Here is a 124,366-nt window from a genome sequence, read left to right as displayed (position 1 = left end):
AATTTATTTATTTTAACACTGATACACTGATGCAGATGTCTATCACATCTATCACATCAAAATTCAAACCCAGCAGACTCCTATAAGTTCGCACGGAGACAATGGTATTTGTATTCATTATTTTTACATAGAGTTTTCAGGTGATAATAAATCTCCCTTACCCTTCTTACTGTTATATGGCCTGATGCACAACAGAAGAGAGCTGTTACCCTCTGCTGCCTGCTGTAGTTGCCCTTTTTTTCTAGTTTCTTTTACTGCATTTTTTTGTCTGCAAATTAAAGGTGGGACCAGTTATAAAAAATAGTTATTGGACATTACTTTTTAAAATTATGAATTGATACAATGGATCAAATTTAAAATCAAAAATATGAAATCATAAAATATAAGTAATTGTTTTTAAAATTCTTGGAAAAAGAGCATTCATCAAAGAAGAGGCCTCGACCACCACCTGTATGGAGCCAAAGGAGTCACACACATCAAATAATTAAGTGTACAATAAAATATTGTTTGTTTTTCAAATATGACCACATATTTTCATTATGGTTGAAAATCACCTTCATGCCTACAAATATAATTCACTAATGTTTTCTGGGCTTCATTGAATTTACTGAGCATCTGTGCATGGAGAGACTTATCTCAGAGAAAACACAGGAATGATCAGTGAGAGCGTTATCAGACATCTGCGCCAGAGCAAATTAATAACAGATATTGGCAGGGGTTGTAATGTTTCTACAGTTCCCTCTGCCAGCACCTTTTGACAAAAAGGAAGGTAAAAGCGTAACGTTTTCATGTTTGGATGTCACAGTGAGATGCTGGTTAGTCATATAGTCATATACTTTTTTATACTTCTTTTATACTTCTGAAATGATTTTAGTGTGATTATAAAACAGATTAAATCATAAAAAAGTAATAAAGAAACCAGGAAGTTACCATGTTTTACTATAAAGAGGCAGATGAAGGTCTGGACTGAAACAAAAGCTGGAAGCTGCTGCATTTGATTGTCAGAGGGTGAGCTGCAGTCTAAAACAGTCCACTAGATGGCCCTGAATTTGTGGTTCAGGAACTTGAACTTCACACATGTCTGATGTTCTGGGTCCTTTTCTTTTGTTAAGAGCTGTTGAAAATCAATCTGCCATTGTTCTGTGTCCAGTCTGTGTCTTCATGTCTGCCCTGGTCCCACGTCTCTGTGTTCCCACTGTTGCAGTGTCTGTCTCTGCTTCTGAGTCTGTGTCTATAAGTTTCCTGTTTTACTCTGAAGGTCTGTGTCTTATGTTAATGTGTTTTGCTTCCCTTGTCACGTTAGGCCTGATCTGTCCCAGCGTGTTTCCCTTCTGTCCCCCATTCCCTGATTGCTCCTCTGTGTGTTTAAGCGCTGTGTTTTCCTTTGTCTGTGCTGTGGTCTCCATCTTACTATACTGTGTTCTGCCGGTTAGCCTGTTTTTCTTTTGTTAATATTTGAAGTTTAGTTAGTTTTCTGTTCTTTTGCTGTGTAGCATTAAAGCTGAGTTCTGAGTTCATATTCATCTCTGTGAGTCTGCACATTGGGTCCTCTATTCCTGCCTGCACACACCCTTCATTTGACATAAATCCCTTTTATATATGAAATATTTATGAATAGTAGTTTATTTAGGAATATTTATTTATAATTCTTTGTATTGTTCATTAATTTATTCATCCATCCATCCATCCTCATCCGCTTTGTCCGGGGCCGGGTCGCGGGGGCAGCAGCCTAAGCAAAGAGGCCCAGACCTCCCTCTCCCCAGCCACCTCCTCCAGCTTATCCGGGGGGATACCAAGGCTTTCCCAGGCCAGCCGAGAGATATAATCTCTCCAGCGTGTCCTGGGTCTGCCCCGGGGCCTCCTCCCGGTGGGACATGCCTGGAACACCTCACCCAGGAGGCGCCCAGGGGGCATCCTTGTCAGATGCCCGAACCACCTCAGCTGGCTCCTTTCGATGTGGAGCAGCAGCGGCTCTACTCTGAGCCCCTCCCGGATGGCCGAACTTCTCACCCTATCTCTAAGGGAGAGGCCAGCCACCCTTCGGAGGAAGCTCATTTCTGCCGCTTGTATCCGCGATCTCGTTCTTTCGGTCACTACCCACAGCTCATGGCCATAGGTGAGGGTAGGGACGTAGATCGACCGGTAAATTGACAGCTTCGCTTTTACACTCAGCTCCCTCTTCACCACGACGGACCGGTGCAGCGTCCGCATTACTGCAGCTGCAGCCCCAATCCGTCTGTCGATCTCCGGCTCCCTTCTCCCATCACTCGCGAACAAAACCCCGAGATACTTGAACTCCTCCACTTGGGGCAGGAACTCATCCCCGACCCGGAGTGGGCACTCCACCCTTTTCCGGCTGAGAACCATGGCCTCAGATTTGGAGGTGCTGATCCTCATTCCCGCTGCTTCACACTCGGCTGCGAACCGTTCCAGTGCGAGCTGGAGGCCCTCACCCGATGAAGCCAACAGAACCACATCATCTGCAAAAATCAGAGATGAGATTCTGAGGCCACCAAAGCGAAAGCCCTCCGCCACTTGGCTGCGCCTAGAAATCCTGTCCATAAAAATTATGAACAGAACCGGAGACAAAGGGCAGCCCTGGCGGAGCCCATCACCCACCAGGAACGAGTCCGACTTATTGCCGGCAATGCGAACCAAGCTCTTGCAACGGTTGTATAGGGATCGAATGGCCCGTAGCAATGGGCCAGACACCCCATATTCCCGCAACACCTCCCACAGGACACCCCGAGGGACACGGTCGAATGCCTTCTCCAAGTCCACAAAACACATGTAGACTGGTTGGGCAAACTCCCATGCACCCTCAAGTATCCTGGAGAGGATAAAGAGCTGGTCCAGTGTTCCGCGACCAGGACGAAAACCGCATTGTTCCTCCTGTATCAGAGGTTCGACTAACGGACGAACTCTCCTTTCCAGCACCCTGGCATAGACTTTCCCAGGGAGGCTGAGGAGTGTGATCCCCCTGTAGTTGGAACACACCCTCCGGTCCCCTTTCTTAAAGATGGGGACCACCACCCCGGTCTGCCAGTCCACAGGTACTGCCCCTGATCTCCACGCAACACGTAATTTATTCATGAAAATAAAAAATAATTGTTTTGAATTAATGAATTTCTTATTGCATGCTTTATTGTACAATTAATTATTGAAAAACAAAATGCGAGATTGTTTGTAATCTTTGCTAACCACAACATGACCTGATCGCTGGATTGAAAGTTTCGTTTTTTGCTTTAGCATCATTATTCCTGCGATGTCTTGACACAACTAAGTGTTTGAAAATGCTCTTGTGTTCCAAGCAAGCTTTTGTTTTCAAGCTACTCTGTCTCTTCTTATATGATGCCCTCCATTTATTTATAGTTCAGTTCAGTCATGACTGCAATTTGGTTCTCTTGTTAATCTTTAAGGTATGTTTAACCGCTGTTCACACGTGTGTATTTCTTTATCCCCCAACATGTTCTATTTAATATGCACTGCTATTGATTTATTTCTTATAGCAACATCCTTAAAAACACATTAGAGAAGAAAATATGATGATTGAAACAAGGTTATTTATGTTTTCTTTCCATTGTCTAAGCACAAACACTATAACAATTTTAAGACAAAACGAGTTTATGAAAATCAAACATCTCTTTAAGATTTACACCAACCTATAAAATATACTGTACAGAAATTTTTTGTTATAATGCTATTTTACATATTCACATACATACATATTTTGCACTTAGTGCAATATTTTGTCTCGTCACATACTGACTTAATTGCAATATTTACATAAAAATAGTCCAGTTTGACATCTTTACATGAATTTGAGGACATTTCATCACTCTGAAATTTTTACATGTTTAACAAAACAGAAAAGCCAAACATGACAAAGCGTCATAATAAGTGCCATTCACTGTGTGTCGGTAGTTTATATTTGGTGATTCTTGGCTGGTGTGTCAGAGCTTAGACGTCTATAAACCGCCTCTCCTTTACTGATGGAGCTCTGATCTTGTGTCGACACAGCGGGCAGGTGCCAAACTCTTGACAGACTCTGGAGTCACAGTGTTTACATAAACACCGGTGGCCACAAGGCAGTGTGATTCTGGCCTCCTTCACCATGCACACCACACAGATGTTATCTATAACCAGAAGAGAGAGACTCTAATTACAAATGCGACATCAGGCATATGTGAGACCACACTATTACAACTGATTTCACTGATCACACTCTGTGGTCAGAAATGTGCAACGGAAATCAGACATTAATGTTTGGAGGGACTGTTTTTACCTGCTGGGATTTCCATGTCAAGACAGGACATGCAGTCATCAGGTCTGAAGTCTGAAACATCAGGAACTGAACCAAAGTGACTGTAAGAATCAGGTGAGATGAGCGGTTCGGGTGCAGGACAGGATCTTCTAGTGCAAAGGAGCTTTGTTTTTTTGGAGCCTGCAGCAAAGACAAAAGCATATTTCAACAGTTAGTCATTGTTTATTGCTGTCAGTGCATATGAAATGCTCTGCCTTCACAGAACAGGAAAAACCTGCTGTAAGGCAGATAAAACTGTGGTTCTAGTGAACTTGCCTTGGAGTAAAATGGAGCGCGTCTTCCCGTAAATGTCTATCATGGCCCACAGAGGCTGGCTGAGGTCCACTCCTGTCAGCCACTTGTGCTGCCTGTTGCTGACAGCTACGTATATGCTGCCACCATGAGAAACCCAAAACTCCAGCTCTGAACCTGCTTGGCAGTAGGATTCATTTACAGGCACAGCCCAGTGTCCAGGTTTGTCAGTGAGGTTGGGGATGGCCAAGCAGGGCAGGGGCAGAGATCTGCTTGAGGGTGGCACAGTGGTAAAGCCCACACGCAGAGCTCCCTGCCAGTTGATCGAATCCCTCTCCACTCTCAGACGAATCCTCTCCTGGACTCTCACTGGACGGTTGCTGAACACCAGCCCATTCTTGAAGGTGTTATCAGTCTTCTCTGCGAGTCGACCTCCATGACTCAAGCGGACCTTTTCTCCCACAGCCTGACGGTGGAAGTTCAGACGACCAAGACAAAGCAGACTGCATCTGTGTGACACCTCTGACTGAAGAACTACAAAGAATAAAAACACACAGTTATGAATGTTGATGTCAAATCATGTTATTTCCAGAGAATTACTTAATAGCAACAATCACAATAACAATAAGTGTCCCTTACATTTGTGATGTGTAGGAACCTCAAAACTATTTTTTTTAACTGAAATTAGGTTGGGGTTTTTTTTTTGCCTGTCCCGTTTGGTTCTTTTGCCATCAGAATTATTTTCTTAAGGCGAGGAAAGATGCCCAACGGATTTACTTTACCAAATTGACCATCACAGCCTTGCCGTAATGGTCTATTTGATTCACCTTTTATTGTTTATTTTATTTTATTTTATTTTATTTTATTTTTATTTTCACTTGCTAGATACAGGACAGACTTGAATTGAAATGAGGTTTAAAATTTTAAAAAGTTCAACAAAGATTTTTTCAGTTTAAAGGTCAATTGGTCATGTCGCAAATTTTTATAATTTTCATTCTTATAAAATAATAATAATGATAATAATACTAATAAAAATAAAAAATAATGCTGTGTTAATAGGTGAATTGCCATATTAATTGGATTAAAGAAGCTACATATGTCAAGCTGTTTTTAATACTTCATATTAAAGTTAAATTGTGCAAACTGTAGCCAAAATTTCATTTTCATTTTAACAGTACAAAAGCAGACATATAAATAAGTCAGAATAAAACTAGCAAACTCCCGCACTCTTGTTTTTGCAAAGCATGCGGAAATCTGGACGTCTTTCAAGCTGACGAGCTAAAGTCGTTGCACAAAGTTGCATTTGTTTGGTACAAGTTGTCTGAGTGGTAAACTTAGTTCATTATTTGGCACTTTGCTTTGTATTGTGTTGTCTTAACAGGGATACTACTTCTTAAATGACAAAACTGGTGCTGCACTGGAGCACATGCTAGATTTGGGGAAATTTGCAAAATCTTTTGAGCTGCAGCATTTTGCACCCCCTTACTGTGTATTACAATAAAAGTACATAAACAGCTGTTATGTGTTAATTTATGCAACTAAGTATCAGCTTGATAATGATTTGTTTATCAAACTGAGAAATATAGTTCTCTCTAAAGACTTACCAGAGTTCTTGTTTTTATTTTCTCTTGCCATCTTGGAGATGTAGAAAAAACTTGTCATACAAGTCTTGATGCATGATGAGGTCGAGTGTCCTCAAGTCAGGTGTGTTGACTACCTTTTAATCATGGAGTACGTGAGGTTTGAAAACAGAAACACACCCAGACAAAGGGGAGGGACAGAGGGAGGCACCAAAGTTTGGAAATTTACCTGAAGTGTACAATAACAGAACTTGGTGATCTGGGCTTTTATTGTGGATTCCCAGTTTCCTTTCCACCCTTGTTAGTTTAGTATCTTCTCTTTGTGCATTTCCCTCCAGTAGTTTGTTGTTGTTTTAATCAGCTGATTGCCATTCAGTGTGTACATGTAACATCTCTATGGCTCTTCCAGTTTGAAATGTCACATGAGTCTAATCTTGCAATCACTCATCACAATAGCAAATGCAATAGAAAAAATCTAAAACACGAAAATTGAAACATTTCTTCTATTTTTTATAGTTACATTTAATGTTTTATAATAATAATACAAGTTTGTTGTTGAGTTGGTGATATACTTCATATGGCTTTAGCTGAATAAAACAAACTACGTATTCAAAATCTTTTCTTCATATTTATTTAATAAATGTAAATTGTGGAAAATATATCCAAAGTTACCTCTTAGCAGTGTAGATATACAGTAGTTAAACATGTAATAAGTCATAATGAAACTAGCAAACTCTTGTGCTTTCACTTTAGAGAAGAATGTGAAGATCTGGACTTCATCCAAGATGAGAAATTAAAGTCAATGCTGGAAACTGCAGCGTTTCTTTGGTAAAGTCTGAGTTGCAGTTTTAGTCACTAGATGGCTTGTCTTGATTTGTTTTGCTGATGTGACACACCCACACGCAGGTACCTTGTCAGTGTTTTATCGTCAGTGACAAGATTTTTATTTCCACAGAACCATAAAGTTTGTAGTTTCTTTTTCTTATCGCCATCATTTAACACTTCAGTGTGCAGCTCATTATTAGCACTCTTTCTTTGAACTCTAATTGCTTTACGGCACTTTGCAGCTTTTTAATGCTTATGTTTGGATTGTCTTGTTTTTGTGTCACTTAATCAGAGTTTTAACAGTCGTCTATTTCTTTCCTTTTACAAACCATACCAAGAACAATATATTACATGAGAGGGTATGGAGTGAGCTGTACAACACACTTTTTGGGGGTTTTAACAACGCCCCTATGACTACAGCCCTGGCCTTTCAAGAGGAGTTGCTTGTTGCACTAAGTTCTCATGTTTTGCTGTTCTCTCACCTGTACCACCTCAGTGGTTTCCCCCATTTGCCATGTTGTCCTTTCCATGTTTTTTCTTTTGATTTCAAGTTTGAGCATGTTTGTTTTATCCCTCTAGTCTCATTTCTTTCCTCAACCTTATTTTTTCACTCTCTCCATGTTTTAGATTTTTTGCCTGTTTTTTGGTTTTCAGGCTTCATCTGCTCCTCCTGAATGGTTTGATTCCACAAAATGACTAAACGGACCATCGCCTGGATTTAAAGGTTTTGAATTTTCCGAGAGTTTGGAGTCCTGAATGTGGGGCTTTTATGGATCCTTTTTCCAAGTGGGCATATCGACATTTCTGATGACTTCGATCCAAATCCAAACATTCACATTTAAATAATTATATAGTTCAAGTTCGAGTTCAAGTTTATTTATATAGCACTTTTAAAACAACAGGTGTTGACCAAAGTACTGTACAATAAAATGGACAAGGCAATAAACATAAAAAAACTGAATAGTGTTTTAGAAGAGAATAACATCCTTAAAAAGAGAATAAAATCATAAAAAAAGAATAATAGTAACAAACTCATGAAGAACCAAAAGCCAGAGATTAAAAATGGGTCTTTAGACGACTTTTAAAAGTATCCAGTGTTGGGGAGGATCTGATATGCAAAGGCAATGTATTCCAAAGTTTGGGGGCAGTCACAGCAAATGCCCAGTCTCCTCTATGTTTTAATTTGGACCTAGGGATAACAAAAAGCATTTGGTCTGCAGACTTCAAGGATCTTGGGGGAGAATACCAGGTTAGGAGATCAGCAAGATGTGTAGGGGCTAGTCCATGCAACGACTTAAAAACAAGTGTTAAGATCTTAAAGTCAGTTCGAAAGCTGACTGGCAGCCAGTGTAGTGATGGAAGTATAGGAGATATATGATCTCGCTTGCGTGTGCCAGTTAGGAGCCGTGCTGCAGCGTTTTGAACTAGCTGCAGTCGACCGATTGATGAAGAGGTGAACCAGAGTAGATACTATTACAGAAGTCGAGGCGAGATAAGATGAAGGCATGGATCGCTTTCTCAAAATCTCTGAAACAGAGAAAGGGCTTAACTGTTAAGACATGTACCAGCAGTGTCAAAAAACATCTTTCAGTAACCTAGGTGGAATGATATCCAGGGTACATTTTGAAGGTCTCAAGTTTCTGACAACTTCATTAAGTAATGAAAGGGATACTGGCTCGAAGTGATCAAAAACAGCCAAGGTTGGAGTATAAACACCTGGGTCAGAAATGGGAGGAATAATGTGGGATCTAATATCTACAATTTTATTAATGAAGAATTTCATTAGATTCCAACTTATGTTCACTGCTATATGAGGATCAGCAGTGGGAGGATTAAGAACTGAGTTTATAATACCAAATTAAATCCGAGGTTTATGACAGTTGTTGGACACGATCTTGGAAAAGTATTTTATTTTAGCTGCTCTTACAACTTTCTGGCAACTTGACAGGGATTCTCTAAGTGCCTCAAACGACACTTGGAGATGGTATTTTTTCCATTTTCTTTCCGCTTTTCTACATGCCCGTCTGCATTCCCTGGTGTCATTATTTAACCACGGTTGGGTTTTAGGTTTTAGATACCTAGTGGTACAAGGAGCAATGGAATCCAGTATTTCCAGACAAGCTGAGCTGAACAAGGAAAGCAGACTATCAGTGGTCGAATGAGTGGTACTGTCAGTAGGTGATGCCGGATTTAGATTTTTGTAGGAATGGGCAAAGCGATCTGCTGTATTTGAATTAATCGTGCAAGATCGGAGCTTGGGCACAACAGATCTACCAGGCTGACCTGAAAAGGGAAACTCAAATAGGACAGGCATGTGGTCCGAAAAATGTATATTACAGATTTCAGTGTCAGTGACTGATAGGCCGTAAGAGAGTACGAGAACCAGGGTATGACCGCGTTCGTGAGTTGGGCCTTTGACTGACTGGACAAGATTAAAGGAGTCTATAAGGTTTAAAAAAATCATTGGTCAGTGGGGTATCTAAACAGCAAATATGAATATTAAAATCTCGTATGATTAAAACACTGTCATATTTTGGTAGAACACCAGCCAAGAATTCAGAAAAGTCTTGTATAAAGTTCTTATTATAGTTAGGAGGTCAACACACCAGCGCACATAGCACCGGAGTGGACAAGTGGATTTCATATAAACGTATATTTGTGGATTAAAGGGTAAAAATGTTAAAGGATAAAGGGTAATGTTTGGTGACAACAACATGACCTGATCAGTGATTTGAGAGTGTAATTTTTTTATGCATATTTGCATCATTATTCTTCCTACGTGCAAACACAAATGCACGTTTGGAAATGAACACATTGTAGCACATTTCTGTTCTTACAATCAGCCACACAGTCTGCTCTTATCTGAAAACCAACATTTCTTTTTACTTCCGCTCATTCCTGACTGTAGAGATATGAGCTGTAGACAGATGCTTCTTTTCCTAAACACACTTCACTGAAAAAAATTGTTTTTGAGGGTTTTGTTACAGCATGTACCCTTAAAACATAATAGAGTTTATGTTTTTTACCATCAACACATTACAATTTTCAGACATACAAAAATACAACACTGCTTTAAGATTTGCATCGAGGTAGAAAAGTGCACTGTACAGACAAAGTTATCATTATAAATAATATAGAAATAGCAGCAGATTTTGCATTTAGTGCAGTATTTTCACTGTAACAGTCACTCTGTAACTTCTCTTTGGTGATTTCTGGCTTCTGTCTAGGAGCTCAGACCAGACTTGAAACACACCACTACTCACAAGATCAGAGCTGATGAAGCTCTGATCTTGTGTCGACACAGCGGGCAGGTGCCAAACTCCTGAAAAACTCTGGAGTTGCAGTGTTTACATAAACACCGGTGGCCACACGGCAGTGTGATTCTGGCCTCCTTCACCATGCACACCACACAGGTTATATCTGTGAGCAGAAGAGAGAGATCCTGAATTAGAAAAATGTGACATCAGGAAATGAGACCACACTCTGTGTGAAATGTGCAACTGAAATCAGATAGCGACTTTTGAAGGGACTGTTTTCACCTCCTGGCATTTTCATGTCAAGACAGGAGATGCAGTCATCACAACTGAAGTCCGAAACTGAACCAAAGTGGCTGTAAGCATCAGGTGAGGTGAGGGGTTCAGGTGCAGGACAGGATCTTTTGGTACAAAATAGATCTTTTTTCTCTGAGCCTGCAGCACAGAGAAAATAATATTTTAAAAGTCATTCAGACAACATTTATCGCTGTCAGAACATGGGAATTGCTGTGCCTTCACAGAACAGGAAAAACCTGCTGTAAGGCAAATATAACTGTAGTTGAACTTGCCTAGGAGTAAAATGGAGCGCGTCTGGCCGTAGACGTCTATCATGGCCCACAGAGGCTGGCTGAGGTCCACTCCTGTCAGCCACTTATACCGCCTGTTGCTGACAGCTACGTATATGCTGCCACCATGAGAAACCCAAAACTTCAGCTCTGAACCTGCTTGGCAGTAGGATTCATTTACAGGCACAGCCCAGTGTCCAGGCTTGTCAGTGAGGTTGGGGATGGCCATGCAGGGCAGGGGTAGAGATCTGCTTGAGGGTGGCACAGTGGTAAAGCCCACACGCAGAGCTCCATCCCAGTTGGTCGAATCCCTCTGCACTCTCAGATGAATCTTCTCCTGGATCTTCACTGGACGGTTGCTGAACACCAGCCCATTCTTGAAGGTGTTCTCAGTCTTCTCTGCGAGTCGACCTCCATGACTCAAGCGGACCTTTTCTCCCACAGCCTGATTGTGGAAGGTCAGAGGACCAAGACAGCGTGAGCTGCATCTGTGTGACACCTCTGACTGAAGAACTACAAAGATAGAAAATGGAAACATATGAAACCATGTCTGTGTCCTAAGATTTATTCAAGATTTTTTAACTGCACATTTTTCAGGTAGGTGACATATCACATTTACTTAATTAAAAGAAGCTACATATCAAAGTTATTGCTTCATATTTAATAATACATTTAAAGCCAAAGTTTCCTCTTAATAGTCTAGAAATAGATAAACATGTAAACAGAAAACTGCTGTGGTTTCACAAAGAAGCTTGTTTGGTCTGGACTTCATCCAAGCTGAGAAATTCAGTGCTGGAGATTGCAGTGTTTGTTTGGTGAAGTCTGTGTTGCCGTCTCAGTCCACTAGATGGCCTGTGTTGATTTGTTTTCTGTGTTTTATCATCATTGGAAAGATTTTAATTTCCAAAGAAACAAAGCTTCTAGTTTCTTTTTATAAGAAACTTCAGTGTGCAGCTCATTATTAGCACTCTGTCTTTGAACTCATTTGCTAATCACTTGCTTTATGGCACTTTGCTGTTTTTCAATGTTTACTTTTGCATTGTCTTGTTTCTATATTATGTTTCTGTAAAAGAATGAAATGAGCTGCTGTAAGTTGATTTTTGCAACCAAACATCATCTTGATAATGATTCCTTTATCAAACTGAGATATAAAATTCTCTGTAAAGACTTACCAGCGTTCTTGTTCTTACTTTCTCTTGCCATCTTGAAGGTGCAAATAAATCTTGTCATGCGAGTCCTGATGGATGATGAGGTTGAGAGTCATCAAGTCATGAGTGTTAACTACCTTTGAATGATGAAGTACGTGAAGTATGAACACACGCCCAGCATCACCAGTAAAGGGAATGGGGAGGGACAGAGGGAGGCACCAAAGTTTGGAAAATTACCTGATGTGAACAATAACATAATTTGGTGATTTGATTATTAGTCATTTCCTCTTTTATTTTTTTATTCCAATGTTCTTTGCACCCTTGTTAGTTTCGTCAGATTCTCCACCTTGGTTTGAGAAAATTATTTTAATTATTTAATCATCTGTACCACCTCTGTGGCTTCTCCTATTTCCTGTGTTGTTCTTTCAGTAGTGACGTATTGCTGCTGTCGTTCTAATTTTCTTTTATTCCCCTTTTGAATTCAAGTTTGAACTTTTCTTCTATTTTATACATGTTGTAGATCTTTTGCCAGTTTTTTGGATTTCAGGCATCCTCTGCTCCTCCTGAATGGTTTGAATCCACAAAATGATTGAAACGACCATCGTCTGGATTTAAAGTTTTTGAATTTGGAATTTTTCCAAGAGTTCGGAGTCCTGAATTTGGGGCTTTTTTGAGCTCTTTGTTACAGTGGACATACCAACATTTATGGTCATCTAAATTTTAACTTGTGTTCACAGTTGGGTGTGTTGGAGCGCCAATATCAGCTAAATGAAGACATCAGGAAACCTAAAGACCAGTGTTGGTCAAGTTACTTGAAAATAGTAATTAGTTACTAATTAGTGACTACTGAAAGTAATCCTGTTACTTTACTGGTTACTTTTTTTCAAAAGTAATTATTTACTTTATTACTTAGTTACTTTTTAAAAACATGATACACAACTTGAATATCTAATAAAGCAATAGACATTTTATCCCAATTCTATTTATTCTGCAAAATCCATCATATAAAATTGAATCAAGTGAAAAAGTCTCTTTTAAAAATTGTTTTATTAGTTTTAATCTTTTAACTTTATGCATATTGCATTAAGCAAAAATTATACATGCAAGTCTTTGACTTGGAGACATTTTTTTAACCTACTTTCTGCATATTCCAGCATATAAAATAAAATTATTTTTTTGTGTTTATATTCACTCTTTCAAATAGATGCAAGTAAAACACAGCAATAAATAAATAGAATCAAAGATTCAGTGGCACTAAGTCCTGTCACTCTTGAGTCTATTTTCACCTGTTTAGCAGGAGTGGAGCAGGCGGAGGTTTGCCTGGTGCTGCAGCGGTCATGTCAGTGGGGGGATGCCGGGGTTTCTCTGTGAATTTCACATTCCTGTTCAGTGTGTACAGTGGAAGCTAATGTTTTTGTCACTTTTTACGGAATCAAACTCAAAGTAAGGTCAGTACGTCCACGCTTTAAACGCTGGATGGCCGTACTGTCTCCCACACTTCATATTATCCATTGCTGATCAACACACATCTGTTGTTGCCACGGGCGTCGCACGCTCGTACGTCATTGTCACGAGACACTCCCGCGAACAAAATCACGGTTTAGTAACGCAGCGTGCTTACAGGAAAGTAACAGTAATCTAATTACTTTTTTTGCAATAGTAATCCCTTGCTTTACTCATTACTTGAAAGCACGTTACCTTAAATGCGTTACTGCCCATTTCTGCTCACACCAAAGGTCTTACTGTTGTTACGTTTTCTGTTCACAGATTGATTTAATATTGTTAGTTTTTACTCATAAACACCAACTTTAAGTACTGAACACAAACTCAAAGGCAGCACAAACATGTCTGATTGTGTTAATTTTAGCCTTCAAGGACAAAGTGCAAACAAATATTTGCTGTTTCAGTTTATTTTGACCACTTTTATGTAATAATTCACTCTGATTATTTATTTTTAGTTTGATGAAACATTTTATAAATATTGAAATATGTAAAAATCAAGTAATGATGGAACTAGGTTCATTTACTTTCACATTTAAAGAATTATATAAACACATGTTTGTTAATTAAAAGGTAAAAAATGTGTTTGTGTTAAATTAAGATCGCTATGGTTATGTTTGGTGGCCACAACATGACCTGATCAGTGATTTGGGAGTGTAGTTTTTCTATTATCAGCCACACAGTCTGCTCTTATCTGAAAACCAACATTTATTTTCACGTCCGCTCATTCCTGACTGTAGAGACATGAGCTGTAGACAGATGCTTCTTTTCCAAAACACGCTTCATTGAAAAATATTGTTTTTGAGGTTATTTTTAACCCTTAAAACATAACAGAGTTTATCTTTTTTACCATCAACACATTACAATTTTTAGACAAAAATACAACACTGCTTTAAGATTTACATCGAGGTAGAAAAGTACGCTGTACAGACAAAGTTATCATTATAAATAATATAGAAATAGCAGCATATTTTGCATTTAGTGCAGTATTTTCACTGTTACAGTCACTCTGTAACTTCTCTTTGGTGATTTCTGGCTTCTGTCTCGGAGCTCAGACCAGCTCCTCTGCCGATGGAGCTCTGATCTTGTGTCGACACAGCGGGCAGGTGCCAAACTCCTGAAAAACTCTGGAGTTGCAGTGTCTACATAAACACCGGTGGCCACACGGCAGTGTGATTCTGGCCTCTTTCACCATGCACACCGCACAGGTTATATCTGTGAGCAGAAGAGAGAGATCCTGAATTAGAAAAATGTGACATCAGGAAATGAGACCACACTCTGTGTGAAATGTGCAACTGAAATCAGCAATGTTTAAAGGAACTCTTTTTACCTGTTGGGACTTCTGTGTCAAGACAGGAGATGCAGTCATCATCAGTGAAGTCTGAAACATCAGAAACTGAACCAGCAAGTGAAGTGAGAGATTCAGGTGGAGGACACGATCTTCTAGTGCAAAACAGCTCACGTTTCTCTGAACCTGCAGCAAAGAGAAAAAAATGTTTTAATAGGCATTCAGACATTTATCACTGTCAGAGCATGCTGTGCCTTTGGACACCAAGAAAAGCTGCTGTAAGGCAAATATAACTGTGGTTCTAGTGAACTTGCCTAGGAGCAAAATGGAGCACGTCTGCCCGTAGATGTCTATCATGGCCCACAGCGGCTGGCTGAGGTTCACTCCTGTTAGCTTCTTACACGGCCTGTTGTTGACAGCTACGTATATGCTGCCACCACGAGAAACCCAAAACTCCAGCTCTGAACCTGCTTCACAAACAGATTCATCCAGTGGAACAGCCCAGTGTCCAGGCTTGTCAGTGAGGTTAGGAATGGCCATGCAGGGCAAAGGTAGAGATCTGGCTGAGGGTGGCACGTTGGTAAAGCCCACACGCAGAGCTCCATCCCAGATGATCGAATCCCTCTGCACTCTCAGACGAATCCTCTCCTGGACTCTCACTGGACGGCTGCTGAACACCAGCCCATTCTTGAACGTGGCCTCAGTCTTCTCTGCGAGTCGACCGCCATGACTCAGGCAGATCTTTTCTCCCACAGCCTGACGGTGGAAGTTCAGAGGACCGAGACAGAGCAGACTGCATCTGTGTGACACCTCTGACTGGAGAACTACAAAGAATAAAAACACAAACACAACAAATTATTTTACAGGCAGAACATGGTTTAGTAAATGAAAATCACTACTGTAACAATATACTTGCATTTAATGGTTAATTAACAGGTTCTATGATCTATCATCAGTCAGATTCAAGCTGTGTGAGTGTGATCATTTACTTTAACAAAACATTCTTGTGAAATTTTATTTGTTAATATTTGATCTATGTATTAGTAATTATACTTTAAATCATGTTAACGTAACTAATATAGTAGTTCAAGAGTGTTCACTTTTGACTAGTACATGAAGTTTCATCCACGCTTAGTAACCTTAAGCTTAAAGCGAACTCTACAAGTTGCCTCATCTATCTGTCAACGGTGAGTTGCAGTCAGCTTCGTCTCCAGTTTCAAAGATTTATCTTGCAGGTGTGACTCACACAGTTATTGTGTATACCTTCATCAGTAACAAGCAGACCATTTCCTGTAAAATATAAACTTTCTGTTCTCCCTCTCTTATCTGCAGTGGTGCCACAGCCATAAAACATTTCTTAATCAACAGTTTAGAAAATATCTTTTACACACAAAAAGAAAAAAAAATGCTACTAACATGTGAAATTGAATTTGCATTGCTCTTTCATTTAGTAAAATCAATTACAACTTTTTCTTGTTGCTTTTTATGCATCAAATTCTCTATAAGGACTTACCGGAGTTCGTGTTGTTGCTCTCCTTCACCATCCTGAAGAGATAAGTAATATTTCTCATATGCGTCTGAATAGAAGATGTGATCGCGTCTGTGTGTTGGTCTGGAGCACATGTGGTTTGGAAACAGAAACAATTCCAGCATGACAAGTTAAAGAAGTGGGACGGACGGGAGTGAGGGAGGAGCCATACTTTGGAAATTCACCTAAAATCCCCCCCGAAAAAAAAAAAGACCAGGGTAGTTTTTTGGTTTTTTTCCCCCATAGATTACTGTTTGTCTCGTGGTTTCTTTTAGGTACTGACCTTTGGAGTAAAAGTTCAAACAAAAAAGCACACAGACACATTATGATTTGTGTGAATTCTGCTCACGTGCAACTAGTTTCATTTTCATTATCTGTAATTATTTTGTGGCTTAGGACAAAAGACAATGTTCATGGCGAATAAGAATGTGTTTGGTCCTGTATCACTGTCTCAAAAAGATTTTTCAGTATCGTTTTCTTCACTTAACATGCTGCACTCACTGCTGTTTCTATCAGAAATGCAGTGCAGCCTCCTTCCCATTAAACACATTAAATACCAATTATATTATCTTGTTTTAAGATTTGCATCATGGAAATTTTTCACCATATCAAACATATTATTTCCGGAATGACTGTGAGTGTGAACTTAAAGGAGAATCTAGACATGCCTGCAATGAAAGCACATGACGCTTCATTACACATCTCTGGCTGGTTGTGATTAATCTCTAAAGCGGATGTGTCGCCCTCTACAGGCGCTATGATTGGCTGCTCAGGTCCCGTGACAGGACGAAATTATAGCTTGTAACAGCTGTGAGATCATGACGTTCGGAAATTTACCAGCTCTTCCCCTTTTCCCAAGAAAATCCCAACATTTCGTCACTGATAGACTGTACGTAAAAGCAGCGATGTGTTCCAACGTGTAAAACTGATTGTGAAATGAGAAGAGCGTGTTGTGTGCACTAATTATGTCATTCAACTTGTATTTTGCGCCTATTGGGTTAAGAATGCAATACTTTCTATATGTCATGCACTTAAAGCATTGAGTACTTTATTTAAAAAACAAAAAAATACAAATAATAAAAGTCATAACCTGATATCTGTAAGTTTACATAAAGGTTTATTATTAAACTGTAATCAAATAGTTAAAGAAATTCCAAGAAACACGAAAAAGAAAAGTCCAGATATGAGGCCGGAAATAGTCCTCCCACAGGACATGTTTAACCTACATGATAATGGGTGAGGAAATTGTGCTAAAGCTATTGCAACACAGAAACCAAGGTCTGCCTGAGTCATTAACTCTTTTCAAAGCAGCCACTGTGCTGCTGCTGTTTCCCAGAAACAAGTCCACAGAATAACTCTAATATAAATCACAACAATTCATTTGCATGATTATAAAATCTGATGGGGTTTTTTTTATGCCACATAGTTAAATGACACAGTTGCCTGTCCTCCTCAATAGTTTGTTAATGTGCAAAAACAGAGTGGATTACATGACACATTATTACACTGATAAATAAAATAAGAAATGAGATTTTGCCAGTGAATATGGCATTTAATTTAACCAATGTCCTTTGCCTGACAACTCTGTGTAAGACACATTTTGTTTAAAGAGATTAAAGATATAGATGTGCGACAAATTAAAGTAAAACTCTGTAAGATGCTGGGCCACAGGAGCAACTTTACTGCATTTTTTTTCCTCCCTTAATTCTCAGTGTCCTAATTCAACAAGGTGCTAAAAATGTTCTTCAGAGATTTTGGCCCACACTGTCAAATCTGCAGCAACATCGTTTCTGTGCATCCTTGATGCAAAGCTCCTGTTCCACCACATGTCAAAGGTGTTCTATTAAAATGAAATCTGGTGACTACGGGGGCCAAGTGAGTACAGTGAACTCATTTTCATGTTCAAGAAACCAGTTTGAGATTATTTGAGCTCTGTGACACCCACCAGAACATGTGTGTACTGTGGTTATAAAGGAACAAATGTTGTGAATAACAACACTCAGGTAGGCTGTGGAGTTTAAATCATGTCACTTGGCACTAAGGGGTTCAAAACCAAGAAAATATCCTACCAACAACAAGAAGCCAGGATGGATCCATGGTTTCATTTTGTTTTCATGCCAAATTCTGACCAAATGTCTCAGCAGAATCTTATAATGGCAATTCAGTTCAATCCCGTTTCATTTCTATGGCACCAAATCACAAAAACAGTTGCCTCTAGGTGCTTTATAAAGACCTCACGATAATACAGAGAAAACCCCAACAATAAAACAACCTACTTATGAGCAAGCACTTGGTGACTGTGGGAAGGAAAATGGCATTTTAACAGGAAGAGACTCCCTCAGAACCAGCCTCAAAAGCCTTAAAACTCATGTAAATCATCTTTCTTCTCCATTTCAATACTTGCTTTGAACAGATTGTCTTACTCGCATCTACATGCTTCAGTTCACTGAGTTGCTGCCTGGTAACTGGCTGTTAGATATTTGTATTAACCAGCAGTTGTAGAGGTGTACTTAATGAAGTGGCCAGTGAGTATATATTTGACTAAGGGTGGTGCTTAGATTGATCACCTTTCTGATAATGCCTCGGTGGAGGTAAATAGATTTATAAATAGGAATAGGAAAGAGGAAAATAAATAATGATAGACCAAATCCTCACACATCACAGATTTAAGAATGTCTATCTGTAAACCAAGTCTTTATGTTTAGTTTTTCATTTTATAATTATATAATATACAACAAACATTTAACATTTTCTATATACAAAACTGGACTGTTCTGCTATCAAACTAGGAAACAGGGGAACCCTTCCTCCACTCCTCCTCTTCACTCCAGCTGCACTCACACATGGCAGGCCATCAAAAAATCAACTTGTTCCCACTCCACCTGTTCAAAACGCTATTAATCTGCTGCCTTCCAATAAAAGGCTTGGCTTTCACCGAGGAGCCAATAGAATGGCATTAATGCTGCGAGACCCAGGCCAATCCCAAGCTGCATTCTAATGTGGCCTATCTTTATCAAGGTGCCACTCCATTTCCAGATACTGCTTATTTATGATTTCTGAGGAGGGAGCCAGCGGGAGGCATATGTCTTTCGGCGAACACTAAAATCCGTGTCCAGAGGACTCGCAGGAGACTTCAGATATGGAGCTATCACATGCCAAGCTGTGGATAAGAAGAAATCAAATGTGCGAGTGAAGTTTATTTTTCGGATGTGGTGGCAACTTTGACAAAGATCAGAGACTTTGCTGCTCGTGTTCCTAATTGTTTGACTATCTGGAGACGGAGGGTGTGGTACCAAACTCCGACCTCATCTGCTGGTGAGAGAGCTCGTTCTTTGGCCACCAAATATCTTTTTCTACTTGGATCTCATTGGATGTGTTGATAAGACCTAGAGGAAGAGTTACCAGACTTCCCATGGATCCAAACATCCAGGGGTCTTTCCTGTTTAACAACAGCCTCAACCAGTTCCCCTCAGACATCAAGGCACCAGTGTGCCAGTACTCAATGCCCAACTCCTTCTACAAGCTCAGCCCGGGCCTGAACAGCCAGCTGCAGCCAGGGACGCCTCATGGCATCAGTGACATCCTGAGCCGCTCCATGGTCGGGGTGGGCTCCTCGGGCACCGCCACCCTGCTGCCCGGATACTCCAGCATGGGGGGGTTCAGCCCCTCTGTCACCAGCACTTCCATGTACTACAATCGAGACTACAATTCCTCACTGGGCGGCTTCTCCAAACCCGGCGCTGAGTGCCCGATGAAGAGTCGCAGTGTAAACTGCTGGGCAGAAAGCAGCTGTGAGTGGAGAGGAGGGAGGCAGCAGTGCACCAACAGTGAGTCTAAATACTGCAGAGCGGGCTCAGCAGCAGCAGCAGCTCCTCAGCACTGTCATCACACTCTGATCTTCCACTTTAAAAATGGAAACATTATCCAGTAAATACACAAATTTCAGAATCAGATCTGTTATAAACTTGTTATCTATTGAGTTCAGACTCGAGGTTAGATTTTTGATATGACTAAAACTTTTTCTCTCTTTTTGTATTAAAACCTTGAAAATCCATTTATTAAAATGTAACAATCTGTTGTTTATTAGAGGTTGTGCAGACTAAAGGAAAATACAAACAGATCTTTTAAAAACAATTTATTTAATAAACATGTCAAATATTCATTCAAAAGATTTCATTCAATTATGTAGATGATTGAAAAATTATGTTTCATTTAATTCACAAATGGAGACATTTTACTTCGGTTCAGTGTATAAACAACAAATACATGCAGTCTATGAGGGAAATATATATGTGGTCATTTTTTTCCCTGAGCAATGAGCCAAAATGCTGTGGCATTTCAGGCAGAAATTCAGTCCTGTGTCATACATCCGTTTCCTGTAATGTGTTTTTATTTTTTATTTTTTTCAGGCAGTGGTCCTCTTGGGGAGATGTCCAGCAGGAAAAAACACACCAGGCCGACATTTAGTGGACATCAGATATTTGCTCTGGAGAAAACTTTTGAGCAGACAAAGTATTTGGCAGGGCCAGAGAGAGCGAGACTGGCTTATTCTCTGGGAATGACTGAATCACAAGTCAAGGTAACGTCGCCAGAATCTGCTTACATTTGAGATGAGTGTAAATAAGATTTTTATTTTTGTGTGTGTTCGACAGTTCCACTGATATATATTCCTTGTGGTATATTTGTTTTTTATACCCAGTAGTGTTGACTTGTTTTGAAAGCTGCCACATAAAAAAAGCATACATGTCGTGTGTAAATTCAAGTGCAGCGATAGAAATCTGCAGATCATATACCAGCACATACTCACCCTCAAGCAGAAATGGGGACACAGATTATTTTTCCATACCTTTTCACGTAACACAATGGTTAAAAGAATACTCGATAAGCTGCAGGGCTCCGGTCTACAGGAGTTAGATGACAACTCCCCCGTGCGTTGTGTGTTTTCAGGTTTGGTTTCAGAACCGGCGCACCAAGTGGAGGAAGAAGAGCGCCTCTGAGCCCAGCTCCACACAGACCAACCACTCGGGGCCGGCCGGAGAGGCCTCGGAGAATGAGGTGGAGGACGAGGAGTACAACAAGCCTCTAGACCCCGACTCTGACGACGATAAGATCCGATTGCTGCTGCGCAAACACCGCAGGGCTTTCTCTGTCCTTCGCCTCGGGCCGCACCACATCTGATGCACTTCCTGCAGGCTATAGGCTACACAGGCACACACAGAGACACACGTACAGGCATAAAACTCTCTCAGCACATATGCATGCTGTAATAAATTTCAAACTAGTTTGCAATACGTTTAACTGCTGAGCTGTTTCGCATGATCGGAAAAGGCCCGACAAAAAACATTAAAAGGTCGAACTGACGCAGAGTCTTTAAAAAGTTACTGTAAAAAAATCGATATCTCTGACTTGTTACACAGTTACTTATGTCACAGAAAGTAACCTTAAGTTATTCCTGCACTCCAATTTTGAACAGCTGGGTCGTTTTCAGTTATGCGTATTTCAAAATAAAGCTCTTCTAAATCCTTGTGTGACTTGCATAATGCTGTCGAAATGCTTTAGTAAACTCTATATACCATAAAACACTAAGATCACAGAGCCTTCGCCCCTAAAGTAGACGCTAAAATTAAAAGGCAGTGTGAATTTTCTGAATTTACTTTTGAGTATAATTTCCAAGAACAAGGAGATTTTCCGTGATCGTTACAAAAAGGCCAGAGAAGAGAATGCGTGATCATATGACACGCATTCTAACGTATACGGTTTCCAACAAACTAGAAAGGTAGACTTTTTAAAAGTGGGGGTGGGGGTGTGGCCGGAACAATAAAAGGTAAGCAGACAGTGCTGACGTGCTGTAAAGTGTTTTAATCGTCTACAGTTTGTTTGCTTTAATTACATTTTAGCTTGAAGTTGGCTCAAATCCAGGTCTTTGACTTTGCTTTGTACTCATACTTACTTTTTAACCACACTGTAAAAATATCAAGGTGTATGATATAAAAAAACATTACTGTGCACATTAAATTATAATTAATTATTTATCAGACATGGCTTTTTTTGTCTTTTGTAATGTGAAAAATCAAACTTAAATGTAGACAATTTGGGTCTTGAGTTATGCTGATGTGGTAGCTGGTTAAAGGGGCCAAAGCAAAGGCACAAAAGCTAAAGAAGGTCAAAGGTCAATTCTAGTGTGATTTACTAGTGTGGTGGGGCTTAATTGAAGACAATGACCTCTGCAACCCATTTCAACTTCAAATCAATACCAGCAGAGCAGCTTGGTCACCATTTAGGCTCAGTGTCCGAACAAAAGCATGGGAACGCCGCTAAGACAATCACATTTTGCTTCAAAGAAAAGTCTGAAAAAAAGGTAGTTGTTCTTGCAAGTGTTAAGAAAGATGTGTTTTGGTCTGGCACACAAGTTCAGACTCCATGTGTGGGTGAGAGAATTCCTTCTCTGACCACCAAATTTCATTTTTCAATTGGAGCTTGTTCGCTGCGTTGCTAACCAGTCCGACCAGCTCCTCTCACACCTCAGTGTGCCAGTACAAAATACCCAACTCCTACATGCTCAGCCTCACATCAGTCACGTACACGAACAGTCAAAAATGTGATTGTTCTTATCTGAGTGTCAAAGTGACAGAGGTGGCTCCAAGTCTTTTATTCTGAAAAACATATTTTGGTCTCTGCTGTTACTGATATTATCTGTTTTTTTTTGTTTTGTTGTTGTTGTTGTTTATTCTGGACTTAAATCTGTATCTGAGTCCAACTGCTGCATCAACACAAAGTGAAAAAAGAAAGAATCCTGACTGTGATTCTCAGTCTGAAGCGCAGGTTTAATATTTCCTCAGTTTTAGCTGTCATTTTGCTCTTCTGACCCAAAGTAACCACAGTTTTTTTACAGGAACTAAATGCAATAACACACGCAGACACTAATGTAAAGCTTGTGTTACTTCGATAGGCTAAATTTGACATGATCTGACATTTTTTTAATGTGATCAACACAAAAGTATATATATACAAATATAAGTGAGAATATAGTTTACTTATAATATTTTTATAAGTCATTAAAGTCATAAAAAAAAGTAACTTGGTATACAGATAAGACAATAGATACCCTGTCAGGGTTAACTGCTCTCAGGAAATGAGGTCATTTACATAGTTTACAGCCTTTGCTTTCCCATAAGAGGCGTGACTTGATTGTAAACACAAAAAACAAAAGTGCAACAAAGGGTGATACTTTATTTACAAAAATGAAATATCACAAATGTAGTGTTTATAACCAGCTCCACTCCTGTGACAAAGCATTTATCACAAACAGACATTTGCGTTACTCTTTCTCGTTGTGATGAGGCTACAGTCACACTTTACAAACATCATGCCAAAGTTCTGAATCTGGGCATCAAAAAAGCATGAATATAGGAAAATGCTCTCCCATAAAACACCCAAAAAGCAACAAACACACTTTAAACAGAATCCATTAGTCAAAATTGTCAAAGCCTTGTTAACTCACACATGATATTACTACACTGGTACTGCAGTAAGAGACAAGGATCAAAGATAAATGCAATAATTCAAAAGCAAACAGCGCCCCCTCTGTTGAGTGTGGGTACACAGGTGTGATTATGCACAGGATTTTATTTTTTTTTTTAATTCAATTTATTTGATGCCAGGTAATCAAAACAGACGTTCTTCTTAACTACAGCTGTAGGTAAACACTACAGCATAACTACAGCGTGATTCTTTTTGGCAATGAAATACAGCTGACGCTGACCGCAGCAGGGTGATGTCTGACCAGACATCCTGCATAGTAAACTGGAGGAGGACAGCTCAAATTAATCGGAGAAGAAATGCAAAGTCAAGGTAATAAAGCACTTGGTATAATGTGTATAATACAGCTCGGGAAATAAGAGAGATACACAAGTTCATTTTGGATGCTGCGGTAATCCATTCAGCTCTCACCACTGCTGCTAAAATGTTACCGGCCTTTTTTTCTTTTGCCTGTCTACTTTCATTTCATCATAACACCACTATTAAAAATCCAATCTGTCTTGGCTGGAGCTGATGTGTATGAAGTAGCAACCTGTATGAAAAAAGGAAGGAAATCTGTCACAAATCCTGTTTTATCAGCGGAGATCATCCACACATGACACCTGGAAGCAAAGACAGCTGTGCTTCCCTCGTCATTTAAAAAAATGCTATGGTGATGGCAAAGCAAAGATGCATGTACTAAATAGAGCATAAAAAAACTAACTAAAAGCGTGCACACATGGCCACGAGGGTTTGATATTTCCCTTTTCAAGACACCAATACTACACAAAGTGTGGTTCATCATATACCCAGTACTCTCCTGAATCTTTTGTTAATTGTTGCTTAAGTTGGGTGTTTTAGAATATTTAAAAATGCCTTTAGTTAGGGCCAGTAAGAAATGAGTAAATTGACATTCATACAAAGTTTGGTTATTTTCGACACTGCCTGTAAAATGGACGGCATTGAAAAAACATGAAATACAATCAATTGAGCTAAAAATGATTTTTAAAATTCTTGATGTGTCTCATGAATGTGCAGCTGCAGGTAGGATTTGCAGGATTATCCCTGGTGACTCCGAGGTTTCGGGTAGAGGGGACTTATAAAAAATCCCAGAGGAAGCGGTGAATAGGAACAACTCTCAAAAACTCTTGACACGTCTTGATAAATCTGGGTTACATGATACAAGAGCTGTGGTCAGCAGTGTGTGGCAGGGAGCTTAGCTGAGGCTGAGTGAAACGCCGGCTTATTTTTGGTGGCTGATGGGACGGTTGTAGTGGAGAACAATCACACTGATCAGCCTCTGAGGATGCTGTGGTTACAGACCTGCAGCAGACAGAAACACACTTTGTAAATGAGCACTGAAAACCCTTTCTAATTGTTGTTCACACACACATTGTTGTGCACGCACACATTCACACAGCGAACACACTCTGGTGGCTACATCAGGGGCAACTCGGGGTTTAGCATCTCGGCCAAGGATACTTCAGCATGTGGACTGGAGGAGTCGGGGATCAATCTACCGACCAGTAGACGACCTGCTCCACCACCAGATCTTCAGCTACTGTTTAACCAGTGTGGATTACAGTGCAAATACAGGACACAGTGGATTCAGACATCTAAATGCTATTGTAAGAAAATCAAGTCTAAATTAGCGTACATAAGACTGACTGTCCTGCAAAAGCCATTTCTCAGGTCAATGAGGTAAGCAAGCAAGCAATTTATTTATATAGCGCTTTCAGATCAGCCACGAGCTGAACACAAAGTGCTGTACACTTGACATGCCAAACATGATACATTGAGCATGTTAAAAAAAATGAGAAAAATAGTAATAATAATATAAGATAAGTAATATATATATAAACACATTTAAAACAATAAAATCAGCACATTAGATTAAAACAATAAAATCAGGGTCAGACTGTGTCATAAGCCAAAGAGTAAAAATGAGTTTTAAGACGTGTTTTAAAAGTGGACAGTGAAGGGGCCTCTCTAATGTGCTGGGAAAGATTGTTCCACAGATTAGGAGCAGCAATAGAGAAGGCCCTGTCCCCTCTGAGCTTCCTCTTGGACCTGGGTACCTCCAGGAGCAGCTTGTCAGCTGACCTGAGAGACCTGGGGATGCAGTAAGGATGCAGAAGCTCAGAGAGGTAAGTTGGGGCAAGACCATTTAAACATTTAAACACAAACATGAGAATTTTAAAGTGAACTCTAAGATATACAGGCAGCCAATGGAGTGAAGCCAGGACGGGAGTTATGTGCTCTCTTTTACGAGTTCTGGTTAAAAGTCGTGCAGCAGAATTTTGGACCAGCTGCAGACGAGAGAGAAGATGCTGACTAACTCCACAATATAGTGCATTACAGTAATCTAAACGACATGAAATAAAAGCATGGATTACCTTTTCAAGATGCGGCTGAGATAAAATAATAATGAGGTAAAATTAACTATGATTAACTATGATTTTTAGTATCATTTGAAATGTAAACGGTTACATAAAAGGCACACCTTGCAAGAGCTAAAATGTAGCCTCAAAGTACTAGCGGTAGGCTAAACCTTTCATATGCTTTGAAATGTCAAAAACAAAAAAGGTGATGGTTGTAGCCTCTTCAAGCACTCCCATTGTGTGGATCTCATCATTTTGAAGCTTTCTGAAGAAGGACAATCATGAAAAGGCAGTACTTCCTTAAAAAAATAAATTGAAATGGCAGCAAAACAAAATCATGGCCATAAAAATGCCAATATACTGCCCCGCACAATGAATGTGTCTCCAGCCAGCCATCCATGTGGTAATTAATGAAAAGCAGGCCAGCATTACACCTAATGTGTAGCCACAGTGACAGCAAAGAGGATTCAATAGACATAGATCAGCGAGAGTGCAGATCGCCTGCACTCCAACTACGATGTGCACAAAGGATCTCTTATGTCCCGCACGCATTACTCTTAGTTCATATCCCGACTCCACTGGGCCAGTAGGGTTATGGCTCTCCAGGGACCAGAGAAAGATTACTGTGCTCACTCTCTCACACTGAATCCATTCACTGGAATTACCACATCGACTCAGCTGCACTTGCACATGCAGTACAGAACACACACACACACACACACACACACACACACACACACACACACACACACACACACACACACACACACACACACACACACACACACACTCAGTGAAACTTCTTACCATTTAGAAGTATCAGATGTGGTCATTTGTCTTCAGTGAGAAGGACAAGAACACAGGCTACAGAAGAAAACAAAACACATCAGAGTCAGTCCACATGGCTGATGTGCACAACACACTGCTTATGTAATCTGTTACCTTATGATCTCCCATACAGACATTAGGACCCATTGTGTTGTAAACAACACTCTTCTCACCATCGTCTCTCTGAAAAGAAGAATGAACTTGAAGATCATTTATATGTAAACATAACGAACAGATTCTTCTTAAATTATATTAAGTTAAATGTTGAGTATCACATTTGTGTGGGCTGGATTATGTTCATAGTGGATTTACATCACATTACATATTAAGGGTTATACAGTATGTGTGCACGAATGTAAAACCGTGTCCAGGTAAATACTTTTTTAAATTGGCAGTGTGAGTGAAGTGTCGTGTAGTATTAAAAAATCTGTGTGTCCTCTAACATCCTGTGTGCTGATTTATTTGTAAAAGTCTTAATTTTCAAGTAAAATCAGAAGAAAGTGACGTCCATGCTCTGCTTGCATGCTGTGCCAACGGTGTGTAAGACCAGCCAACATTTCTTTAGAACCAGAGCCCACTAACTTCAACTAACGACCATCTCCCACACAACACAGACTCCATCACAAACAAGACAAGAAAGAGAAGTATGCGAAGCCCGTTGTCTAATGACTTGTGATTGACAACTTCTTATGCAATGAAGATGTAGTTTTACACCAAAGTTAATCCTCAATTTCAAAATATGATCCAGAACAATCCCAAAAACTCAGGAGGACTTTTACAGACTTTGGCTCACAGACTTCTACAGGAAAAGAAGTCTTTTTGCAAACACAGGTATCACCATCTGTTAGCTAACATTAGCTTTCCTGCAAAAACAGACAAACTGCAAGCTACATATTGTAGCGAAACACTATCTTAAATAGATAATGCTAGCTAATTTTTTTAAACCCCTAGAACTGCTCTGGCTGATAAATTAACCCGTCACTATCAGCAAAGGTTTACGAACTAACCAGAGTCAGAGTCATGCAGCATAATTGGTTAACCTTAAAATGTTGCTAACTAATGCTACTGCTAAAACACATTGACTAGAAATGTTGGCTGGCTAGCTTGCCAAAGTGCTTCCTTAACACGTCATGCTAACTCACGTATTATATCAAATTGTGTTCTTGTCATCATGAAATGATGTGATTGTGCAAAGACTCACCCTGTGGATTAAATCTTGGGCTGTATGTGACATAAGGATGCGATCACACCAGGCAGGACAGCGAGTGTTCATGTACTGGGTTGGTTTAGCATGCTCTTCACTGTATGGGTAGCTGAGCACAAGACAAGAGGGGAACAAATTCTTAAAGCATGAAAAGTAAATGGCAGAAATTTGCAGCAAGTAGCAGAGTTACAGACCTTGGTGGAAACTTGATGTCCTCTTCCCTAATAACATCATCGAAGGCTGCAACTTCTTTGTCATACTTCAAAAGCTGAGCGACAGAAGCCATTATGGTTACAAATGACTACAAACGTCAACACATGAAAAACAAGCATGATGTGAGCGAGTGCAGATTTAACATTGGGGATAATTTGGGTTACTGCTACTAATGTTTCTCCCTTTTTGTGTTTACTGCGCTGTCATTTCTTTGAAGTATTCCTGCTGATGGAATCTAAAATCTAATCTAATCTAAAATCTCTGAAGACAGGTCAAACTAAGTTTCCCTTGAGTTTCTCAGTAGTGCAACTGATGATATCTTTATGGGTGAAAGGTGAGCTTGTGTTCTTACTGCTCTGCCATTGTCCTCTCTGAAAACCGCCTGGTGCAGGTAGGCGAAAAGCTTCTCCTCAATTCGAAGCAGAACCTAGAGGTGAAAAGGAGGCAGAGAAAGTAACTTTTGAAGCAGATAATTCTGCCTTTTCTTTTTTTAAACGAGATTCTCTCGTTTCAATCACCTGGTGGTCGTTATCCTTTTCTTCATATATGATTCTCTGCACTTCGTTACTGCTGTCCTTCTTCACCATCTGCACATCGGCAGCAGTGGACAAATCCTGGTCAAAAAACACAAACGAGAGGGTTTATGTCAAAATTACAGACTGGTACATGATTGCAACACTTGAACTTTGGGGAAAATGAATGCTCTTGCATACCTGGACCAGACTAAGTGTATCCAGACGGAAGTTGAAATCTCCAAACACAAAGAAAGGCAGCACAGTTTGCCGACTGTCTGATATCCTGGAAAAATAAAAATACTACCTTAAGCCATAACACAGGGTTTTAATTCTTAATCCCAATGTACTTTGTATGTGTTGATTCTGTTAAAATGCTAATTCACTGGATAAGAGGAGCTACATGATAGCACATTTTGAATATTATGTTTTCATACAGTAGCGTGCAGCTGCTAGTCTCACCTGCTGATGACATATCTGAGAGCGTTATTGCGGTTGGCTGAGTAAATGGAAGGACTGGAGTTGCAGGCAATGAGGTTAGAGGCATCATGGAACAGGTGGACATTTACCAGGTCTAGACCTCTGTGAAAACACCCCCGACACACACAGGCAAAAGAAGGTGAGTTGTGGCAGATGGAGGGGAAAAAAACAGGAAACAATCCGATAACTCCAAAGCCTGACATCAGATAGGTGTGTATGTGAGTCTGTGTGTGAAATAACAGGTGTCTTTACAGGAGCTTTCTTATCAATGAGCACACTTGGGTTAATGTTCAGTCTACAAACAAGTGCAGTTCACTGGCTCCTTTTCTTAGGCTGTCACCAGAAAGCAATTAATGAGCATCTCACAAATGAGCTGTGTTGACTCACAGTATGATGCTGTGGTACATTCGATTTTGAGCTCCTGTTGTTCCAGTCCCAAGGTAACAACACAGCAGAGCAAATACTGACTACTACTATGAAATTAAAACCCTGCTCACCATCCTATAACATGCCGAGTCTAAGCTCCCAACAGAGCACCACATTAAATTAATTATTTATATTCTGTGAGTGTAACCAGTGAAGTAAAGAGGACATTTTTGTCAAAACAAAACCCAGAAGATATTAATAACTGGATGATAAGAAACCACAAGGTCATCGGAGCAGCTGAATGTGAGCCTCACTGTTTGTTTTATATCAGCTTTGATAGATCAAAGTAGGTTTTAAATGTCCTCTTAGATGTTTACTGAGTAAAATTTTATTTGCTTGTCTTCAAGGAACTACAATATTTGACCTTCAGTTTACTGAGGGATGCCGAAGCATGCTTTAAAAACAAGTATGACATAGTGGCTAACAGTTGCTTTAACTCCAGCAGTTATGGTTCCATATTGTAGGAGCTTAAACATACTGATACCAAATACTGTAAAAGATGGACAAAGCCAATGTGGACATACCAAATATGATTTAATAACATTTTTTTTTAATTATTATCAAAGGTTAGGTCCTATCAGTGAAATGTATACCCAGCCCTCTGATGTGATGTCTTATCTGAACATTGACCCATGGGACATTTTTTTATTTATTTAACTTTGACAGTCAGTCAAGGACTTTGGGCTCATAACAATCTTTTACGCTGCTTTTCCAATCTTTTAAAAACAGGCTACATATTTGTTCCCAAGGGTGTTTTTATTGTCAATGTATTTTTCCAAAAACGTCACCAAACAGCCACACATGAAAGTGTGTTCAACCCTGCTGGTGCATCACGGTGAAGGTGAGTGTTTGTTACGTACTGGTTGTGTATAATCCAGCGGGTCCTCATGAAACCCTTTCTGGACCACTTGAACTGCAACAGAGGAAAAACTGGAGTGAGTCACTAAACAGCAGTGAGCTGTGTCTTTAAAGGGCTAAATTGATAATTATTGATTCTTGCACATAATTTGTCTCATCACCCTGTCAGAGCAGGCAGACGGCCCCCCGAAAGCCCCAGTAGACTCATTTGTCCCAACATCTCCTTTGGCCCATGTTTGCCCCTCCCGACAGGCATACCCAGATGCACAGTCATGCATACATACTCACATCAGGCCAGAAATTCTTTGGGAATTTTTCTTTCTCCACGGTGGTGACCCTGTCCAGAGAGCCCATATACCTGTTCTTTTCCAGCACTGCTTTAAAATTCTTAACTGTGAGAGGCAGAGCCAAGGAGGTGACATGTAAAAGAGTGAGAAAACATGCAAACAGCAATCAATAAACTGGTGTTAACCTCATCAGAGGGGCATACATGATGAGCAAATCTATAAGCGGGCCATTAGACTGTGTTCGGCGAACAACAATCGTTTCGGGCCACGCAGCGAGTGGCAGCTTCGGGATGTTTATGGTCCTTCCATAAGCTTTTCTGAGGAGCTTTTTCACATCTAACGTGACTGGACTATGCAACAGCAAAATAGCCGCTCCACTTTAAATTCGAGTTCTTTGCAAATAGGAGACGTAGCCTTCAAACTGCCAGCACAGTTTGCCAGAGAAATGTCCAACAATTAAACACCGACAAGGATTTTGCAACAGCACAACCGACTGCACCAAAGGAGGGAGGATTCTATCAAAACAATGCATTGAGTAATAACCATTGGTGCGTTCCAACACGTTGTTTGGAAAATAAACTAAATTTAGCACAACATGATGAATGATGAAATAGGAAATCCATGTAAGCGTTGTGTTTTTTTTACCATGAAAGTCATACTGTTGTATATTTTTCAGTGTCTTGTGGATGAAGTACATGCTCCCCAAAGCCTGTGGATAGAAAAGATATAGCAGTTACAATCAGTTTTAGGTAAACCACTTCAAAAAAATCATAGTGAAACTGGACTTTTAATCGTTCTGCAGAGGCTTTTGGTTTCATTCATCCTCTTCAAAGAAAGCAAGAACACATGGTATGCTTTGTGCATTGGGAATGTATGACACAGTGCATTGTTACTCTCCAAAGAGATGGCAAACTTTAAGTAATAAAGTATTTCCAAGAGGACGTATAACTGCACAGCACATCCATGCGCTGCTTCTGAGACACGCACACTTCAGTACCCAATCATCCCTGACGTGGGGCTGACCATTTTTAATGTACTAACTGCCTGCTCCACTGATCTGATTAATCGCGGCCCGTGAAATCAATAAAGACAGAAAATTAAAACCATTTAAAAGGTATTAAGCAGTGAGCCCGCTGTCTGCCAACACCGCTGCTGCAAACTGGGAGCTGAAGAAAAATCAGCCGGCACTCAAGAGGGCTCAGGGCGTGACAGACCGCGGTGACAGACACCCCCCAAATTTCTCCCTGAAGAATTCATTTATCTTCAGTGCCAAAGTTGTCCACAATAAATAAAATTAGATATGTCTCCGTGTTTGTCTGCGAACTGCAGTTGGTGACCAACTTGTCTGAATGAAGATTTAAGCAATGAGTTATTTAACCGAGTCTGAAATTGTCCTTAACTTGTATAGCAGCTTGTAGACTCAGGAAGGAAGTCAGATCCCACTGAAGTTATGTTGGCACTTTTTTCACAAAATTGGGACATTAGAAATGTACTCTAACAATTCATAAAACACGAGATGGCCAACCCTTTTCGCTTTGTTTATGCTAGATTAGTAACAATGTTATATACTGTAAAGTATGTGCACACACGTCGGCGCACACAGAGGCACATTTCCCTCCTCGTTTTCCTCCACATACTCTGCCAAACACCTATCTTCATCAATCAGGTTTGTGCACAGTTTAATAAAAAAATATTGACTTACAAGTGATTTTTTATCAAAACACCATTTGTACTGGGAATTCATGCAAGTCTTCCCCCTCTGCTTCTGCAACCCCTCTGAAAAGAGAACCCACCACCCCTCCCCAAATTCTCTCATGGCCGTATAACTGATGATCGCAGCCAAGGGGAAACAAATTGAAAATCAATGCAGGTGGCACCGACGAAATGAGAATGAGGCATTAGGTGGGGTGGGGTGGCTGCAACCCTCCCAGGGCAAACAGCGGGGGGTGCAAACACTCAAGTGCAGAGGAAACTTAGTCCCGGCTGTCTTCTGCCCCCAACACACTTTATTTATTGTGTACAAATAGGCTGGGATCAATAGTTTTAATTTAGAGTTAAATGTATTGACTTTGGCCTGTCTCTACTCTCACCTGGCCAATGAGTTTCCCCTTTTTTACTTCACGCACCTTCAGTCTACAGATGCAGCCATTGACCCCTACTGTCAAATGTTCAGCGTGAGGGTATCACCTGGGAGGAGTGTGGGTTAATACTTTAAAAAACACTCTACTGTGCAAAAGTCTTGAGCTGACTGTCCTTTCTTTCCGTTTTGCTAAGAAAGTGGGAAAAAGGCACTGCGATTTATTGAAAAATGTGCAAACATGCATGGAAAAAACAGGTTGAACAATTCAAACAGCTTGAAAGTGAATATTTGGTGTGAGCGCCTCTATTCTTCAGTACAGCCTGAACTCTCTTAGACAAGCTTTCTTGTGTTTTTTTTTTTTTTAGGTAGTTTTCAGGAATAGTTTTTCAGGCTTCTTGAAGGACATTCAAAGCTCTTCTTTGGATGTTGGCTGCCTTTTGTTTTGCTCTCTGTCAAGATGATCTCACACTGCTTCAGTAATGCAGAAGCCCAAAATCTGTCCAATACCACTGGCCAAAATGCAGTTCCAGCCTCCCCCTGGTTTACAGATGCAGTAGACACTCACTGTCGTTCTTCTCTCCTGACCTCTGTACATACTGACATATCCATTTGAAGCAAGGTAAGGTCTTTACCTTACAATATATGGGCTTTGAGGCAACTCTTGTTGTGATTTAGAGCTATATAAATAACATTAAATGATTTGACTTTCAGATGCTGTTGATCTGCTGTATATAGATTTTTTGCCTGACTCTTCAGTTTCCTCTCTACAAAGTATGCCGAGACATGTTTTTGGCTCATAGCTTTTTCGGACTCAACTTGTTGATACAAAAATAGAAACAAATAGTAGGATTGCAACAGGCTGCTAGTAACAAAGTGCCTAAAGTTACAATTTAAAACTGGTTCTTTGCTAAGCTGTCCATAACACGGGCTTATCCCTTGAATTTCATGGCTTTTTAAAATCTTGAATGATTCATAGGCGAGTGTTAAGAAGCGTAACAAAAAACCAAAACAAAAACATTGCCCTGACTGGCCTGAAAATAAGCAAAAAAGCAGCCAGTGGTTAAAGAAAAACTTTAAAAGCTCGTCAGAAAACCTGGGGAACTATTGCTCAAACAACTTTTAAAAAATTACAAGAAAGTCTGGTTCCTCGAAAGTGAAATAAAAAAAATGAGGGGTGAGTCACAACTTTTGCACTTCCAGCTAGGGGCAAAATTTCTAGGAAACTAATACTGTTGAACCAGTTAAGAGCCACTGTGAACTTTAAGAAATCATTTTCATTACTTTCTAAGAAAGATATTAAAAACTTGTTTGTATTACATGAGGACAATAAAAACGAAGGTGCATACAGAAAACGTCTTTCATAAAAGGTGTGGACGATGAGGCTTAATCTGTGACTGAACAGCATTCCAGCGAAAGACCAAGGATTCAGCTCATGACATTAAGAAATGCCGGGAGCAGCATGAGATTTAACAGACCTGTCTTTAAGAGCACCTCCTCTCCCTGTGCTCATATTGCGCAACAGCTTTAGCGCTGTTTTGTGCTTCATCTTTGAGATCAATGTCACTTACACAAGGCTGTTGTTTTGCACATCTAACATTCTGCAGTGAACTGAAAACTGACTCCAGCTAGGAAGTACTACTATAGTATGTTCAGATTTCAGCAGATTTTATTTGCAATGTCCTGATCTTTAACATGATGATCAGAATAACAGTTAGACTCACAGAAAAGTCTGTTTGGGCAGTCTGTGGCAACCAGTGTTGGTCAAGTTACTTGAAAATAGTAATTAGTTAATAATGACTAAGTACTTGTCCAAGAAAGCAATCCTGTTACTTTACTGGTTACTTATTTTCAATAGTAATTAGTTACTTTATTACTTAGTTACTTTTAAAAAAACATGACACACAACCTGAATATGTAATAACACAATAGACCTTTTCACCCTAATTCTATTTTTTCTGCATAATCCATCATGTAAAATTGAATCAAATGAAAAAGTCTCTTTTAAAAATTGTTTTAATCCTTTAATTTCATGCACATTGCATCAAGCAAAAATGCAATTATATGCAACTGTCTTTAACATTTAAACCTATTTTCTGCATATTGCAGCATAGACACTAAAATAATGTTTTGTGTTTACACTCACACTTTTAAATAGATGCCAGTAAAACACAGCAAAAAATAAATAAAATCAAAGATTGCAATGCAATCTGGAGTCAGTAAGCACGTTTTTTGTTTCACTGTGTTGCGTCACTCTCAGAAACTTCTGATTTTCCCCAGCAGAGTGCATTGAATGCATCCACTTATCATTGTGCATTAACATGTAAGAGAACTCCATCTAGTGGAAACACACAGCAACTACTCTGTATGAAACGTTTTTGTGTTTCTTACCGTGAAGCTATCTTCTACTTTGAACTGGTTGTCCACATAAATGCAAGACCTGTCAAAGTCTTTCATTTCTTCACTGGACTCGAGGGTCCTGGTAACAGCAGAGCAAAAAAGTATGATCACTGCACTGGAGGTTTCTTTGTATACAGATCTAACGAACTAAGAGTCTTCTGACTACAACTATACAACCATCAATTAATGTTATGTTTTTAAATAAAGATGTAATGACTTGACTGGTTCTCGCTTCTTGAATGACATCAAACCGTAGATGGTTTTCATTTTTTTGACACATTATAAGGAACTGTTTAATTGACAACAATGAATCAATGGAAATGGCGAAATGCATTATAATCAGCATATTAATCCTACCAGAAGAAGTTTTCTGCATGGCCCATGTTTAACATGTAGTCCTTTCCTCCAACCTCCTGGAAGTGCAGGGCAATGAACTGTGGCTTGTAGCTCTGGATAGTCTGTTATAAAGCAAAGCAAACAGTCTCAGTGCAACGTAGATGCTTACACTAAAGAGCACTGAGGGGTGTAGAAGGTCAATAATGATTGTTACAGGATGAAGGCAACTGTCCTTTAGAGAAGGGCTGGTAATGCTATCAGTTTAAGTACTGGATTGCACCGATGACGCACATGCATGCACACGGCTGAGTTGTAGTTCCTTCCGTAAATCTATGTAACCACATCAGACTGACTTCATGAAACCATATGTCTCTCACATCTCTTACTGCCTATCCCTCTTCATCTGCAATACATCATCATCCTCACATGTCGCTGCTTGAAGGATGTAATTTCTTAACATAAAACCTCTTCGAAACATTAGCGTTTTCCACAGAATGTTCCTGCAAATGTTTCATAATATAATCCAGTTTAAAAAATTAAAGATTTCTCTCTAGGGAAGACTCTTAATTTGAAATACAAGATACACAAAGTATGTCCAATGTGTGGGCAATGCAAATCAATCAGCACATCTTAAATATTTGACCATTCAGTTTGTCTCGATTGGTCTTTTAATTGTGATTTTTGAATTTCAACACTACATCTATGAATGGAGGCCAGGTGAAGGTTTACTATTACTGACTATCGGTGTTAGTCCTTCTGCAGATATGTTATCAGTATTTACAACTGTATAATAGAACAGTGGACAGAACCAACACAGGTTTCGCTTCCTAGAAGTGGCCATACTCCCCACAAAAAAAACCCCAAAAACATGAAATATCACATTCTGAAATCTGTAATATTATTATTGCAACATGCAGAAGCTCAGCTTACCTTGTACAGTTGTTTTAACCATTCACTTTGAATTTCACCGACCTATGAAATGTAAAAACATACAAACAAACATATATATATATATAATTTGGGCTCAGATCAACACATTTTTTCAGTACATCTGGAAATCAGAATTTTTTTCATAGGTTTTTTATTTGTAGGTGTCAAAAATGGACAATATTTACTTTCTCGTTTTCATCATCTATGAGAACATGATGTCCCTATTTAAATTTCACAGATCGTGAGGCTAAAGGCAGCAGAGGTTAACCAATTTGCAGTGAAGAAGAAGAAACTCATAACACTGACAACACAATAGATATTTAATTCATGTTTTTTCCTTTTAAATGTTATTTTCTCCCTCACTTGCACAGATATAATCATATAACACTGCTATTGCAATGTCTCAATTATCACAGTGCCATGATAACAGTATTATTGTGGACAATTATGTATGTATGATATTATGATATTATTATGTAAGTATGATATCATCTGAAACAAATGTACAAAATATGTTCTCCTTCATTTCTGTCAAACAAAGCTGTATGAAACGTTTCCAGCTGTTAGTATCGTGGTTGCTAGGCAACCTGGGCAGCGCGACAGAGGCTAGACCGTCCCATTTCACAAGCCTACAAGCCTCGCACTTCCGGCCTCAGCGGTCTTTGAGTACGTATTTTATGCCTGTTTTATTTTCTCTTTTTAAATATTTTTATGACTTGTAATCTTATGTTCAGCACTTTGTGAATCTGTCTTGAAAGGTGCTGTATAAATAAAGATTTATTTATTTATTTATTTACGCGGCCCTTGAGGACCGTTAAGGCTGCAGACCCTGAATTGGGATACAGCCTGTCGCTACCCGATCCGTACCAGAAACCCGATCGGTACCCCGCATGCGCAAATCTTACGTCACTTCCTCTCTTTGCCAACATTGCGACATTCAATATATTTGAATGATACGGTTAGCGCCCAGTTAGCACCTAGCATTTCTCAACAGCTCTGCCTCCTTTTCGACTACCGGGACATTTAAACAATGGATAATTCGTATACAAACAAATTCATGCTTTTCTCCTCAACAGAGAGCATTCCCCGATTGAACAACAGCGCCGTAAAATAAGAAGAATGGCGCCTAATTACAGAGTTAATAATACAGACTTTGTAATGTGTCATGTAAAGATTCATAAGCCAGATGAAGTGTTTACTGACAATTGACAGTGATAGCGGTTAGAGCAGGGCGATATGGCCAAAAATATTTATCACGATATATATATGAAAATTTGCGATAACGATATAACTGACGATATAATTGATGGGAGACAAAATACAACTCCACAACATTACTAGCGCAAAAAGACAACCTTCCATTTATTTTCACTTAAACAAGAAGCTGGTTTTTATGTACATTAAAGCTTTATAAAAATGTAACAGTGCAAATGCAAATTCCTTGCTGAAAGTATAACCAAAAGGCATTTCCAGTAGAAATGGGCTGACATATCCTGAGCATAACCATATATAATATCCACTGAAGTTAAAAAGAGGTGCTTTGCAACATTAAACTGCAGTGTGCAGTACGTATTTTTCAGACCATAAGGTGCACGGGATTATAAGGAACATTAAGCGAATCAAAGCAGTCAGATAAATCAAACTTTATTAAACTCATTCTTCTTGCTTCCTCCACTTCTGTACCATTGATTCATTAATGTTGAATTCTTTGGCAGCTGCTCTATTCCCATGTTGTTGCAGTATAACTAACCTCGTATCGTGGATGGATCATCTCAGTTGTTATCCTGACTGAAGTTTGGTCCGTTTACAGCATCCTGCCATGCGATTGCATTTGTCTCTAACCATGAGGAACCTTCACGTTAACTTTTATAAGTGGAAAAGTGTTAGTGTTCGTCCTCCAGCTTCACTGTTTATGTTATGCTAACATAGCTGTGTCGCTAGCGATCACGTAGCACATCATTATATACCAGCTAGCCCAACTTCAGTAACCCTACAAACGTCACTACTGTTTAGTTTCCTGTCTTCATTTATGTTGGAAGTGATAGCAGAGCTGTACGTTTGAATTTTTTCAGAAATCTCTCAGTCAGAACATGCTATATCATGCTTAGGTAACTAGCGAAACTAGCGAGCTAACTTCCGCTAGCTTCCTGCTAACTTCTAACTCCGTTAAATGTAATAAGTTTTGTTTTCATGGATGCCTGGAAGTTAAACTTTATAGTTACACCTGGTAAAGCAGCAATGCTGATTGTTTTATTAAAGATGAAAGAATTTAGACAGTTTTTAACTCTCAGTGATGCTGCAGTGTTGTTTGACCTGAAGCATACAGAGTTTAGGACCCAGATTACGCCCAGATTTAAGAGCATCTTAGTCCGACAAATATGACAATAACGACGGCCGCTTGCATGTTCTGCAAAAAATGTGCTTTGTTGTGTATCTGACGGACAAACACCAAACCAGTTCCACATCACGGAAGTTGCACCATTTTTACAAACCAATTCTGGTTCACCTGTTTCACTCAACAATCGGCCATGTGCGTATGAAAACAAAGGCACTGCGCATGCGCGTTTTACTCCCATTCTATCGCGATATTTCATTTTCCTATCGTTGCCTAACATTATACCGGTATTACCGTGAACGGTATAATATGGCCCAGCCCTAATAGCGGACATCATCATCATTATTCCAATCAATCCTCTCCACACAGACAAGCATAAACACACTCAACTATCACTAAATCAAATTTAACACACGTTTGTAATGACGCTAATTCAGTTTACAATAGGGTTCATTCGCTTGGTGAGCAGGTGGCAGTATCCTCGTACACTGGGGAGTAAACTGCCATTAAACGAACAGAAGAAGAAAACCCCTGCACATGCGCGGTACGGATCGGGTAGACCCGATTTGTACGGTCCGCACAGTTTTTTTTTCGTTTTTGTCTACATTATACTGAAATGTTTCATTATTGGAAACATTTTAAGAGATACTTGTTATTCTTAACATCTTAACAGGTACTCTGACCCGTAACTATCGTAAAACGCTTCGACCGAAAGTAGACACCGTTCGCGCATGCGGGGTACCGATCGGGTTTCCGGTACGGATCGGGTAGTGACACAGTCGGGTTATTGTCTCCCCAGAAACATTTCCGTTGTGTTTTGTGTGCTTTTGCAGCATTTTTCTTTTTGCAGGTGTTTTTCTTTTTGCAGGTGTTTTTCTTTTTGCAGCATTTTTCTTTTTGCAAGTGTTTTCTGAAGTTGCATTCCATTTGGCCTCTCAGGGCCACCGTATCATTCCCCTGCGTCATGACCCAATCTGGGCTGTCAGACAGATGGCCTCACATTTGACTGTAGAATACTTTTGCATACAGTAGAGTTCATTGCTCAATCACTGCAAGTCCCCCAACAACCTCTGGCTGCAAAAGAATCCCAAATCATCATCCCTCCACCGCCGTGCATGACAACTTGTATGAGGTCTTTGCTGATACGCTGTGTTTGGTTTTTGTGAAATGCGGAGCTGTGGATGGCGAAACATCTTCATTTTGGTCTGGTCTTTCTTAAGGACATTGGTTGAGAAATCTTGTGGTTTGATGAGATGCAAATTTGCAAACCAAAGTTGTGCTGCCATGTTTTTGTCAGAGAGGTTTTCTCCTGGCAACACAAACAAACCGTACTTGTTCAGTCTTTTTTTAATTGTACTGTCATGAATTTTAACATTTAACATTCTAACTGAGGCTTGTAGAATCTGAAACCTAAGAATCTTAGGTTTTTATTTGCAATTTCATTGCATTTCATTTCAAGATCATGGCTGGTGTCTTTCTGTCTTTGTTAACATATGCCAGAACATCTTCTTTTATAAAGGTGCTCACACTTGCTGATGATCAGTTAATCAAGTTCATTTAGTTAGCAGCACCTGGCAGCTACTTCCCTACTTAATTGCTATGGAAGCAGTAAGGGTACACTTAATTTTAAATATACTGCTTTACATTTTGCAGTAAAGAAAATGTCACAGACTTCTGTTAGAATAAACTAATTATTTATTTTATACAATTATTTTTTCTTTATTTTACTGCTATGTATGACTCTAACAGGGCACTTGGTTCACAATAGTTTATATTTCATGTGCCAGATTAGTCGTACAGTCCATGGCCTGATCTATCTAGCATATAAGGTGTGTGTTATATGTTTTTTTTTAAACCCATTGACTTAATGTTGCAAATGCTCATTTCATCGTCCTATGAAAAAACAATTATGCCCGAAAGATTGCGATTATTGATCAAATATGATACTGAGTGAAAGAAAGAAAGATATATGGACAATCTCTCTAGGGGACAACAGAAGTCCCCTACAGAGAAATGTATGGAAACATGCACAGAGCTACAAGTGCAAATTGAAGTAAAAAAATAAGTGACTAGTAAATGTGACAGAAATGGTCAAATTCTTTTTAATGCTTAAGAGTTACATAACTTGCAGCTTCAAATATTCCACCTAATTCTTACATGGAGTCCATAAATGATGATCAAATGATGATGTATTTTTGCTCATTTATGCTGCCCAACAGAAGGGACATAAGGACAGAAGTAGAAACCTCAGATTAATGCAAAACAAAGAAAAGCTTCTGTATTTAAAATTGCACTGCCATATCAGCTAATGGATAATCAGCTCAAATGGAAGTCAGGAAGTCATCTCAAACTCTGAGCAGGTTAACATAAACATTAGGGATTTCCTGGAAACATTATCCTGTGCCATGTACAAGTACAGCTGCACCTGTTGCAGTCCAGCCAACATCAGCTTGTCATCTATGAAGGTCTGTGTCTTTTTTCATAGACAGTTGATATTCAGGTTTAATAGTAAAATGTTACTCAAAAAAGTCAGCAGATAAGCCTTATACACAGCTAAAGAAGCCAAACAGGTTCAGTGCTTCCAGGTTTAGAAAAGCAGGCAGATATTTTAGATGCTACATGTGAGGTGCTGTACCCTGACAATACTGATCCACTCATCTCATCAAATAAAATTCTGTTTTCATCCCATGATTTTGTTGTTGCTGTTTAAGGTCATGTTTTGTTAACTTGTATAGCTAGTAGCTGGTACTACCAGGTAAAACAGTTGTTTCTTTTGCCACAATCTTCAGTCTTGTAGTTCATCAATTGATACCAACTTTGATCATGTACTTTCTTACAGTGACACTACTGGATTTACAGCCCAGAGTAGGCGCAGAGTAATATGCAGTCTCCTGCAAGGCCATTTTTTTCCCTAGCACCTGAGAGATGACTTTGCATAGTGCATTTGCATGCCAGGGATAACAGCGACTCAGCCATTGTGACCGATAGGACTGCTCTCACGTCAGCCTTGCTCCAAACACTCTGTCCACCAGCTGTAATACATTTGCATTTAGTTGACATACTTTTAATTTATACTTTCTATAGACGTGACAACGTTAAAAACTGGATGAGGCAAACTTACAACAACCAGTTGGACACTTTATTTTTTCTTTCTGACCAGAGCAATAAGCAAACTGTCAGACAGCAGGCATAGTAGAAATTAAACTCTTTTCTTTGTCTATTGTTGTAATCTGCACTGCAGCACTTGTGTGAAGCTGTGGTCTTTTTAAATGTGCTATAGAAATACATTTTGATTGATTGATTGATTGATTGATTGATTGATTGATTGATTGATTGATTGATTGATTGATTGATTGAATTAAACAGGCTGATTAAGTTGATTGGTCTTGTCACAGAGTGGTGACCACATCCCGTCCTATGTCAGCTGGGAATGACTGAAAATGAAGGCATTTGTTTTTATACAAGGGAAAATATATAAATAAGTATATATTTAGTCATTACACAAGCTCAGTAATAAACATGGTAGCCAAGATGGCAGTAAATATCGGTGAGAGTTTAATGTCTCATATGCTGAGCTGCTCTAACAGGACACTCAGCCAGCCCAGAACTGCAAAGGAAAAGGATTTACTCTGTCTTGTGCTGCAGGTCCTGCTCTCACCCAAAAGTTGGGTGAATAATTTAGGAATGTTTGTTTATAGAAATGAGAGGGCTTAACTTAAGTAAGTGGAAAAGTTCAAGTCCACCGCGGAAGATATTCATCTGTTTACATATCTCCCACAATGGGACCTGACATGTTTTCATTGGAGCAAGGTCTGGCAACCGGAAACGGGTCCTGAGCCAAATTTCCATGAGTCTAAGAGCTCTCCTCCCTGAAAGTTAAGCAAAGCCGAGGTAAAACAGAGAAAGAGCTGGAGCCCGTTGGGACAGTTAAATTACAGTTTAAATTATTTAATCTTGTGTTTAAAATGGTAGTTTTACTGTATGTTTTTGGACACATGCAAAAAAGTGAGACTGGGCTGTTACAGACTCATAGAGCTACCATGGCGCTCTAAATCTCCGCAGTTTTACAAGGCTGCTATAAACTGACTACTGAATACAAAACAAACACACTTTCCCAGTAGTGACATCATAAGCACTGATTTTACACCTGGGATTGATGAGAAATAGTATGGTTGCAATCTGAGAGGCAGCAACTTCATTACCCTCATAGAGGATCTGGAGGACTCCTGCAAAGGCACAGCTACCTTTGCAGACTGAGAGGATGCCAAGGATGTTAACTCAAATGAGTTAACATCCTTGGCAATAAATCAACTTCTGCACTAAATCTGTTATAAACTTTATGTAACCTGCAATCCTCTATTAAACCTTTGCTGACCTTAGTTTACTTTGGAATGAGTTATGCCCAACACTCAATGCAACTTGATGTTTTGTTCTGTGAATTATGCACTGCATTGTGTATGCATCTGTGTGTATGGAGATCATAAGGTTTGTACATGTGTGTGCACAGATGCTGAGCTGATCATTATCAAACAGCATCAAAAGTTTACAAAGTTTTCCAGCATGTAAATTGCACAGTATTGTGTTGGTGGTGGTGTTTTTGTTTTTTCTCGTTCACCTGTTTACACTGCACTCTTGTTGTTTATTTTATTTTTTATAGGAAAAGGGCAATTTGTTACTTCATGTCAACATGACGAGGGTTAAAGAGGTCTATTCACTATTTATTATCAGTATGAATGTATAATTGAATTGCAAGCATAACTGTAAACGAAAAAAAAAAACACTTCTGAATGACAACATTTATTTGACCTGTGTGTTGTTATTGTTCATGTCTGGGTGTTGCAGACAGGTTCAGAAGGATTTGGTAAACGGTAAAAGGACTGGTTCTTATAGGACTGGTAGATATAACTACTTTATCTGAGCACTCAAAGTAGCTTCCCTCATTAAGAAAAGCACGCTCTTTCTATCTAAAATTCACACCCCGATGGATGTATCGGAGAGCAAATTGAGGTTAGCGTCTTGCCAAGGATGCTTGGCATGCAAACTGGAATTGAACCACCACCTTTCACGATTTGTAGGTGACCTGCTCTACCACCTGAGGTGCAGCCACCCGTTCCAGTCTGGCACGTGACGCGTCCAACAGGTAGCTTGTCTAATTATGAGTCAACTTTGACTGTTTCCTTTTAATTAACAGTATCTGCTGCTGACAGCTGACAAGGAAACATTGCTTGGTAACTTGAAAGCGTCTCATTACGAGGCAAATGTACGTCAATTACCGAAAAGCCCCAACAACAAACAAAAAAAACATAAAGCACCAGAAGAGCTCAGCTCACTGCTTACATCCTTATACCTATGATGTAAGCTAGCAATGTAGCCGATTCAATATTTAAAAAAAAAAAAAACTTGCCTCCTACCCTACACCCTCCTACCCTACACCCTCCTACCGGCTTACTTAAGCCTATTAGCGTTTATATAATCCTCTGACTGTACCTTAAGTATGGTGTGACTTTAATTGTGATGCCGTTCTACTTACATTGTCAAAGAGTGAGCCGACGTTTGCGGTGACAAGCAGCACACCGGTGAACGTTTCCATGTTAACGACGCGAGCAGTCCCGAGGAAACTCCGTAGTAGCAGCAGCAGCGTCGCCAGTGATGCTCATGCAGGCCTGCGATCAACTCTGCAGGAGCTTACCGAGGCTTATAATGTGTGTGAGTGTCTGAGAGAGAATCTGAGTCGCGACTAGCAGCTATCCCTCACGGACGCCTTCCCGCTTCTGGTCCAAATCGTTTGCTGATAGCGGGCTTCGGTGTCGCACGGTTAACGTACGCCTGCAGAGAGGCGCTCGTCTTCATCATCGTCGTGGAGTCAGGGAGCAGGTAACAAGTTTGTGTAACTGCCCGTTCAGACGTGTGGATTTCCGCCTCCTCGGGATTAATTGGACTAGTAGGTTCTTAAGGGCTTCTTAAGCTGCCTGGACTGGGCATCTGTTGCTGACAAACCCTCGGAGAGGCTTCTGAAAGCGGGCGGTGTTGCGTTATGAACTCCTGGCGCTCCGCCCATTTGCTCCGATCGCTGCTGGTTTGCTGTATTCAATAAAATACAATACAAGTTTATCAGTGATAAGCCAACCAGCACTCAATAATAAAATCACCTGGAGGTAATCTCACAGCATTTGAATGTCACAGAAACCTTTACATACATACATACATGACTTGCTGTACAAAACAGCTAGCTTTTACCGCAACCACTCCTGAACCACACTAAGCATTACATTATTACAACAATGCTTTGTGAGGTGTTATAACCTAACATGTAATTTATAGACCACATAAAGTTTTTGTTGTTGAAAAAAAAAAGACCTGAAAGGATTTTAAACTCGCAAATCAGCGTACCACAGTCTCGTTGTCTAAAGACACAAAACAGGAAGTTAGTGATCTTCTCCCTGTGTAGCACTTCTTTTCACTTGGGGCAGGTTGCTTTTCTTCAGCGCACAATCAAATTATATAACAGGTACATCTTGCCTTAATCTCACTTCCCCTTAGCTGTATGATCAGTGATTATACCCTGCTGCTATCACCATTAACTACACTGTAATGTGCAGTCCTGTGCCAACAGATGCATGACTTCCACTTTAGTCATTTTTCTTTAGAAAACCCGCCTTCTCCAGTATATTTTCATCACCACAGCAGCATAACAACATTTCCCCATCCTTAGTTTCCAGTGGAGCCAGAAGCTATAAAAGACTTATTTGGAGTCGATGGATGTGTGCCATGTGGCAGGGTTGGACTCTGGCACTCCGTAATGTTGTTAGTGAGCTACTCAACCAAGGCATGGGTTACACAATCGAAAGCCGCTGTCTGCTTCCTCTTTCTCCTCCTCCTCCAAGCACTGTGTGCTTTATTTACCCGCATCAACGAATCCACTTGAAGCTATCGCAATCAAATGGTTTGGAAGGACGCCTCATTGAAAGGAGGAAGAAGTGGTTTATTGCAGCCATGGATTCTTGGATGAGGCAGTGCAGTATGAAAGTTTTCAGACCTTGTGGTTGTTGTTCATCTCTGTCTCACTTCCACAGTGCGTCTTTGTCCTGTCTTCCTCCCCTCATGGCAGATGGCTGTCCTCCCCTAAGCCTTGTCCTGCTAGAGGTTTCTTCCTGTTAAAAGGGGGATTTTCATTCCCACTGACACCAAGTTCTTCTTTTTAAGGGGGCACAATGTAAAGTGCTTTGAGGCGACTGTTGTGGTGATTTATAAATAAAACTGAACTGTCAAGTTTTCCACATTTTGTCAAGTTCCAATAATCTCAAATTCGATTCTGTCCTCCTGGTGCCAACCAGCATTTTACTGCACAGCTTCTGCTGCTCTTCTTCACAGGTATCTTTAACCTTTGCCCTTTTCAGTTCTCCATCCGTATGAAAGAGCTTGAATTTGTAAACAATGTAGCCACACATGTTCTAATGATTAGTTTCTACCCAAGCGATTAAAATGTAAACAATATAAACTTTATCATAAATAGCAATACTGCAATAAATTCTTATTCTTTAAAAAAGGGCAACCAAATGGTACGAGGAAGCAAATAGTCAACTGTGAAAAATGAATTGAATATAAGGTCTCCATGTAGTTGGTAAGAATAACTGAATAATTAAATTATAGGTTGATTGGCCTTGTAGAGCCAATCATCTTCATAAGTCTAGACCCAGAAATAGCTGATGTTTATCGTCTTTCCATCAATCGACACCCATGAGATCAAGATGTTTTGATTTTTTTATGCATTCAAAATTCTTATTCAATCTACTTTAAAACAGGTCTGTCTTTTGTTTTATCCCCTATATCAGCACTTCTAAGAATAAATGCTTTAGTCATTTGGACGCATATCATGAGCAGGTATCAGACTAAAAGTGAGCTTATGACATCTGACTCTACTGTGTGCTGAAACTCAGCAAATATTTGCCCCCTTCCTGGTTTATTCTTTGCATAATTGTCACAGTTACATGTGTCAGACTGTCAAAAAAATATTTAATGTGGGACAATTATAATGACAAAACACACAATGCAGTTTTAAAATCGTGACTTAATAAATTAAGGGATAAAATCTACCCAAACCTATCTGGCTCTGTGTGACAGAGTGATAGTGTAAACCTAATAACTTGTTTTGCCACTTTTGGCAGCACGAACTGAAATCAAGTGTGTGATTACTGGCAATGTCTTTCAAATCACTGTGAAGGAACTTTGGCCGACTCGCCTTTGCAGAGGTTTTTTTTTTTTTTTTTAAATCAACCACACTGCAGGGTTTTCAAGAATGAAAGGCTTGTTTAAGGTCACACATAAGCATCTCAGGTAATCACATGTTTAAATCTCTTCAAATGTGCTGTACATTCACGCACTGATCCTTAGCACTAAACCCTGATAGGGAATAAATGCAAGAATACAGTGCTAGAAAAATAAAGATTCCAATCTTGATGCCAGACTGGAGGCATCACAACGAAAAACTATCCAGAAAGACAGAAAACAACAGCAAGTCAAGGCAATACTTATAAACATTAGATATAGTGAAAAAAAAACAAAGTCAAAAGTAGTGAACATTCTTGAACATTTATTTTTATGAAATGATTTGACATAATCTAAAACGACTATCCCTGATAACAGCAGACCAGTGAGACAAAGGTCCCAGGGAGAAACCAATGAGGCCGTCCACCAAGTTTCTTGAGTTCAAAGTAAAGCTGCAGTCTGTTCATGAAACCTCCTTGAGGCTGCTAAGTTAGGAAAAAGGTCATTGGTGAGGCGGGGCAGATAAACACAATAGCTTTTAGAGTTTACTTAAAATAAACTAGCCACTGTTCACTGCAATGGCAGGAAGTCAATGAAAAGATGTATTTTTAAAAGGTGTATGAGTATGTTTTGGTTATTTGCCATTATATCTATGTGTTTAGTGAAGAGACCCACTGTTATGATTTTACATCGCTACCTGCGTGACACAAGCCTTACAGGAACAATGCTGACGAAATTCCTAATAATCCCTTTTTCCAGTTATACATTATTAGCTGGAAGAAGAATAGGTGTCTAAATCTACAGACTTCCATCAGAGTAACTGTGGGTGCACATTTTCCACTTCATAATGTGAGCACTTGCACATTCAGTGGAGAGAGGAGAAAAAAAAGAAAAGAAGTCACAGACAGCATATCAGGAACACGTCTCAAGCGCAGCTCCTACAGTGGCCATGTGTTGATACAAGTCTTAATGTAAAACTCAATGTTTAAAATACAAGGTTTTTTTTTCATCTTGGAAAAAAGCCCATAAAAATATCTGAAATGTAACAAAATCTGGCACTGTGCCCTGAATCAAGGGTACAAGCCGGTCATGAAAAACCCCAAGTCAGTCACAGGTTTCAGCTTTAGAACAATTTAGTTTTTATCTACAATAACTCCTTTATACACCCAGGTATAATCAAGTCTGAAACGGAAACATAACATAAAAACATGACTGTAAAATCTTAAAAACAAAATATAAAACGATTAAGTGAAAAAGAAAAAAACAAACAAAAATAAACACTTTTCCTTAAAAGACTGCCACCAAGGAAGACTCTCCTTTGCTCCGTTTCTAATGCAAGCGAGGCTTCGGTCAAGCTATTCCAACACAGGGCAGCAGACTCAGAATGACCTGTAACAGCGAAGCCAACTTAACATGCCAGGCTGAGGCAGTGACCGAGGAAGCCAAATGGAGTACTTTTGACATCAGGGACAGAATTTTCCAGTCCAGGGGCTCCGACAGAAAAGGACCGCTGCTGATCGCCTAATCAGTAAGAGGTGCCCAGCTTTGAGCCAGTCCATCTCCATAAAGGTCCTTCAGGAGCGGCTGCGGTCCTCCTGGGTGCCAACCAGCATTTTACTGTACAACTTCTGCTGCTCTTCTTTAAAGGTATCTTTAACCTTTGCCCTTTTCAGTCCTCCATCCCTATAAAAGAGCCTGAATTAGTAACAATGTAGCCACACATGTTCTACTGATTAGTTTCTATCCAAGCAATTAAAATGTAAAAAACTTAAACTTTATCGTAAATGGCAATACTGTAATAAATTCTTATTCTTTAAAAAAAATGGCAACCAAATGGTATAAGGAAGCAAATATTCAACTATGAAAACTGAATTAAATATAATAATGTCTCCATGTAATTGGTAAGAATAATTGAATAATTAAATTATAGGTTGATTGGCCTTGTAGATCCAATCAGCTTCATAAGTCTAGACGCAGAAATAGCTAATGATGTCAAACTGTTCTTCATTTCCCAGAAATCAAACATTTTTGGCATCACTGAGAGTAACAACAGTCCAAATTCTTGCAGCGCCAATAAAATGATGAGTGTGGGAGTTCACCCTGGTGTTACAAAAAAGTTCAACATCCATGAAAAAGTTGTTTAACAGAGTAAGACGTTAGCTAACTATACTCTCCATCAAAAAATTATAAATCATGTTCTGAAAGTTAAGAAAGAAAGAAAGAAAGAAAGAAAGAAAGAAAGAAAGAAAGAAAGAAAGAAAGAAAGAAAGAAAGAAAGAAAGAAAGAAAGAGACAGATCTGTTGTCACTCTGGACAAAACAAAACAGTAGCAATGTCTGTCTGCATGCTCAATCATCCAAGTAAGGAAATCCCCCAAAGTTGATTTTGTTCTGAGTGACGAAATGTTTCTCCCAATGAAAACACCATGTCCAGATGAACAGAATCAACTTTTTGGGAGTAGCGATGTTTGTAGTGTTACTGAAGTTTGGCTAGCTGGCAATGGCGTGCTACCTGGTGGCTACCTACAGAGCTATGGTTAGAGTAATATAAACTTAATAAATGTTAATGTGAGGGTCTCTTAACTAAACTTTAGTTAAGAGAACATTTCAGATAATCCATCTAACGGAAAAATTTCTGATTCTAGGCTTCAGGTCCCCACTGAAATCTTAGTCAGCCTGAGAGTGATTCTTTTCTGATGCGTTAAAATATTTGGTGTCTGGCAAGCCGTGAGCCCATGGGCTGTAGATACAGTAGATACAAACTGAGCTTAAAGGCGTGCTGCACATAACCAGTGCTAATAAAAAGCCAGACAAATTGACAACGACCATGGATTATTCTTAGGGGCTTGTTTATGTTAACTAAAAAAAAAGTATCCCAGTACATTAAAAAGACAAGAGTCTAAACAAACGCCACAGGAGGACAAGGAAGCAGGAGGGACATCATCATGTAACAAGCAGATAAACTGTAATTCAGATGGCACCCTACAACGCTGTAGTAACTAAAGGAAATTTCAGTAGTTCATAGCTCATAAAAAGAAAGGAAAGCAGTGTTATTAGGTTGCATCAATTTGCTCAATGCATTTCATGGAAACTAATGGATGCAGTTGAAACAGTAAAGAAAATCCAGTATATTTTTAGACATCTAAAATGATCTGTGTGGGACTATAGTACATGTAACATAATTATGGATGGATTTGGTTAACAGCTCCAACAAGCTGGAGCAATGATTGTGTATGTGACTGACAGAAAAAAACCTTTTATTTTGTAAGGTTTTGCTATTGCTTTTGGTTACACTTGTGCTTTTCTATGATCCAGTGTCTGGTATGAATAGTCACACGTTTTTCTGCCTTGTCCTTCATTGAATGTGTATGTGAAAATGAAAGAGTGTTATCTTACCATAAGAGATCGACAAGTCCTCCTTGCCTGGCTATGGCTGCTTTAACACGATTTGCGAACTGTACTGCATCCTCTCCCTCCTGTTGGGAGGACAAACATGAATACAGTTCTGGTAAGCAAGCGGTCATAAACAATGAACAGCTTTTCACCTAAAATCTTATCATTTTGTCATACTGAAGGAGATCTGGGTGGCAGCATCTGTAGCAATGCCATGCAGCACATGCTCATGCAATATGCACTAATGCACCACATACCATGGAGGATGCTGGTTTTTGAGTTGTGTGCTGATGGTTGCTCTTTTTAGCTCTTTAAGACTATGTATATGATGAATGAATGAATAGATTTTGATTGGTCAGGTCACCGGACAGATTTATGTTACATTTCAGTCGATCTTAAATAAGAGAGTTAGCAACATTTCTGAATCTTGTTTTAATTCTCAAAGACTTTGCTTCTCTGAGATGATCTTTGCATAATCAATAATGTTAATGACCTGTTGCCAGTTAAGATAATTAATGCTGAGATGTTTCACTAAGTGCTTTATTCCCCTCATGTGTTTTGTTGCCCTTGTCTAAAAAAGTATAAAGCCTTGAAAATGTATACCATCAAAAGTTTGGTATTATTCTCATTGTAGGAATTTGTAAACAGGGCGACAAAACAATACAGAGGGTCTACAGCTGAAACGCATATTCTGTTATTGTGACTGCAGGTCCTGCTGGTCAAATTTTGAGGATGGCTGGTCAAAATAAAATGTAATAAATCAAGATAAAAAAAATCCATTACAAGTATATGGATTTTAAACAACGTGCTCTCAATATATAAAAACAAAACAACAAAAAAAAGAAACACAAAGCTTCTCTTTGTTGAGATGCCTCGAGTTGAGTCTCACCTCTCTAGACATGGGAGGAAGGTACCACACGCTGCAGACGATGGCCCAGCTGCTCATCATACGCAAAAGGTAGTTGACCATCCCGAACTTGCTGCTATTCCAGAAAGCATCTCCAAAGCGGGGATCATACTACGAGGTTCAGGCACACACCAAAATGATTAATCAGTACATGTGTTACTGTGGACAAGACTGTAGTTAAAAACTAGAACAAAAACTGTTACCTTAATAGCCACAGGGTAGACTGTGGCACCAATTTCAAAACTGCCCTTCTTAAACATCATAACCGATGTGTTGTTAATGCAGGTACCTTGAAATAAGAATTCATAAAACACAAGGTTTATGTAAGATAAAATGAAACTTGCAGTTAGATAACTATATGATTTTCTATATGAGCTCACCTTCTGGGAAAATGAGGATAGGCAGTTTAGATTTATCTTCTACATGGTCGCTCAATCTGTAGTGAAAGAAGTATGCAGGTTAATGCAAAAGATTTCTAAAGAGATCACTTTTTAAAGACTATTAAACCAAAAATTTGAGTAGACTTATTCCAATTTGAAGTTTTACTTTGAATGATCCAAAAACAACCCATGGAATAATTTCTAAAAAGGTAAAACGTCATAAAAACGTACAAAAAAAATATCTTTAAACACAGACTGTAATTCTACCTTTTGGCCACAAGATGTCTGTCTTTTACTTCTGAGCGTTCAAACCAAATGTGTGGACAAGCTTTGACCATGGATCTCTGAATGACCCCCATCAAGCCGCCATGGATTTGTCCAACCTAACAACACAAACACAAAGATAGCAACAGATCTATTTCTGGGAGAGTTTCCACTCCAACAAATACCTGCAGTAGAAGAAGTGACCAACGTAAATGTTTTGTTCTTTTCTACATTTTGTGCCAGTATAGTTACCATAGCATAACAGCCATCGCTTGCCAGGATGATGACATCAATTGGTGAAGTGTGGTTAGCGACACAGATGCCTCCATTTTTGGGTTTATTCTCACTAGAAAAGGGGGAAACAACAATTAAATTATGATGGGACTTAATAAAGATTATGAAGTGTGGGGGGTAAGCAACTGTTAAAATCAAATGCAAAACCATGCTTAATAGAAATTTTGGTATGATTTGGTGCAGTGCCTCCCACCCTCTTCTCTGGTGAAAACAAAGCAACCCATGCTGTCCATGTTGAAATGTGCGACCCCCTGAGTATGGAGGATCTGACAGCTAAGACTACATTCCACAGATAGAGTTTCCATCTTAAATAGGGAGAGAACATTGCTTACTGTATCACTTGAGTATTTTTAGAACCAGACTGGGGAGGAATACATGTTACAACAGGCTAGGCCCAACAGACTCAAAGTTACAGCTCTGGCTTACCTACAAGTGCACCTAATGTGCATCAGTCCAATCAACAAATGTCAAACAAGTACTGACTCGACTTCTACTCGTATCTCTCAGAATCTGAATTTATATTCTCATTTCAACAACAAACCACCATTGTTCTGCAGGTGAAAGCATATCAGGTCACATTTCCTTTCAGAAACGTAACAAATATCACTAAAAATGTCAGCTGATTATTTCAAATTCCTTCAAGCCTCCTATACACTTGGCACTGCCAAGAAAACACCAGCTGCTAGAGAGTGCACAATGTGAGTAATAACTTCCTCTTCCACATCGGTTGCATGTGCAACCCTTTTGATCAAAGTCCTCTGTCACGTTTTATGTTCCTCCAACGTTCTTGCGAAAAAAAAATATATATTTAAATTATTTCTTGCATCACTTAATAAATCTCTCAAACCCAAATCTAATTGAATCAGTAATGGTTCATGAAACACATTCCTTGGCTCCAAGCATGTCATATGTAAAAACTTGGAAAGTTTGGTTGAGCTCACAATGGTTGTGTGAGCATCTGTTGCTGACTTCTGTACTTCATCTTGCATCAGAATAACTGCTGTGGTGAAAATTAATTCAGAAAGTCTTGAGTCTAGCTACAGACACCCTTCCTTTCATGCTCACACACTATATGCACAGATTTCCATTGTTAACACCATGGCTTCTGCTCTCTGAACATAAGTCATCTGTCATCATGTAATCTGACACCTTTCCCCTCAGGACAAGATGTCAACTGAGCCTTATGTTTCTGAAAGGCAAAATGATGGGACCATGTGAACAAGCGGTGCAGCCGCTGCATGGTTGGGATTATTGCATCCTTCTAGATTTATGATAACTTCAAACCAAAGCTTAAATCTTGACATCCTCATTGCCCAAAGTAGGGCTGGGCCATATCATACCGTTCACGGTAATACCGGTATAATGTTGGGCAACGATAACAAAATGAAATATCGCAATAGAATATGGGTAAAACGCATGTGCAGTGCCTTTGTTTTCATACGAAAATGGCGGAAAAAGCATGGCGGTGACAGAGAATGAGAAGGGCGAAAGTGGAATGAATGAAACGGATGAACCAGAATTAGTTTGTCAAAATGCTGCAACTTCAGTGGTGTGGAACTGGTTTAGCTTTCGTCCGTCAGATACACATCAAAAAACTATTTTTGGTAGCGCATGCTAGTGGGCCGTCGTTATTACCAAGTTATATTTTGGAAAATACAGCACACTTAAAATCAATCTTTTGATTTTTCTGAAAATCGACAGTGCCCCTTATAATCCCGTGTGCCTTATATATGAATTCTGGTTGTGTTTACTGACCTCGAAACGATTTTATGTATTATACACGGCGTTCGAAAATCAGTCAAATGTTTTAGTACGACTTTGCTAAGCTACGAACCCGCACCGCTTGATGGATTGTCGGAGCATTACGGCTGTCGTACGCAGGAGCCTCGTGGAGTGATATGTACTGTGCTTCAACATAATATTACCGTATTGTGTGTGTATAACCTCTTTTTAAGTTTTGTAGATATTATACATGGTTATGCTGAGGATATGTCGGCCAATTTCCACTGGAAATGCATTTTGGTTAAACTGTCAGCAAGGAATTTGCATTTGCACAGTTACATTTTTATATAACTTTTAATGCACACTAAAAAAATTTAAAAAAAAAAACAGCTGCTTGTTTAAGTGAAAATACATTGATGTTTTTTTTGTTTTGCACTAATAAAGTTGTAAAGTGTTTTGTCTAGTGTCAATTATATCATCTTATATATAATTATCGCAAATTTTCAAATGTATATCGTGATAAATACTTTTGGTCATATCGTCCTGCTCTAGCCCAAAGTGTCATAGGCTACGTTCACACTGCAGGTCTTAATGCTCAATTCCGATTTTTTGATCAAATCCGATTTTTCTGTCTGGTTGTTCACACTACAAATAAAATGTGACCGCAAAACCGCTCTAGTGTGAACGGTTCACGGCCCTCAGAGTGGCCCGCACGCGCAAAAGAAGACATCACACACAACGCACTCCGTTTACGGTAGTAAAAATGGCAGCTACAGAGCTAGCAGGTGTTGTTGCAGCAGTCTATTAATTTCTGCACAGTCGTAACTGACAGAATTTTGACAAATTAGAGGAAGAAGGACACTGAGAAAAAAGATAGCCTGTGCTTTAACAATGGCCTTGTTTGGAGCAGTGGCTGCTACCTCCGTGCAGAGGTATATATGGACACGGAGTCGTTTAGCTTGAATAGAATTGTCTCCCCATATGCTAATCAACTCCAAAACCTCAGTTTTTGTCCATTGACTCGCTCCGTCTCCAGTTTCCGCCGCCATGCTTTCTCATTTGTCTTCTCTGGCACTGATAATTGGCTTCTGTCTTGTGTCAGTGACATAAAAGACTGATTTAATGCAACATGACCATTCAAACAGCAGTCACTTTCTAAAACATTAGATATCTATTGGATTCAGTACCACATACGAAAGTGACCCAGATCGGATTTGAAAATATCGGATTTGTGCCGTTCACACTGTCATACCATGATCGGATATGGGTCGCATAGGGTCAAAAAAGTCGTATTTGATGCGCTTTCGCCTGCAGTGTTACGTAGCCTAAAGTAACCCCAAAACGCATTAAATCTATCCATCCATCTTCATCCGCTTTGTCCGGGGCCGGGTCGCGGGGGCAGAAGCCTAAGCAAAGAGGCCCAGACCTCCCTCTCCCCAGCCACCTCCTCCAGCTTATCCGGGGGAATACCAAGGCGTTCCCAGGCCAGCCGAGAGATATAATCTCTCCAGCGTGTCCTGGGTCTGCCCCGGGGCCTCCTCCCGGTGGGACATGCCTGGAACACCTCACCCAGGAGGCGCCCAGGGGGCATCCTTGTCAGATGCCCGAACCACCTCAGCTAGCTCCTTTCGATGTGGAGCAGCAGCTGCTCTACTCTGAGCCCCTCCCGGATGGCCGAACTTCTCACCCTATCTCTAAGGGAGAGGCCAGCCACCCTTCGGAGGAAGCTCATTTCTGCCGCTTGTATCCGCGATCCCGTTCTTTCGGTCACTACCCACAGCTCGTGGCCATAGGTGAAGGTAGGGACGTAGATCGACCGGTAAATTGACAGCTTCGCTTTTACACTCAGCTCCCTCTTCACCACGACGGACCGGTGCAGCGTCCGCATTACTGCAGCTGCAGCCCCAATCCGTCTGTCGATCTCCGGCTCCCTTCTCCCATCACTCGCGAACAAGACCCCGAGATACTTGAACTCCTCCACTTGGGGCAAGAACTCATCCCCGACCCGGAGTGGGCACTCCACCCTTTTCCGGCTGAGAACCATGGCCTCAGATTTGGAGGTGCTGATCCTCATTCCCGCTGCTTCACACTCGGTGCGAACCGTTCCAGTGCGAGCTGGAGGCCCTCACCCGATGAAGCCAACAGAACCACATCATCTGCAAAAATCAGAGATGAGATTCTGAGGCCACCAAAGCGAAAGCCCTCCACCACTTGGCTGCGCCTAGAAATCCTGTCCATAAAAATTATGAACAGAACCGGAGACAAAGCCCTGGCGGAGCCCATCACCCACCAGGAACGAGTCCGACTTATTGCCGGCAATGCGAACCAAGCTCTTGCAACGGTTGTATAGGGATCGAATGGCCCGTAGCAATGGGCCAGACACCCCATATTCCCGCAACACCTCCCACAGGACACCCCGAGGGACACGGTCGAATGCCTTCTCCAAGTCCACAAAACACATGTAGACTGGTTGGGCAAACTCCCATGCACCCTCAAGTATCCTGGAGAGGATAAAGAGCTGGTCCAGTGTTCCGCGACCAGGACGAAAACCGCATTGTTCCTCCTGTATCAGAGGTTCGACTAACGGACGAACTCTCCTTTCCAGCACCCTGGCATAGACTTTCCCAGGGAGGCTGAGGAGTGTGATCCCCCTGTAGTTGGAACACACCCTCCGGTCCCCTTTCTTAAAGATGGGGACCACCACCCCGGTCTGCCAGTCCACAGGTACTGCCACTGATCTCCACGCAACATTGCAGAGGCGTGTCAACCAGGACAGCCCTACAACGTCCAGAGCCTTCAGGAACTCGGGGCGGACCTCATCAACACCAGGGGCTCTGCCACCAAGGAGTTGTTTAACTGCCTCAGTGACCTCGCCCCCGGAAATTGGCGGGTCATTCCCCTCCTCCCCAGACTCTGCTTCCTCCTCGGAAGACGTGTCAGTGGGATTAAGGAGGTCCTCGAAGTATTCCTTCCACCGCCTGACAATTTTCTCAGTCGACGTCAGCATTAAATCTACAGTGGCATTTTTGAAAGTGACTGCTGACATTATGCAATTTTTGGGGGTCTCTTTTTGTTAAACATAGTTTTCCCCTTGACAATGAAAAAGTAAATCGCTCTGAGCGCTATCTAATTGTAATTTGATTTTTTTTTAGCGAAGTCAATAATCACCAGCAGCACTGTTACACTTTTCAGACAGACTTTTGCACTGTTATAACTTTGGCTTCATGCAATTTCTTATTGAGTGCGAACAGACACATCAATCAATATTTTTAATGAAAACTTATCAGGGTGTATGCCATTAAAGAGCAAGAGTGAAAAAAAATTGGGAAATTAACCACAATGTTGAGAAAGCACAGAGAAACACTGGGGCAGTTGTGTGAAGCAATCAACCAGCAGATGCACCACCCATCATCCTGTCCTCTATGACGGACACTGATCCAAAAAAAAAATGGAAAATTATGCAATTAAATGAGCAATGTCAAGTAAACACTTCCAGTGGTTGACAAATGGAATAAAACAGTCACATGACTTGGTGGTTATATGGGAAAACAGTGTAGGTCCTTACCTGTCATGGTAGGTTATAATGGCAGTCAAAGCTCTGACGCATATTCTGTAGCACATCAAATGGACTTTCTCACTCAGAAAATTCTTCATCCTGGAAAGAGTACACAGCAGGATTAACACATCTGCAGGGCTGATCTGATACTTTTGATAGAGTTAAAGTCGTAACCATCAGTTATACCTTCCATTTGGCAGCAGCCCAACAACAGAGGTGAGGAACACAAGCAGACCTACACCAGTGAAGGCAAGAGTGACCCTGATAGAGGGAGACAGGACAATTCAGAGAAGCATAAGGAAGCATTACAACAGAACACTGTAGTTGTTTTGGTTTAATTAATTAGTCTTTGTATGGACATTAACATGCAGATATATTACTTAAAAAGCTTTCTTCTGAACCACAAGCTTTCACTTAGAAGAGCTCATGTAAAAAGCAGTAGTGTAAGATTCTTGACATAAACTCAAAGTATCATGCCCTCCTCTACACTCCACTGTCTCAGACAAGACTGCAGAACCTGCAGAAGGACATATTAGGTGACAGTTAAGCTGGCCGACACGTCGACTTAATCTGGATGAACCAATCATCCAGGGCTGGAAAAGGTGCTGATTATATTGTGTGGGGATTAAGAAAAATATAAGAGAGCTGAAGGTTTCACAGTGTCATGAGCAAAGCCAATATTCAATTGGACAAAGGCTGAAAGAGAGAATCTATTAGGCTTGACAGGAGACTAGAAAGGAGGGTGTCTGTGCAGCGGTGGCCTGATTTGTCTCCCCACTGGCGACTGGAAATGAGCCAGCCACACTTAGCACTGAGTCACCATCTCTGTGTCTTTCTAAGATGAGGCTGGTAGAGGATCTCTGTATGTGGCGTCTTTAGTTATGTAACAGCAAGTTCGCATGTCAAGTAACCACACAAAACTGAGTAACCAGTTAGACTTGCATGTGGTTAAAACATAAATGTGAAACTTTAGTAACATTCTCTGGGACAGTTTGTTAAAACTGAAGAACTTAATACAAGAAAAAAGCGTTCTATCATTGCTCAGTTGGGCAGGACTGCTGCATCACACAGTCAAACCACACACCCAAGGGCTGGAATCTAGACGTCCCATAGATGCGAACATGTGCGTTAATGCTGTGACGGCCTAAAGACCTATCGAGGGTGTACCCGACCTTTCTGAAATATCCCTACTGGAAGCATCGATTGTGAGGCTGGTTTGGCCTACAGGTGGTACATTTGCAACTTTTTATTGGACTATTTAGATAGAGTTACATGACAAAAGATACAAACATACATGCTAGGGAAGGAGATTATTAGTATGTTACATACGTAACATATTTCTCATGTCGTTGAGCGTTTGTGACGAGCTAAAATATGGAAAAGTATTCAAACTAAATTTTTATGCTAGCATTAGCATTTGTGACAAGGTTATACCAGTGCCTAGTTGTACAGGAGGGGCTAATGTATTGTGTGTATCCATGTTTTTGGTATTTCAAAAGCAGCAACTGTGCTTTTGCCTGTGACTCTTCAAAGTACAGCTAATACCTGAGAGGCAGCAGGAAACCATAGCGGATCAGCAGGCCCAGCCCCCATAGGACAGTCAGCCTCAGGCTGATATAGTGGAAGTTGTAGTTGCTCCGGGTCAGCAGATTCCAGGACTTCAGCTCCTCAGCAGTAAACCGCTTGGTCACTTCATCATCCATGATGCTTTCCACTCCTCGCCGGGCAAAATAGAAAATGTCAGATAACTCAAACTCAGTGGCTGAGTCCAGGTCTTTATTGCTGCCGCTCCGCCGGATCTCCTTGATCTCCTCCTCCAAGGAGGTTGGCTCCTTGGCAATGATAGCTGGAATAGTTCAGACAGACAGAAAGTCAAAAATATTCACCTCTAAAACAAATACATCTTTTGAACAAATATTTCCAAGAATGATCTTACCATTTGAATAGGGTTTGTACAGGAGGTGATTCTTTTCTTTTGCTCCTCTCTCTATCCTAAGTGTGGCCCACTAGAAAGAAACAAAGAAAGAAATGGATCTACAATTAGAAAGAGACGCAAAAATGTTTGAGAAATTAAAAAAAAAAAAAAAACCAGTTCATTCTAGAGAGGTGCACAAATATTCTCCACACCCTGGCCTAAAGGCATCTAAAATGAAAACATGTGCGCACTGGTTATTTTAAAGACAGGTTTCAGCCTTGCATTCAATCATCATTGCAACATTACATTACATGAAAGAAAGGTCAAACATCTGGCAGCAGAAGGAATCTTATATGGACAAATGGTCACATTTTTAAGCAAGCCAATATCCGATACTCGTTTCTGCTCAAGAGGCAATATGAATGAACTTTCCCCACAAAAAGAAATATTACATCTATTGTTTTTCCTTTTTGCACAAATGATTAAAAATGGCAAAATTCCCCAGTGTTGTTCAAGTATATCGTGCTTATCTTCAGACACCCAATGTTTGCTTATTCAAAAAAAAAAAAAGAGGATTTCCGTGTGTAGTACTTCTCCAATTTTTCTGACTTATCTGTGCTTGCAGAAACACTAAAATGCAGACTACTCCCTGTTTAACATGTATTATACTGCAATAAATGTCAAAAATATTTCCTATGACGCAAACATCTAGTCATTTACGTATGCTGTGCTAGGTGAGATAAAAAACTAAATGAAGTGCATCAAAGAACGCAGTGTTCTCCCAAGCTGGAAAACAACATGTTTGTTTGTGTGCGTGTGTTTGGGGGGGATATCAGGACATGAGTAACCTGGTTGTGCTCGATCAGTTTCACCTGTGCCTACAGCCTGCAGAATTTTGGCAACTTTGAGGGTTTTCTGCATCAATCATAAGAAAATCAACTGACACTGGAACAAAACCGAATGTTTGTAAGTACTCAAACACATTAAGGCATGAAAGTCTGCTAAAACTCAAATTAGTCAAAAGGACTGGTACAAACAAGAACGCTTGGTGGCTGGACATCTCACAAACTTTCAAACGTTTGGCTCTAAATCACAGAAAGCCTAAACACCTTTATTTAGGCTGGATAACCAAGATGTTTTATTACATTTCCTAAAAATAACTTTATTTTACAGCAACAATTAACATTAACTCTAGTAATGAAGGCTCTACACAAGCCATCATTAGTCAAATCTGATACAAGCAACACTAGTCAACCAAGGTTTTTCACTTTTTTATTTTGTTCTTTTACAGCTACCTTTAAACTGTGTCGTGACAAGTTGTCTTACCGAGTCATCATATGAAAATGCAGCTGCAGTTGTCAGTGGTGACTGCAGGAGTAAACAGAGAGCGGCTCCTTCTAGTAAAAAGATGAGGACCAAAATAAAGCAGCTGCTTTGCAGCATGTAGCCCCCAAGCTGCATGCGAGCGAAAAGGTCCTAACTGCTACATGCACATATCTTATGAAGTATTGCCATTTATACACTCATTGGTTAACAGTAAAGCAAATTCTTCAGACAAGTAACTGCAAAAACAAAGTATCATTTTAGGTTTTCTGTTAAAACTGTCTATACACAAACATGGCAGGTTTCATGTTTTTATTTCCATCAAACCTAATGAACCAAATCCATGTGCTACATCTTCATTCTCTGCCTTGCACGCTCTCGGTCGTATCTGTTCTGTTCTGGAAATCTCACTGCTGCTCCTTGAATCATGAGCTAAGAACATCTGATTATCTTCCAGTGGTTCATTTATTTCTGGCACAAGTTCTGCTCTCAGAGGTACATGATGGAAAGTAATGACTGCTTTACTAGTGACACAACTGGGCAGAGCAGCTGATGCACTGTGCCATTATTAGGAGTTCAAATGCATTTCTTTAAAGTAACGACAGCAATTCAGTAAGCAGAGACAACACTTACTGACAAGCACTGTTTTCTAAACTTGAATAACAAGGGAAGTGGCTGTGGTGTTGATCTCTATCAGTCAGACAATGCCTACTGGTCAGTCGTTAAAGGCACAGATAAAGCTGGAGACGTGCCAGTGAACAATCGCTGTTTTCTACAACTTATTTCCTTTTTACAACTAAGATAAAATTTTAATGACACATTTGAGGAACAATGCTAGCAACTTTTATGTCCTTGCCATTGTGCTTGGCAGCAGAAGCAATCGTTTTAACGGTCAACTGTACAAAAGCACAAACACACCTTTATCCGCAACATTTATGATTGCCACAGCACATCAGACTGCAATAAACTTTGAGTCACGAGGAAGCACGCTCTTACCTCAAAGACCTTTAAGAGTGTTTTCATGTAAAGACGCCGGATACCAAAGGACACCCCAAAGATGGCAGGCACAATAATGAAGACCAGCAGCAGGGTGAACCACACGGTGAAGGAGATGCCCAGCAGGATACACACCAAGTTATCAAAAGGATTGAAGAAGAGTTCCATCTTTAAAGTTGGATGAGTTCAGTTCAAAAACAGTGTAAAATCCCAGGATTGAGCAGATGTGAGAAGAGGTGCAGGTCTTCACCTCCCGGCCCCAAGTGGCCTTTACCTTTTTGTCAGAAAAAGGTCTTCATCAAGATAACTAGGGGATGGAGCTTCTCCTTGCACTGAAATGCGAATCATTACAAAAACAGGAGACCACCTTGTTGTTGCCCTCTTGGGCAGTGTTAAGTATTTCAGTAGATTCACCTCGAACTGGATTCTGAAACTGAGCTGAGAAGAGTTCCGAGAAGAGTTCCGGGAAAAGGAGGGGAGGGGGGTTACGATTAAGGCAGGTGTGCTAACAAACTGCCTGTCCCTTGTTGCAGATGTTTTCTGCGGTTTGAGAAATGCCTCCCGCTGGCGGAAACAATGTAAACACTGGGACAAAAACAGCTGGGTACAGCAGGTGGTTTTTCTTGTGTGGTGAAGATCCGGGAGCTCGGCAGGAGTCACAAAGGCCTGGAAAGATGTAAACACATGGTCAGGACCAGCTGTGTCTCAGTACTAAAACCTCTTTGGTCGGATTGCTGTCTGTGTAATTTAATAACGCAAGACAGACAACGTGTCCTTGTGTCAGCGCCTGCTCAGTACATATTACATATACCGGTGTACAAACTTAATGCTAACGTGAACATAAATAAACACCACTGGTCTTTATAAGGTTAGCGCCCACCTATTTTCTGCTAAGGAGCAGATAACTTTAAATGTTACGGTTATGGGCTGGGGTGCAACGATAACGTTAGCTTAGAGGCCCTTCTCGTACCAGCTGCTGATGCTGCAGTCGGGCGGCTAACGACAGGCTCCGTCCTCAATTAAAAAAAACAAAACACTTTGGATTAGCGCGGCTCATGCATTATTTAACGGCTATTGACGCTTTCCAGGACAATTTGGCCGCCTCTCAACCCCGAGGAGGCTATTAAAGCGATATAAGCAAGAACTCGGTTGCGAAACTCAAAGACTCCTGAACGCACACTGATGACAAGAAGCCAAGGATAAAGTTAGCTTGTCGCCTCTGAGCTAACAGTGAGGCTCAAATTTGCCTCCTTGTGCGAATTGCCTCGTTTTGCTAACGTTAGCCTGCTTGCGCTCAGCTCAGTCCTCCACGATGCTGTCCGGTAGTTCACGCTCCGCTAAGACAGCCTTTCAGTTACCAGCTTGAATTCGGTACGAGGACTTGGTGTGTTTCCAGTAATTATCCTAACAACAAAACTACACGAGGCTTAAAAGGCTTCACAGTTAACCAACCTTCAGCCACGTTAAGTCCGGCTCCGGTACAGCAGCGCTCCGTCCCCCATCACTTTGTCTTTGTCTTTTGGACTGCAGCCAAACTCCACCCGTCGGACAGCACAAGCGTACAGCTGGCGGCTCGAGGATCACTGAAACGACCAACTCCTGCCGAAACCCCCCCCACCCCACCGAGCGGTGCTGACCTCTGGTGGTACATGTACGCTATTACAGTTGAATACTTTATTGGGATTTTATTTTTTCTAACCACTAGTGGCGCTATAGAGCAACTTTGCCACACGCGCTTGTGGTCAGAGGTTTACATCCACTAACCATGGGCAGGAATATCATGATAATTTGGGGCTTTAAAGATTTATTTAAACCGTTCTTTTTCTCAGGATGGAAGGAGTTATTTTGGATTTTTTTTTCCAGTCCAAGCAGGCTCAAAAGTATGCATCCACTTTCTTAAATCCTTTAATACATGGTGTTCAAGGTTCTACAATGTCTTTTAACTTGACAAGTTCACGACCTATTAACTTTAACTGCTAGTTTCTTTTGCTAGCATATGGATGTTTGACAACACTCATTGGACCACCACTCAGAACAACGAGAAAACAAAGGAACTCAGTGAAGACCAAAAAAGGAGAATTGTAGATTTACACAAGTTGTCAAGACCTCCCTGAGCCATTTCTAAACACTGCAAATTCTAAGATCATCAGTTTAACCAGCTGTCCTTAAATAAAAGTTATTCAGATGTCTCACTACTTTTTAAGGTCTAAAAAGAGGTCAAACTATCACCCTTAGATGAGAGTAAATTGTTAGAACAACCCAGGAATCACCAAAGCTCAAGCCTGCCATGAACGGGAAACTGCTGGATGCCAACCAAGAACAAGACAATGACCCAAAACACATCAAACCTGGTTTTGGATTAGATAAAGCAGGCTAACATTAAGTTTCTTGAATGGCCTTCCCAAAGCCCCAAGCTCAGTCCTGTTGAGAATTTCTGCACTATATTTAAAACTGTCATACTGTATTTAAATTTTTTTGACCACAACTAAACAAAATAGGAAATATTAGTACAAACCTGCCATTTGTACTGCATCAGAATGATAGAATTAATACACCTTTTCTAATATTACTCTTCACGTAATAGCAAATTCCCCCAAAACAAAAAATAAAGCCTTTGTTGTTTATGTTTTTTTTAAATATATATATATTTTTATCTACAAAAATAAAGTAATTATTTTTGTAATTTCCACAAACCAACTTTTAAACAATTGAAAATACTTTGATAACAAAAACAGACCCTTTTTATTCACACATTTACATCCATGTAAAGTCTTTTCAAGTAATTTCAGATACAGAGAAGGAAAAATGGTACTGATACTTGGCACGTCATTCAAGCTTACAACCATGAATTAATAAACTCTATGAATGAGAGAAAATAAAACTTTTGTTTCCTAATTATAGATAGTGTTTTATAACCACTCTGTAAACACAAAATCTCAGCCAGCTACCTCTCTACTTGTAAGCCTTACGGGTGCAGCAGCCTTGTAGTATCTAGCCTTTTGTCAACTTCTCCGCAAGTGTCCATCGGACTTGAGGAGGATCAGTCGCCTGCTCCTCTGATGAGCATCAAGAACTGCTCTCCAGCAGAGCTTCAAAGTCCGGTGAGCAAACCATTTTGTGTTTGACGTTCCCTAATACAGTCAAGTTACCCGTTTTCCCCTCTGTATTGATAGAGACAAGTTCCTGTGAATAGAAGGGATGGAAGGAAAAGCGCGTCAGAAATGTTTTTATCGTGCAAATACAACAGATCGGAGGAGAATGTTGGAAGATGGAAATAAATACATTACTCAGAAAAAGACATAAAAAATCCTCAAAGAAATAAATTTGTGTTGTACCTGCAGGAAAGAGCAGGATGTTCCTAGAGACACATCGAGCGTCACCTGCCCCAGTATGAGCTGCACTCGGCCAGACTTGCGTACCAGCATCTTTCCCACAACACCCTCCCGCAGATCCTTCAGATTGCAGCTGTTGTCCTCAGCTTTCTCCTCCTGTTTGGTATAAAAACACCACCTACTCAGAAGAACACGACGACATCGTGGACTTAAACTTGGACCCCAGCTGTATGCTTACCTCTGATTCTGTTTTCAGGAGCACAGACTGCCCATCCTCTGACTGCACCTCTGTTTTCACCGGCTTGTGCTCTTTTGTGGGAGGCTGGCCGGGCAGCGAGTCTGGTAGCTGAATGAAGAAAAGCTCCTCCACTTTGCTCAGACTCCATCTGTGCAGCAGGTCAGGGAGTACTTCGGGCTCGGGGAGAGGAGGAGGCCTGCAAGTTGCCTCGGGCTTCTTTATTTCAATTTCCTCTGGCTCTTGTTTCACTGAAGACAAAGTTACGATTAATTTCATGATGCTGCAAAGGAAATTAAACAAGTTCTGAGTCCAACGCAGGTACAAACATTTACCTTCAGCTGCAGGCTCCATTGGTTCACAATCCTCCTCTTTCTTCTCATTTTTAATAGAAGCGTCACTAAATTCATCCTTGAATCCCCATCCTGACACAGCGAGGGGGAGCTGGACAGGGCAGCTCCTCTTCTCACTCCGCAGGAAGGGATCATCCACAAACTAAAAGAACACAATAAGCATTGGGAAAAAGATATAATCCTTTACTTGTCTAAGCAAAAACCCCATGGAACATCTGCAGGTTGTTCAAAAACCTGCAGCGAGGATTCTGACTAAATCTTCTAAATACATTTAAACCGTTGTTGATCCAGCTGCACCGGCTCCCCGCTGAACTCGGAGCCCATTTCAAGATTGTCGTTCTGACTAGAGCTCATCATGGACTAGAACCAGGTTACATCAGTGAATGTTTTACAGCTATATGACCCAAGCAAGTCCCTTAGGTCTTATTCTAAAGGTGCTATATAAATGAAATTGTACGTATTTAGTTACGCAAACAAAGACGAGTGAAAACCAAGAGACTCACGTTGTCTCGTTCCAGCTTGCGCAGGATCTCTTTGGTCTCCTCCTCGGTCTCTCGCTTTTCCTTTTTGATATTAATGATGGGCGAGGGTCCCATGCTTGGAGCGTCTCTCTCGCTTTCATAGCCGCCTGTGTGTGTGGGTGACACAGAATTATGCTGGTGCGATAGAGACTCTGTAAGACACACACGTAAACGATGCGTGAGGAGCACCGGGTCTCCCACCTCTCTTTTTCATCATCATGTCTCCGGGCCCCTGTTCAAAAATGGAGTGCGACTGGATGAGCTCTTGATGGCCTCGGCCCCTGCCTCTCATTCTGGGACCCCGACCTCGATCCGTTTCCTTCCTCTCTCTCCTCTGCCCATCTTCAACTTTTGTTCTAGTGTGAGAAAATAACAGTCAAAGAAACAGCTGGCTTTGGATGTCTGCACTTTATTTATTTAGCGCTTCGGGAACTTACTCTTCTTTAACTTTTCGGCCAATAATGTTGGGTGTAAACGTTTTCTAAAGAGTAAAAAGAAGAACGATAAATGCAAGAGATGAGACAACAAATGTATTCATTTAAAGTATCCATTTGCGCTTTTTTTTTTTCTGTTGTTGTTGTTAAATGAAGCGAGTGAGTTCGTGAAACAGAGGCATGTCAGACCTTCTTCACTCCTCCTAATGTGAGGTCTCTGGATCGCATCGTGGGGAGGCGGCCAGGAGAGATGCCAGCTGACGGGCGACGGCTCATCAGGAGTCCTTTGTTACCGCTCCCTCCAGGAGTCGGCACCCGACCAGCAGGGTCGCCTGAACCTGCGTCCGACATCCTGAATTGGGGCAAAGGCAGGGGATCGACCATGGGATGGATATTACAAATATTAACATTGTTTCTTATAACATTCTCATATTTATATATAACATACATTTCAACAGTCAGCATGCCGATTGCCAATGGTTACAGTCCTGGATCAGATTACCAATCACACTATGTGGACATGGCCAAATTGGCCTTGCAAGGCTACTTACTGCTACTGCCTATTGATTACTCTTAACTGTTTAGCTATATTTACTTTATGTATGAACATTTTTACATTGGTACTTATGCCTCTTAGCACATTTTAAACTCTACTTCCACAAAGACTGGAACTGGTAAGTAGAATAGGTCTTGAAAATGAGACATATATATTTTTTTTTTCTTTCTCCACTGAATGATTGATTTATTTTGAACATGACTAAAATAACAACAAAATACACTTTAAACAATAATGAGATAAAGAAAGGGTTGGTACAAACAGACTTAAAGGTAAACTCATTTGATCCTACCTCAATATACAATATACATGTATAATTACATACAATTATATAAGTCTACAAACAGATATCACGCATAAAAATCCTAATAATGATGAAGCTAAATGTTGGGTTGCCTGTCTGTAGAACAAATGAAATGTTTAACATTAAAAACTGTTTAACATTATCTCTCAATGAAAATGTAATTTTCTCCAACTGTAAATGATACATTGTGTCTCTTAACAAGGCAGAGTGAGTTGGGGGAGCTTTATTTTTCCAATTTAGAAGTATGTTGTAGAACGTTGGGTTACTTAACGTAATCCCTGGTTCTTTGATAACAGAGTGAGGTGTTTCACCAACACTTCCCTCCTTGCTTAGGCACGGAAAGAAATCTGCTTGGAATGAGTTAGGAGGAGCTGGTCGGCCGTGTTAGTACGAGGGGGCGGAGCCCTGAGCACGGCTCGACAGGTCTGTCATAGACAGACGTGGTGTCATTGGAGCTTCCGTAGTTGGTCACGCCGAGGCGATTCCCATAGTGAAACAAGAGGGGTGAATAGACAGAGCCTGTAATTCACTAACTCGCTTGGCTGTGGTTAGAGCCAACAGCAGAGTGGTTTTAAGAGAGAGAAACTTCAACCCCACTGCCCCAATAGGCTCAAAGGGGTGGTGGGAGAGGGCGTCTAAAACGACTGACAGATCCCATAAAGGGACCAGTGGTCTAGAAACTGGGAGCGTTCGACGCGCTCCTCTCATGAAGCGACCTACAAGGGGGTGCTGCCCAGCAGGTTTATCACCAAACCCCACGTGGCAGGCTGAAATAGCTGCTAAATAGACCTTTATAGTGGAAAAAGCTTTCCTTTTGTCCAGCAAGTCTTGAAGAAAACACAACAGCTCCACCACTGAACACTGAAAAGGGATAATCTGCTTTTCATGGCACCACTCTTCAAAAACACGCCATTTACTGCTGTAAATGGAACGGGTGGAGGAGGCTCTGGCATTCTGAATGGTTTCAATAACCTTCGGAGGCATGCCTGCTGCCTTCAAATTCCACCTTTCACGGGCCAGGCCCAGAGAGCAACCTGGTCTGGATGGGGATGGTATATCTCCCCCCGCGCCTGAGACAGAAGGTCCCTGCGGATGGGGAGTGGCCATGGCTCGTCCACCAGAAGCTGGATGATTTCTGCTATCCAGTGTTTGGATGGCCACCGTGGAGCTATTAAAATCAGAGACAGCCCCTGATCCCTCACTCTGATCAGTGTTGGGGAGATCAGGCTGAGGGGAGGGAAAGCATACAGCAGAGTTTTTGGCCAAGGATGGGCCAGCGCATCCACGGCCAGTGGCGCGTGTGCGTCTGACAGGGAGAAAAACAGGGGGCACTGTGTGTTTTCTCGCGAGGCGAAGAGATCTACGGCAGCCCGGCCGTATCTCTGCCAAATCTGCTCCACCACCTGTGGGTGAAGCCTCCATTCTCCGAACAGTGGATTTCCTCTGGACAGGAGGTCCGCCCCCCTGTTCAGAATTCCTGGCACGTGAGTTGCCCGAAGGGAGAGGAGCCGAGTGCTGCTCCACATAATTATTTCCCTGGCTAACCTGTGTAGCTGCCGGGAACGGGTGCCGCCCTGGCGGTTGATATAAGCAACTACAGTGGAGTTGTCTGTTTTCACTAAAACATGTTGACCCCGGAGATACGGCAGAAAATGCCGTAAGGCTAGGAGCACCGCGCGGAGCTCCAGCACATTTATGTGATTCAGAGTGAGTCTCTGTGACCAAACGCCATTCACTGCTCTGCCCATCATAGTTGCACCCCAACCTGACAGGGATGCATCTGTGGTCAGCGTCACCCTGGATGATACTGCCCCGAGCGGTACCCCCGCCACAAGAGCTGTCGGGCTCCTCCAGGGCCGGAGAGCCGCAATACACGGCTGCGTTATTTTTACACCACGACTGAGATGTCGGCGAGGGCACAGCTGCAGAGAAGCGACCCACCGCTGAAAATCTCTCATCATAAGCAGCCCCAAGTGTACCACCGATATCACCGAGGCCATGAGGCCGAGGAGGCGAAGACAGAGTCGGAACCGCACGACTTTCCCCAGCTGAAAACGGGAAAGACAGTGAGTGAAGGATGCGATCCTCCGCTCTGAAAGTGCGATACGATAAGAGATGGAGTCTATTCTGAGCCCCAGATACTCTGTAAACTGTGCGGGTTCCAAGTGGCTCTTTTCCAGGTTGATAGTGAACCCAAGCTCCGTGAGGTGATTCACCACCACCTCGGAGTCTTTGATCGCCTGCTCGCGCGATCGTGAGCATATTAGATAATCGTCTATGTAAGAAAATATTCTGATGCCGCTGTTCCTTAACGGAGACAGCGCTGCCTCCACACATTTGCTGAACACCCTCGGAGCTAAGGATAGCCCGAATGGGATAGTTTGAAACTCGTACGCTACGCTCTGATAAGCGAACCTGAGATATTTCCTGTGTGGAGGATAAATGGCGATGTGAAAATATGCGTCTGATAGGTCGATTGTAACAAACCAATCGCCTGTGTGAATTGAGCGACAAAGCGTCTTGTGTGTGAGCATTCTGAACGTGTACTTTCTCAAATGCTTGTTTAACACACGCAGATCCAGAATAGGACGGAGCGACGTTCCATCCTTTTTCGGGATGAGGAAATAGCGGGAGTAAAAGCCCTGCTGAGCTTCTTCGCTCGGAACCGCTCCGATCGCCTGTTTGTGTAACAGGGAGGATATTTCCTCCTCCAGCACATTCGCTGAATCGCGACTGGCCACAGAAGCTGACACTCCGCCGAATCTCGGTGGTTTTGCCGCAAACTGTAGTCTGTAACCATGGGAAATGGTTGACAAGACCCAGGGATGAACTGCGCATGCGCGCCACCGCTCCAGCCGCTCTGCGAGTGGGCCTCTGAAGAAGCGGTAGCGTGACGTCACCCCTGTCTCCCGGAAGGAGTTGGGGCTCTCCCCCTCGGGAAGAGCGTGAGCTGGGAACACATAATTGCAGTGATTTTCTTTTGTTTTTATTTTGAAACTGGGGGGACATTCTGCCCTTGGCAAACTGCCTGGCTGCAGAAATGCACGTTTTATTTCTTTTGTTACCCCCAAACCACAGTGAAGTGTCTGGTGACTCTGGGCAGCGCTTGGTGACACAGACAGAGTGTTTAGAAGTGTTTGGTGACACTGCGCCATTTGTCCACAAGTCTGTCCTCCCTGAACTGGAGGAGGAGACTGAGAGGGTGCTCCTGGTGAACTGGAAACTTCCGGAGACCCTGAACTTTGGAGTGATTTGGTTACCCCTTCTAACACCTTCCTTCTCTTTGGGGAAGAAAAGAGGGGTGACACAGAATGCTGCAGGTGTGCTAGGCTGACCGCTTCTTTTTTCCCTCTCCGGGGTGTGACGGCTTGTTCTTTGCAGCAACTGCTGCAAAGGAATGCTTGCCCCAAGGTCTTCGGTTCTCTACCTTGGCCTGGTGGGCACCCTGCTGGCCTCCTGCTCATCTCTGCATTCTGACCCCACTCTGTCTCCCTCTCGCAGCTGCTGCTGTTGCTGCAAAGCCAGCTCTTGGCACCTGCTGGGGCTGAGAGTTAGGTTTTCTGGGTAAGCAGAGATTGAATGCTTCACCCTCCTGCTTTCTGCGGGTGCTTGTTTCTCTCATTCTCTCCAGGGCTGGGCCAAAGAGACCCTTGGTTGGGTCATAGGCTGCATCCATGACCTCAGCCTTCTGAGCATCACCCAGGCCTGACAGGTTTAGCCACAAGGCTCTCTCACCCGAGACTGCAAGGCCCATAACGCGACCACACCCTTGGACTGCTCCCCTGGAGGAGCGAAGAATGAGATCATTAACCACGCAGATTTCATCCCAGAGGGCTGGGTTCGGGGAACCCGAGTCAAGCTGACGGCCCATGTCTTCCAGAATTTCTGCCTGATATGCTGATAGCAGTGTGACTGCATTAAGCGAGCACACTGACTGTGCAGCATATTTGTATGTCCTTTGATAAATAGATGCCGTGAGGCGATCTATCTTGTTGGGCAAAGAAATGCTAGAAGAAGCTGAGATTGCCCTGCGGTTAGGGTGAAGGTGATACGCCACTGAAGGCTCCACTGCTGGGGGTTCAGTCAGCCCCAGTTCACCCATCCCCTGGATCTCAAGCTTAGAGCAGCCCTTGGTCGGAAGCTTGCTTTTAAAAGGGCTTGACCAATAGCGACTCATTTCTTTCATGCAGGCTGGGACTGCTGGCAGAAGCTGCTTTGATGGCGGCAAGGCTGGTGGGAGCCTCTTGCCGTCATACAAGTCACGTTCTGCCCCTTCGGCATCCTGGGCGGCTGGCCATGGGATGCCTAGCTTGGCAGCAGCCCGTTTACAGACCTCGTACAAATTGCTGTCCACCAGGGGTGCAACTTCAGCCCCACTCGGTGGCCTGGACTGCTGGGGAGGAAAGGTAGAGTCATCCTCCTGTTCCTCATCCATGTCCTCCAGGTCGAGGAGGTCGGAGTCGGCATCGCCCTCCGCGTCCTCGCCACCCGGCTCGCCCACGTTTTGATCGAGGAGGTCCTCGAACGATGGGGGCATGAGCGGGGACTCTTCTTCCATCATGTCCGCCCAGCTTGTGGAGGCTCGCGGATGACGGATATCGCTCGTAGCAGTAGCAGCCGACAGGCAGGGGTCCTGACTGTTCGTTACTGCTACTCTCAGCCTCCTTTCCAGGACTTTCTCTGGCATCAAAGCACAGTGTGGGCATCCCTGAGGGTCCGCCAGTGAAGCCTGAGCATGCTTGGCACCCATACAGACGATGCACATTGGATGAGGGTCCCTGCCCGAGATGGTGGCACCGCATGATGCGGGGCACGGGCGGGATGCAGCCTCTTTAGCCTTCGGCTCCGACCTTTTGGCGGGAGTAGGAGCCGTAGACATGGTTAGCGGAAAGGGGTGAGACTAGGCTACACCAGGCTCGTCTCGACACGTTAGCCCGTAAGTAACTAGGACTAGCAGCGGGTGTTAAATCCGATCTAGTCGCGGCGGGAGTCAGCTCGTCGTGACACGTTGGCTGCACTCCGCTAGCCAATATCGTTAGCAACTTAATGCTAACCGAACCCTACGTCGACCAACAAGCTAATGCTAGTGAGACGCTAATGTGGTTCGTGGCCTGCTAACAAGTTAATGCTAGCCGGACACTGAACGAACAGCTCGCCGTAACGCGTTAGCCCGAGTCACACAACGTCGGCTACCTCGCTAACTAAAACCAGGAACCGCTGGGACAGCTCGCCTGACGCGGTTGCTGTTCCACAGTGCAACTCTAAGTACACTTCTTTCGAAGGACTTACTCAGCACGATCCAAACTGGAACCGGAAAAACTGCGTTCGGCGACGTACTCCTACACGGGACGCCTGAGAACTGTTAAGCAGCTAATCAAGTTAGCCTGGATGCGCTGAGGGAGCTCAAAGTAGTTTCTCACGGGAAAAAAGCAAGAATGAGTTAGGAGGAGCTGGTCGGCCGTGTTAGTACGAGGGGGCGGAGCCCTGAGCACGGCTCGACAGGTCTGTCATAGACAGACGTGGTGTCATTGGAGCTTCCGTAGTTGGTCACGCCGAGGCGATTCCCATAGTGAAACACCGAGCGAAGTTAGAAAAAGAACTCAATTAAACTAGCTACTGGTTTATTTATTTATTTTTGTTTTTAAATGGTACAGCTTGTCCCATTGGTCCAATGCAGCATGAAAGCTGAAATAGAATTTTCTTATTTTTTTTAAATTAAAATCTTAATGTTAAAAAGGATTAAATGTTTATATTATATAGTATTATATGTTTAAATGTGACTTCAGATTTTAAAGGGTGAATATAGATATATACCCTGCTCTATAAGACCGCAGAACATACTGTTGACATAATTGATTCATGTAGTATGTACTTATTAATTTCGTTGTAATATACATTATCTTTTTGTTCTGAACACAGACAACAATGTAAATCTGAGCTTCTACTTTTTGTGTTTTTACTAAAGTAGCGCTTATAACACTGTGACATAAATTACTGACACGTTATTGTATCACTATAAACAGAGATCCTGCAGACACATTTTAATTCTTTGAAATGATTTTAGACTACCTCAGCAACACGTGGCCACATTCCAGTGAAATACAATGACACGGGAGACTTTGTTTTAACTTTCAGGACGAACTTTTCATATGCTGTGCTTTCTCGCCTACTTACGTTATTGTCCCTCTGACGTCCTTATGAAATATTAATCCAAAACCCCAGAGTCATTACAGACTGTTTCTACCAGTGCTGTGTGGGACACTGCATGACAGTGTTGACGATTCTGCAGCACGACGCCATGACACTTCCGCATTTGTCACCGTCCACTCAGTTCAGGTGGATCAAACCTGCGCAGAAACATACGCATGTTCACCACGGAACTCGATAGACCGGCGTACATTAATACATTTAGATCGACTTATGTATATATATGAAAAATGTTATTTTACTGACATATAAATATGCTTTGTTATAAAACACACCAAATGCGATGATCTGCAGTAGCTATTCACTGATGCTCATAATCATAAGTAAACGGAAGAGGCCGTTGTTCGCTCCTATGCGCAGCTGTGAGTAGGTCGAACACAGCTGAATCACTTTGAAATTTATTAAGATCCCTTAATAATCTCATAATATAATACTGTTCTAGATTATATAATTGAACTTCATTTTAGGCAGCAGGGTGTGAAAAGGTTCTCCTGACCTGTAATTGTGTAAATACATAATATAGAATGTATAATATAGAAGATGCAGAGAAGGATGAGAGAAAGACAGAGCAGGAAAGGACAGACTAATAATACCAAATTGTAAATTTGGTATTTGGTCCATGCAAAAGTCTTGACTCACCCCTCATTTCTTTATATTTTGTTTCCAAGAAGCCAGACTTTCTGCTAATTTTTAAGTAGTCTAGAGCAAGAGTTTCCTGGGCTTTCTGAAGGTGATTCAAAGCTCTCTCTTTTTTGGAGATCTGCTGCTTTCTGGTTCATTTTCAGTTCGGTCTGTCTGTTATTTGTAGCCAAAACACTTGAACCACTATTGTGTTTACACATAACAGACCAGTTAGCAAAGAATCGTGTTTCATTTGGCATTAAATTTTAAATTGTGTCTTTAGGTACTTTGTTACTAGTTCCTGTTTCTTTTGTTGAATCTACAAAATATGCCAAACATAACACAGTTTGATAAACATAAAATACTATTATTGGGAGTCAGCAATGTGGTTCCCAAAGAAGTATAAGGTGACAACCTGGCATATCTTAACATGGTGTGGAGTGTGTCCTTAAGAAATTTGAGGAAACTGGACAAGTGAAAGGCTGAAGAAGTAAGATAAGATAAGATAAGATAAGATAAGATAAGATAAGATAAGATAAGATAAGATAAGATAAGATAAGATAAGATAACCTTTATTAGTCCCACATGTCAGAAATTTGTTGTGTCACAGCAGAAAGTGGACAGTGCACAGTTACAGTACCAAAAAATAAGAAAAACCCTGGAATAGGATAAGATAATAAGAACAAGATACTATATACAACAGAATAAAATACTGCGAAGTCTTTGTTGTGGAGTCTGACAGCAGTGGGAAGGAAAGAGGGGTGCCGCAGCTTGCCACTGAAGGAGCTGTTCAGTGCTGTTAGAGTCTCCTGCATGGGGTGGGAGATGTTGTCCAACAGGAATGACAGCTTAGCCACCATTCTCCTGTCACTCACCACCTCCCCTGGGTCTAGAGGGCATCCTAGAACAGAGCTGGCCCTCCGATTCAGCCTGTTCAGTGGCATACTTAAAATACTATCTACTGCAGACGAGTTCAAAGAGTCGTGTCTTGAAGAAACAAGACGTTACTGAAGAAGTGTGGAATCATCTTGCCAGAGAATGGAACAAAAAGCAGCCACCATCCAAAGAACAGCTTTGGATGTCCTTCCAGAATCCTGGAGAGCTATTCCTGAAGACTAAATAAATTACAATGAAACTACCTAACAGACTGTGCTGAAGAATAAAAATGTTCATTCCAGATATTGACTTTCAAGGTTGATACAAATTATACAGCTTCTGTTTTTGCATTATACTGAATTTGGGTTCCCAAATTTAGTTTAAGATTTTGAACATCACACTATTTATATCAGTATAGCTCCCATGTGGCCACATGAGGATTAACAGTCTTTACATATAACACGTAATGTGTAATTCGAGTTTTGCAAATGTGCTGAGAATATTTCATCTATTCAGAGAAAATGCCAAGTTGCTAATAAAACTTTTTATGGAGTTTGTTCATAATTTGGTGGACACAGATTCTCCCAGTGTGCGGACTGAACATCTGTGTAACACATTATTCTGGGAGCATCCGCTTATGTAAATGTAGTAATAGTATATTCCTCCTAGGGGTGCCACAGACTTTTGGTAACCTGGGTCAAAGAGTGCCTGGTCCCTTTGATAAGGGAAGGACCTCTCGGCAAATACTTGAATGAGTCTAGAATAAATTTACAATATTTGTTTTAAAAACACAACTCAAATATGCCAATTTGTAACCATAACATGGGGCCAGATTCTGCTTTCTCTACACGCACACCTACTGCTCTCCTAAAAAACTGGTTATTCCCATTTCTGAAGCAGGGAAGGTTATTTGGACAGAGGCTGTCATGGCATGACTAATGATGGATGATTGCAGTTTAATTATACTCTAGGGGTATCACTTATCTGTGGCTGTCTGGAAATAAATGAAGCTTTTCAATATGCCACACAGTGTGTGGAATTAAGGCACTATATCTTTGTCATTTTTTTCGAAATAAAACACAGTGAAAGGACTTCACTAGCACTATGAATTCATCCCTTTGTTATTTCTCTTTAGCCTACACTCATGTCTATTGTTTTAGTAGCAGATTATATGCATTAATCTGGGGAGGGTCTCTTTAATCTCTGATGCAATCCTAAATTAAATTGTCCAGTGAGGTCGAACAAGCACAAAAAAAACAACAAAAACATCCCACAGAAAATGAATGCAAGTGGAAATCTGATTACTCAGGACTTAGATAGTGGCATCCCCCACCTCCGAATAGGCTAGAAGGAGATGCCCTGTGGAGTTGGTCCATATGGCATGACAGTTGGCACATGTATGTTTTTTGAGGTCTTGACAGGACTCTGTGTAATTTTATGGGCCACCACTCACAGTGTAATTTGTTTAGAATAATGTGTGGCAAGTTGAGTGCGCAAAAAGCAGTTATTCTTTCTACCTTCAGACTCCCAGAGCCCAGACTTTCTCCATATCTGAGAGGTGACATTTATGTTGGCAGTTCAGTGTTCAGATTAGAGTATATTTGGATTTTGTGCTTCGGGGCAGATTTACAAGCGAGTGATGTGATGTGCTGCGCACGGTTGGCTGGCGAGAGCTCCGATGCTGCCGAGGTACACTGAGTGTCTCGCTGCGGTCACACTGCAACTGGAAAAATCTTCTCTCTTTTTTTATCCCCCCTTTCCTTCTTTCAGCTTTTAATTCATCCTTTATGGGTGCAGAGGAGTCAAGTTATCATCGTGCAGCGCCCAGAGCGAAAAATGAGATTGGGAGGGGGGGGGGAGAGAGGGAGGCAGGAAGTGGGAGGTGGGGGGTTAGAGTGTTTGTGTGACACAGAGAGAGAGAAACAGACGGAGAAAGAGGAAGAGAGGAGGCTGTGTGTTCGTTTCACCTCCTAATCAGTTTTCCTGGAGGATCTATCATCGGCTGAACGATAGCAGGCAATTAGAAAGCGAAATAAGACGACCTTCTACCATCTCAAATTTGAGCCTCATACAAGTAAGGAATTTTTTTTACATTATTCTTCACATTACATTATTCTGAGTCCCAGAAAATGAATCAATTTATTAAACGAGTCTATTTACAAGTTGTTGACATCAAATGATCTTATCCTGGGTGTGTGTGTGTGTGTGTGTGTGTGTGTGTGTGTGTGTGTGTGTGTTTTCTCCAAATATATTTGACATGAAGTCAGATGAATGCAGCAGATGCTGGAGTTTTATTTACAGATTGTTATTCTTTTGGTGTCAACATGCATTTTTCCCCCCTGCCAACTTTGGGTATTTATTAAATCCCACCAATGACATTTTGCGTGCGACTGCGAGGACATTTCACATGGCAGCCCTGACTGATTCGTGTAAAGAGATTGGGCGTCATTCTGGTAAATGTCAGTGCCAACTGTGCATCGCTTCAAACTACTTTAACGAAGAGATAATATTTCCATTTTCATACCCGGCGACTGCCTTTTCAGCATCCCAGTTTAAGAACTAAAGCGAGAAGGTTGCGCCTTTTCCTCCCCTCTCGCCTAGCTATGTAAATGTCTTTTAAACTATTCTCCTCAAAGAAGAAGAAGAAGAAACGTAGCTTTGAACCAGAGAGCTGCTTTCTATGCCCTGCTCCATATGCATGATTACAGCACAACATCTGCGTGTGTGTTATGTACTTCAGCCAGAGATGTGAACTGTAGCCTAATTATGCACTTCTAGATGAATTATGAGTTATGATGTGTACTCATAATAATTATTAGTTAGACCACATTGCCTTATGTGGAGCAGCTGTCTGTTAAAGCTGGTAATGTGGTGGAGATAATTGGCTCACACTGGTGTGTTTTTTTCTAAGTGAGAGAAATGTAATTGTGTGAATGGTATAACAACCTGAATTTGAACTGTGTTCACATCTCTGCCATCCAAAAGTGGAGCATATGCAGACGCACGGGGAGCTTTGATGACTTGTCCTGAGAGAATCTTCTGTTGCCCCAGTTTCTATCTCTGAAAAAAAAGGCACACTATGGCAAGAAAAGAGAACAGCAGCTGGAAAACAGATGCGTGGAACTGCACGTGCACGGTGCGGCTCCCTGCCCCGGTTGCCCGTGTGAACGAGCCATCGCACAAATTTCACAGTTCACAGGTTTTAATGAGCTACCGCAGCCTGTCCATCACACTGACGGGTGGGGCGCACCTTAGCAGACCCGGCAATCAGACAATGACTCTAAACCAGGCAATTTGTAGGATCACAGGGAGCACAACGGGGGGAGTTATTTTTGAACACATATTTGCCACGTGCTCACTGTGCCAGGGCTAATAAGAGAAATATGCAAAATGCTGCTTTTGGTGTTGAAAATACTGCAAGAGATCAGTAAATATACTGTAGCTGTGGAGGAGACTATTGCAGTAACACTAGACTGATGAAAACTGCAAGCAAGCTGGGATAAACAGGAGCACTGTGGACACACTGAAGAGAGTTACCATCATTTAAGAGGAGGGTAGGTGACAGTTAATGGGACAAACACAGGCTGGCCAACAGATTGCTCCCAGCCTGACACTCAAGGCTATGTGCAGCAGCCTAGATCGAACTGCTGATGGGCAGCTCAGGAAATATGATCATACATCACCTGCTACAGATGCTTAAACCTCCCTGCTTTCCTTGAGCTGAAAGGAGTCGCGTCGCTTGCAGTTTTGAAAAGGAGCAGATATCAGCAAGGAGACAGAAATGTTTAGAAAGTTTTCCCTTTTACGTTTGGATGCCTGCTGACGGGTGCGGAAAGGTTTTTGTTTGTGACCCCTTCCTTGCGAATTACAGGAGAAGATTGAGGGAGGCAGCGAGACGTGTGGTTGCTGAGAGACTGCTGTAGGTGGATTATGAAATGCAGGAGGGGGGGAACAGGGGCCAGTCACTCAGCTGGGAGCGTATCGAGTTGTGCAATGATGGGAAATGTCAGTTAAGGGTGGGGGGGGGGGGGGGGGGGCAGTGAAGAAAGAGCTTGGACACAGATCTCTAAATGAAAGGTTAATTTCATTCAGCTGAGGTGTTTTGTTTTGAACTGTTGTACAGTGGCACGGTTTAATCTCTTAGCAGATATCCCCCACCCCCACCCCTATCTGGGGCACCAGTATTACATCCCCTTATTACAATCTAACTCAGTGCTTTTATCTCTAATTCTAATGGCAGATTACAGACATGGATGCTCCCCTTTCGACCCCCTGTAATATCCAGATTTGTGAGGTGACCTGCGACTCCTTCCGGATCATGTGGGATATGACCCCCGAGGACACGGCCAGAGCCACACACTTCTTCATCGACTTAAGCCGCAAGGCCAACAGGGACCCCAACCGCTTCAAACACAGGGTCTGATCATTCTGTAATTCCAGCATGACCTCACATACCTTTCCCCCACCTTCTCCCCGAAGGCAGCCTGCTCCGTATTGGTGTCATCTAGACTCATGCTCCAGATTCACACCGGTCACAGTGCTCGTTTTCATCATCCGTTTACTGTGCGTCATTTCCTAATTAACAGCGGGCAGCACGAACGAGGCAGGAAATCATTTGATTTTCATCGAAGTCTGCTTTGCTGAGCAGATGACTGCCTTACACGTTGTTACTCGGAACACAGAAAACTGTGGTTGTGCCCTTTCAGTCACTTCCAATACAAGCGAAAAGGAAAATGTGTGCAGTCAACAGCTTCGGGCCAGTGACTCACTTGCACATTGTTTCTTTTATTATATATTTTTTTGAAAGTGGACAAAACCTGACAAATTCAGCTGCAGCATGGAGACGTATTTTCATGTTAATTCCTTCCCGTGTGCATGGTTAAATTCATTAATTTAAAAGATTTCATGAAACGCAGATATAATGTGACAACAAATCTTTTTTTAGTTTTATCTTTAATGTTGGTCAGAGTCTATTAATCTTGAGCATAGGGAAGAGATGTGTAGCTACCAGCTACTTTCCATCTGCTCTCTCTGGGTCATATTAGATATATAAGACATATCCTCATTTGCTCTGAGCCATGATAGCGGCTCAGACCCACAGAACGGCGGGAACTCCTGTTGAACTTAGTTCCACTTTAAGTTAATCTAAACATTATTCCAGCTATGCAGACTTTTCAGTGTGAGCAAGATAGATTGCTGACTTGGATGAATTTTAGAAATACTCATGCAGTGTGCAGTTCCACAGAAGCTGGTGAACTCCTTTGTGGTTACCAGAACCTCTATGTTACTCATACAGCCCGGTCTGATTTTCATTCAGCACTGACGTCCCAATTAAAGACAAACATAACATGACTCAACACAACAGCAGTTCATATCTGTACCTGAAGTGCTGAGTCACATCTTACAGTGCAAGGCGGAAAAAGTTGTGAACTCTTCACTTCATGAACTTGTTTTATCTCCTTTACCAGCGAAAACTTCATCGCTCATTTCCTGTAGCTGCTTGTGAGGCCTTTGTGGACTCTGAGATTTCATGATTGTGCATCTTCTATTCAGGTCACAGTCACATCTCAAGTGGGCTAAAGTCATGATTTGGCCATTCTGAAACCTGCAGCTTTTCTGTGGTTCATTAACTTGCTGTTGATCATCATCTTGTTAAGTCCGCTCTCATATTGACTTCTGTCCTGAAATTCAAATGGAAATTTTCTTGGTCCGCTTTCAAATTAATATTTTTTCCCTCAGTGTCTGCAAGCTGACAGGCACTGTGGTAACAAAGCAGCCCCAAATGATGATGAACTTCTACCAGCACTTCCAGCACGTTTGACCCCAGATGGCTTTTAGAGAAGTCATTATCACATAGGGTGACTTCTGTGCCCCCGCCAGCACTATGAGCTATTACTCAGACATTAAAAATAAACTGTGGCATAATTAAACTTAAACTTAATGATGAAACCCTACTAACTCCAAAGACTTCAACAGCTATGCATTCCCTCTTGCCTGCTCCACACATCCAAAGCCACCACAAGCCTTATTCTCTATTTATACATTTCAAAACGTATTTTTTCCTTCCAATCATTTTTTAAATTTTCTTCCCTTTTTTTCTCGTGTTCTTTTTAATAGTTATACTGATGGCATGCCTGTAGCCTGAAATAATGATAATGAAAAGAAACAGTTGCTATCTCCGCAGATGCAAAATGCCGACTGTAATTATGGCATATTATTGCAGCACGCATTCACAAACTAAAAATTGCTTTTGTGAAATCAAGGCAGGCTGAGCGAGCTCTTCTTAGATGGAGGATATGATTTCTCTCTGATACACGAAGAGGCACAAACAAACTTGCATCAGAGATGTTGCTATGGATATATGGACCTCTGAGCCTGTAGTAATTAGCTGTGCTGCTTAGAGGCCTTGGTCAAAACGAAGCTGCTGTTTTGATTAGATGTATCCTAGTTACAGCAGCTGGGGCTTAAAAATGGAATCTCACACTAATAAAGGCAAAGTTTATGGAAGGAAATGCTTGACTAACAATTGCATCTGCATCGGCTTTGAAATGTAAATGATGCATGCGGCAGACCGTTAAAGGCTTGCATCCTGTACCCTGGTGTCACCTGCTTCCTGCTTCATCCTGCAGGACGTGCCGACCAAGCTGGTGGCCAAAGCCGTGCCTCTCCCCATGGCAGTGAGGGGACACTGGTTCCTCAGCCCGCGGACAGAATATTGTGTTGCTGTTCAAACTGCTGTCCGACAGCCAGATGGTGATTACTTGGTCTCAGAGTGGAGCCAGGTGGTGGAGTTTTGCACTGGGGGTAAGACATGCACTCGTGTGTTGTGACTAAAATAACAGTGATTATGCATGCAGTCACACATCAGAGATCTGACCAAAGTGATACAAGAGAGGAACAAAAAAGTGCAGCGCACAAAAATGGCAAGACAACAACCCACAATTCTGTCTCAGCACCAGATAGTCATTAACCTTTGAAAGTAGTGTAGACTTCAAGTAGTTTCACAGCTTCAAAACTTAAACTTTGCAGACTACGCAATGGAGCACCTACAGCAGCTTCTCGACAAGGCCAAGGGCTCAGCGGGGAGGCTGCTGAAATTCTCTGTCTTTTATCGCAACCAGCACCCAGACTACTTTGATTATGTCAGGTAGGCACTTCACTTTTTCTCTTTATTATACATTCCCATATGAACGGAGTGCAATAACTCATTTTCCTTTTTTAATGTATGGAATTAGAAAGGAGTGTGGAGGTCTGATGCGTCCAGCCCTCAAAGACACCAGTGGGAGTCACGGCTCACCCATCAGCGGCAAACTGCATGGAGTCTTCTTCAGCTGCAACACAGAGTTTGATACAGGGCTCCCTCCCAAAGACTCCCCGTACGGACCCCTGCGGTTTCAGATCCCGGCTGGACACCTGCTGAACCCCAACATCTGCCTGTATTTTGCAGACTTCTACTGCATGTACACGGCCTACCACTATGTGGTGCTGGTGCTTGCCCCTGTTGGCTCAGAGGGAGATGCCTTCTGCCGCACCCGCCTCCCTATGCTGGACTTGGCTTCCAACCCCTTTTTGACTTACACTGCCTCTCAGAGACCCGGGGAGGAGCCCTTGTACTGCCACGCCAGCGACGTCATCCTCGAGGTGCTGTTCACCGAGCCGGTTCACTTGGATCAGGGCGGCGTGGAGCAAATCAGCGGGCACCAGCTTATGAGTCTGACCACCGCCAATGCCAAGAAAGACCCGAGCTGCAAAGTGTGCAACATCAGCGTGGGACGCTGAGGGAAGCGCTGGCGCAGAACTTGAAGTGTGCAAGTCTGCAGCCAAGACAGACGCTGTGATGCAAAAAGATGGTTGAGCCCATCATGTGTAGGTCAGAACACTGTGGAAAGAGTCACCTCTCAGGGTGCACTCGTGCTGCTTTCCCTCCTCCCTCCTGCCTGGACCAGATCGTGTATTTAAACTAGAAGACTTATAAAAGTGTGTATAGCATTACTCCATCCTAATCACAGCTGGAAATACAATGAACATGCATCCATGACAAAAAAAAATGCACTGAAAACACAGCAGGCTTAAGAAGACTGTTTTTTCTGGCATCATCATGGTGATGTTCTTTTTGTTTTTGCCCATTTTCCCTTTGATGTGTTTTTTTCACAACTGACATTTTGACTTGTTGCAGTAGGGAAATAATAGTCAAGATGACGTTTTTCTAATATGGACACTTGCTCACTTTCATAGCTTACTCAGCCATCATCAGTCCTCCTGCTCTTTCTTTGCTGTGACAAGTCAAAGCTGGTGTGACGGCATGTAAACTTCTTCTTTTTTTTCCTGTGGAGATTATTTCAGTTTATTGTGATCACCTCTCAAACAACATACACTGCCATGTTTCTCCTACAAAATGAAGTCTAATCACTTATACTACACTGAAACATGAACGTTAGTTTCCAGCATCCTCACTGAATACTTTCCTGCTTCACTTTAAATGTAAGGTTATGACTAAGAAATTGTCATACTGCAGAACAGTAGGATACTTTGTAACAGTAAAAGCCATTAGGAGGAGGTTCAGTGTTTGAACATAAGAGAAAGGTAATGAGGAAGCTCTCAAAGCTCCCTGCAGTCGCTCTTTGGCAGCTGTGCTAAGATTAGCGGCTTCTGCTATTGGCCTCCTGTTTGTCCCTGCCCAGTAATCTCTGACCTATATGGGAATCCCAGAAATGCCTAAAGTGAAAGGGATCCCCTCCCTGTCGCACAACAATAATTCATCCTGTGGTGACGGGCCAAAATGCAGGACACAGTGTGTGATGCTTAACGTGAAAGGAACTGACACCAAAACTGATCTGTTTTAAAGACATTTTTAAAATATAGAACTGTTACTAAGCAGTATAAACGTGATCAAAAATAAAAGAAGTAACATTTCACAGAAAAACACAAAAATGTACACGAAACCTTCACCCAGGACTGATACAGTATACACGAAGGTGGGAAAAAAACAGGATCACTTCTAGGTTTAGTGAGTCATGACCTTTCACTTAGATTCTTCCCATGGCACAGATGTGAGTTCACGCTCACTGTAATGCTGTAATTCTGTCCATCGTTATTGTCCCAAAAAGGCTCGCTGTGCCCTCCTGGCAAATAACTTAAACAGAACTCAATCTTCCTTTTGGCATCTAGCACTTTAGGAATAGTAATGTCAAATTCAAAGATGTCCGTCTGAGGTCCTCCGAAGCGTTTCTGCAGGTACGTGCAGGGCACGTCTCTGTAGCTCTGCCACGAGTCAAAGGTGATGCGCACACGCACATCCTTCTGGTAGCTGACATTCTTAACCCTTACGGTACCCCGGAGGGCCTTCTCGCTGATACTGCAGTTCTCCAAGATGACCATGCTCTCTGCCAGCTTGGCACGAAAGGCCTGGAAATTTGCAGATGGCTGCGGGAAGCCCAGTTTGAGCTGTGTTCCTGGGCAGCAGGTGCTGACTGTGCAGCTGTAGCCATCCTCTGTCATGCTGCCCAGAGACTGCAGTGATGGCAGCAGGTCGAGGTCAGACTGCTCTTCTTTGTCGGAAAACACTCGCACGGCTGTTAGAGACAATCCCCGCGAGTCGGCAAAAACAACACGTTTGCTCTTGATTGGGAACAACACATCATCATCGCCGTCGTCCAAGTCATCGAGGAAAGGTGAGGAAGGATGGGGCGGAAAGACTTGGCTCAAGATGTCAGAGGATAAGTGCTCTGAAGCTGGAGGACGGATGCAGGATCGCTGGGGTTTCAGGATGGGAACCCAGACATGAGGACACAGTTGTTTACGCTGGTTTAAGCACAGCCTGACAGCAATCTCCAGCAGTCCGGCTGTCCGAGCCATCGACCCAAAGCCAACCACTGGCAGGACACTAACAAGAAACACACGTGGACCTCAGTACTGACTGGAAATGTGAATATATCTTTGTATATATTGCAGTTGTGTCATTACATGTTTATGCAGGGCTTTTAAGGAAGGCATCACAACGTGAAAGGGATCTGATAAAAAATATTATGGTCATTTTAATTTAACCCCTAAAGAAGTTGTGCAAGCTAATCTGCACAGTTTGTGTGTGTGTTGTGTCTGCTTACGATGTACTGGACATCTCCATGCTGGTATTCCTATGCTGAGTGATGGGAATATTGTCCTCAATGTTTGGAGTTCTGGAAAAAAGAAAAAAATCTGTCACAATTACAAGAAAATCTGTATTTAAAAAAGAAAAAGAAGTTGCACACAAAGATTGGTGTGTGACAACATGCAACAATCTTTGTGTGTAATTCTGACATTTAAAAATGTACTTACAATCTCCCATGAGTAGCGTGTTGCAGTTGTGTTGTCAGTTGTGTTGTCAGTTGTTCCCCACAGGAGAATCTGGCACAACACATTTATATCACCTCAGTTTAGATGTCATATTGTAAACTCCACCCTCTTCGCTGTCCTGACCAATCAGCTTGTGACTATTTTTCTCTTTATGTCTCCCTGTGGTACTGCATTTCAGTAAGTTTTATGTTTTCATAGGTTGCCATTACTTTGCATAAATAAATAATTTAATTATGGGAAAGAAACATATGAACACACCTAAATGTTAACCATGTGAAGTTAAATATTTGTATCGTCACCTTGCACATTCATTGTCCAGTGTTGACGATCTGCGTTACGTACATCAAAGTCTTCTTTGTGTAATTCCACTCTGCATTATGGAAACTATCCAGGTTATCCTGCCCTTTATTCTCACACCTGTTAGTGGACACAGATCCCACAGAGGCCTGGGCATGGCTCCAAACCTTTGCTATCTAGCGCCTGCTCTAAAGGAATCACTGCCCCACAGTCCATCAGCATGTGCAAACCTGAGGAGGGCCGGATTACAAACAACTCTCAGCAGGCTGGTCACTTAGCCGAAGAAGCTATTCAGGAATCAGTCCATGTGCGTATGCGAGTATATCAAGTTCCATACATATCCACACATGGAAGACCTATCTTTACTGAGACTGTTGCCACCAAACTACAGGACATTTTTATGACTTTACAATTAGTGTGAAATGATAAAAACTGTTACAAATGTCAAGATTTTACAAAGCCTAAAAAAATGGTGTAGTGTTTAATAAATGCAATTTTTTTTCACAATCATTTAATTTTTTTCTCCAACTCACATTTCAAACTATCTTCGATGCCTGAGGGAATATTTACTTTATTTTCCAACATTTTAATAGGAATAATAACAGGCCCGTTCCCCACACTGTATGCTATCAGACATCTAAATCAACTTGATTTGTTCCTGGTTTTACCAGGTCAAGGCCCACACTATATGACAGCAGTGTGATAATCAGAACATCAAGTAACATTTCTTCTCCAGGTCTTCTATGAATGCAGTTTAAGAGTTAGCAACAGAGAGTAATCAAGACGACTGTCTAAGCCCACTCTTTCAATCCCTTATTAGTTCTAATTACTGGTGAATTTATGTGAAGGCAAACAATAAGCACTGATTGCTCGCGCTGAAACACTTACATAACAATGTTCTCATAACATCTTTTAGGTTAAAGTTTAAAGCAAAGTCAAAAAGGAAACTTTCAACATGTGAAAAAGAGTAATGTCACGATGTACAACAGCTACGTGAGCATTAACAGGATAATCAATGACATTAAAGCATGTTAATTCAAGTGTGAATGTCCTTAAATCACAGCAAACAAACCCTGATCTTGCAAAGAGGCATGCACATGTAGCATGAGCACAGGATGGAAGGCATTATGATGCCAAGTGAACTGATGAAATTTCACCGTCGGGTCATCTGATGCATCCGGTTATGGAGCAGCTGAGAAATCATCCAATAACATGAATCATTTGGATGAAGCAACATGAAGAGTAATGAATAAACAGATTAGACAGAGCTGTCTTTATCAGTCACACGCACACCAACGTACTACACAACAAAGCATATGTCATGGCATGATTAAAAAGATCCAAAAATACAAACTCAGCGCTGCAAAAAACCTAGTTTAGTAAACAGGGTTCATCCACAGCTTTTAGTTTCCGCTGGCAGTGACCTCGATTGTGTGTCCCCCGCCCCCACAGAATTAAATTCTGGTCCCATGGTGCTGCAAACATCTCTATATTTACATCCCAAAAGTCAGTCCTTATTCTGGATGAAAGATGAAGATGAAGGGCATGCTTCCTGATGTGATCTCTGTGCAGTCTTTATTTCAGGAATGTCTCCTGGATCCAAAGTAACAAGCAACCTGCAACATATAAAAGACCACTATTAATTGCCCTTGACTGTTAACTGTAGTTTAGTTTAGAGATGGCAACTAAAATTTGTTGTAAACACATCATGGTGCTTTAAAATTTCAATGCTGTTTTTTATTATCTGTTGCCAAGAGACAATGAACACTCAAGAAGGGAAAAAAGGGAAAGAGAAAAAAGTAAGCACTAAAAATAAATCCAGATGTCACCGCAAAGCCATGGCTTATGTAAGAGCTGCAGAAATGAATCTTTAGATGCCTGTAGAAGAGGGTGTGAGGGCAGTATTGAGTTAATGACAAAGATGCCTCAGTCAAGGCTCACTGGTACTGACCTTTGCATTCATATCAACTGCACAGCTCCACTTGACACAAGTGGAGCTATAGTTCGATAACGCATTAGGTGTTGAGAGCCCTCTTCGAGATCCACGACATACTCTCTGATAGAAGAGACACAGTGGAGATTTTATCAGTTTAGTATCTATACAGAAAAAGGTTAGCGAATGCAAGAAGGCAACACTGTCACCTACTGGATGCCTAAATAATAGCACATCCAGAGAAATATTGGCAAACAAACCTCTGATCCTCCGTTTCAGGCTCTACCAGGATGTTTTCCTGTCTCTCTTTCACTCGCAGAAACACAAAGGAGTCCAGGCAGGGCTCAGGCACTAACATTAGGATACACAGTGGTGAATCCAGTGCAATGGTCAGTAAAAATGTCACAGCAAATGTCACCATTTGTCTGCATGGGCTAATAGTATCACCATTTTAGACACAGAACGACACCTTACCTGCTTTGAGCATATCCATAGTCTGTACATTGGCTGGCATGCGCTTCAGTGCTACAGCCTTCAGGTAGCTTTCTGTGTTGGCATAATACCTGCAAGCCAGATGTGTTGGCATGTGATTTAAAAAAAATTCCCAAGTGTTGCAAGAACCGCAGCGATTTAAACGACTTTATTCCAGTACACTCACTCTTTGGCAAAAGCAAACTCCTCAGGCGACAGCAGAGATGGCTCGCCCTCACCCCGAGACTTCTCTCTCTCCAAGACATGTGGGAAATACTTTTCAATCTAGACATGAACAGCACAAAAGGTCAGGCAGATGTCACCAACTTAGCGAAAACTCAGTTTTGTGGCGCCGACCCAACCGACCTTCTGCAGACGAGAGCGCAGGTAGCTGCTGAGAACGTAGCGGATCCTGTCTATTTCCATACGATGGATGCTGGCCTTTGCATCGCCTTTCTTCACCCGCTGCAAGTTGGACTCCTGTTGGTGACAAAACTGTCAGAAATTAAAGGGTCCTTTTATTCAGGGCTACTCAGAATGACCAGAAAAGCAACAGCCCTGGGATATGTTTGAATATCAGTGTTAATACCATCCTAATCATCTGAAATGAATGACTCTCCACATCTGGATGTATAGTAATGTAATCAAGGTCCTACTGACAGGCAGCAGCTTTAGTTAGTAGTTTGTCACAGAGCAAACCACATTGCCCTGAATTGTTTGAGATTTTATTTTGAAACCACCACATTACACATTTGACATTACCATCAAAGTCTTGATATCAATTGCAGGGCTTCCTATAGATCAATTTATCCATACTAATGAAACTAAATAGTAAGAAAACCAGCAATGAAGTGCTGATCTGTCAGGTGACAGAAGAAATTAAAACATTTTTGTAATAATTCAAGTAAACGAACAAAAAGAAGAAATCTCAGATATTCCTGAATTCAACTTCTATATTTTGAACATTTGATGTTTTTTGACCCACTGAAGAGGAAATTACTTTCTTTAAACTCACACTGAAAAATAAATTAATTTGTGTGTATAAAGTGGCATTTTGAGCTCTAGTGAATTGTAATGGGTCTTTTTCTACAATCTTTTGCTTCTTATGGGTTAAAAAAAAATTCACAGTTTAGAAGAGGTGGAATGCACCTATTTTTGTTTGTTAAGCCACTTAACACTGACCTATGAATCATCCGAGCACGAAAAGGCACCGAATTCGAAGGAAAAGCCAGTAACGCGTCTGCAAAAACAACAGACAACTTAACAAAGAAGCTATTTTAACGTGCTACTTTAGGCACTTTGCTATTGGGAGCCTGTAGCAAAAAACACATTCTTTCTTTTCACTCCTTTAGTTGAATCTATTAAAAATGCCAAAGAAAAAAAACATTTTACAGGTATGAAATTATATTTCTACACCAACAAGATGATTCTCACTGAGAATCAGCTTGGTATATCTCAGCATGTGTGCCATTAAATAAAATTGTGCAAACTAGACAAGTTTTTTTTTCCAAACAAGTCATTTTTAAGCATGGCAATGATCCCTAACACACTGCCAATGCAGTAAAAGCATACCTGGATGGGAAAAAAAACAACAACAAAAAAAAAAAACCCCAAACATAAAAAACAAAAACAAAAAAAACCCACACAGCGGAACACTATCAGTCATGGATTGGCCTCGACATTATTGAAGCAGTGTGGGATCATCTTGACAGAAAACAGAACAAAAGGCAGCCGACATCAAAGAGCTTTTAATGTCCTTTAAGAAGTCTGGAGAACAATTCCTAAAGATTACTTAAAGAAATTACAAGAAAGCTTGCCCAAGAGAGTTCAGGCTGTGTATAACATAAAGGTGGTCATACGGAATATGGACTTTCAAGCTCATTAGACTTGTACTAACTTTGCTTTTGCCTTACATTCTGCATCAATTTCACTACATCATAGCAAAACATAAAAAAGTGAGAGGTGGCTCGAGACTTTTGCACAGTACTGAATATAGTTTTCCCTCTGCTGCATTTGAATCAGTCATGCACATTGTCATAGGTTGCAGTCCTTCGCGTTTCAGTTGCTGTTTTGCAATTCAGAAACTCAACTATAACCATGCATGCCACTGAACATTAGAAACCCACAGCAGGAGGTATTCCCCGGGTAGTTTACCATATGAGTCAGCTGCTCCATCACACACTCCACCACCTCTGATTTGTTCTCCAGCAACTCCGGTGAGAACTTCTCATTTAGCCAAGCCTGTGGGCGACACACACGGACACAACAGTGAAGACGGTGCTGAATATCTAATAGAGGTGAAGAGTCTGCACGTCAGGGGAATAATCTGGCCTACTTCTTCCAGTTTAGCGATCAGCTCGGCCGGGGTCATAACATCCTCCTGGGTGTCATCCTGGTTGAAGTCGCTGCCGTCGTCAGACAAAGCGTCCGACATGGTTTTCAGTAAAAATACAAAATTTCACCAAAACGCAGAATATCTGTTGAATTAAAAATAAATTAATAATAAAAATAGAGCAATTAAAACTGAATAATATGAGAAAAAATGTACTAATGCGACTACTACTGTCACAGCAGCCACAAGTTAGCGGAAAAACTCGTTGTTTATTCGCGCCACTGGGATTCTTCTCGCGAGATTTACATTGTGCTCGTTTCCCCGAGTTTAGCTTGTCAGGCAAGCCTTCTCGTAGGCTTAGTATAGTTTTTATTAATAATTGGACGGAGCATTCAATAAAAGACAGTAAATTCGTTTCTAGACATTCAGGAAGAATATTGATCGGGGATGTTGAGGATTTTCTGCTACAGGAGCGCAAACTTTAAAAGTTCAATGAGCCCGGTTTTTCCTGAAATGCATCACTGAGGGAATCTTCTCTACATAGCACGTGCTGTGAATACAAGCAATACACTCAAAATATTGCATGTTGCTGAAGATTGTTGTAAGTAATGCTAGCGTGGTAGAAAGTGGTGGGAGAAGCATTTCTATTGTGTTTTCACGGATCATAATTAGTAGTTATGTTATTGTGCTTATATTGCGAGAGATATCTTTATATATATATTTATTATATATTTTATATATTTACAGATAATTACTGCTAATACTATCAAATATATAACACAAGCATTACTTATGATCTAGAAAAACCCTCATAGAAATGCTTCCCATACCACTAATAGACATAATATAATAGACACTGTATAAAAGACAGTGACAGGACAGGGTACTGCATATTCACTCAAGAAATACCAAAAGATTGTGATTATTACAAACACACAAAGACATAACTGATGCCGTAGAAGTCAATTTGATTTCCTAAATCAGCATGTCATTGAATTTGATAAAATTTAATTGCCAGTAAACAGTAAAGGTGCTTTGTGTTGTAAAGTAAAGACTCTAAAACCAATAAAAATAAACTTCAACAATCAGATTAATCATTATGAGGAAGCGGCTCCCTTTTAATGGGAAGAAACCCCTGGCAGAACCAGGCTCAGGGAGGCTGTGCCATGAGTGGTCGTGGATGAGTGGGGAGGGAGGAAGCAAAAATGACACTCTGCGGAAAAGAGCCGGAGATTAAAAATAACTAATGATTAAATACAAAGCAGCATATAAACACACAGAGTGTGAATAGAGTTGAATTAAGAAGAAATGCTCATTGCATCATGGGAAGTCCCCCAGCAGCTTGGGCCTATTGAAGTTTAACTAAGGGAGGGTTCAGTGTCACCTGATCCAGCCCTAACTATATACTTTATCAAAGGTTTTAAAGCTAATCTTAAAAGTAGAGATGGTTTCTGTCTCACAAATCCAAACTGGGAGCTAGATCTACACGTTATCTGGGCTCTTAGCCTGCAGTTTCATTCGTGTGAATTCAGAGATCATCTGCTTCGCTCGTTGCAGCTCTTTCAGACAACCTTACTGCAGTATCTCATTTGTCCTATTTGCTCCTTCTCATCACTCCTCATTGCACTTGCTTCATAGTTCTTTCATATTTTTTGCCTGCACTGCGGCCACCATAGTGATGTTCAGTGTTGCACGCTATCAGCATCCTCTGAACTTATCTGGACTACATCAGACCTGCAAGGTTGCAGCTCTCACCACATGCCTCAGACAGCTGCAGTTTCCTTAATGCACATCAGCAAACACAAATAACAGAAAAACTATATTGAGAAGAATTTGTCACTGCTCACTGACAAAAATACTTATGAGGCTCTGAATCGAGACACAGGTAGTGGTTACAGGAAAAGGGTCATAGAATGTGTCAAGCACTTAGATTAAGACAATGCTGCTGACCAGACCTCATACCACAGGCTACACCCAGGGGAAGCTACACCAAGTCTGTATGGTTTACCGAAGATACAAAAACAGGGTGTACCTTTAAGACCAATTGTCTGCATGATCAACTCAGAGTTTCTGGCTTTGATCCTCAACCCGTTAATAGGCAGCTCTAAACACTATATCCAGAACACTTTGAATTTTGTTGAGAAGCTTAGAGATGTCATAATGGAGGCAGATGAAACAATGGTCTCATATGATGTTACGTTTCTCTTCACTTGTGTTCCAGTCACTGAAGCAGTGAAGGTAGTTCATAAGAGATTACAGGATGACCCCAACCTCAGCAGCAGGACCACTCTCAGCACCGACCAAGTGTGTTTGTTTGTGGAACTGTGTCTTCATTCCACCTATTTCAAATACAAGTGTCAGTACTACAAGCAGAAACATGGGTGTGCCATAGGTTCCCCAGTTTCACCCACTGTGACCAACTTGTACATGGAAGAAGTGGAAAACGGGGCTCTGTTATCCTACCCTGGAACACCCCCAAGTCGTTGGTACAGGTATGTGGATGACACCTGGTTGAAAATCAAACCTCAGGATGTACCACAATTCACTGATCAGATTAACTTGGTGGAGAAACACATCAAGTTCACCATGGAGGTTATGAAAAATGACTGCCTTCTTAGACTGTGAGATTTCCATTAGTAATGGGGGACATTTAAAAGTTGATGGGTAACGTAAAATATTGTGATCCTGTTTCTCTTTATTCTTTGATCCTTTATTATTCTACTTGCTCCGTTTCTTTGCCGCTTAACTCCTCCCTCAGTTTTCAACTGATTTTCACCATTCGAACTTTAAACTGTTCTGCTCCTTCTGCAGATGTGTGCTATATCTTTTGGTGCTCATAACTGCTATACTTTTTGAAATATTAAACTTTTTGTGCCATTTTTTGGCCCATTAAAATGAATGGACCACACTACAATTTTCTGCCAATTTATTACATATCTGCAATGTTTTTATGATTTCAGCAAATTTTCTAATATCCATTTCAGCATTTTCATGTCTTTTCAGCAAAAAGTTTTTTCACCTGTTTTGAGCACAACTTTTCAGCAGAATTTTCAGTTTCTTCATCTATTTTCAGCAGAAAGTTCAAAAAGTTCACCTCTTTTAAACACAAATCTCAGCCTCTTCTGCTCAGTGAGATGAGCAGCTGCTTTGAGAGCAGTTGGCACAGGTTCAAATCTGACCTGTGGCAATTTTTGCTTTTTTACTTCTTTTCAGCTGAAACTTCTGCTTTTTCAGCTGTTTTCAGCAGATTCCACTACAAGGCATTCACACTGCATTTTCTCAGGAAATGCAACTTTTTCTAATTAAGGTTTGACTGCCATCACCCCCTGGAGCACAAACTGTGTGTCATCAGGACGCTACGAAAAAGAGCTAACAGCATCGCCGAAGATACAGCGGGCAGGAAAGCAGAAGAACATCATATCAAGAAGGCGGAGGAGAGAGCCTAGTGCTAAAGCTTTCATCTTTCACAATCTTACAGTGCTGTGATTGAACTGAACAAAAAGAACAAATATGTTTTCATGTTTTCTCTTTATTTGTTGGCTGTTTTAGTCTTTCGTTTAAATACACTTGAATAACATGAGAACAATATAGATATTTTTTTATATCAAACACTGACCAACATTCATTCAAAATAATAATAATCTTCAGACATAACTACAGTACATCAGGGAACATTAGACAGTTTTTTGTTTCCAAAAACAAAATACTGAAACTGTGCAATTGACGATAACCTTAATATCACATTCATTTTCACCTGAATTGAATATAAAATTCATTTTAATAATCATAGCAACATATCATTAAAATTTACTAGATAAAATCTAAAGAAATTAAAACTGAAAATAACTGACCTTAATCTGTTTTTCCAAAATTTATATTAGACAGATTACATTATTTGATCCTAGTGTAGCAGCTAAAGAAATATTGCATATTGTAATTTTTTTTTAAGTAGTGCACCTTTCAGGTGCACTTGGACAGCAAGTCTTCAACATGATTCACTGGCTCCTATAAATATTTGCAGCTGTCACTGCTCGGTGTTAATCCCCAGGATCCATACAGTCACTCAACTGGAATAACTTGAAAATATTTAATGTTTAAAACATGTCAGGAGGCCTCAACAATACTCAACTGGGCAACAACCCACTGTCTTGTTTTGTGATTATCATTGTGATTTTGTCACAACTTTTGAGGGTAAATGGGACTGATGGCAGGAATGGCATATGCAGTTTGGGGATTTAACAGCGGAATGGGGTAGGGGTAGGAGTAAAAAGCAGACCCGATGAGAGCAGAGGGAGGTGGACCCATTGGTACATTGCGATACATTAGCTGAGAGGGAGGTAGTCTCATTCTGCTGGGGATAAATGAAGGGGGCAGGGGAGGTTGGAGCCTGGAGTCTCTGGCTGTTTTCTCGTAGCCTGACAGGACACACGGCAACGGCATGCTGGCGGCGGAATAGGACAGGCTCTGCTGAGCGGGAGAAACTTTCTGTTGCATTGTCCTGGATTTCTCTCTCTTCTCTGTCTGACAGGGCCACAGAGACATCCTCTTTGCACAAGTCAGAGAGTCGTCCTGCTGAAGCAACCTACCCGTTTGGCCTTTGGTACTTGGCCGAACTGGAGTGGGTCGTAGAACATTGCCAGATTTTGGAATAACTCTGGTGAAGCTAGAGGTAGATGTTGGAGAAAAGCCAGGTTTCACAGAGTATGTGGTGGGTAGCTGGAAAGGATAAAGGTAATGTTTGCTTGCTCCTTTGTAGGACTTCCAGTCTTTAACTTGGTTTTTAATCGAGTCAGAGACGATTTGAGAAACATCCTTATTCTGTCCTTTAGGTTCTTTGTGTGTCTTACTAACAGTCTTGCTATCGTCACTGCGGCCCGATGGATTTTTGACAGAAGCGTTTTGGGACATTTCTGAGCTTGATGCAGTTTTATCTTCACCTCCTGCTGGACCTTCCTCTGATGAAACAGAGTAAGGGGAGGGGCTGCGGGAAGAGGAGGAGGATAAAGGGAGTGGGGAGCCATCAGAGGAGTTGCAGTTTCTGCTGGAAGAAGCCCTGGCTGGAGACTGGGAACAGTGGATGACGGAGGGCCTTTCTTTATCCTCGCTCTGAGAACTGGGCGGCAAATTGAGGCTAGCCTGAGCCATTCTCTTTTTTTTCTCCAGAGGAGAGATGACCTCTCCGGCTGCAGTCGATAACTGAGCAATCCACGAGTTGGATGCGGGGAGAAGGTAAACAGAAGGGCAGACATTATTGGTGGCTCTGTTTGGCTCAGTGTGGTGTCTGTCAGCCCAGAGAGCAGAGTGAGGATGAATTACTGCTTCACTTTGACAGGAAGATTCTGGACTTCTCTGGGTGAGTAACTGAAAGACATAGAGGAGGAGGGATTTTAGAACACAATATAAACAAACACTTCTCTTTTAGGTGTTTTGTCAGAGTTATAATTTGTTACCTCTGAATCAATGTCTCTATCTGAATGAGTTCTTTTCCTCTTCCCTTCTGCCTTAGTCATCTTGCCATCCAAATTTCTCTTGTATGGCTTTCGTGGTTTGCTTGGAGGCAGGGGTTTGTCTTCCTCTCCTTTTATATGCCTCTCAAAGGGAAGCACCAGCCTGTCACATAAGCAGCACAGTTTAAATTGAGTCTCAGCTGATCTTATAGTGTTTGAACCAAAAAAGGTTCTTGAGAAACAGAGTCATCCTCACCTCTCATAATGTCTGCGAGTGCAAGTAGCTGCACTGGTGCTACCGGGGCTTCCTCCCAGCTCATCGTAGACTTTCTTCCAAAGGCGTCGTGCTGTCACCTGTTGACAAAAATGAACGTGTACAACAGTTAAAAATCATTACACTATTTAAACAGTTCCCACTAGGATGGCAGTATCTGGTATCCTAATCTTATGCTGTTTCTATCATGAAACCATAGACTGTATATAAAAGATGGATGTAACCACCTACTGGTCCATTCAAACCACAAATCCTCAATTTTGTATTTATTTATTTTTGGAGACAAAATTAAAATCAGAATTGGGCAAGAGGATTGACAGTTAACAACGTGCTTGCAGGTATGGGTGCACTGCCACTTGTTAGTGCACAGGCAATTCATTTTCCCAAGGGGGTACATTAGAAACTGAGAAACAAGGAAATTCACCAATAAGGTGGAGTCAGTTCTGCTCGATATTAATTCTTTGAAAGGGCAGGCTAAAAATAGGACTCCGGTGAGGGTGTGGCCCTCCACGGAAGTCCCAGTTTATCATGGAGCCCCTTGGAAAAGTTAATTGTCCACCCCTGTATTAGTTCTGTGTAACATACCAAGGCAGCAACAGTGTGATTAAAAGGTCCAAGTCAGAGACTAGACCTGGACTAACACCTAGCAGACTGCGCTTGTGTGAATTAATTTATTCATTTTTGTACCTCAGGTGCTTGGACCCTAAAATATTTACTTATAGATCTATTTGTAAAAATGTTTTTGAGGAAGGGCAGTGGTTGCTTACCCTTTAAATGCCATGTCTGCTAGTTTTCGGTATTGAAATTACACTTTCAATTTTAAACCTGTGCTAACGTAGGTGGCTCATATTGGTGTATTTACAACCTGGGACAAAGCAACGGTGGTCAACACGAGCCTCGATCTAGTTCCATTTCATTATGAGTTTCACTCTCACAACTTATGCCACAGTGTCAACATCAAAGAAAACAGAGCATGGGGAGCGATGTGTTGACAGCGCTGCTGTCTGCATCTCTAGCACCTAAACCTACAGCTCATTTCCACTTAAAAGCCCGCCAGCAGTGAAGCCTTTTTTTGCATCTGTTACATAAGCTAAATAAAGTACTTACTGAATCATAGCCTCCAAGTTTATCAACAGCTTTGTAGATCTTCCAGAGATTAACTGAGAGTGGGGGGGAGACACACACACATGAATAATCTACTTCTTTTTCTAATTTCATTTTACTAATGTGTTTATATAAAAGCAATAATAGAGTAAACTCACTTTGTTTAAAGCCCAGGTGAGGAATCCTTTCAATGGGTGTACCTTTCTCCTTCATAAAAGAGTGCAAACTTGAGACAAATGCCTTCTCCTCCATCTGCACCACACTGGCCCTTCCTTCATCTTCACATTCAGTTGTAGAGTCGTGAATCTCAATAACAGCAGGAGAAGCCTACAGTAAGAGGAAACAGATGCATGAAAGGACTACATTAGTATGCTTTGTAAATGTGTCACAGTCCACTGTTTTACAGCTGAAGGTACTGTGAGAGAAATGGGAAAAACGACATGCAGAGTTGTCTCATGAGACACAAATGTTGAAATGAAACGTCAAAATCAGAGAGTAGGGTTTTACCGCTACTTTCAATAGATAACCGCTATACATCCTGTCTGGAGAGAACGCAGCAGACTTGTGGGGTTTTTGGTCTGGAGCTGTCAGTCACTGGTACAAATGTCACTCAGTAAAATGAGCTTGAGCCAAGAAGAGAAGAGTCGTTGCAAGTCAGTAGGTGAATAAATATGTTGTTTTGCAAGAGCTCCAAAAATCGCATACGTTTCTGCAAAAGTAGTGTCAGTGACACTAACGAGGAATTTAAGATACCAAGAAATTTGGCGTCAAGTTCACATTACTCAGAAGTCCAGCAGAGGAAATTCACAATGTCACTATTTGTGGTTTGCAAGAAAACAGAAATGAAACAGAAAAGGCATGCAGAATTAAAACCGTCGCTTCAAAAGATTTCAAAAAGCTGAGACTCAAGAAGAGAAACTGTTGCTTAATTTTAGCTCAGATGATATTTCTATTGTTGAAGTAAAAAAAAAGAAAGAAGAAGAACAAAAAAAAGGGCAGCTAAAAACGAACCCTTGGGTGTGATAGTCTTCCGTTGTTCACAGTGTCGCTCACGCTGTGTAAACACTGGTTCATACATCACAAACGCTGATATAGTCACTTCTCGTAGTGAAAACAAAGAGTTTGGAATTTACAGCATCTATTTAAATGTGAGATCTCACATCACAGCTGCATTTGATCAATTTCGGTAGATTGGATGTCAAGGGATACCGCAGTGGACGCTGTCAATATTTTACTTTGAATCACCACATATAGAAGCTGCTATTTCTGTGGCACTCATTGTACAACAAAACAGCTAGAGGCGGTTTCATATTGAATCAAGTTCCTCTATGTGGTTCCTGGTTCCGAGAAGTAAACCCCTAGAGTGAGTAATAGTGAAGGTGCAGGCTTCTAACCAAGATAGCCCAACTGAGTCACAGTTCAGTGGCTTTACACTCCTGTTCCCAGCCAGCAGCAAACAGCTCTGACTTTCCACTGTTTTCTACAGGTTTTCTCATAGGCAATATTTTCTGCACCACCTAAAAGAGCACCCCGGGCGACCTGCTTTTCTCGCCACATTTGTACAAATCAGGGGATTTTGATTGAATATGCGGCAGAATGCGCGTGCGCAATGATATTCATCTAAAAATGTGAGAAAGTGGTGATTGGAATCTTGCACAGAATTCAGCTCGGCTGTTTTCAGTCATTGTATTTTAGATCTGATTCACAAAACTTTCAGGTTTACGCATCAATGATCGCCTACAGGAAATGTCTTCACTGTAAGCCACATAATGAAGCCCCTGCGCTGAAGATCGCACTCAAGACCAGAGAACAAATATCATCGTGAAACTTTCGGTTGATTTTCACAGATGAATTTTCTTTTCTTTCTCTTTTTTCTGTCTTTTTTTTTTTTTTTTTTTTTTTTTTTGGAAAACTGTGTGGGTGATGTTGATGTCAATGTGTTGATACACAATTCTCACAATGATTGTCAGCGGCGTTCTGGATTGATGCTATCGTCAGGCCAGAAGTCACCACATTAACCACCATGCTTTCAACTAACATCAGCTTTGGAAATTTCATGAGCTAATTTGTGTTTCTCATATTGTTCCTCTCATTTCACTTACCAGAACAGCGGCTGTGAGTGGCAGTGCTCCCGCAGTTTCTTTATGTGCAACGAAATATTGTGGCGTGTGAGGTGTGTGCGTGTGTGTGTGCGCCTTTTCGAGGCCTCTCAGAAAACAAAGCAGAATCACTTATTCCTCCTTACTCATTTCATAATCGACCATAGAGATGAAACGACTGTACGCACATAATCAGCACTTCAAAAAATCGCCACTCAAATCCACTGAAAAGGGGAAATGAAAACACAACACATAACTCATTCTGAGTAGTCATGTCTGTAGTCACTGATTAACTGTAACTGATGGAAATTGCCCAGACGGCTGCCAGAAGACCAACTGTCATTTTTTTTTTTGTCATTTTATCAGCAGTGACAGAGTTTAGTACCTGCTTTGCGGTCCCCTTCTCTTCGTCACTGGCTGCCGTTTGTTGTGACGTTTCATTCTGGTCCTCTTGAGCTTCAAAGAGACAGAGACGGTAAACTCAACAAAAATCGAGTCATTTGGGTATGTGAATTTACCCGAGCCACCTTGGATTTTTTTTTTTTTAATTCAAGACATATCTTGGGTAGAAGTGCGCAATCTGATCAAAATTTAAAAGCATCCCTCATAAATAATATTAAAGGTGATTTTCATCACTGTTCTTGTAATTTGGTCAACAGTTATAATGTTTGATAAGTTCAGGGGGAAAAAAAGAAAAACAGTAATCTGTAGAACATATTGTCAACTGGGTGTGATATAAAACCACAGGTTGCAAAACCACTTCCTGCTCATGAACACAACCACTTGTACGCTGCACTGTATGATATTGTGACACAAGAACTACAGTATTTTGGCAAGATAATCTCAAGCAAGATGAGAATCCACTGAGGCACTTTCATTCATTTGCCTGCCCTGCATTAACGTGAACGTTAGTGGTTTGTGATATTTCGCCTGGCAACAGTTTAACTTTTACTTTAGTGCTTCCACGTTCAGGACTGCAAAATATAGGAATTTATGAATGTAGCTGGAAATAATATGAATGTTAAAAAAGCCAAACAAACAAGAAGAAAATACCAAGGCTGGGAACGAAATGCAATTCTGAGAATGACATGTCATTCTTCACAAACTGTCAGCTCAATACCATGAAGCCCTCCACCCACAGTGATATCATTTGTGTGCAAAACCAATATGCTTCTCTTTTGAGATCATTTATTTCCTGTGCTGCGGCTTGAACCTTTAATTCTGCTTTCAGTAGCCCTGAACTTCTCCATTTTGAGTGTTGGAGAAATATTTTTGACATATTGTTTTTAAAAAACGTTCCTTTGCCTCTCAGAGGTTACTTAGCTTCACATAAAACACGCGCTTGTTGTTTGAAGCAGATATCGATCGGAGTCACATTATTGTGACAGATTAACTGCGGCACTTTAAAAGCCAGCGAGAACTCCTGTGACACTTTGTGACGTTTTGGGTCTAACAGTCGCTTCTGTCACAGATGAATGTCATGAACATGAATTTACTTTTGCAAAAATCTTCAAAGTGTCTTTATAAAAAACTTCAGAAGAACTAAAATCATCCCTAAAATGATGTGTTTAACTCGTTTCTATACGTTCATAAAGCAACACATGTAAACAGCATCTACTTTTGAGTACAAAATCAAGATCGTTCTTACCCATTTCCAGATGTTGCCTTCTAGTCTCCGGCTTAACTGTGACAGTAATTCATGCAGCACTCACGTCAACTTGACACCACAAAATAGGAAGGTGTCTCCACAGGACAGTTTCATTGGTTGACTGATGTAACACCGCAAATGAGTCTGGGAAACTGAGTCCTTTTTTTCTTCTTCCATCAGCTGTGTTTGAATAGTCAGCTTAAAACTTTATTAAAATCTGCATTTGGGTATCTTACAGTCTGACAGCTGTAGCTCACAGTGTGCTGTTTCTCATCTGTTTTTTTCCTGAGGACATGCTATTGTCTATACTTGTGGTGTCATCAGCACATGAAACACATATTTCTGATTTTGTAGAGATTACTACAAGTGATTCTATTGAAGATTTCTTATACAGCTTTCATTTTAAACAAACATACCGACTCACAAATACCTCCAGTCACATGTAAGTTCAAATATAGTTTAAATGGGGGCGTAACATTTCCTGAACATGTACACTAATGACTATTCTCAGGTAAACATAGGAAGCTATCACTTATTAACATCAGTGCTTAAGTAGGTAAAAAATATTTCTTTAAAGCAGACGGTGTCAAACATAGGGCCCCGGGACCAGATTCGGCCTGCCGAACACTCCAATCTGGCCCAATGGAAAATGTGAGGGAGGGCATAGATTTTGAAGTAGCTGTAAGTTCCTGCTGATAAGGGCCTCCCCCATGACCACTCATAGTGCACTAAAATAACTAGATAAACATTTAAATGACTAACAAGTTCCTGTTTTTTCATTCCATACCATAGGAATATCTATTTTTTTTAGAACAAAGATACAAAAATACATTTTCTGTGAATAAAAAACCTTACAAACTTTCTTTTATAATTACTGATCATTCTGGACAATGTGCTACCAGAACCTTTCCCGTAATTTTACACTTTTATTTCTTACTATTTAAGCCCAAAGAGTCATGCTAAAAGGTTTCCTGCATTCCCTGCAGCAGCATTTCATTGCACTTCTTATTTCATTCAGTGTGTAGCTAAATTAGACTGTTAGAAAAGCCAGTTTCAATGGTCTGGCCTGCTTAAGATTAAAGTGGGCTGTACGTGGCCAACAATGTAAACTGAATCACAGAGGAATGCTTGTTTACTTCATGAGCAATGGAAGATATGGGGACTATTTTTCACATAGAGGTCTTATACTCTGACCACATGATGTGCGTTCTGACTCGTAAGATTTGAAGGTTTCTATAATAAAGCTAATAGGATCTTTATGCATATATATACATATATCTATAAAGACTTTTATATGTAAGCTATTGCATCTTTTGCTCGTTGCGTACTGTCCCTTAAAAAAGGTCACACCTGGCACATTTACTTCAATCAAGCTGCTGAACCACAGACTGTGTATCTTTGTGTGTAATCAATGCTTGCCCTATATATAACGGTGAGGCTAGGCTAACTGTGCAGTCAAGTTTCTTATTATTTTAAAAGGTCAGCTTTATCTGCTTGTTGCATGTACTGAATACAGGTTTTCAAATTTGCCAGCCTTACAGCAGATGTAAGGTGAATCATCATTACACCCGTAAGGCTGTCCAGCGTTAAAAAATCCCTGTCACGCATCAAGTGACAGCACACTTATTCACATGTGTGACGGAGGAAACATAGGGCCAAACAAAGTATAGGTAACATAAAACACAGCAAAGATAGGAGTCATCCAAAATCCATGCAGGCTACAGGAGTGTTATTATGCAAGTAGGAGTGTCTGTTTTATTGACATCATTCGAGTATATTCAGAATGTTCGTTTTTCAGTGCATCATGTCTAAAAGGTTCAACTTTCCACTGTTACTAGAGTGGGATGTATGCAAACCTGAAATGGCATTTTAAAATTGCACCATTTGGGTGAAGGTGTTTTAGACTGGATTCACTCATGTATGCGCCTTTGACTCATAGCAACTTATAGAAATTAAAGACATACTCTAAGTAGTAACATGTAGGTAAATGAAAGCTTTGAAATTTCCTGGCAGCTGCAGGGATTTAAGCCCGTAGGTTGTATTTTAAGGAAGTGTGAATGTTCTACTTCTTTAAAACGGTTTCTACTGACCATTGCAGAAAGATATCACGTTTAAAAATAAAATGCCAGGATATGGCAGAAACAGAATTTTCCACTAGAGATGAGTGCCCCCCCCCCAAAAAAAGGAAAAAAAAGTGCGTGAAAGAAAAACGGTCATCTGTCTCCTTATTACCAGTTATGAGTCAGAGTCTTGAGATTTCCTGCAACTCGGGATGCACTGGAGTGACTTTTCAACACAAGTTGTTTTTCTTATTTGAGTAATATATATATTTTGTTGCTCTTAATTTTTTTCACCTGAATCTCATTTTAAAAGTGTATTTTCCCCTTAATTTTCCTTTTGCTATGTCACACACAGCAAACCTATATAGATCTCGTGATAAAGCACCCGAGTCAAGAGATGCTGCACTTGACGTGATCCACATTTCCTCCGCATGTTTTTGATCTGTTTGAAAGGGGGATGCCCTATTCCTCCATCTGTTGCGGATAGAGTGTGACATTTCAAAATGATTAACACTTCAAATGTCAAAATAACCAAATATCTACAAACTGCCCAAATTTCAAAGGGCTTTTTTTTCACGACTGATAGTCATGTTCTTGTTTTGGTTTTTTGAGAACACGAGCAAAGCTGCTCAAAAAACAGTGGAAGACGTGATCGTAGCCGTTAAGACAAGCTGAGAAAAAATGAACTTAGAAATATCAGGTGTGAGAAAATGTTTGCGCCCTCCCCTTGAGGATTTATAGGAAATGTATCTTAATTCCAAGTAACTGTGACAATGAATTTTGCAGAAATCTTGTGAGCTTTTGTATCTCCTGCCGCTGAAAACAAACGCACAGACCTGATGTGCAGATGAGCAAAAACATCATTCGTAAGAATGAGAAAATCCCCAGCTTTTCATTTGTGACTTTCACTGACATAAACACTGTGAGGTTGAGAGGAGGGCAGCTCAATGTAAATGAGATGGAGAGAATATTGTGATTTCAAAACACTGATTTCCTGTCTGAAGTGACTCACTATCCTGGGAACAATCTGCAGAGTGTGTAACTGGCACATAACGATTCCAGTCACGGTGACAAGACAAATGGTTATTAAGGAGGCTGCAAAAAAATCCTGCGTTTGCTTTTTTGTTTTTGTAGATTAGGGATTTAAAAAAGATCTGCACCTCTCCCCGGTTGTTTTAGGGATCGGCACGGATCTTCAGAAGTGAACTCGCAATAATTTAAAGCAGAGGTTTAAAATTTAGTTTCTAGATTGTGTAGGCGTATGTGGAACTTGTCCTGAAACTAAACTGGCTGATTAATTTCTTGACAAGCCAATATTAATTTACATTAGAAAAAAAGAGTTTCAGTTAAAATTTTGAATTTAAACAAGCTCAGACAAAATATTCATGTATTTAAAGCGAAGCAGGAGGAAGAAGCGCGCTCTTCAGACCGTTATTAAAGTGCCATCTCATTGTGGGAAGTTCTTTAACTGCATTTAAACTCAAGATACGAATGATAAAGGCTCATAAAAGGCGAGAAGATATAAGGCACTTATGTGACACATGCAACGAAGAGGCCTTGTGACAATGTGACACTGCTAAAACAACAACAGAACTGCTCTTCTCTGGAAATCAAGTTTGCAATATTATAAAGCAGGTAATTTCTTCACTTGAACACAAGATTTAACTGAAGGATGTGGGAGAAGCAAAATCTGATTTTCGTGTGAAAATGAAACCTATGCATTAGAGGTGAATTCCCCAGCTGTTGTCTCATTCCAGGAAACTGACGTTAAAGCTTGTGTATACATCTGAGTTCCTGTTACACCTCTGAAAATCCCTGAAGGTTTTCTATGTTATTTCAATGTGTTTCTAATGTACGCCTGTTTAAAAAAAATAAAAATAACAACATGACAACACAGATTGCCTATTTATTTTTATTATGAAGGACGTTTGTGCATTACAATAGACTCTGGAAAAAGAAACCTCAAACATGAAACATTGGAATGGATAAACAATGCCCTTTGCTATTTGCGATCAACTCATTTCTTTCCTTTTGTTAACTGACCTCAAAGTTCAAAAGAGCAAAACATTTTGTTCCATGATAAAAAATAGTGGTCTTGCATAAAATGTGCCGACAAGCTGCTTAAACGTGTCAATAAAATGTTATCACTGCATTAACGCCCCGTCATAATGGCACCATAATATCGTCACTTATCGTCAGACATCTATTATACACTCAGTCAACCTCAGTCCAGCGAGATCCAAATATAACAGAACAGAAATAATGCTGATTACGCCTTCTTCTTTTCAACTTCTCCCTGAAAAGTTCAATATGTTCAAATGGTGAAATGATGCGGCCCATATGAGGAAGGAATTGAAATGAAATGAAAGCAAAAACGTTTGCTCACAGTTAAAAAGGAACCACTTTATGCATTTCCTACTACAGAGCCTACCACTCAGAGCACAGCAAACAAGTTTTGTTTTTTTTAAATATGTAATTAACCACAGTCGTATCAGTAAAGGTTTCAAATTCACACAGGATGCAAATTCAGTCACATAACAATAATAATAATAAAAAATTATTCAGTCTGCCGGTACAGAAAGGCAAAAATCAAGGCAAAAGTTTATTCTGTAGCTGGTACCACCACCTTTGATTTTTTTTCTTTCCTGAAATGGAGAGGAGCAATTGCTACAAAGTAACGACGAAATTATACCTGAAATCAAACTGAAGCCACTTTGGAAGAAACGTGAAATAGAAATGCTCACAACAAAATTAAAGAGGCTGACACTGCATCACATTTACAGGACTTAATTTTGGAATGACAAAGGGAGGTGTTTGGTTGGCCTGTAGGTCTTCACAAATCCCTACACTATGCCATCACTTGCTTATAACATCAACGATTTAATGGAAATACTTTCTTGAAATCAAAAGCTTCAGGCCCGCGATGACCATTCATGTTATTTTTATCCAGGAAGTGGAGGCTCATTTGCTTCACTTCGGCCTGATATCTAGTGTGTGAGGACTGACGTTGCTGTGTGTCGTGTTTACTGCAGAGGTCCTACGGGCCTGCCGCTCCGATCGATGATCGGTGGGGAAAGCGGCGCGCCGGGCTTACATGACCTCCACGTAATTGGCCGGGAACATTCCAAAATGGCCATCTGGGCCGTAGCCTCGCCACCAGCCCTCGTCTATCATCTCAATCCCGGTAATGATGTCGTCGGGGTCGAAAGAGATCTCTGTGTCATCAGCTAAAAGAAAAGAAGTTTGGGTTTATTTTAAGAAATTTCTCAACACATACTTCAGTCAAACTTCCTAAACACTAAAACCATCAAAGGTGTCACTGAAAGTGCTCTGGCACTAAAATAAAACCCCATGATCTCAGATTTCAGGACTTTTCCTAAAATGGGTTTATTAATCATACAGTGAATTCTAGGGTGTGTGGGTAAAAAGAAAAAACACACCTCTACCTAGAAGCACCAAAAGAGTCATTGTGACCCTGATAGGCATCAGTATGAAATACACACATTTTAACATAAAGGCTGAATTAAAATGAGTCAGAGCCAGTGAGGTGCGCTTGACTTAGATAAAAGATGAATAGCTGAAGGGCTGAATAGGTTGGATATCTGGGATGTTGAGCCAGGGCAGCGTGGATGCTGCAACTTCTATTTTCATTCTCCCTAATCTTTGTTCACATCCCCCTTTTCTGTCACTCTTTACTGTCTTTTACCCATTTATTTTTTTTACAAAACATACTGCTACTTTTAGGGTGACTTTTCAGCGTCATTTTCAACTTAACTGAGATACTGAAGCTAACTGGAAACAACAAGCACAGCGAGATAAAGCAATTCTGAACTCTGCATTACTTAGTAGCTACTGTGTGAGAGCTGCTGATGACTGTCATGTGTAGTAGGGATAATTAGGTTTTCCACAAAAAAAATTAATATACACCCATATTCCTTCTATCAAGAATGTGTCCCATAGATAAATGGCCATGTGTTGGAATTTGGTCAAATATCTAAGAACTTTAACCCGAGACTGACCAGCTTGGTAGTCGTATAAAGCTCTCGCACAGATGCCTCTGTCTGATGTCTCCTCAGCAGTCACTTCATAGGTGTTAGTCTCCTCTGCCTAGGAGAGAACAGAGAAATTGGTTTTAATAGTGGCTGCTTATGTCTATCACTGTCCAGCCAAAGGTAAGTAAACACTCACTTGAGGAGGGTCTTCATAAACTGGCTCTGTGACGCACGAGTTAGCAGTCGGTGCTTCTTCTGGAATAGAGAGAGAACTGTAAGAATGAGTGTGTGGGGGGCCTGGGCTGTCAGCCTTACCAGCAGGTTTCAGGAACAGCCTTTTATCAAGATGCAAGTTTAGTTATTTTATCACAGCAAATCACGACAATGTGTTTATACTGAAGCAGATGGAAGGGTTGGGAAAATGATATAAAGGATAACACTGCCCGTGAAATGAACCCCACCTTGCTGCTCCTGAGGGGCTGCGTCCTGCTCATCATACTCACACCGGGACGGCCCATCATCATCATCATCATCATCATCACCACCACCATCAGGCTCTTATCACCCAAAACACCAGCACAGACATGCATGTGGAAGACATTCACAAGAGCACACAAGCTTAAATTCCACCACCAGGCTCAGACATAAGGGCGTTCTTGGTCTGCTTAACTTAAGGAGTATCAAAACAAGTCTTAAGAAAACAGAATGGAAGCATGACTCATGATGAAATGGCAGATTACAAGAAATGTGAAAGATGAGACACCAGAACAACGAGACACGAAGCGATTCGCTGTTGTTAAGTGTCAGTCTGACACCCAACTTGTTGTTTGTGTGTGTGTGCGCGCGTGTGTGTGTTTAAAGCTCACACCTGTGGCATGGACAGGAGAGGCAGAGCCTGCAGGTACAGGAGAAGCTTGGCGCTGAGGTGAGCTGGCTCGCTCAGATTCATACACTTGCTTAGACAGAAAGGGGCTTTGAAGACGCCCTGAGCAGAGATGCACATTGAGCCCCCAGAACCCCCCAAAAAACAAAACAAAAATTGAAGAGACAGAAAACAAAGACCAGACAGGTTGAGCAGAGGAAGAGACAGCGTTATGGCGACAGAGTTAAGTATGAACTACGAGACAACTAGACAGTCTGATGGAACATTTCAACTATGGAAAAGGACAGTGATGGGGAAATAATCACTTACAGAATTTATACCTACCACTACCTGAAAAAGATGCTGACATTCAATGATTTACATGACCAAGTCGTTGTTTACAGTGCGAAAATACCTGGCTGAGGGCTTGCAGGAGCAGCAGGAGGTACATCTGAGTCACTGGGAGTTATTCCTCTCTCTCTCTGCTTGAACATTTCTCTGGGGTTCACAGCACGCTGAGAGATGAGAGAAGCAGCCTCCTGAGAGGAAGAAAACCAATAATATGTACAAAAAGCATTAGACCGAGGTCGTCGGTAATGTGGTGGAAAGCGTTTGTCAAACGACACAAAAATAACAAATCAATCTGAAGATTGACGTCATACGAGACAGAAGCTGGAAGAGAGGTGCGTTCCCCTGAGCATCAAAGGGCTTACACTGGATTAGAGATTTTGATTTAGGCAAAAGAAAAGAGTAAATTAGCCAGAAGAAGAGCACTTGGGTGAAGGGGAACTCACATTGGCCTTCTCCACAGATTCACCTCTCTTGACTGCTCTCGTCTGGGCTGCCTGGTTCTCCTCCTGCTCCTCCTGATAATGTTAATATCAATATTGGCACTGCTGACTTTGCTACCTTCCTGACTTGCGTTTAGAAGGTGTAAGCACCACCAAAAAGTACTCAAAAATGAACACGGTTAATTAAATGTAGTCGTGTCAGTGGCCCAGTGAGGCACTCACCCAACGGGGTTTTTCCTGCTCTCTACTCTCAGCTTCCTGCTGCTGCTGGTACTTCCTAATTAATAATGAGAAAACAGAGAAAATGTAATTTGAACCTTTGTTTAAAAAAGAAAAGATAAAAAGAAACAATTGCAAACTGGCCTCATTATTAGACAAGCCTACTTTTGTTGGTCAATTTGAGAGGACCTCTCCTTGTCCCTTTTTTCCCTCATCGCTGCCTCCTTGGCCTCTCTGTCTTTCCTCTCCCTTTCCAGGTGCTTGCGCTCCTCCTCTGCCTTGCGCCGCTCCTCCAGTCGACGCTTCTCCTCTTCTTTCTAAAAGCCAATCACAGCAACAAGGTCAAACGTCACAGTCGTTGAAAAGCTTGATTTTACAATGATTAACAAAAGAAAACTGCTGGGAAATTAGCACCACCAAAAAGTTGTAACTAAGCGGTTACTCATCACAGTTACATTTGTGATGGAAAAGGCTATGTGCCATGTATTTTTTATAGAGTGAAAAATACATGGCACTAAGGAGCTTAACAGAAAAGGCAGGATGTGTAATATGTTAAAATATTTGAGGCATTTCTTGCATTTTCACAGAGATAAGAGACAAGTACATATTGTTTAATGAGTGTACCTCTGCCTGGGCCCAGAAGTTGTCTTTGTTGGTCTTTCTGATTTCTGACATGGCGTTGGTTTTCTGGTAGACTGAGCCCTGTATGACAAGGAAACAAACATCGATATGCCGTCCAGTGTTGGCAGAATTGCCAGACTAAATTAAAATACAAAAAAAGTATTTTATTTCACAGGTTACTTGTGGACAAACTTCATAAACACATCATATATGACACAAAATCTAAAAATCTGCTCAGCTTTTAATCAGTGCTGTGTCATCACTTTGTCATCATTCCCAACACAGAGCGCAGTGGAAAGGGCGAGACTGTACGCTGCTGACACCGGCGGTCAGCAGCACACAGCAGCTGAAATGCAGAATGAGGCCAGGATGTGACAGGATGTGACAGGATGCATGAAGGCCTGGCTCGCCTTTCCTCAATATGAAGCAGCTTTCACATCACATTAACAAGGCTAACTGATAAACCAAAAAAAAAAAAAAAAAAAAAATCTGATACATCAAAGAGCGCTGAAGAAAATCAGAACAGAGGATGACTCATTTTATAATATGTGCACAAGTGACCAAGAACAATGTTGCCTTTGTTTATTTTCTGTGTGAACGTGACTGCATTTCCACACCAGGGTGGCTTGAATACACTCTTCCTTCTGCATTCTCACTTGGCACACACGCACTGTGCAAAAACAGTGAGAGATCTCACACAATCACTGCATGGCACATTTTCAATATAATGCAGATTGAGTTCACCGTGAAAATGCTCATACAGCAGTACGAGTGCCAATATTTGGATGTCTGGATCAGCAGCTTCATTTCTGTGACTGTTTATGACTGAATGCAGATGTTTGGGCAGGGAAATGATGCTGAAACATGTGTGCAGAGGTAGACTGTGATTTGTAAAAGGAATAATGACTATTTTTAATATGGATCCAATTAACTCTTATAAATCAGATTGCAGATGACCATTAAACAACAACAACAAAAAAAAAAAAAAACATTTAAGATGTGTGCATGATCTGAGATAAAGGAGTCTAGTTAAGATCTAGTTCACTGCTTATCTTGTTCTATTGTTGACAGGCAAGTGGAAGTGCATACCACGGGACCCTGCGGACCGCTGTCCTGGAAGCGGCTGGAAGCTTCTTTGTGGAAGCTGTAGTTGGCTCCTGAGGCTTTAGCCACCTTTTGCATAATCGACTCGGGCTCCACATCCTCCTCTGCTCTAGCATTTATTGTGACATGGGCCCCCTGAAACAGCAAAGAAGAACAGTTCCTTTTAAAACACAAAGGAGGACACCCTTCTAGTTTCATCTTGGTTCCGACACACAAACCAGCCACAGCAATGAACTCCTTGCAAGTGTGGCATTAATAACACTGACATCATTCCAGCAAAGCTATTACATTAATGACAATTCTAGGAGCAGGAATGTGTATCCATTTACTGAATGTCATGCGGTAAAGTCAGCATTAAGGTGCATGCAGTTAGGCCTCCTCTGCAAACACAAGCAGACAGCAGTACAAATTCCAATGTGTATTTGAACTAGACTCAAAGGTTTCACACTACCTTCAGAAAATTGGACATGGCACTGACATGATTTGCACATATTCCCTTCCTGGCATCCTTAACTCCCTCTCCAGTCTGAAATGCAACAACATTTAGAGGGTTAGTGACCATAACAGAGACGGCAAACACATGTTTAATAGCTGAGTGTCGCTCTGACCCAGTTGATGAGGACATATTTGGGCAGGCCGGAATTTGGATCCTGGACCCGGCAGAAAGCATACATCACTTTTCCACTGTTGAGTTCTTCAACCAGCTCTTCCAGTCCTCCATCTGATGCATAAACATCGTGGAAAAGTCAAATGGTTATTGTGGTTCATTGTGTAACTGTTGGCATTTTTTCCCCATTGCAAATCATGGGGTGAGAAAGCAGAGGCAAGCAGTCCTTTTGTGCTGATATTCCAGTACCGCTATGCTGACGGTGGCATTCCTGCACACATTTGCTAATATCGTGTCGAGATCATAAAAACTTGATTAAAATATCCACATGGTTACTCACCCCCTTTTTCTGCCAGTCGGATGTCATCGCTGTTTCCCTCATAGGTGAACAAGGCCCTGTATAAAGCACCAGATTACACCTAATTACACCACTGGCTGAAAACAGATCCCACAGACAGAAAAGTGGATACGCATCATTTCACAGTAAACAAGAGTTGTTTTGCAAACCTATTCAAAGTATCACTTAAGCCCCATTTACACACGATACAGGGGAAACAGGTGTAGTGTAAACACTGCTGCAGTTTCTAACCCTCATTTCTAGCAGCCTTTTGAGTAATCTTTACAGGCCGCAGGCCCAAGAAGAAAAGTTCCACTGAAATTTCTTTGCTGTGAAAATCCTAGTAAAAATAAAGACTAGCAGACCTAAACAACCGAGCTTTAGTTAATACATAGCTCCATTTTCTGTGTGTAAATACATTAAAAATGGAGGCATTTGAAGAAGCCTTTCATAGAGTCTGGTTTTTCGTGTCGGGGTCAGTCTAAATGAGTTTTTGTGGGTTATTTGTATGCAACAAAATATTTATTTAGGTGATGAATAGCAGGGGAGTTCCACATGAAGTTAATAGAGATTTGGCTGATATGAACTCATAACTGCGTCAGTTTTTAGTAAGTTGTAGGTAGGTGTATGGTGTAATTCAGGGACGTGTTGTGACATTCTTATTTCACTTGGCTTGGAGATCTCCTTCCAGAGACAACCCAGGATGCATTTATGATTTACTACACAGATGAACTGATCTGTTCCTCCACAGAATTCATAAAAAGCAGCCACATGTTATAATGCTAATTATAGCTCAACACAGGCTGCTAATTTAAGCCCAACAATAACGCTTACAAAGTAAAAATCCAGTGTGCTGTGGATTTTAAAGGGCATTTGCTTGTTATCAGGACACAGCACGTAGCAGTTCATATCAGAGGAACTTGCTCACTCCGAAAGATCACTTCTTTATTCTACATTTACTTAATCCTGTTAGCAGCACCATTTAAAAAAAAAAAAAAAAAAAGCAAATTGCTGAGCTGGTAGGCGGTGGCTGTCGACTGCTTAAAATGAGGGAAGAAAGGCAAACATTGATTTGATGAGAGACATTTTCAGAGTCCACACAGAGCCAGTAGTCCTCTCTCTGAACACGTCCTCTCGGGGATTATCTAATTCGGGTCATCATTAAACACGGCGGCTGAACTTCAACAGGTTTAAATTTCAAACCACAAACACTTTCTGTAACGTTGGGTAAAACAAAGAGGAAGTTCTAGTATCACTTACTGGTTATAAATTACTTCTGATATGTTACCAGGAAGTGGGCAAGGACGCTAGCGACTTACCTCACGCCCTTTCATGATTTCATTTAATTTGAGCTAAAAATACAGTCAGAGCATCTTAGTTGGCTCAGTATAGCCGTCAACTGACAACACTGTAACTAGCTATCTCGTTAGCACATCTTTAAGGTTATTAATCAACAGATCACCAATAAATGTCAGAAACTAAACTCCTACATTATACAAAGATGACTCTTAATAAACGTTATCGGTTATATAAAAACTACAAACTCTAATGTGGTTCCCAAACTACCATTATTTCTAGGTAACTGGCTAAGTTTATTTTACGATAGGTTAAGTTACTTGTCGACTCGCTCAAAGCTAGCCAACAATGTAGCTAACAACCTCCCTCGTACAAACAGCTAATACTGCTATGAAAATGTTTCTCCTTACCAGTTGGTATTGGATTTTTCATCTACCACTTCTTTATATGCAGCTGTTAATGCAGGGCCATTTTTGCTGAGGTTAACTGCCATCGTTATTCTGAGTACAGCTAGCCAGCTAGCTACCGGGATGCGCCCTTCCTATTGGGAGGAGTGGCAATGATGCTGCTGACTTTCAGCCGGAGGAGGGGGGGCTAGTTTAGCCTAGAGGCTAGATGTCAGCCATGGTAATGATAACAGTGTTGTGTGCGTTGTTTCTAATAATTTACCGGGTCGACTATAATTAGTTGCAGCGATGTTTCCGAAAAATCATGATGCAAATATCAAAGGTTTAGTGAGATCAGACGAAACTGACCTTTACGCAATCACTGCTGTCTGCACCGCAAAAATCTCCCATAATGTTACGTATCAAACGTCCACAGGACCAGTAAAGGCCTCACCTTTTACTGGGAACTCATTGAAATAAATTAGAAATTCAAAATTTTAACCCTACAGTTATTAGAGCATATTACATGATTATTTTTTTTTTAACTTGTGTAACTTTAAAACAAACAAACCAACAAAAAAAAAAATGGTGCAAAATATATGGTTTCTCTCCCGTTTAAGATATACATTTCCCCCAAAAGTGTCTATATAGGAAGTATAGGAAACAACTATAGGGATCAAATGTAAAGGAAAATTATGAACATTTGTCTTGATTCACACTGGGAATTTTGATAAATATATCACACAGGCATCTGCTTCTCAATACCTGGCAAAGCTGCTGTAATATGGTGATAATGTGCTTAAAGTTAATTCACTGAACTGTGCATGTGCCCACACCCTAAACTAGGTTGTGATACTCTATGGCAGGGTTACTTGATGTTCTGGCATCCACAAAAGAGCCGAGTAGACAGCTCCAAAAGAAAAGTAAGACACATTTTAGTCAATATCCAACCACAGTGGAAGGAATCGTAACAGTGAATAAATTTTAGCAGTAATAGGACTCACAGTAAAAATAAACACCAGTGTATGTAATTTAGGTATAATAAAACCCACTTTAAGGCCCTAAAACAAACCAGATCACACATTTCTCTATTTCTACCCTGAAAATGTCTTCATAGCAACATTTAAAGGACTGAGACATGAATCACTGCTGTGACTATAGTACATATTTCTCTCTCTCTCTCCAGAGATGAACCTAAACTTTTATTATAAAATAAAGGAACCATTTACCATTTGTCTTTAAGAAGTATTTTTTAAAAAAAATGTCTGCAAAATGTTAATTGAATGTCTTTTAATGTCAAGTCAATGCCAACTCAAAAAAAAAAAATCATAAATACCCAATTTAAAATCCCCCGTGATGAGGAACAAATGCAAACAGGTGCTGCAGTGGTTGCCAAAAGCATTGTAAATGAGTCAGAGAGCACTCTGCTGGACAAGCTGTGAGGTGACACCATTTCTAAATGACCCCAAACATATTTTTTCTGATCATGTTGGGTACAGAAACATTGTGTGATACGCTGAGAAATCAGTCAGGCTCTCCATGAAATGACTGCAAACAACAAGAAATCAAGATGAACTTTATTCATGTTATAACAAGGTCATAATTATCTTGTGTAGGTTACGCGAAGACGTGACTGTTCATGATGGCAGTTCAAGCACACATATATTCCAGATTTTAAGATGCGTGAAGGCTGGTCCTGCATTCAGTAAAAGCTAAGCTGATTTTTTTTTCTTTAAACAAAACATTGTGAACTCTTTATGCAGGCTTCCAGTTCTACTGATATAATGAATCACCCATTTTGGGAATACAGCCCTGATAGCAAATTTACAGTTTATATGACACATTCTCTCTCTCTCCATATATATATATATATATATATATATATATATATATATATATATATATACATACACACACACACAAAAATGAGGGTTAAGGAGGGTTAAGGCTAAACTTTTAGTCAGAGGTGTTAGGCAGATGAAATTCAACGAAATCCCTGATATTCTGCAAAATGGCTGAGAAGGATCACCAGAGTGCAAAGCATGCCAAGCTGCCTATATGAAACCGTAATGAACACGTGGGTTAAAGGAAGTCAATGTAGCATTACTCATATTATGAACTGAGGCTCTTGCTGAATAGTTGGAAGATACCCAGCTTTCTAATAAATAAATAGCTAGATGAATAAACACCAATGCACACAAAGACTGGACTTGTAGTATTACAGCGGAGGTGTTGGAGCATTCGGTGGGTACATTTTCAAAACATTTTAGTATATACGGTATACTTTTAGGACAACTTGTTTTGACATGTTTTTATTTTTACAGTAGAATATTAAAAATCTATAGTCAGCATCTAAACAATGGTGTTAATTCTACAATCAAAGCTTCTTAAATAATCATGCTTAGCTATTTACCTTTCTGTATGAATCTATTAAATAATAGCTCAATAGCAGAAATTTCTTGCTCCTAATATCCAATAATTCCCTTTATACTGGCAGCGTCGACGCACTGAATTGTGATTTTTGACAACTTTTCCAACTACTTTGTCCAACAGTTACAATGGATTATCTTACTATTACATTATGACACATCAAAATCGTGCTCAATATTCATGACACAAATGAGAAAAAAAAATCTAAACAAAACAAAAAAAACCCACACTTTCAAAGATACAATTTAAAAAGAAGAAGAAAAAAAAAAAGCCAAACATTATACCCTAAAAAAAAAAAAAAAAGAAAAAAAAAAAAAAAGGAAAAAGTTTACTGTCAGTGTTGCTTATTAATGGAGGGGGGAAAAAAAAAAAAAAAAAGCAGAACAATGATGAAAATGAACATAAATCCTGATATTTAAAGCATACCAAACTGTAATGTTATGACTGTAAGTGACACAGAGCTGCAAAACATCAAGTCTGTTCAAAAACAGCATCATTTGCAAGCTGTTCACAACCACACAACCAGTCGCTTTAAAAACACTGAAATAAGTGGAGAGAAATAATGAGAGTAACAGTATGTTTCGGACAGCATATATTTCTGTGCAGCACAGACCCATTGTGGTATGTCTTTGATCACACTGCAGTAAGTTGCAGTCAGTGATGGGTCGTTATTTGAACAGAACCGCAAAATTAGGCAAGTGCTATTTTTAGAAGTCGGACTGTGTTAACCCTGATCATTTTTCTCACCATGGGTCACCGCATGTAAAAGGCTGATGATCTTCTTAAAGATACCTGAGTAACTGTACTGAGGAAGTGGCGCACAGCTATGACTGCACGACAAAGAGTAGCCACATTCATAGCTACACAGCATAACATGTTAAACAGCAGTAGTTTTTGAGCACTATGGACACCAGCCGTCATTTATTATTCAAGACAGAAGAATGATGGCATGTGTGAGAAAGATGGAGGTGGACGTTAACCTACCCGCTAACTTATAAACAGCAGCTCCCCAGTGTTTTCAAAACAACTCAATACTGTTACAACTCCAATTGCAGCGGATGATGGAGACAAATCCTTCTTAACACCTTTCACATTGTTTCAGGGCAGAGACAGTTACGTGCCAACAGATCAGCTGCTGGTAATGGCACTGCACACTTTTGTGTTCAACAGGAAACATTCTGTCTAAATTGCACATCAACATAACACAGAAAGGCCACCAGAAAACATGAAATACAGTAACAAGACATCCAGTGGGGTGCAGATAGTACCTCTGAAATGAAGGGAGAAATAATCTCCTAAATCAAACATTTTGTTTCTGAGTAGCACGACGATATGACTCAATGATGGTAAAAATGATGCTTATAGAAAGCAACAATTATAATGATCATCACAATAGCAAGAGTAACAGTTTAAAGTCTGAGTACGGTGGTAGGGATTGTAAAGAGTTTTCTGGTATTCCATGTGGGAGTGCTTTAAGGAGTCCATTAGGTCCTGCTCAGCAGATCCATACAAGTCATGAAGCAGAGCACACTGTATCAGCTCAACACACACAAAGCCAAGTGGCACTGTACCTCATAGTACCGCTTCCTTCTCCAAAAAGTGGGCTGTTGTTTAGTTTACCCCCCTCCCCCAAAGTCCCCCAACTACTTTGATGCTCATTTACTTCAAGTTACAAATCATCTGTGTTTCTTTTGTTCTTGTAGTTCTGATCTCCTTGGTGTTCTCACATTGCATACTTCTGTGTCCATTCTCTTGCTAGTTTGTTGTACCTGTAAAACACATGCAATGTGAAAAGTTTAACTTAACCTCAAACTCAGAAGTTAATCTTGCAGCATGAGTGTACCTGGCTGTGAGCTCAACTGTGGCAAAAGCAGTCATGTTTTACACTTACTTTTCCCTGTCAGCCTTGTACGTGTGGGCGATCTCTGGTACCAGCGGATCATCTGGGTTTGGATCGCACAGAAGAGAGCAGATGGACAATAATACTGTGGAAGAAAGAATCAAAGTTAAAAATCTTTGAGAGGGGATTTATTATAGACATAACTGTGTTCTACTCCTACCATCAGCACAGCAAGATGTCATTTTAACTTCTTAAATAATCAAAATCACATCTAGAAGCACTCCAATCATTTCATATGTGCCATTACAAATAAGTTCAATAATAATTTGTTAATCAATCACTACATCGACGCACTAGCCCAAAATTAGCAGATGAATTGGACCCATCTACAGTACAATCCAAAGAAACGGAAGGTATAATTTTACGTAGAGTGTAATTTTATGTTATGGCTTTGGCATCATTTCAATTCTCTCAACAAGCAGGCAACAATCTGTTTATCATAAATCTGTTGGCTAAATCTTTTTTTCCCCAAACACTTTTTGGCTCATGTACTGGGTATATGTACACCCACACCACACATTTTAATTTATTTTTTTACCTTTCGAAACTGTAAGTGCAGGTGACCACTGTGACCTCAGAATGTCCAGACAAATACTTCCATTGCTGTTGATATTTGGGTGGTAAATTTTTGTTGTGAATGCAACCTGTTCCAAAACATAGAAAAAAAATGATGTAAGGCCAATTATATGACAGAATAAATTTAAAAAATAAGAAGCATTGTGCCTCACTGTTTTACTCACTTTTGGTGGTTTAAAGGGGTAATCCGTTGGGAAGTGAATGGTGAGGAAGAACACTCCACTCTGATATGGACTGTCACTCTGTTTAAATAGGAAGAGAAATAAAGTAAGGGGTCATGATTTTCATTTATAAGCGCACTTTAACTGTATTGGGTGTGATAAGTGTTTCACTTACTGGACCCATTATTGTTGCCTGCCAATGAAACACTGAGAGGAGGAAAAACAAAATTATGTAAATCACACATAAATCTTCAAAGATTACTCAACAACTGTTAAACTACTTACAATCCTCTCCAACTGGTCCAGCAGAGCACTGGGCAGGAGGATCCCTCTGCAGGTCCGACAGTTCCTAAAAGTCAGGGTAATTACAAAGTGAATCAGAACGTTTGAAGTTCAAAGAAAACACAAATTAACTCTTGATGTGATGCTATCACAATCCATGTACCAGCATACTGGCACCATCAACAGTTCTTGATAGACTACACAACAGTCTACAAAACACTGCAGTCTCTGTGTACATAAATAAGAGATGAATTCAATCGTTAAGCATAACCTGGAGGTCTTATGAGCCACTAACGCTGGTAAGTGAAACTGGTGTGGGAACGCTTTTAGAGTGCCTGCACTCTAAAAGGAACAATATTATAACACAAGATGCTGCACTGCAATATAATGTCATAAATATTTTGTCCCACCCATATGTTCCATCTGACAGGCTGTTTTATATAGAAATAACACATCTGTAGCAGGAGAAAATAGGCCAAAACTGAAGCCTCATCAGTAGTTTGATGAACTACATACCCACGGATTAAAAACATTTATTTTAAATTAAAATCTAATTCTCCTCCCCCCCAAGAGGCATGCTGTGATATGTAATTAACTCAAATCAAAGCTTGGTTGAACACAGAAAGATATTCAGCAGATATTCAAACAGAAATAAGGCCCGTTATTAAACATCTCTTGAATGAAAGCCTATCTATTCTGTTATATAAATATACACAGTGCCCTGCTCCAGTGCCCCATTTGCCATTCCATATATGGCAACACTGACACTAGGGTTCAATTTTGGCAACCAACAAGCAGCTGTCATTCAGCAACATCATCAGCGACAGTTACTGATACAACGATAAAGACAACTGTCCGCCCACTGATTTATCAACAGGTCATCTACATACCTAACAATAATAAAAACAAAGAGCACACACTCAATAATGTCAAAGCCGAGCTTTACGTTGCACTGTGAAACACAACTAGAAACACTAACAAGAGTGCTTAGTAACCTTTCAGGAGAAAAAGGCATAATTTCACACAAAGAAACATTTAAAATAAACAGCGTGTTTGTTAACTGCGACCGTTACTGTAGCAGTGCACCAATGGGGCCACCGGTGGGTTAGCCATTCTTTGTCTATAAATTATTTTAAACAGGAGCAGAAAAATCAAGCTAGCACTGCTAATTCGACCCAAAGAAAAGTTTAGACACAGGCAACATCGTTACAGAGGGGACTCAAGCTTAAAAAATGTATATATTGAAGATATGGCTAGCACTTGTAAGCAAATATACACTCACCTTCTGAATTCTTTTCAACGCCATTGCTTCAATGGCTATGCTAGGTAGCCTGTCAGCTAACAGTTAGCACTTCACACATAAAATTTGGCTTCTGAGGCCGCGTACTTTCAAATCTCAGTGTGCGTATAAACGACAAATGCCGTCTAAGTCTGAACGTTTGGTTTCTAGTATAAGCAATGTGACCAACAATGAGTTATATGTTGATCTTTCTTAGGAACAACTGAGCTATTTTGCTGCTGTCTCCTTCTCATTACTGCTCTTCTTTGGGTGCCTGGCAGCCAGTTTAAATATCGCGAGACTTTACTTAAAATTCACGAATTGACCGACCTACAACTTCCATTGTTGTAGTTCAAACTGTAATTTAACCAGTTTCGAGTCACGATAAAAGTAAAAAATCTGTATAAATAAAAAAGAAAACTAGAGAAAGAAATCTGATTTCGATTTGTTTAAAAACAAAAACTATTAAATTAACGTATTTACTTTTTTGTTTTAAAAATGTATTCATATTTTAATGATTTCATGATTTTTGCTTGCTTGTTTGTTTTAAAAGCACCCAGACAAAATGAAGCGTGATCCCTCAATGCGCATCCTTCAAGTTTAAATAGACAGACAGTGGCAAGCGACATGTCTTCAAGCATTATTACACACAAAGGCTTCAACAATAATTGAGCAGAGGTGTCCACAAGATGTCACTGTTTGAAAACAGCTAATGCACAAGGAAACCACATGGTCAGAATAGATTATGCTGTTCAACTTTTACTTTAAATAGTTTTTCGGGGTTTAAAGCACAATTTTTCTAACCAAACACTGCACTTCCCAGAATCAAAGGATTGTATTTTACAATGTTGTTTCAAATTATTTATTTCAAGTGCATAACAATCGATGAGTAAAGTACAATGAGGTCAAACACGTCTATTATTTACACGCACATAAAGAATAGAGAAAAAGACTAAAGAATTGTTCATTCAATACCCAATCACTGTAAAGTCATATTCATTTGAGTCAGCTGCATGCTCCAGTTTCTGCATGGCCTTGTCTTGCAAAGCCTCATGAGCTTCTCTTTATATGTCTTAAACAAGAGTGAAAAAAGAGCTCTCATTATTTTAGTGAGTATGCATGAATGGCTCGCAGTGTTCATTCTTCTTAAATGGCTGATTCAGTGTCAGGTTGAGGATCCTATCGTCAATGTGACACTGAGAGGGACCATTTTCCTTTGGAAAACTGAAGATTCCTTCAGATAATATCTTATTGTTTGCTCATCTCTGTGCTCTCAATGACCTGCCTGTCCTCGGGGCTTGCCTGTAATCAGATTCAGCAAGCAGCAGAGGTAGCTGAAGTTTTGAGTCTTGTGCAGCAGGGGCCTGAGTTTGTCTTCTTGGAGAGGCTGTTTATCAGCATGAGGTTTTCAGACAAAGCCAAGCCTACACTGTTGGCTTAAGGCCTCAGTGCACAGAGCTCGCCTTGCTGTACAGTTTCCTGTGAAATCTCAAATCACAATGATTTGTTTGCTACTGTGTCCTTCAAATCTATAGGGATTTTGTAGTTGACATAGGGATAAGTGCAATTAAAGGGGGTGGAGGGGATGCTTAGGGGATGAAGGCAATAAGTAAAATGTCTCTGTTTCAATAAGGTAACAGATCATTGACCTGTATGGGGAATTTCCCACCTATACCCAGAGGTTGAGTTTTTAGTTACATGACCGGTGCCCCAAGTTCCAGTGATGTATGACTCAAAGTGTGAATGTGTCAGAACTGGGATGATATGGGTGGGGGTAGGAGCTTAGCTGACCTGTCTCATGTGGGATATAGCCTATAGTGCTGTTATTTGAAACCACGGGCTCAGCAGACTCCAGTGATCTGTCTTTTTGGTCACATGAATCATCATTAGTCGAAGTTCAATTATATAACAGAAAGCATTCCACTTATTTTAGCAATCATGCAAAAGCTGCGTCTGTGCCCATGCTCCTTTCAATGGCCCTTTTCCCATGGCTGCTGTGACAAAGCACATATATTCCATGTCATTTTCAAAATTAACTTAAATGGGTCTTACTAATGTCTAAATTATCCAATAAAAGCGCAACCAATTAATGCTGAGCACAAGCTTTGCTCACAATCCCCAGAGGTGTTCTACCTTCAGGTCAGCCTGTTAGCTTTCTGAGGGCTCTCTTATGGAACAAAGATCTATTGTTCATGCATACTAAGAGATATTTGTTTGCCCCTTGTATCAATGGTCTAGATTTGATTATATACTCAGGCAATATGTGCAAGTAGTACTCATGTTTGCAGTGAAGTCAGCACTCTGCACAATCAAATAATTCTTGAGCTAAGAAACTGGAAAAAGGGTCATTATGTATGAAGCAATCACTGTTTCATGGTTCATTTCCTCAGCTGTGATTTGATTTTGCTTGTCAGTGTTAAGTTGGCCTTTGACCTAGAAAAATCTCCAAATTGCTCCTCAAATCTTCCTTTTTTTTTTTTTTTTTGCTTCTGTGGGTATCTGTGAATTTTACAGCTCGCATCAATAAGTAAACAGGCATGATAAGAGCTTTCCCTTTTGTGCTCCCTTGGACATAAAAACAAGCTGGTACATGACTGTGTGCTCCTTTGGCTCGCAGAGTTTACATGATGCAATGATGTAAACTTTTATAGCTTCGAGGATGTTATTATTAAATGACATTAAATGCTATAATTGCGGACATAGAGAGCTCTGCAGGTTTCATTTGTGGAATTTCACTTTTACAAGCAGCAGGGGGCCTAGAAGAAAAACGTTACAACATTTTAGTGTTTTTGAGAGGCCGTGCAGTGTTTACAGTCACAGGGCAACTAATGACCTGTTTTCTGAATCACAGTCTTTTGTACAATTTGTTCTATATATTATTTCCAGCAAATCTAAAAAAAAAAAAAAGCCCCCCGAATAACAATTGAAGAGTAGAAACACTGTTGTTTAAGAAACAAACACTGTATTAGATTTAAAGCTTTAACACATGTTTCGCAAGTATGGGAGGTTCAGTAATATTGATATTAAAACAATGTTGCTATTAAAACAGCCATATTTGCCTTTTAAGAGGCTCTGCACAATCCTTATTTGTGGATTCATATTCTTAATGGCTTTATTTCAATTGATCTCTGATTATCATGATTTAATGTCTCTCCGGAGACAGCAGATCCAGGCCTCCTGCGCCTATCCCGTCTGATCCACCCTTATCAGATGTGCATCATGTGGAGCACAGACCCAAACCACACATGTAGTCATAAAGAACCAGTAATCCATCGGGGTTTAGCACTTACAGAAGAATCCCCAGAGGCCTCTGTGACTCTGCGTTGCGCCACACTTGTGGAAAGGTGATTGACAGCTCTGGAAACCGTTTTACTGTGCTGCTCTTGAAATGACTAGTCTCCTGAGTCTTGGTAATAACTAATCTTTAGTGTTGACTATTGCATTCAGTGGTGACTCTCCCTAATCAAATGCGTTCCAGCTGTTTGAGTTCTGATGACAAATTCAGGTTTTCCCAGTTTGTTGAGCTTCCTTGAGAGACAAAGGAGGGATTTCCTCTGAAACAGACAGGCAGTGGCAGCACCAACAAATGGCCTGGTACTGTTATCAAATAGAAAGTCTCACTAAATATAAACTTATCATCTGTAGTCCAAACCAGTACAGAATAAAAAAAAAAGCAGCTGAAACACGTTTTTTGTAGGCTGCACACAGGGACACAGATTGCATATTTGTGTAACAACTGAATGATAAAAGAAGAAAAGAGTATATATGGAGTTGCAACACATGCTAATATTTTGTGACTTAGGTGAAAGGGACGTGTTCTTATCTCTGGGCTTTTGTCACTGCCAAGCACACACACACACACACACACACACACACACACACACACACACACACACACACACACACACACACACACACACACACACACCCCTTTCCTCGGAAGATACGGGATGTTTGAGCATTGCTGCTGGTGCGTACATCGGCCTTTAAAGCAGCCACCTGTTGTTTGACAGGATTTTACTGTGCAGAGGTGCGTAGTGAGTG

The 124,366-nt window shown here is 40.9% G+C and overlaps 15 protein-coding genes across 23 annotated transcripts; 2 read left to right on the top strand and 13 right to left on the bottom strand.

Annotated features, from left to right (window-relative positions):
• Positions 1-3,215: 3,215 nt before the first annotated feature.
• LOC147317164 (E3 ubiquitin-protein ligase NEURL3-like) lies at positions 3,216-6,260 on the bottom strand. The gene is made up of 4 exons (XM_086312873.1): positions 6,160-6,260; positions 4,580-5,089; positions 4,286-4,444; positions 3,216-4,136 (listed from the first exon to the last, which is right to left on the bottom strand). The coding sequence occupies exons 1-4, from the start codon at positions 6,215-6,217 to the stop codon at positions 3,961-3,963; spliced, it is 903 nt and encodes a 300-aa protein (XP_086168999.1). The 5' UTR covers positions 6,218-6,260; the 3' UTR covers positions 3,216-3,960.
• Positions 6,261-9,784: 3,524 nt separating this feature from the next.
• Positions 9,785-12,048, bottom strand: LOC147317163 (E3 ubiquitin-protein ligase NEURL3-like). The gene is made up of 4 exons (XM_086312872.1): positions 11,953-12,048; positions 10,784-11,293; positions 10,500-10,649; positions 9,785-10,380 (listed from the first exon to the last, which is right to left on the bottom strand). The coding sequence occupies exons 1-4, from the start codon at positions 12,008-12,010 to the stop codon at positions 10,220-10,222; spliced, it is 879 nt and encodes a 292-aa protein (XP_086168998.1). The 5' UTR covers positions 12,011-12,048; the 3' UTR covers positions 9,785-10,219.
• Positions 12,049-14,018: 1,970 nt separating this feature from the next.
• LOC147317162 (E3 ubiquitin-protein ligase NEURL3-like) lies at positions 14,019-16,328 on the bottom strand. The gene is made up of 4 exons (XM_086312871.1): positions 16,230-16,328; positions 15,031-15,540; positions 14,759-14,902; positions 14,019-14,643 (listed from the first exon to the last, which is right to left on the bottom strand). The coding sequence occupies exons 1-4, from the start codon at positions 16,285-16,287 to the stop codon at positions 14,480-14,482; spliced, it is 876 nt and encodes a 291-aa protein (XP_086168997.1). The 5' UTR covers positions 16,288-16,328; the 3' UTR covers positions 14,019-14,479.
• A 3,005-nt stretch (positions 16,329-19,333) lies between these two features.
• On the top strand, positions 19,334-22,324 carry nkx6-3 (NK6 homeobox 3). The gene is made up of 3 exons (XM_086312870.1): positions 19,334-20,071; positions 20,654-20,823; positions 21,192-22,324. The coding sequence occupies exons 1-3, from the start codon at positions 19,657-19,659 to the stop codon at positions 21,420-21,422; spliced, it is 816 nt and encodes a 271-aa protein (XP_086168996.1). The 5' UTR covers positions 19,334-19,656; the 3' UTR covers positions 21,423-22,324.
• Positions 22,325-23,454: 1,130 nt separating this feature from the next.
• LOC147317160 (inositol polyphosphate-5-phosphatase A-like) lies at positions 23,455-45,110 on the bottom strand. The gene is made up of 16 exons (XM_086313846.1): positions 44,560-45,110; positions 36,695-36,736; positions 35,786-35,886; positions 35,420-35,507; positions 31,597-31,660; positions 30,953-31,056; positions 30,667-30,719; positions 29,363-29,482; positions 29,102-29,186; positions 28,907-29,002; positions 28,741-28,815; positions 28,370-28,443; positions 28,173-28,284; positions 27,086-27,154; positions 26,951-27,007; positions 23,455-25,085 (listed from the first exon to the last, which is right to left on the bottom strand). The coding sequence occupies exons 1-15, from the start codon at positions 44,617-44,619 to the stop codon at positions 26,963-26,965; spliced, it is 1,188 nt and encodes a 395-aa protein (XP_086169972.1). The 5' UTR covers positions 44,620-45,110; the 3' UTR covers positions 23,455-25,085; positions 26,951-26,962.
• Positions 45,111-47,598: 2,488 nt separating this feature from the next.
• LOC147317159 (glycerol-3-phosphate acyltransferase 4) lies at positions 47,599-63,663 on the bottom strand. The gene is made up of 13 exons (XM_086313845.1): positions 63,496-63,663; positions 62,044-62,709; positions 59,746-59,815; positions 59,355-59,655; positions 57,996-58,070; positions 57,819-57,908; positions 52,490-52,583; positions 52,241-52,356; positions 51,974-52,029; positions 51,797-51,882; positions 51,576-51,704; positions 50,690-50,769; positions 47,599-48,977 (listed from the first exon to the last, which is right to left on the bottom strand). Exons 2-13 carry the CDS (start codon positions 62,209-62,211, stop codon positions 48,869-48,871), a joined length of 1,374 nt encoding a protein of 457 aa, XP_086169971.1. The 5' UTR covers positions 62,212-62,709; positions 63,496-63,663; the 3' UTR covers positions 47,599-48,868.
• Positions 63,664-64,758: 1,095 nt separating this feature from the next.
• polr3d (polymerase (RNA) III (DNA directed) polypeptide D) lies at positions 64,759-74,084 on the bottom strand. Of its 2 annotated transcripts, none has more exons than XM_086313847.1 (9): positions 73,953-74,084; positions 67,108-67,270; positions 66,922-66,965; positions 66,686-66,840; positions 66,467-66,591; positions 65,946-66,105; positions 65,614-65,861; positions 65,379-65,531; positions 64,759-65,226 (listed from the first exon to the last, which is right to left on the bottom strand). In XM_086313847.1, the coding sequence occupies exons 2-9, from the start codon at positions 67,267-67,269 to the stop codon at positions 65,110-65,112; spliced, it is 1,164 nt and encodes a 387-aa protein (XP_086169973.1). In that variant the 5' UTR covers position 67,270; positions 73,953-74,084; the 3' UTR covers positions 64,759-65,109. The 2 variants fall into 2 exon arrangements, with proteins under 2 accessions (XP_086169973.1, XP_086169974.1); XM_086313848.1 differs by lacking the exon at positions 73,953-74,084 and adding an exon at positions 73,068-73,220.
• LOC147317158 (uncharacterized) lies at positions 68,247-70,312 on the bottom strand. The gene has a single exon (XM_086313078.1). It carries the CDS (start codon positions 70,113-70,115, stop codon positions 68,247-68,249), a length of 1,869 nt encoding a protein of 622 aa, XP_086169204.1. The 5' UTR covers positions 70,116-70,312.
• On the bottom strand, positions 71,239-72,700 carry LOC147317157 (uncharacterized). The gene has a single exon (XM_086313077.1). The coding sequence runs from the start codon at positions 72,655-72,657 to the stop codon at positions 71,239-71,241; it is 1,419 nt and encodes a 472-aa protein (XP_086169203.1). The 5' UTR covers positions 72,658-72,700.
• A 3,338-nt stretch (positions 74,085-77,422) lies between the features above and the next one.
• Positions 77,423-86,618, top strand: phyhip (phytanoyl-CoA 2-hydroxylase interacting protein). The gene is made up of 5 exons (XM_086313842.1): positions 77,423-77,556; positions 79,723-79,899; positions 82,112-82,286; positions 82,512-82,629; positions 82,718-86,618. Exons 2-5 carry the CDS (start codon positions 79,732-79,734, stop codon positions 83,259-83,261), a joined length of 1,005 nt encoding a protein of 334 aa, XP_086169968.1. The 5' UTR covers positions 77,423-77,556; positions 79,723-79,731; the 3' UTR covers positions 83,262-86,618.
• On the bottom strand, positions 83,955-85,897 carry ppp1r3c2b (protein phosphatase 1 regulatory subunit 3C2, duplicate b). Of its 2 annotated transcripts, XM_086313841.1 has the most exons (3): positions 85,797-85,879; positions 85,586-85,657; positions 83,955-85,365 (listed from the first exon to the last, which is right to left on the bottom strand). In XM_086313841.1, the coding sequence occupies exons 1-3, from the start codon at positions 85,877-85,879 to the stop codon at positions 84,495-84,497; spliced, it is 1,026 nt and encodes a 341-aa protein (XP_086169967.1). In that variant the 3' UTR covers positions 83,955-84,494. The 2 variants fall into 2 exon arrangements, with proteins under 2 accessions (XP_086169967.1, XP_086169966.1); XM_086313840.1 differs by having other exon boundaries at positions 85,586-85,897.
• A 3-nt stretch (positions 86,619-86,621) lies between the features above and the next one.
• On the bottom strand, positions 86,622-91,113 carry gins4 (GINS complex subunit 4 (Sld5 homolog)). The gene is made up of 8 exons (XM_086313844.1): positions 90,851-91,113; positions 90,670-90,756; positions 88,882-88,995; positions 88,703-88,800; positions 88,519-88,607; positions 88,305-88,395; positions 88,063-88,167; positions 86,622-87,727 (listed from the first exon to the last, which is right to left on the bottom strand). Exons 1-7 carry the CDS (start codon positions 90,947-90,949, stop codon positions 88,071-88,073), a joined length of 675 nt encoding a protein of 224 aa, XP_086169970.1. The 5' UTR covers positions 90,950-91,113; the 3' UTR covers positions 86,622-87,727; positions 88,063-88,070.
• Positions 91,114-94,380: 3,267 nt separating this feature from the next.
• Positions 94,381-101,451, bottom strand: arid5a (AT-rich interactive domain 5A). The gene is made up of 7 exons (XM_086312869.1): positions 101,420-101,451; positions 100,157-100,227; positions 97,831-97,999; positions 97,676-97,728; positions 96,551-96,648; positions 96,298-96,457; positions 94,381-96,208 (listed from the first exon to the last, which is right to left on the bottom strand). The coding sequence occupies exons 1-7, from the start codon at positions 101,421-101,423 to the stop codon at positions 95,024-95,026; spliced, it is 1,740 nt and encodes a 579-aa protein (XP_086168995.1). The 5' UTR covers positions 101,424-101,451; the 3' UTR covers positions 94,381-95,023.
• Positions 101,452-105,375: 3,924 nt separating this feature from the next.
• dbnlb (drebrin-like b) lies at positions 105,376-113,897 on the bottom strand. Of its 7 annotated transcripts, XM_086313832.1 has the most exons (15): positions 113,719-113,895; positions 112,016-112,071; positions 111,677-111,789; positions 111,520-111,594; positions 111,054-111,203; positions 109,968-110,045; positions 109,509-109,660; positions 109,347-109,401; positions 109,128-109,199; positions 108,749-108,872; positions 108,340-108,456; positions 107,933-108,028; positions 107,668-107,726; positions 107,499-107,586; positions 105,376-106,706 (listed from the first exon to the last, which is right to left on the bottom strand). In XM_086313832.1, the coding sequence occupies exons 1-15, from the start codon at positions 113,799-113,801 to the stop codon at positions 106,570-106,572; spliced, it is 1,455 nt and encodes a 484-aa protein (XP_086169958.1). In that variant the 5' UTR covers positions 113,802-113,895; the 3' UTR covers positions 105,376-106,569. The 7 variants fall into 7 exon arrangements, with proteins under 7 accessions (XP_086169958.1, XP_086169959.1, XP_086169961.1 ...); XM_086313833.1 differs by lacking the exon at positions 109,128-109,199 and having other exon boundaries at positions 113,719-113,897; XM_086313835.1 differs by lacking the exon at positions 107,933-108,028 and having other exon boundaries at positions 113,719-113,894.
• Positions 113,898-115,987: 2,090 nt separating this feature from the next.
• ube2d4 (ubiquitin conjugating enzyme E2 D4) lies at positions 115,988-120,624 on the bottom strand. Its single transcript, XM_086313831.1, has 7 exons — positions 120,326-120,624; positions 119,047-119,110; positions 118,937-118,968; positions 118,765-118,842; positions 118,563-118,668; positions 118,016-118,109; positions 115,988-117,893 (listed from the first exon to the last, which is right to left on the bottom strand). The coding sequence occupies exons 1-7, from the start codon at positions 120,347-120,349 to the stop codon at positions 117,848-117,850; spliced, it is 444 nt and encodes a 147-aa protein (XP_086169957.1). The 5' UTR covers positions 120,350-120,624; the 3' UTR covers positions 115,988-117,847.
• Positions 120,625-124,366: the final 3,742 nt, after the last annotated feature.

Source organism: Aulonocara sp. 'chitande type north' Nkhata Bay, linkage group LG12, assembly GCF_057382095.1.
Source record: "Aulonocara sp. 'chitande type north' Nkhata Bay isolate Kocher_YH1m ecotype deep benthic linkage group LG12, A_spYH_male_GT1.1, whole genome shotgun sequence".
Taxonomy (NCBI): Eukaryota; Metazoa; Chordata; class Actinopteri; order Cichliformes; family Cichlidae; genus Aulonocara; species Aulonocara sp. 'chitande type north' Nkhata Bay.
The sequence above is the reverse complement of the archived record's forward strand: the minus strand, read 5'-3'. Positions and strand labels throughout refer to the sequence as shown.

What these genes read in the sequence shown, in the direction of transcription:
- LOC147317162 (XM_086312871.1), bottom strand. Translation starts at nt 16,287, where the DNA reads ATGAGAAATATTACTTATCTCTTCAGGATGGTGAAGGAGAGCAACAAC. An exon ending in GAGCAACAACACGAACTCCG is followed by an intron (nt 15,541 to 16,229) that starts GTAAGTCCTTAT and finishes TATTCTTTGTAG; the next exon opens with TTCTCCAGTCAGAGGTGTCA. An exon ending in TGACACAGAAGTCCCAACAG is followed by an intron (nt 14,644 to 14,758) that starts GTAAAAAGAGTT and finishes TTCTGCTCACAG; the next exon opens with ATATAACCTGTGCGGTGTGC.
- phyhip (XM_086313842.1), top strand. Translation starts at nt 79,732, where the DNA reads ATGGATGCTCCCCTTTCGACCCCCTGTAATATCCAGATTTGTGAGGTG. An exon ending in CCAACCGCTTCAAACACAGG is followed by an intron (nt 79,900 to 82,111) that starts GTCTGATCATTC and finishes TTCATCCTGCAG; the next exon opens with GACGTGCCGACCAAGCTGGT. An exon ending in GACTACTTTGATTATGTCAG is followed by an intron (nt 82,630 to 82,717) that starts GTAGGCACTTCA and finishes GTATGGAATTAG; the next exon opens with AAAGGAGTGTGGAGGTCTGA.
- arid5a (XM_086312869.1), bottom strand. An exon ending in AGAAGGGGACCGCAAAGCAG is followed by an intron (nt 98,000 to 100,156) that starts GTACTAAACTCT and finishes CTCTTACTGTAG; the next exon opens with GCTTCTCCTGCTGTTATTGA. An exon ending in ATAGAGACATTGATTCAGAG is followed by an intron (nt 96,209 to 96,297) that starts GTAACAAATTAT and finishes TATGTCTTTCAG; the next exon opens with TTACTCACCCAGAGAAGTCC.
- LOC147317163 (XM_086312872.1), bottom strand. Translation starts at nt 12,010, where the DNA reads ATGACAAGATTTATTTGCACCTTCAAGATGGCAAGAGAAAGTAAGAAC. An exon ending in AAGTAAGAACAAGAACGCTG is followed by an intron (nt 11,294 to 11,952) that starts GTAAGTCTTTAC and finishes CTATCTTTGTAG; the next exon opens with TTCTTCAGTCAGAGGTGTCA. An exon ending in GCGCTCCATTTTACTCCTAG is followed by an intron (nt 10,650 to 10,783) that starts GCAAGTTCAACT and finishes TCTGTGCTGCAG; the next exon opens with GCTCAGAGAAAAAAGATCTA.
- nkx6-3 (XM_086312870.1), top strand. Translation starts at nt 19,657, where the DNA reads ATGGATCCAAACATCCAGGGGTCTTTCCTGTTTAACAACAGCCTCAAC. An exon ending in GAGGCAGCAGTGCACCAACA is followed by an intron (nt 20,072 to 20,653) that starts GTGAGTCTAAAT and finishes TATTTTTTTCAG; the next exon opens with GCAGTGGTCCTCTTGGGGAG. An exon ending in TGACTGAATCACAAGTCAAG is followed by an intron (nt 20,824 to 21,191) that starts GTAACGTCGCCA and finishes GTGTGTTTTCAG; the next exon opens with GTTTGGTTTCAGAACCGGCG.
- LOC147317157 (XM_086313077.1), bottom strand. Translation starts at nt 72,657, where the DNA reads ATGTCTACGGCTCCTACTCCCGCCAAAAGGTCGGAGCCGAAGGCTAAA.
- ube2d4 (XM_086313831.1), bottom strand. Translation starts at nt 120,349, where the DNA reads ATGGCGTTGAAAAGAATTCAGAAG. An exon ending in TGGACCAGTTGGAGAGGATT is followed by an intron (nt 118,969 to 119,046) that starts GTAAGTAGTTTA and finishes TCCTCCTCTCAG; the next exon opens with TGTTTCATTGGCAGGCAACA. An exon ending in AGGCAACAATAATGGGTCCA is followed by an intron (nt 118,843 to 118,936) that starts GTAAGTGAAACA and finishes CTATTTAAACAG; the next exon opens with AGTGACAGTCCATATCAGAG.
- gins4 (XM_086313844.1), bottom strand. Translation starts at nt 90,949, where the DNA reads ATGTCGGACGCTTTGTCTGACGACGGCAGCGACTTCAACCAGGATGAC. An exon ending in TGGAGCAGCTGACTCATATG is followed by an intron (nt 88,996 to 90,669) that starts GTAAACTACCCG and finishes TGTCACCAACAG; the next exon opens with GAGTCCAACTTGCAGCGGGT. An exon ending in CCTGAAACGGAGGATCAGAG is followed by an intron (nt 88,168 to 88,304) that starts GTTTGTTTGCCA and finishes CTCTTCTATCAG; the next exon opens with AGAGTATGTCGTGGATCTCG.
- polr3d (XM_086313847.1), bottom strand. Translation starts at nt 67,269, where the DNA reads ATGTCGGACGCAGGTTCAGGCGACCCTGCTGGTCGGGTGCCGACTCCT. An exon ending in CATTAGGAGGAGTGAAGAAG is followed by an intron (nt 66,966 to 67,107) that starts GTCTGACATGCC and finishes TTTACTCTTTAG; the next exon opens with AAAACGTTTACACCCAACAT. An exon ending in AATGGAGCCTGCAGCTGAAG is followed by an intron (nt 65,862 to 65,945) that starts GTAAATGTTTGT and finishes CTTTGTCTTCAG; the next exon opens with TGAAACAAGAGCCAGAGGAA.
- LOC147317158 (XM_086313078.1), bottom strand. Translation starts at nt 70,115, where the DNA reads ATGTGTGGAGGCAGCGCTGTCTCCGTTAAGGAACAGCGGCATCAGAAT.
- LOC147317160 (XM_086313846.1), bottom strand. Translation starts at nt 44,619, where the DNA reads ATGGAAACGTTCACCGGTGTGCTGCTTGTCACCGCAAACGTCGGCTCA. An exon ending in GAGAGGACAATGGCAGAGCA is followed by an intron (nt 28,444 to 28,740) that starts GTAAGAACACAA and finishes TCTGTCGCTCAG; the next exon opens with CTTTTGAAGTATGACAAAGA. An exon ending in TCTGTATGGGAGATCATAAG is followed by an intron (nt 27,008 to 27,085) that starts GTAACAGATTAC and finishes TTTCTTCTGTAG; the next exon opens with CCTGTGTTCTTGTCCTTCTC.
- dbnlb (XM_086313832.1), bottom strand. Translation starts at nt 113,801, where the DNA reads ATGGCAGTTAACCTCAGCAAAAATGGCCCTGCATTAACAGCTGCATAT. An exon ending in TCCTGCAAGCCCTCAGCCAG is followed by an intron (nt 108,457 to 108,748) that starts GTATTTTCGCAC and finishes ATCTCTGCTCAG; the next exon opens with GGCGTCTTCAAAGCCCCTTT. An exon ending in TTTATGAAGACCCTCCTCAA is followed by an intron (nt 107,587 to 107,667) that starts GTGAGTGTTTAC and finishes GTTCTCTCCTAG; the next exon opens with GCAGAGGAGACTAACACCTA.
- LOC147317164 (XM_086312873.1), bottom strand. Translation starts at nt 6,217, where the DNA reads ATGACAAGTTTTTTCTACATCTCCAAGATGGCAAGAGAAAATAAAAAC. An exon ending in GCGCTCCATTTTACTCCAAG is followed by an intron (nt 4,445 to 4,579) that starts GCAAGTTCACTA and finishes TCTTTGCTGCAG; the next exon opens with GCTCCAAAAAAACAAAGCTC. An exon ending in TGACATGGAAATCCCAGCAG is followed by an intron (nt 4,137 to 4,285) that starts GTAAAAACAGTC and finishes TTCTGGTTATAG; the next exon opens with ATAACATCTGTGTGGTGTGC.
- LOC147317159 (XM_086313845.1), bottom strand. Translation starts at nt 62,211, where the DNA reads ATGGAACTCTTCTTCAATCCTTTTGATAACTTGGTGTGTATCCTGCTG. An exon ending in GCGATGGCTGTTATGCTATG is followed by an intron (nt 52,357 to 52,489) that starts GTAACTATACTG and finishes TTGTGTTGTTAG; the next exon opens with GTTGGACAAATCCATGGCGG. An exon ending in GGACTTGTCGATCTCTTATG is followed by an intron (nt 48,978 to 50,689) that starts GTAAGATAACAC and finishes GCTCTTTTATAG; the next exon opens with GGATGGAGGACTGAAAAGGG.
- ppp1r3c2b (XM_086313840.1), bottom strand. Translation starts at nt 85,806, where the DNA reads ATGGGAGATTGTAAGTACATTTTTAAATGTCAGAATTACACACAAAGA. An exon ending in ATGGAGATGTCCAGTACATC is followed by an intron (nt 85,366 to 85,585) that starts GTAAGCAGACAC and finishes GTTTCTTGTTAG; the next exon opens with TGTCCTGCCAGTGGTTGGCT.